General features: G+C 35.8%; 6 protein-coding genes across 7 annotated transcripts in view; 2 read left to right on the forward strand and 4 right to left on the reverse strand.

Moving 5' to 3' along the window:
• Window positions 1-6,626: 6,626 nt before the first annotated feature.
• LOC135216840 (synaptotagmin-1-like) lies at window positions 6,627-24,833 on the reverse strand. Of its 2 annotated transcripts, none has more exons than XM_064252349.1 (10): window positions 24,535-24,833; window positions 18,591-18,720; window positions 17,774-17,924; window positions 16,001-16,148; window positions 14,809-14,946; window positions 11,704-11,907; window positions 9,981-10,133; window positions 9,022-9,142; window positions 8,150-8,280; window positions 6,627-7,599 (listed from the first exon to the last, which is right to left on the reverse strand). In XM_064252349.1, the coding sequence occupies exons 2-10, from the start codon at window positions 18,718-18,720 to the stop codon at window positions 7,327-7,329; spliced, it is 1,449 nt and encodes a 482-aa protein (XP_064108419.1). In that variant the 5' UTR covers window positions 24,535-24,833; the 3' UTR covers window positions 6,627-7,326. The 2 variants fall into 2 exon arrangements, with proteins under 2 accessions (XP_064108419.1, XP_064108418.1); XM_064252348.1 differs by having other exon boundaries at window positions 24,498-24,831.
• A 5,191-nt stretch (window positions 24,834-30,024) lies between these two features.
• Window positions 30,025-39,178, reverse strand: LOC135216841 (mitochondrial carnitine/acylcarnitine carrier protein-like). The gene is made up of 6 exons (XM_064252350.1): window positions 38,726-39,178; window positions 35,551-35,665; window positions 34,204-34,400; window positions 33,116-33,236; window positions 32,195-32,374; window positions 30,025-30,717 (listed from the first exon to the last, which is right to left on the reverse strand). Exons 1-6 carry the CDS (start codon window positions 38,822-38,824, stop codon window positions 30,521-30,523), a joined length of 909 nt encoding a protein of 302 aa, XP_064108420.1. The 5' UTR covers window positions 38,825-39,178; the 3' UTR covers window positions 30,025-30,520.
• A 1,022-nt stretch (window positions 39,179-40,200) lies between these two features.
• LOC135216842 (mitochondrial carnitine/acylcarnitine carrier protein-like) lies at window positions 40,201-49,237 on the reverse strand. Its single transcript, XM_064252351.1, has 6 exons — window positions 48,892-49,237; window positions 44,444-44,558; window positions 44,005-44,201; window positions 43,378-43,498; window positions 42,577-42,756; window positions 40,201-41,144 (listed from the first exon to the last, which is right to left on the reverse strand). Exons 1-6 carry the CDS (start codon window positions 48,985-48,987, stop codon window positions 40,957-40,959), a joined length of 897 nt encoding a protein of 298 aa, XP_064108421.1. The 5' UTR covers window positions 48,988-49,237; the 3' UTR covers window positions 40,201-40,956.
• A 9,924-nt stretch (window positions 49,238-59,161) lies between these two features.
• LOC135216367 (patched domain-containing protein 3-like) lies at window positions 59,162-67,943 on the reverse strand. Its single transcript, XM_064251618.1, is given in 4 exon segments — window positions 59,162-59,960; window positions 61,657-63,293; window positions 63,296-64,365; window positions 67,836-67,943. Coding segments are annotated over 3 exon segments (3,024 nt in total). The 5' UTR covers window positions 64,353-64,365; window positions 67,836-67,943; the 3' UTR covers window positions 59,162-59,630.
• A 16,606-nt stretch (window positions 67,944-84,549) lies between these two features.
• LOC135216843 (protein patched homolog 1-like) lies at window positions 84,550-89,123 on the forward strand. The gene is made up of 2 exons (XM_064252352.1): window positions 84,550-87,046; window positions 87,422-89,123. The coding sequence occupies exons 1-2, from the start codon at window positions 84,554-84,556 to the stop codon at window positions 88,058-88,060; spliced, it is 3,132 nt and encodes a 1,043-aa protein (XP_064108422.1). The 5' UTR covers window positions 84,550-84,553; the 3' UTR covers window positions 88,061-89,123.
• A 7,775-nt stretch (window positions 89,124-96,898) lies between these two features.
• Window positions 96,899-107,500, forward strand: part of LOC135216844 (angiotensin-converting enzyme-like) — a 24,397-nt gene continuing 13,795 nt past the window's right edge. The window contains exons 1-7 of the mRNA XM_064252354.1: window positions 96,899-97,055; window positions 99,193-99,344; window positions 101,498-101,662; window positions 101,958-102,054; window positions 102,309-102,452; window positions 102,668-102,804; window positions 105,573-105,722. Coding sequence (XP_064108424.1) covers window positions 96,983-97,055; window positions 99,193-99,344; window positions 101,498-101,662; window positions 101,958-102,054; window positions 102,309-102,452; window positions 102,668-102,804; window positions 105,573-105,722 — 918 coding nt within the window. The 5' untranslated portion in view covers window positions 96,899-96,982. The remainder of the gene's footprint in view (window positions 97,056-99,192; window positions 99,345-101,497; window positions 101,663-101,957; window positions 102,055-102,308; window positions 102,453-102,667; window positions 102,805-105,572; window positions 105,723-107,500) is intronic.

Genomic DNA, 107,500 nt, shown 5'->3' on the forward strand with positions numbered 1-107,500 from the left:
ATATATATATATATATATATATATATATATATCTGTGTGTGTGTATATATATAATATATATATATTATGTATATACATTTACATATATAAATTTACTGTAGGACTGAAAAGTTGAATCAGTGGACTAACCCGAATTTAAATGCGGAAATTGCCTCCAAATATTAGCCAGTATACTTAGTTCGTCTTAACATTCCACCACGTTTGTTTCAAACGCTTTGAATGTAGAACTTTACCCTGAGCCCTTTCTTCCTAGGACGGACAGATTTGATAAAGAGATAATAATAATTTAATTTGTTTTGATTCTGCTGAAAAAGAATGTTTTTTTAATACATCACTCATTCGCTGAGTCATGATTTTTATGTCTATCTCATAAAATATTCAAAAGCACAATAGCGTGAGTAAACAGTAATGGAAAATACGCATTCTGAACGTAAAAACGAACGTCAATCTTACATAGACTTTTGACGTCGTGTCTGTAATCGCGATGATTCTGAGGCATTTCCCAACCAGGCAAGACCACTGCGTTGTGGACTGACTTCTCCTGCGTCCCCTTTGCGACTTCCGGTATTGAGGACAAAATCGTCAGAGCGAATAGTATTGATATCATTGTTCCTTCCCTCACTTTCCTTTCGGCAGGTTTCGTTTGTCTGTAGTCCTTGATAGCTGTCAAAATATTTGATGGATCAAATTAATGATAAGGTTTAGATGTAGACGGGGGATAATGATCATAACAATAATCTCTCTCTCTCTCTCTCTCTCTCTCTCTCTCTCTCTTCTCTCTCTATATATATATATATATATATATATATATATATATATATATATATATATATATACATATATGCATATACGATCACATGTATGCATATATGTATGCATACATACATACATCTCACACATCACTGCAAAATGATTATATATATATATATATATATATATATATATACATAGATATATATGTATGTATGTATATATATGTATGTATATATGTATATATAAATATGTGTGTATATATATATGTGTGTGTGTATGTGTCTGTGTGTGTGTGTATCCCTTTTGTAGCGGTGTGTATGCTTTCTTTTCATTCACTATACGTATATTGTTATACAATTTTTTTTATTTCGTCCGTGACTGCGCGGTAATTATGAATAAATGGGGGGCCACTGCCATACTCTGAAAGTCATTTTTATTACATCCGTTAATCGAGAGTAGGACTAACAAAACTACCTTGACTACCTTCGTTCCAATTAGGCGGCTGGCTGCTCGTTGTTTCTATTTCATTCAGCCCATCACTTTTCCTCATTCTTGAATTTCCTTTTTTTTTTTTTTTTTTTACATTATCGCTTACAATATCAGTCCAACATTTTCCATGTGTCATTTAATCTTGCATTCTCTGACTACGCTTTCTTACCACTTCAGTATCGTATCTTGAGCGTCCTATCACTCAGCCTTCCTGATTCTATTCAGTGTATTGAACAGACAGTTTTTCTCGATGCTTATCTAATTTTCATTATATAATTTACAACTAGGCAAGATTTTCAAGCAGCTGAATTTACTCCGAAGCCACCTCATACATTCCAACTTTCCACACTCCAGAAACTTGATTCTTTCCTATAACTAACTTGGAGACTATACTATTTTAATTTTTTTTACCTCTGGTATTTTACCACCCAGTAAGAGGGTCGTCCTCCAGGCTACCTCATTTGGTGCTCAGTAGGCATTGTAAAGGGCGTTTGTAGCTTCCCTTCTGCCCTAGTTGTACCGACGTTTTGGCATTTTACATTACGTCCATTGAACCAAACAAAACCTTTTATCAGTTTTCCTCTAAAGATGGAAAAAGAAACTCACAAAATTATTAAGTATAACTTGTTCACTTTTAAGTTTTTACACATTATTTTACTCAATACATCGAGTACTTTCAGGCCCTATCTGTGGCCCTTTCTCAAGAGATGTGTAGGTTGTCAGACTGGGTCATGGCCCAGCAGTCTTTAGTGGGTTTCTTATTACCTCCATTATCCTTTTCTTGAGTCTAGCTGTCCAACCTCTCCTGTTACGATTTCTTTATGCAACTGTGTGGTTTCCCGCTGATTCCACCTTTGGACCCTTGCTCTCCACCGTCATCACTCTCTGGGTCTCTTTATCTTTCTGTCCAACCACTCTTCTTCTTCCCAACTTCAACCCATTTTTATATGGGGTCGCCGTTGTGAATGAGTCGTCTCCATCAATTTCTGTCCTGTGCATCGTTCTCGTTAATACCTTTCCATAACATATCTTCCCCTACACAATCTCGCCATCTCTTTCTTGGTCTTCCCTTCTTCCTTCTACCCCGCACTTCCATTTTCATCGTATGTCTTCCAGCATGATGTTCCTCTCTTCGTAACAGGTGTCCATACCATCGAAGTCTTCCCTCCTGTATTTTCCTTGATATTTCAACTACCTTTGTCGATCCTCTTATACACTCATTTCTAATCCTATCTTCCCTTGTTACTCCCGACATCCATCTCAACATATTCATTTCTGTTACATCCATCTTCTTCTCTGTTTTCCTCATACTTGCTGTTTCCCCCAGTGCTCGAGATGGCAACCGTAATCTCATAAAATCAAGTGAAGTCACTTTTGTAATTCTAACAACATTCATAGTTTATATTTTCCCGCCATCTTGTCTAAATATTCATCACTTAAAATCATCAGTTCAGCCTCTTAGATCACTACAGGACTTATTCAGATATTCTTCGATCAGCCACAAGATTTCTTCTAGTGCCTCAAGTGCCATCGCTCACGTGAGTAAAATATTCTCTCTCTCTCTCTCTCTCTCTCTCTCTCTCTCTCTCTCTCTCTCTCATACCCATTTGAATAGAAAATGTAAGACGAAATTCAATGTCCGATCAGGACATACTTTACTATGTCAAGTCAGTGACCTGTCAGTTTATGACTCAGGATCACAATTGACGTTACCTCACATCATACAGAAATTATTCATTATATACGTTCGATATTGAGACGCGGATATTATCATGATAATATTATTCTTCACTTTCTTATGCTCTCACTGTGAGAGACCAGTAAGCGTTATTGTTCATATAACAAAGCTCTCGAATATTGGGAAATGGGGACGTAACGTAAAACCAGGGTAATTTAATTATACATCATGTTACAAAACATTCTTCGCTGAATATTGATATCTTGATAATGATATTTTTAAGCATTTTTACGGAGTATGTTAAACGTTTTAAACTCTTTTTTTTTCATCGTGCTGAGTTCTAAAATATTCTGTTTTCTATAAGTTTCCATTAGTCTAATCCCCTAAAAAAAACTAAGGTATATAGATACCCAAGAATTTGCTCCATATGCAAATTCATTAGGGTAAACCCCTAAAAAAAGCTAAAGTATAAAGATACCCAAGAATGTGCTCCATATGCAAATCAAATCGTTAGTCTAAGCCCCTAAAAAAAGCTAACGTATATAGATACCCAAGAATTTGCTTCACATGCAAATCAAATCATTAGTCTAAGCCCCTAAAAAAAAGCTAACGTATATTGTAGATGCCCAAGAATTTGCTCCATGTGCAAATCAAACAAAATTTAACTCTATTTTACCTCCGTTTTACAGATGTTTAACCCTTCGTCGACAGCTCGATGTTACAGAAGACTTGGAAACTTCACCCACCTCCTACGCACCAGCAAGAGAAGAAGAGGAGCGCGTCGTTGTAGCCGAGAGGGTCAGAATCACAATGGCTAGACCGAGGTGTGTTACGGGGGAATCATAGCTAGCCCTTTCTATTTTCATTCCTCCTTCAGCCCTATTTATTTTTATGGGGGAAAACGCTTACTGGGTATGATATAAAACATAGCTCTAAGGGCTCCTGAACTTATGGGTATCCGTTGTAACATCCAGTTGCACGAAAGCTACTTTGGTATTCATAGGCCTTTTTTTTACGCGACGTTGTCCTTAGTCATGCCTGCATGTCCAGCTGTAATGGCACTGAAATTGAGTTGTTCCATATTTCATGAGTACCTTTCACTACGAGCTTTTTCACCTGATGACTTTGTGAATCTACAGTTAGACATTTTGTTCCACGGAAAGACCTGGAAAATTATTTTCCAAAAATTTTATCAAATCTTAGTCATGTTTTCTTTGCAGTCATTTGTATTTACCCATGCTGAAGGTTTTAAAGCCCTTTGAAATTACGCATCCATTGGTACCCTTCATCAATTCTGTGAATTTTTCAGGTCCTATCAACTTATATTGACTGGTTTCTGACTCACCGTCTCCAGTTTTTATTAATGTTCATAACAGTTCATTCCTGTGTACCTCTATATTTCACTTCAGTTTTCTCCACCATGATGATCACAGATCAATAACTTTTAAACTTAAAAAAAAAATCACAAATTGGAGAACAAATATATTTATAATATCCACATACACTCTTGGAGCGTCATGGGCTCTCTCAGTGTGGACTCACTAAAACCCACACTGAGGAAGGAACTAGAACTGTATGTGAATTTTGTATATACATTTTTTTCCAATTTGTGGCATTTTTTCATTCACCATCCCTGCTACGACCTATCTTTACATTTCCTCGACATTCCTTATATCTCACAACCTAGCTTCTTAACATTCACTTTATTGAATTTTTCTTGGACGTATTTTATAACTCCATCAGTCTGTTGGCATCGTATGCTCTGAGAGTATAAACTGTCTTATCTATAAGTCATAGTATTTTATATCATTTTTCATAGAAACAAACTTAAGAGTAGACATGGTTTACAAACACTTTCACAAACAAATAAAAAGTACCTAGGAAAAGGAATCACTCTTCCATTCACATACCATCCAGTGGCTTAACTCTTATCAAACGAAAATACAAAAAATAAGTTCCATTTCGATCCCTTTTTGCAATGTCATCATGGAGACAACAAGAATAATCGTTTTACGATTAGTAAGATTAAACTGATTAAGTTGTACATTTGTTTCACTATACGCCTACTCCCCTCCCCCCCCACCAAACCACCAACCCCCCACCCCTACCACCATCCTTCCACTGCCCGGTTTCAGTGAACTCTATTGATGAGGTAATAGGATACTACCTTACCGTAAGCTCAGAAACATTATAGATGGCAATTCTTTTCTTTTAAGTCCTCGTAGAATATTGGATAGAAAAATTAAAATCCTGAAGCTTTAAGGGGAATAATGTTAACATCGTAATAAGAAAGATAAATAGAACAAATTTCTACGAGAACAGATTATTTACAACAGGTTCCGGTTTGACAATGCGATAAGACTAGGTACGCAAGAAATGGTGGCGTGTCCTGTGATCACTGAAGAATGTGATTGGTCTTCGTGGGCTTCATAGATGGTAAAAATAGTAACCAACAAACGTAACTACTGAAGAATATGAAACAGAGGGCCCGAAAAAACTAGCTATTCTTTTTATTCAAAGTTTTATTTTTCCACCTTCATTTCACAGAAGACAGTGAACGTCCCGTTCACAAAATATTACAATGAATGAAGCAACACTCGCCAAAGTCTCACTAGAAAAACATTAGACAGAGATTAAAACAATCCATTATAATCTAAAATCCTGGTATACATAAGAGTATCTAAATCCACACACCTCTCTCAGCAGAGGCTACTTTAAGCTTATGATATATCTTATGATAAAATCTTTTTCTGGATAACCTTTTAAACAGACCATCAATAACTCTCCACATTCCTTGGGTCAATTCTTAATAATTATGCATAAGATATGAACTAGATATAGAAGAGAGTATCAAAAACAGGATAATGTCCTGTATATGTATACCTGCACACGTATACAAGTCTATATTTAGGCCTGTGTAATACTCACACAAGTGAGGTATGCGTCAGTTTTTGTAAAAGGGAGAGTGACTGGTTTGGGGTTAAAATGGGACTGTGACATTGGTTTGTTGTATATCCTGAGCTTTATGAATGGAGTGTTATAAGAACCTGGAGTAATAACAATAGATGTAGGTATAAAACTGTGGGATAAGATGGAAAGTGAATGGGACATGTAGTGGCTGAAGTCCGCAGATAACAAGGAAATAGTAAGAGGAGAAGTAAAGAGAAAATGCAGATAGCAGAGAAAGAGATCGAAAGTATTTGAAAGAGGAAAAGGTTAAGGGTAAAGATAAGCAAGAGCAGAGTTTTGAGGATGAATGGGAAACAGGTGAATGGAGAAGGGAATAATAATTGATGAGGAAATTATAGGTCGCACTGGAGCGCTAAACAATATAATGTACTGTGAATGATAAGAAAATGGCTGGTGAAAATTGGAAGAGGTATTTAGAGCTAACAGCTTTTTGTTGAAACATTTTTTACACACACACGCACAATTTTATATATATATATATATATATATATATATATATATATATATATATATATATGATATGTATATATATATATATATGTAATTTATATATATATATATATATATATATATATATAGATATATATATATATATATATATATATATATATATATATATATATATATATATATATATGTATGTATATATATATATACACATATATATATATATATATATACTATATATATATATATATATATATATATATATATATATATATATATTATATGTGTGTGTTTGAATGTTAACACCATTTTCTTCGCATCGAATTAATGCCAATATTTCGGGATGAGCTTCCTACTCGCTTTCCAATCTCTGTCCCACCATAGTTGACCAACTGCTAGAGATACCATTCATTGCTTAAAGGATCGGAGCCCCAAAAGAATTGTAAAGACCAAACCTTCACTGTTGGTTCCTTGCACGCAGAGGGACAAGTATTTTAACAGACGTGAGTTTTCACTGAAAGGAGTGATTCGAGAATGTTCATCTTTCATGTTATCAGTTAGTCATTTTTGGCACAGGCGTCATTCCAATGATATATTATTTGAATTTTGAAAGTGACTCGCAAAATCCGACTAGATACCTAATACGTAACAAACTGCTTGGGTCAACACAGGCAAGATGTGTCTGTATGAGTACTGTGGCACAGTGGCAGGACATTGGGGACATGTTCAGAAGCGACAAAGTTTGATCTGACCTTGCCCCCATCAATCAATCAATCAATCATTCAACCTGTATTATGTATATATATATATATATATATATATATATATATATATATATACATATCTATATATACGTATACAAATATATGTATATGTTTACATGTCTGTCTGTATATAAAGTTATAGCATTCTAATATGCGAATATAAACATCAAAAGTTTCATTCTTTCCAACACAACTAAAAAGATCCCTTCTCTAGCTAGACTTCTCCTATCTCAGAGGATGCCACTGAGATGCCACTTTCCTTGGGCACGTTAAAATCGCGTTCCAGTGATTCTTGGAATCCTCGTTGCGGACGTTGCAGCCGAGGACGACTTTCCCGAGGTACCTGTCGTTCCTCTGAGGCCCGTGATCGGCTTCATCGGAACTCAGAGCGAGGTCAGGTAAGGTCTCCATCGATTGGTACGGGGTGTCGGAGCTGCACGGTGTTAGAGGAAGCTGGTGTCGAGTGCATAGTACTAGGATAAAGGTCATGTGCTCCATCTGTAGGCGAGATAATTAGATGACAGTAAAAGCAACAATAACAACTACAATAATAATAATAATAATAATAATAATAATAATAATAATAATAATAATAATAATAATAATAGCAACAAAAGCCGTTATTGTTGTTGTTACTAGTTTTGAACTCACTAGCTCATACATATCGTTTATATTAGTCTCTAGCAACTGAGTATTTAAAAGTGCATAACCAAAACCACCTCTTTATGGAGACGGCCCCGGGGGCGATGGGGGGGGGGGGGGGCGTTGCATGCACAAAGTCACTATTACATTACATTTATATGTGAAAAGGAATAACGAAACTACGAGATACATTGATATTCAAGATAAAAAAAGGGCAAAAGTATATTGATGGTAGCAATACTAGTAAGTATATCACTATCCTAGCATTATTAAAGGAGTAGAAATGAATTACGGATCAAAATAAAACTGAGGGGAAACAACTAAGACTATACCATTAACGTAAATACCGATAATATTAAACATTATTTTGCTTGAAATCGACTGGATGACCGTCTGGAAGGCTAACCTGCGCTTGCGTGATGTCAAAGACAAGCGTCTCGTTCCAGACTGGAATGGTCGTGCCAGAACGCCATCCAGTTTTCTTCCTCTTGATCAGTCGACCAGACCCGCTAATCAACATCACGCGCACGAAGGGATCTGAGAATATTATGGAAAGAGAAATAGAAGGCTGGGTTGTCTTATGCAAACTGATTTGAAGATATTAACAAGAATAGATAGGAAATCAGTTCTTAGCAGGCTAAATAAAGCAGATTAAGTATGATACGCTCCAAAACAATATCATTGAATGAGTATTAAATAGTACCCTGTAATATATAGTACTTGATAAAGAGGTTGAGAGATTTATGAGGAATAAGTCATTGCCAGGGTCAGCGTTGAGTGCTATCCGATGCAATGTATTGACGAAGGTGCCAAAAAATAATAGAATTTATGCCTTGACACTTCATGGTTAGAAAAATGTAAAGAATTGGCCAGCCTTGATTTGAATATGAAATAAAATCATTAGTAAAAAATTTCTATGGTGCTGAAATACAATTAAATCAAATGTATGGAATATTTGTCAGTGGACGAATTGAATAAATTAAGATTAAATGAATATTAGCTTCGGCTTTTATCTTAGGATTGACCACATTAATGTTCCCAAAGACAGAATGGTTTCGAATCATGAATGAACTCTCATAGTAACATTGGTAATTCCAGATGCACACGAATATCTACTACATGCGAATGATTACATTCCTTTTTGCCATTTAAAGTCATTTTAGAATTATGAATGGCCTCTAGCAACAAAACAAACAAAATTTTTTTAAACAAGGAAAGTATGCCTGTACAATATTCAGTACGAACAACAGGTGATAGAGAATCAAACCAGATACTCACGAAAGTCGTTCAGATCTTCCACCAGATTTTGATATCGGAGGTTACTGGCTTTAACGACTGACACCGAGAGACGCTGGGCGGTGGGCAAGAAGCTCAGTCCAAATAGAACTTCTCCCAAGTCCTACAAGAGAGGGGAGAATGAGAATAGTCAGTAGATTGAATCATATATTAGAACTTAACGCCTCAGTGGCGTGGTTGGTATGGTTTTCACCTGCCACCTCTGTGGCAGCGAATTCGATTCTCGACCATTCCATTGAGGGGTGAGAGATGCGTATTTCTGGTGATAGAAGTTCGCTCTCGATGTGGTTCGAAAGTCACGTAAAGCCGTTGGACCCGTTGCTGAATAACCACTGGTTCCTTGCAACGTAAAAACACCATACAAAACTAAACAAAATGTCAGAACTTTGTATGGTAAGGTAGCAAATAGTAAGTTGAATGAATTGTACATAAAGGCATTATTAGTCAAAAGTCTTCATCACCAAAAACGTCGCAGTGTAATTTACATTATACGTGCATCAAGTAAATAACAAATATGTCTATATTATCATCAAAGAGTCTTCACAGGGTGTTCAAAATCTCAAAACAAAACGGCGAAACTAATATGATTATAAGTTGATTAAACTCCGTTCATTCTATGTGACCTATGAGACTGAGATATTTTAGCACGTTTTTCAGTTTTGAATTGGAAAAAGGATTTAGTTAAAGGGATACCCCTAAACTCAAAAAGGAATCAATTTGGAACCAAAGATTTTCTACCATAGGTTTTTGCAGTCTCCTCAAAAGATAAACTAATGCATTGAAAAAAGTGACGTTTCATATATAAGAATAAATGAGAAATTTTCTTTACATGCAGAAAACATTTCATTCATTGTGAAATTACCGACAGATGAAAGCCAATACAAAGCTTAAAATCATCTACTTAATAAAAGCCATTCCAACTCATCATGTGTTATACTAACAATCTTCGGTTCACTCAAGCTGAAGTTGAGAATCGTCCTGTGTTCAATGGAAGCCAGGTTCTTGATGTCCCTGAGGGGCTGAATCACTTCCCCAAGGGTAGAGGGGCTGGCCCATTTATCCTGGTCCATCACAATGAGTTTTACAACGAGTTCCTAAAAGGCAAAATAAATTTTAACAAAATGGTCCTCATTTAAACTATACTCTGTTTTTTTCCATCTGTCCACCTGCCTGTGGTGTATCCGTATGGTAACACTGCGTCCCGGGCATTAGTAAGTTACATTCAGCTTGCATTCAACAATAATAATAATATCCTATTTCGGATATTAACGGTGAAATTGGCATACAGCAAATTAGTAAAACACTTTTTAGTTGCAAATGTACACCCAGATATCCTTTTATTTACCTAAAACTTACACATAGCGTAACTATCTAAAGCCCGGGACGCAGTGTTACCATACGCAAACACCACAGGCGGGTAGACAAATGAAAAAAAAACAGAGCATAATTACATATCACATAACTCTGAAAATGGTTGTAGTTCATGCAGGTCAGTGATGATTATAGTTCTTTTCTCCTAAAGTATCTATTCTCTGATTTATCCCAATAAAGTTGAATTTAATTAAGGATACTGACTTATTTGAAATTCGTAAAATGGCTGCTAGAAGTTCAGTTGCTTTGGCATCAGAGGTGTTCTGTAAGTCTTCATCAACAACAGTATCTGTTATCTAAATCAAACTTGAAGACAATGTTCTCAGGGTTAACGGAAATATTTTCGCCTCTACTTTAAAATTAAATATGAAATGATGATGATGATGATGGTAGTAACAGGATGTGGGTAAATGTTAATTTTTTTTAATCAGTAAATGGATTCAACCTTTCGATATGTGTCAGACTCAATATAACATATTCAGATTACAAAAACTGCTCGGCGATGCGGCATTAAAACAGCATTCCCATTTCACAGTGATATCGGAATCTTGAGGCTTTCATGGAATGGTGGGAAAAGCCCATCAGATTTCTTAACACAAATTATCTGCCGCAGGAAGTGTTGTCTACTGTAGGAACACTTGACCAGTTCAACAAAAAACTTGTCTTCCTGAAATGCTTTCTTTCCAAGAATACAAAATAAATTAAAGCCTATCAATAAAGATTTGTAGAGAACAAATCTGAGGCTCGTATCGCCATAACCTTGAATGCACAATATGCATATTATGCATATTATGAACAGAATCGTGTATACGTATTTATGCAGGCGCAACTTTCTAAAAGAGAAAATTATGCATTTGTATGCATTGCCCCTGTTCTTTAATACATTTCTATCTATTTTTCTACAGGTCTGGGAGCCCAATGAGCGCAGTTTTTCTGTTTTTTGCTAAGAACAATCGGCGCTTCTCCAGTAATGTAAGTATTCCCTATCCCTTACACATCGTTTATATTCATCTTTGGTAAATGAATGTTTAAAGCAAGGGGAGAGAATAAACATATCCACTTTTGGGTGGCGTGGATATGCAAAGCCACTTTTTTCGAATATTTATTATTGGCCCTAATTTTCGAGTATTTGTTATCGTATCGTCAGTTCTCCTGAACAAAAATATATCTCCAGTTTCACTGAAGTTTCATACATAAGAAACTGTAAACTATACTATCAGTCTAAATTTCATCGAGACCAAGGAAAAATTTCAAAGAACGTAATAACGAAAAAACATCAATGAATGCGAATACCTTGAGCTGATTCTTATCGGCATCCATGATGAAGGACTGGTTGAAAGCAGGACAGCGAGAGTGCCGTATCGTTCGGGTCCTGAACACGGAAAGCGGAGGCGATTTTTGCTTGCGTAAAGAACGGCGTTCCCTGGTGACCAACACCTTCACGTAGCAGTCGCAGCTGGTGCCCAAGTATTCCTTGCCCGAAAGACCAGATCCTTCCTGGGAGATGGGGGTATTTTAAAATATATATATATATATATATATATATATATATATATATATATATATATATATATATATATATTATATATATATATATATATGAATAACTTCAATAAACTTCACACGAAGTATATAAAACGTGATGCTATGCATAAATAAAGGTTTTTTTGCCACGAAGGAAAAAAAATGAAAAGCGAGATAGCCAAGCACTTTCGGTCTAGTTCGACCCTTTACTCAGGCACGCTGCGTAAAGGGTCGAACTAGACCAAAAGTGCTTGGCTATCTCGCTTTTTAATTTTTTTTCCATCACGGCAAAAACATTTATTTATATATATATATATATATATATATATATATATATATATATATATATGTGTTGTATATATATACATACGTAAAAATGAAGACAAAGTCCACGAAGGAAAGAGAAACAATGGAGTTCTGCAAGGCCTTTCGACTTTTTGTCCTTAACTTAGTCTGCTAAGTTAAGGACAAGACGTCGAAAGGCATTGTAGTACCCCATCGTTTCTTTTTCTTTCAGAAGTGGATTTTGCCTTTATCATCATGTTCCATATATTCTTGATTGAGTTATAACACGTATATATAATTGTATTTATATTTATATATATATATACTATATATATATATATATATATATATATATATATATATATATATATATATATATATGTATGTATGTATGATATATGATATATATATATATATATATATATATCTATATATTTACATATATATATGTACATATATATATATAGTATATATATATATATATATATATATATATATATAATAAAAGGAGCCCACAAAAACCCAAAATATAGAGAGAAAAATACTATATTTCAGAGACTGCTGTCTCTCTCTTCATCTACCTGAAGGAGAGACAGCAGTCTCTGAAATATAGTATTTTTCTCTCTATATTTTGGTGTTTTTATGGGCTCTTTTATTAGATGGAATTCTGTTGTAACAGAACATTTTTACCAGTCATATATATATATATATATATATATATATATATATATATATATATATATATATATATATATATATATATATATATATATATATATATAGGGCTTGTGCCTTGTATGATAAGGCGCCCTATGAGGTAATGTTAGACTAGCGATAATCTTACGCTAAGTCGGTTGGTATTGCACTTCCATCTTCAATGGAGTGTCTGGGGGTTTGTAGATCATTTACGAAGTCGGTATTATCTTGTTGGTTATTACGACGATGTGTTAAACTCATGGTGAGGAGGTTCTTGTAGAAAACACGAAATATAAAACTATATGTATTCTTCTGAAGTTTTACATGCTGAAGATCAGATATGATTGTACAAGTCTTCTAATAACGATAGCTTGATCGCTTCTGCCAATGATGATGACTAATCCTATTCCTCTACATGATAAAGCTTAGGTAAAGAGGTACAGGTCTTTCTAATGACGATAGCTAACTCTGTTCTGCTCGTCTACCATCTCTGTTACAAGTTATGAAGGAACAGACAGTAGTTCGAACATATGAACATACATACAAATGAACATAGTTTCATACGAACACACAATCAAAATGAGACACGCTACGGATCACGTAGGCCGTTTGAATTATAGGTCGGGGTAGTTGTCTCAAGCAGGGAGCTTGGACTGTTTCAAAACAAATGAATGACCACAGATGACGGCATGTTATCTTAGCCTACATACTTATTGTATACGTCATCTTTAGCGTCTCTAGTCTGATCACATTCCTGCAAGCAATCTTTTATATATATGGGACTAACATTCCATTTTTTATTATGTAAACACTTACATATATATATATATATATATATATATATATATATATATATATATATATATATATTATATATATGTGTGTGTGTGTGTGCTTTCCTGACAAGTAACAGCAAACGATTTTCTCAATCAATTTCCGATAAAATAAAAAAATACATGAATTTTGCAGTTGATTTTCATATTAAAGAGGTTACTGTCAAAGGCGATCTTCCACAAATTCCAGTTTAAAAGAAAAATGGAGAATCAACGACTTTATGAATAATGCGAAAATGTAAGTTTGAAAAAGAACAATTGTTTTTTACTTCAGTTCAGCCTAAAGTATTTCTGACCACCTTTTTTTCGTTTAATTTCATCAACATAAGTTATCTTATCATATGGTTGTTTTTTCCACTTGATAAAACAAGTATTATATCTTTGGCATATGATCCCAGTGATTAAACGTCATTTGAAGTTGCCGTTGTTGTAGAGAATATAAACCTATATAAAATACCAAAGAGTTTTAGAAACAATGGTGAAGCGAATGTTGGTTCTACTATAGTCAGTCTACCTAAGGGATCAAATGTGTTTTTTGACGTGTTTAGTACTAGGCCCTCGGTGATCAAATGTGATCAAGTGCACTTAGAGACATTTGATCCCTGAGGGGCTATAGTAGATTCACATCAACCGTGCAGTTGATGTCTGGGCCCGTCCCTTACGACGCTCTTGATTGGCCGTTGATAAGTCAATGACATTGCTGGAAACTCTCAGTCTCTCTCGAGAGTTCACATAGGCAGGATGTATGTTCCACCTCTCCTGAAGGATACTTTTGAAAGACGTATCCCTCAGGAGAGGTGGAGCATAGATCCTACCCATATGAACTCTCGAGAGAGACTGAGGGTTTCCAGCCCTTAGATTGGCTTATCAACAGCCAATCAGGTGCGTCGTAAGGGACTGGCCTAGATATCAAATGCAGGGTTGATGTGAATCTATTATAGCACTAAACACGGCGAAACAGGGTAGAAACACGAAGATAGACCGTCCACCAAAGTAGCACCCAAATGTTTTTATACTTCGGCGTTACCAGCAGAAATAAATGCATAACTAATAGACTTACCAAAACCGTGATGACCAATTTTCCTATGTTGACGTCGTGGGTATTAGCGATATATTGAATGCCAAAAGTCAAGTGACCCTCCTGCTCCTCGCAAATTGGGCTGCTGGCCCCACTCACGGCGTTTCCTACAACGCTGCCCTGGAATTCAGACGTACAGCATAATTCAGCGCTAGGACAGGAAGCTCTAGCTTCATCAGGACGAGGACAGAAGAATAGTTAGACAAGCAGAAGTCATCTTGGGACACTATTGGCTCAGAGAAAAGGAATTTTTTTTCTTTTTTTTTTTCTTTTTTGAGAAAATTGCTGTGAATAATTGATGATACAATCCAAACGCCAGGAGCTGTAGAAGACGCTGTTAATATTCCTGCGGCTGCTGTTCTCTCTTCTGGATGGCTGAGGATTAGGAAAAAAATAAAGAAATTTTTACAAGTGATTCAGCAGCATATGCCTCATTAGTGGCAACGAGGTCAGAGATCTAGTAACCCAATAGCAATACCCCATGGAAGGGCAACGGAAACGAAAGGATGAAGGCCTCCATGTCAGCATACTAGGAACTGCCAAGTTCCATAAATAGGTTCATCTCGAGGGATTCAGTGGAACAGAGGTGATGGTTGAAGTAACACATAAGATAGTGTTCCGTAGATTTGGAGAAACGATATTTCAGGAAGTAATTAAAAAGGTCTGAGGCAAAGAAAAAAAATTGAGTATGCTCGAAACATGGAAAACATGTTTAACTTGAAGGATGGTGGATATATTTTTTTTAATCTTGCTTTTTTATATGAAAAACATTACCATATATTCTGCCCATTTTGTGTTAAATGGAATGAAGGCCTCTTGTGGTACTCACTTAATTTCCTAAGAAAACATTTTATTGAAAAGAAAAAAATTATTAAAGAAAGAAAAGCAGTAAAAGCAGAAAGGTACAAACAGACATTTGCGCAAAATGACATCGAAATCAACATGTCCACTCTTGTTGATATAGTTTACGACCATATTAACACACAAATTACTATTATATGAAGTATAATAACAATTGAACACAGTACAAATTACTTTGACTCACATAAATACATCACTCAAGCTGAAAAATAACGTGAACCTACTATTCTGTTTTTATTTCCAGTAATTCACAAAGCTGAAAAATAACGTGAACCTCATATTCTGTTTTTATTCCCAGTAATTTATGACTGACCTGGTATGACACAGTAGGAGATGACCTCCCGCTGTACTCGGACATGGAGGAGTAGTTGGAGTCCGCCAAGGAAGAGAGCAGGGAGCTGGTCTCAACGCTCGATATCGAATGTTTCTCCGTGGCTTTGGAGTTGCTGACGGACTTGGTGCTTTGGAGAAAAATGGGAACGGTTGGTGACAAAAGCCATACTATTGGTATATCAAGGCATCAAGGCTTTATATCGATGTTATGATTGGCTAGCAAATTCTTATAGCCATGAAGGCTTATATATACGTATATATATAATATATATATATATATATTATTATATATATATAATTATAATATATATATATATAATGTTTACGTATATATATGTGTGTATATATATGCATATATATATACTATAGTATATATATATATATATATATATATATATATATATATATATATATGAGTGTGTGTGTGTATATGTGTGTGTGTACACGTATAATATAGAGACGTATGGAGAAGTAGATAAAGATAGGGATATAGGTAGACACAGAATAATCCCTCCATTACGTTTACTTTTCAACTAACACCTTAAATTTAGCAAATATTTTACTTATAAAATTCCAAGAAAATTTTAAGGTGTATTTCCCTCTTGAGAAAAAAAAACTGCTCGTGAAAACACTTTATTTGACAAAACCCTTGTCATTTAATAATTTTTTTTATTTATTTTATTTTTATTAGTATTTTCGTTGCTAATGTCACATTATCATTGTAGGCCTATTTTCTGTGACAACCATCATCTCCCTGTAATGACTGCCTTTGCAAAAGATCATTCATTTACATCAACGATCAATAAAATTAAAATAAAAAATAGTGATCAATTTATGTATAAAAATCATTTAAATAAAGATAACCTCATCATTTACTGAACGACTAAAGAATCTGCATAAAACACCAATTGATAAGTCGATAACATTAATAGTTAAGATTTTATTCTTAAGAAATTAAATCCACTTGGCTTTTGTTCCGTATGTAATCGGTATTAATAGTATTTGAGAAAAACTCTCTATTACGAGAGTTCATGAAATGTTCTAAAGGATCCAAAATAATATAATTGGTAAGAAGTTCGTGTAAAACTTTATAAAAACTTTACAAAAGCTTTCGAACCCTTCCCTGGGTTTGTCTTCAGTCAATAAATGGACTGAAGATGAACCCAGAGAATGGTTCGAAAGCTTTTGTAAAGTTTTTATAATGTTTTGCAAAATCTTTTTTAACTGTTATATTGTGGACCCTTCAGAACATTGATATCATTAGGGAAAAACTCTCTATCGCGAGAGTATATATAATGTTCTAAAGGGTGTACAATAACCCAAAGTGTTAAGAGTCCGTGTATAATTTTTAAGACTTTACAAAAAGCTTTCGAACCCTTCCCTGGGTTCATCTTCAGTCCAAATGAACAATTAGTTACATGTGCAGAGGTAAATTTAAAAACAAGAGTCGTTGAAGACCGGTGTCAACGATCTTCAACGACTCTTGTTTTTAAATTTACCTCTGTACATGTTGTAACATAGTTCATTTGGACTGAAGATGAACCCAGGGATGGGTTCGAAAGCTTTTTGTAAAGTCTTAAAAATTATACACGGACTCTTAACACTTTACATTATTGTGGACCCTTTAGAACATTGATATCATTGTTAGCTAAAATTTGAACGTTTTTCAGACTGGTACTGACGACCGACATAAAAGTATCTTTCTCTCATACCAACAAGAACATAAATGACAAATAAGATCAGAACTTCTTACGACTGAGTAGAATGAGTGAGGACGGAATCCGTGTCTCTGCCATCCTTGGAGAAATTCGAGTTGCAGTCGCCCAAGATTTCACCAGACAGGACTTGCCTTTCGATGAGCGAACCTTTTTCAGCCTTTTTCTTTTGCTTTCGTTCGTCTTCGTCTGAAAAAAAAGTGAAGAAAGCCGCTGTGTCTCAGAATTATAAGAATAGTATCGAAATGATCGAAGTAGCAATAATATACAAGAGAGAGAGAGAGAGAGAGAGAGAGAGAGAGAGAGAGAGAGAGAGAGATTCTCATATAGATTTATAAGCTATGAACGAAAAGGTCGATAGGCTCACCATTCTGATTGGTTCACGGATTTGATCAACTAGCGCTCTACTATTTGGAGCAAAATATATCTATTTTTCACACCTTAATTCAGGACTGAAATATCAGTAAAAGAAAACTGCATCGATCTTCATGTGGAGTCTTCCTTGAGCAATAGCTATATGGCAACACCATCACTTCATGTTAAAATTCATCACATCTATAGATCTATTATATGATTGATTAAGATCCCTGAGGTCTCATTTCCAGACTCCCAGAAGAAATCGACTCTCAATTAGAAGTTAAAATTGGTTCAATTAGCTCCTATTTCCTAATTTACCCAGCCATGCCTCGTAAGAAAAATACTTGCATAGCCAATAAAGATGTGCCTTATATCCTTTTAAATCTAACATCTATGTATCAAAAAACAAGTACTCATAGATTTAAAATAGATCGGTTTCCTATTTCTCCATAGAACCTAGAAAGACGTGTTCACATCATGATAACATTTATAACTTACCATTCAAGAATATCTTGTTCAGAAAACATCCTGGAACCACGATGCAGATGACAATCAACGCAGTCAGCGCCACTATGGTAATCCCCCCTGCTATCATTGCCCACCGACCCCAGCTGGGTAAGATGAACATCTGGGAAAAAGGAGAAAATGTGTGTGCATATATTACCGTGCGTCGAGGTTACACACCATTCTTATGATAAACAAAGCGTTTGTTTAAACATACATGTAAAAGGAATTACGTACGTACAAGCCACCCACCATAAACTAGCGAGAAGATATCTATGATCTATCTCACTTAGGTTGGTGACAATAGGCTACTTTGTAGCATTGTATAAGATAATTTACTCTTTTTATCATAAAATATTTCATTCAAGAATATATATGTATGTATGTATGTATGCATATATATATATATATATATATATATATATATATATATATATATATATATATATATATATATATCTTAATATTTTTTTATTATTATATTCTATTTTTATTTTTATTCATAATATTTTTACATTTATTTTATTGTTTTTATTTTGTGTGTGTGTTTGTGTTATATTTATATCAAATAAGATCAATTTATTGCTATTTACAATAAAGCCTTCATGCAGTAGGACTCTGCCCTTTTTTATTCATAACATTAATTCTACTTTAGAATGGTTTGGAATAAATTTTTGGTTGCTCCCCCTCTGACCTTACAAATACGTTGGAAAGCGTGAAAACTGAACCAAATTTTATACGTGATGTATTTTGTGGAGTTGTATGTAAAACAAAACATTTTCTAAAGTAATGTAGATTATAGATTATTGCCGACGGATCACAGAGGCATATGATGCTTTCAGTTGAGACGCGTGTCATTAATAAAATTGTTTTTTTTAAGCAATAGGATATTTTCTATAGTAATAACATGTTGTCAGTGCAGCATTTGCTAAACAGAAGTTGTTTTGATGCAGATTTAGACGAGTATATGAACCAAAGATTAAAAATAAGCAGCTATCTATCTAATCATTTTCGCATGTCCTGGGATTAAAGCGCGAGATACCGAGACCTAAATACATTAATATCTAAACTGGATTTTGCATAAATTACCGTTTAAAGGGGAAAACTTTATAGACCACAGTTCTCTCTCTCTCTCTCTCTCTCTCTCTCTCTCTCTCTCTCTCTCTCTCTCTCTCTCTCTATCGGAGACCATATAACTGCAAGGTCACCTATAGTTTTAAAATTTTAAAAGCAATGCAAAACTAGTGCATGTGTCTGCCTGGTCTGTAGACGTCTTCTAGAGGGAAAATGTCCAACACTTAAAAATATATTTATATTATATCAAGGACACCAAAAGTTCCATCACTTGAAGTACAAAAGCATGGTGTACAATTCTGGCTGACGTGCACATTGAGTGAAAGTATTTCTATTTTCATAATGAGTGACTAAATAAGCAGTGACCTGAAAATATTCAGTTCAAGGACTCAGGAAAGAATGTCCACTTAGGCAGATCGAGAGAGAAATGAAATTACAGTTAGTAGGTTACTATTCTCATCCAGGTTATTATTATTTTTACATTATTATTTGGCTTTGGTTAGGTTTTATTAACATCTAATTGGTGTCATGAGACATATCATTATGACTGACATAAAAACGATAGGGCAGCAATTTAAACAAACACACACACACATACACACACACACACATATATATACATATATATATTATACATACATATATATATATATATATGTATGTATGTATAATATATATATGTATATACATGTGTGTGTGTGTGTGTGTATGTGTGTGTGTGTGTGTGTGTGTGTGTTTGTTTAAATTGCTGCCCTATCGTTTTTATGTCAGTCATAATGATATGTCTCATGACACCAATTAGATGTTAATAAAACCTAACCAAAGGCAAATAATAATGTAAAAATAATAATAATAACCTGAATGAGAATAGTAACCTACTAACTGTAATTTCATTTCTCTCTCGATCTGCCTAAGTGGACATTCTTTCCTGAGTCCTTGAACTGAATATTTTCAGGTCACTGCTTATTTAGTCACTCATTATGAAAATAAAAATACTTTCACTCAATGTGCACGTCAACCAGAATTATACTCCATGCTTTTGTACTTCAAGTGATGGAACTTTTGGTGTCCTTGATATAATATAAATATATTTTTAAGTGTTGGACATTTTCCCGCTATAGATGAGTTAGTCATGATTTTGATCTATAACAGCATATACGTACACGTTATTGTTATAAGCCATACCTACCGCTGTTAAGGTCCAATATACGAAAGAAATGATTCAAACATTTCTCATTATTATTATTATTATTATTATTATTATTATTATTATTATTATTATTATTATTATTATTATTATTATTATTATTATTATTATATACCATAGAAGTCATTAACATTCTCAGCAAACTTTAACAAGAGACAACGTCCATATAAGAAAAGGATAATAAGTACTGAATATTTTTCTAAATCAGCAAAAACAAGTTCGATTGCCACACACTACCAATATATAATCATTATCGTTCGTTTTCTCTTGTTGTTGCAAGTTTTTTTAGGTGACCTAAAAACCTATTTCTCGCAATTATATTTTTCTCCCGCTTTTTTTCCAGTATCATTAACCTGATAGCCAGTATATATTTCATAGCGGTTCTTTCTACTGCGTATTGTTCTCAAGCGAAAATGCAATGCATTACCATCGTAATACTATTTTCTTACATTTTAATACATTTTCGTCTAATTATTATTTTTCCCCCTTTTTAATAAGTGGGATCTCTACTTTCTGTATTTCCCTTCACCTTACGTCTTCCTAATGAACACAATATTCTTTAGAAGCTTGAATTCATGGTCAGTGGCCCTTGTGGGCTTGTTCCATATGAAGAGGTTTCGTCTACTTAATAATAATAAAAGTTTTGAACTTAATCATACACCTTCCATTTCCTTTTTTATGAGTATTTCCATAATCATGCTTCACAGCATCCAATGAAATTATTCTTTTGAATCATACTTTTAAAATATTTTGCTGTTTACATCATATGAATATAATCAATTAAACGTACTTATTAAATCTTAGACGTTTAAATATTTTACAAGCTAATATCAAAACATTCTCTTACTTAAGTAAATTTAGTTACATATAAATTTTTAAAATTATTAACAGTGCTTATCCTTATCCTCCTCCTCCTCCTTAACAACCATTTCGTTACTTCAGTAATTTACTTGGAGGTTTATCCTATCACATGAATTTTGATAATCCATCCATCATAATCGACTCATCAATTTATTCCAACATCCATTATGCTAAATTAATCTCTTCGTCAACTTCTAGCATTTGTCCCTCTTCCTTCACCTGTTTCCTCTGGCAGTTTCTTTGTCAACAGCTCCTTCATCTATTTCTTATGATCAACAGGTAACCAGTAACCAATTAATCATTTCTTTCCTCAAGCATTTCCTTTTTAAACTTTTGCTAATCAACCTGACTGTACATTAGTTTCCTCAATAAGCATCTTTATCAAATGCTTGCTTGTCAGTTTGATCCTCATATTTCCCTTCCTGGTTTCTTTGTCGATGGCTCTCGGCCTTTTAGCTTATCCATTTCCTCGTTCAGTGTCTTTGTCAACGTTTTGCTTGTTAACTGTTTTATTCTCTCATTCCCTCCCTTGGCAGCTTTGCCAATTGTTTTGAGTCAACTTGTCCGTTGATCGATATTATCAGTGTCTTTTTCGACGTTTTGCCTCCAAATGCTTGTTTACCAATTGCTCCATCTTCATTATTTTCCTCTGTTAGATTCTTCGTCACCTGGTTACCTGTGATCCTTCTTTTTTATCTATATCCTCTGTCAGTTTCATATATACATATATATATATATATATATATATATATATATATATATATATTAAATGTATAAATATATATATATATATATATATATATATATATATATATATATATATATATCCCTTCATCATTGTCGCTCTTTCTTTAGCCTCAACGCTCCATTCTTGATACCGCTTACCAACTCTTATCGTAAATTTTTTTTTTCGCTCATTTGCCTGGTATTGTCTTCCCGTCAGCTATCGGTCTGTTTTCTTATTCGAAGTTCGTTTCCTCCATTATTTGCTTTTTGGCAGTATGCCTGATCATCCATATCTTTTTAAATATGTCCCTCCTGTTCTGGACAGTCTTCATCAAAGTTATTTCTTTAACATTCTTCTGTCTGTCAGTTAACTCTTGGCCTGTCAATTAGACCAGCAGCCTGGTGTTTTTTTTTTCTGGTCTCTCCTTTTTTTCGTTTGCACATTACTCTGCCCTTTCTTCCATAAAGTCATTAGTCAGTCGCGTTTTTCTTTTTCTTGGCTTATCCGCTGACCGGGATATATCATGGTGGCTCCATAAGCACGCGAATATCTCGTATCATTTTCTCGAAGTAAAAATTCTGGGATAAACACCAGCGTCCAGATAGATCTTGTAGAAGATGGCTTACACAGCCGGTCAGGAGCAGAGGCTTGTCGAGATGAAGCAAAGTAACAGGTGTTCGTTTGTTGACATTTGAAGATAAGGTACTTATGTTCAGTTTATTTCCAGCTGGTTACGTCTTCTTAAACTAGAAGAAACATGGAGGGCTCTCTGTTTATCACAATCAATCACCTTTTCAACTTGGATATTTTTACCAATGTACCGAAAAGTTTATAAAGTAATGAATCATTTTTAGCGCTGCCATTTTTCACCTTCCTATTTCGTTATGAGGTTCTTTATTATTTAAATTTTGTGATTAATGAAGAACAGGCTCATTACCGTCATCATTGTTATCACTGGAAACAGATCTGCCCAACAATAACTTGCTTCAGGTCATTTCGGGTCAGCTATGGGCTTGACATCCTGCCCAAGTAAACAGCAGTATACCTGAGGCGTTGTCAGGGAAAGCTGAACACCTTACACCAACGAGCTTTACCCAAATTTTCGACCTACTTTGACCAGATATCTGTGTTTACTTCGAATTACCCGATGGAGTAAATATAACGAAAATAAACTCAGAAAATAACGTGTGAAATATATAAATAAATTTCTACTTTCGTTTATAACCAGTATTGCCTATTTGGCTGCACCCAGTCACTCAACGGCAACAAGGTCTTGCGTTTGATCCCGATGAGAGAAATTTGCCGTTATCTTTTTTGTTATTTTTGTTTGTCTACATTAGATTATAGTGTATTTATCATTTTATGCATGGTATCCGTCAGTTCATAATTACTCTTTGGAATGAGAGCTTGTAATTTATTGCATGTGCATATGTTTGTGGATGTATGTGAGAGAGAGAGAGAGAGAGAGAGAGAGAGAGAGAGAGAATCTAAGTTCAAAAATAGTAAATTAGAGTAGACATTTACGTCTTGCGGACTCATCAAAGCAATCTCTGTTTTCTTCTATCTTATGAATCGTGAGTTTAGTGAAAGTTGGTTCACTAAACCTTATTGGTATCCCTTCTGTCAAGGCTTTACATAATAGACCACGTTAGCAATCACAAAACATATTATAACAAAATGTAATATTACAACTATGTTACTGCAAGCACTTGAATGTAGCATTACATAGCAGGTAAACTCATTTTCATAAACAATGAGCAAAAAACCAATATCGTAGGGACAACGGAAATGGGTAGAGACACTTAACCTATTTTTCCTACAAGGAAGTGCTCTAGTTTTCTTTCCATATTATCCCTGTTGCTATGAAAATATATTCATTCACAGTACAATGTGTAAATTTGCAACCCGTTGTTCTGTAAACTATATTTGTTAGGAATTTACGAAGAGTTGCTTTTCTCTGCATTGAGCAACGGTAGATGAACCAACTCACACCTTTCCTTTGTAAGCCCAACTCAAATCGAATGTCACTTACAAAAAGAAGCAACTTGACAGCTTGCTGTAATCCTCACCTCACTCCTCAAGCTACGGGACCAGAGCCCACACTAGTTCTCTCCCCCCAAAAAAATTCCTTGCATAAACACCGACTTTAACGAATTCCAGATTAGTCTCATCAACGTCAAAGTTATTTTTCACTCGGTCCCTTTCCGATGAGGATTTGCGTCACTCGCTCGAAAATTATGACTAACACAAACACACTCGGCGGATCCACTGTGTGATCACAAGTTTGGAGCACAAGTGTTCCATCTTTGCGAGAGGATGGAGGAAGGGGGGAGGGGACTTCAGAGTTGACTGGTGTTCATTTTTTTGGCTAATTTCTGTAAACCTTGGTTACTTTTTCAGCTCTCTTCGATAATTCATGCGCCGATGTATCCTTGTGATGACTGGCTGCTGAGGGGCAACACTCGTAAACGTTAGAATTTGTTCAACAAAATAGAAAATGAATAGCCCACACCGCACGTTGTCAAAGGCAGGTAGGTTCCATTGCAGGTGTTCACAGGTGTTACGAATGAAGTCCGGGTCCCTTTCATCGACGAAAACGAGAATTGTTCCCGCGCAGAAAATGGGTCCCTAAACTATTTCAACCAACATTGAGGTTAGCCTCAGTTATCGAACACCCACATTATAAAATCTAATTATTACTGTTCACACGGTTGCAAGCACATAACGATTGTGTGTGTGTGGGGGGGGGGGGGGGAGATGATGGGGCAGGCATGTGTTTTTTCTGATCAAATGCTCATCTTCACTGCAGACAACTGAAGCCAAACTAGAAACACTTACACGTGCAAACACGGGGAGAGAGAGAGAGAGAGAGAGAGAGAGAGAGAGAGAGAGAGAGAGAGAGAGAGAGAGAGAGACCTTGATATTGTACAGATATCACTAAATACGACTTGATCAGTTATTTATTGCATTCTGTTAAAACTTTCCTTATTTCAGCAAAAGAAGAAGACTTGAACATCTCATGTACAGCACGTCAGCACAAGATAGTACAAGGGCTCATTTCAGAGATATAAGAAAGTGTAGGCTGATATAGTCACTAACAGGGTTAAAAAGTAAGAACCAAGATGATCTTAGCTCCGTTCATGACAAAATTAACTCCAATAAAGGGAACTGTATTTGCGCAAGTAGAAAATGCTCGCAAACAAACGTGTTAACTTTTTTCAAACGTTCACCTTTCATTGTACCAAAATAACTCTTTTGAACCGGAGCAGTAAACATAGAGCCAAGCAAAATGCTTACAATTTTACTTTAAATGATCGTTTAAATCTCATATTATATCAGCCCTTCAGTTACCTGTAAAGTTTACATTAATTTGCAATAATTATGGCATTACAAGTGTTCGTCAAGTGTACTTTACTGTCCTTCAAAAAAAAAAAAACTGATGGTAATTAAGTAGGTCATAGTATCAATAATCTCACATTGTACATGTGACTTTGCATAAAATAAATCAGCAAGAAGAATAAATACGCGCATACGTATATGTAAAAGTGTGTATATAATACACTATACATATGTGTAGGTATATGTGTATGTATATATATATATGTATATTTAGATATATAAATATACATATATATGTATATATTTGCATGTATGTATATATACACTTATATGTGCGTTTTTATGTCGTCTATGTATACGCGCGTGTGTTTATGTAATGGTATTATTGCGCTTTCACGAATAATTTCTGTGTATTCTCTACATCCCTCATCATTTCACTCTAAAACAAATGTGACTATGGATCTTATCGGTTAGGATGTCCGGGTCACCAGATCCACACAAGCCATCTTAATCACTTCAACGCCTATTCATCACTTAGAGGTACTATGCCTCGAGATCTTAGAGTTAGACATTTAGCCTTGTAGAGGGCTAGTGCCGTCAGTGGACCTCATGCGGTGCACTCTAGGCATTACTTAAGATTCCTTGCAGCGTGCTTTTGGTCCCTTGCAGCGTGCTTTTGGCCCCTTGCTGCAACCGCTCTCGTTCCTTTTACTGTACCTCCTTTCATATTCTCCTTCTTCATCTTACTTTCCACCCTTTCCAAACATTTGATTCATAGTGCAACTGCGAGGTTTTCCTCCTGTTACGCCCTTCAAACCTTTTGCTGTCAATTTCCATTTCAGCGCTGAATGACCTCATAGGATCCAGTGCTTGGCCTTTGGCCTAAATTCTATATTCAACTCAACTTAGACATTTAGGTAAATGAGAACGATTCCATTGTAAAGACACCAAGTTACAGATCGAATCATAGCCGGTCGCCCGAAAGGGTCCCTTTCTTTCCTGTGGCACAAATCGTTAGACAATATGATAAAGGTGAAGACCTACAGGAGTGACAGATTGCTGGGGCTTCAAGTGACAGTAGGGAACTCTAAAATCCTAATCATTAATGTTTATATGCCATGAGAAAATAACAATAATTTTTGATCATTACTGCATGATCCTGGGGGAGTTACACAGTATTATTCATGATTCTCCTGCTGATCATATTTGTATAATCGGGGACCTTAATTCTCACCCCACAAAACAATGTTATAATGAACTTACTCGCTTCTGTCAAAATCATGCTCTCCAAATTAGCGATGTAATGCTCCTCCCTCCCTCCTCTTATTCATATGTACATAATAGAGCGGACGCTATTACAACCTTCTGGCTGGACCACTGCATCACATCTCCACAACTTCATGATTCTATTATGACATGCAATATTCGCTATGATCTTGCAACGGGCTACGATCACATCCCATTACAGGTGTCAGTAACCCATCCCTCCCTACCGTGAACCCCCTAACTGATCGCCCACCAGCGGTAAACTGGGGTTTTAAAAACCAACAGAAAACTAGATACTTTAGGGCGACCACGGAAACCAGGTTGCGGTCAATAGTTCAACCGGCAGACGCCTTACTTTGTACAAACACAAATTGTAGAAATGATCACCATAGGAAGGATCTGAATGAATTCTGTTCAAACATAATCTCCGCTATATGCTTGTTTCGGGCAGGACTGCCTATAGATTTCGTCAAGGTAATTCTCGTAATATACCTGGATGGAATGACTTGGTTAAAGATCTGTATACATCATACTCACGAGAAATGTTTTACTGTGGAGGCAAAATGGAGCCCCAGGGAAGGGCACACTACATTACTAATGAGACAGGCGAGAGTGCAGTTCAAACTTGCTCTTAAGCACTGCAGGTTAAATGAAAAACAACTAAGGGCCGATGCAATGTCTAGAAACTTAGAATCTGGTATTTATCCTCGTCTTTGGAAAGATATCCAGTCCTTAAATCCCAAAACTAAAAAGCTATCACAGAGAGTAGGGGAAGCAGTCGGAGACGAAGCTATCACAAGTATGTGGGGCGATCACTTCAACAATATCCTGAATTGCATAAATGATCAAGATTCCCGAAGGGATGTAGATAACCTCCTTACTGACAACATTCAATTTCATTTTGCAGACCGTATTACGCCAGGTAACATCAGCGATGCCATAAACAGCCTACCTAATAATAAATCGCCAGGCTGTGATGGTCTTCCTGCAGAGGCCTTCAAATTCTGCCATCCAATAATTTACTTTTCGCTAGCTGCCCTATTCAATGCGTGCATAATTCACCGGTTTCTTCCAGACTCCCTACTCTTAGTTCACTTGATACCATTAATCAAAAACAAGCTAAAGGATGCAGCTGACCCTGGCAACTACAGGCCGATTGCAATCACAACTATCGCATCGAAGATACTTGAGTTGGTTCTTCTAGTGAGACTTCTCCCCTTTCTACACACCACTGACAACCAGTTCGGGTTTAAAGCAAACCAATCAAACCGACACCTGCATCTACATACTGAAAGAATTGCTGAACTACTACCTATCATCAGCCTCCCCTGTTTTCCTTTGTTTTGTAGATGTGAGAAAAGCATTTAACAGAGTAAACTACCTGAAGCTCTTCCTGAAGCTGCATAAAAGGGACACACCCCTGTATCTAATTGGCATTTTGCATTGCTGGTTCTCCACACAGCAATTCTGTGTCAAATGGGGTAACGTATTATCGTACACCTTCGGCTCCCTAAACGGGCTTCGGCAAGGGGGCATTCTCTCTCCATACCTGTTTAAGACGTACACAGATGCCTTGAATGTCAAACTGAACTCACTCCCAATCGGATGCACCGTCAATGAGACAACTATAAACAATCTCTGTTACGCCGACGATATGGTTCTGATTTCCCCATCAGTGCAGGTCTCCAACGACTCATCGACACTTGCCGCCAATATGCAGAGGAATTTAATATAATCTACAACGAAACCAAGGCCCAGTGCATGGCGCTGCTCCCGAGATCGCTTAAGCATATTGCAGAACCACAAATTTTCCTCGGAAACCATCGGCTGGAATTTGTGCACCAATTTCCGTATTTGGGTCACATCATCACCGACGACCTAAAAGATACGCCAGACATTGAACAGAGGCGTCGCAAACTATGTGCAACTGGCAACATGATTGCAAGTAGGTTTGCCTTCTGTCACCGAGACGTGAAACTGCTGCTCTTCCGCTCGTACTACTACAGTATCTATGGGTGTTCCCTCTGGACGAACTATACCCAAGAGACCATGAGACACATCACTGTTGAGCACAATGACATTCTGAGACGCCTCACAAACACTCCACGCTACCACTCCGCCACGCAGATGTTCATAGAAAACCACCTGGACAATTTAAAATTCATTGTTAGGCGAACAATGTCCAGTCTGGTAACCCGAGTGAGAAACAGCAGCAACTCGCTCATGCAAAGCACCCTAAGGAGTGAAACAAGAAGAAGATCTAAACTGTGAGAAAGATGGGAAAATGAGGCCTTTGTCCCCTAAAGGACTTAATCTCTGTATTGGCAAGATGTCATCTGCAGATTTTGTCATTATTATATTGATTGCTGATATTTTAATTTTTCATTATTGCTGTGATTACTATCAAGTTAAAGTTTTTTTACATTCAATTTTTGTATTTAGCCCTCTGGACCTGACTACTGTAACCACCTAAGGTCTCTAGTTGAAATTTAGGTTATATATTATGTGCACTAACTGTTATTATGCTACCTCAGCTATTTTGTGGATAAGTGCCCTTTATTCATTTTCTTTTTTTTCATCATGTTGTCTCATGTATCTAGATTGTGTATGTTACTGTTTATATTTTGTATATTCCATGTATATGGCCCTGAGCTGAAATAAAGCATATTATTATTATTATTATTATTATTATTATTATTATTATTATTATTATTATTATTATTATTATTATTATTATTATTAATAGGCGTCACCGTGACATAATGAAACCTGATATTAAAATAATAGATTTCCACTTTTTATTTTGGCATTTCTTTTTTTTTCAGTTCTAATCTACCTTGGCTTGCACTATACAAATTATTTTTTTTTCTACCAGGTACTGTTTTTCTACCTTCCTTTTGGATTGACTTTAGATCAATTAAAGAAGTTGTTCCAGGACAAATAAAAGCAAAATATAAAAGTAAAATTTTTATCAGTTCATCTTCAGAATTATATACTCTGTAGTAACAAACATAACAGGCTTTATTTTCTGAATTATTAATTTAGAGTATTCGTATGAATCTGGGTATCAAGAAAAGCTTTCCAAACGTCAGCTTAAAAACCTTAGCCGGACAAAATCAATACAGAGATGAAAGCCGAAATGCAAAAACACAGCTGTGAGCTTAAAGATATTTGTGACTCTGAAGGAAGACTTACAGGAAGACTTGGCCAAGTTATGGAAGACTTTGATATATTTGGATAGCCATTCTTAACATCCTTATCACTAAACCGCTCTATTAGACGGCTGTTTGAAAATAGATAGTGAATTCTAGAGCTCTTAAAAGGGAAGACAATCCAGTAACTGGGGAAAAATAAGTCATATTACCATCACTTGAATGCCAACCTATCACAGAAATTCCGCCCTGCGATACTGACTTCACACTTTCTGAATGTCGGCCTTTAGGATTATTTTTAATCAGAGTATAACTCAGGCGTCATCCAATTCAGGAACGTCATAGCTCCTTCGTAGCCCAGGAAACAGGCGCTGTTGGCAGGAAAGGCTCTCAGAAGCAGTGGTACACCTCCTTTGAAGAATGCCCTGGGTCCTTCGTTGCGCAGGATATCCACAAATACACTGCGGATGCCATGAGGGTATTTGCCCTCAGGAGCTGCGGAAGAAATGAACTAATGTTAGTCATAATTAAGAAAAGACCCTGGCTTAAAGATGACGTTTTGCTCAAAGAAGAAAGAGAGTCCGTTTCCTAGAAGCTCCAATTTCGTATTGTAAACAACATAAAAGATAGTAGCTGTTCAGAATATTTTTTACTTTATTTCCCTTGAGCAAATAACTATTCATAAAGATTTTATTTTCCTGGTAATCAAAAAAATCATTATCAAAGGAAACAATCACTAGTTACGACTTCAAGTGAGCCAATGCTTTAATGCACTGGGAGTGACTGAAAAATATTTAGAATTTTCCTGTTCCAAATACAGATACAGATCAGGGACAAGAAATGGCTATAACCTCACAGCAAAAATTCTCCATGGAAAGTGTTGGATTCCATTAGGGCAGGTGTGAAAGTCAACATAATAATGAAAAAGACTTTTGAGATATGCCTCTTTTCTCTTCTTACCATGAATCACTTTTCCTTGTAAGCAGGGAAAAATGATCCATTCATAATTTTCCAAATATTCTAGAACCTGGTGTGAAAGAAGTTAGAAGATTTAGTGGAAAGAAGGAACAAAGTGAAAAGTGAAAACGTTTAAGACATCCATGGCTCTTAAGACGTCCTTGAGAAGAGATTCAACTTTTAGAATGATGGAACGGTTAAATATTCGCTAAAATTCGGGGAATCGTTGTATTGGGATGCCATTTGAATATGTTGTAGAGCTCAATAAGCCGCATCTAATTTATCCGGTGTGCCGCAAGGCTAGGTTTCCTAAAATGAAAATTTAAAGAAGACACGAAAATATCATCATGGTAAGGTGGTGATTATGCCTAATCTTTTCGATCGTTGTAACGAGAATAACATCATGGTTAGGTGGTGATTGTGACATAGCTTTTCGACCATTGTAAGATAACTTTCATTGTTGCGCAGTTAATTTTACACAAGTGTTGAAAACTCTGACTCAGCATTTCGAGAACCAACAGGCCAATGGCTGCTTGCTTTCTCTCTCTTGCTGTACTCGGCTGTTATTGCTTATGTGCATGTAAATGTGGTTCCTTTAACTTAACGGCATACAGGAATGAAGATATCTTTAAGAGTATTTGACTTTTGTGTTAGAATGATGACTCATAGACACTTGCATGTCTGAAAGTCATCTAAATAAGATTGCATATTTACATCTAAGTATTGATATATAATTTTAACATAGCAAAAACATGAAATTTGTCTCCTTTCATTTATCAAAATTTGTTAACAAGGAAAATAACTAAAAGTTCCTGTCACTACCTTTGAACTTCCCTTTCATTCTTGGGTAGTGCGCTATCGAACCACAAATATTTACAACCATAAACTGGAAAAATACTTAAGTCTTGAAGACACCTGTGTTGTGCTAGCAGTGTTAATCCACCTGTGTGCATTTGGAAACTAAATTATATTTTGTAAATTAAGACTATATAAAAGTCATATAAATATTATTTACCTGTTTGTATTCTACTCTTCAATACGTCAGGTCCTAGTGCGATACTCCAGCTGACGACCCCGGAGATTCCTCCGGCGATCATTATCCTCAGAGGACTGAGGTCGTTTTCTTGGCCCTCGGGAGCCAAGGACTTCCTTATTAGGACGTACGTGAGGTAAAAGCTCCCTCCTCCTGGTACATCTGAAGGAACGTGCACAAGAAATATTAGGGAAAATATACACGAAATATATAAACATTTTCATGTATGTCTCAAGTCATTCCTAATCTTCAGCTGGCCCTGTCCTCCCTTTGAAACTCACCTGTCTTATTTATAGACATGTTCTGAGCCTTTCCTCTCCAGTTTTTATTAAATTCTGTTTCCACTTTTTCTACAATAAAGTAATGATTGGATTCACCTTCAGCTACCAGTTCTCTCCAGTTTTAATTTAGTTCTGTTAATACTATTGCTTAGATGCACCGTCCCCTCGTTATCATCTCCATGAAGTCTTCTACGTCTATTTTTTTCTGTCTTTTACCATGGTAATATTTTTTTTATTCACTTGTCTCTTTCCCTTTCATTAGCATGCTTATAGACATTGTTCTTTCCATATATTTTTAAGCATGAAATTTTATTTTTTGGGAATAAAGTTTCACTGTGGGAACTCAAAACTCACAGTCATCCATCTCTTTTCGTTAATAAAAATATCATTACTTGGTTCCTTATCCATATTCACTTCAACGACAATTCAAACTCTTAAACTCTCCAAACTTTATATATATATATATATATATATATATATATATATATATATATATATATAATATATATATATATATATATATATACATATATATATATATATATATATATATATATATATATATATATATAAAACACCCTTAGCATCACGTACCTGTAAGAATACTGTAAGTAAGTCTTACCTCGTAAAAGCGTCGCACACATTCCTTTATAAAATGATCTAACCCCCCCTTGCTTGAGTAAGGCCTGAGCCACATCATATGGCCCCTTGTATAATTTTGGCCCAGAGCTCGCTGTTTGAACCTGATAAAATGTAAGGAAAAGGGTGCCATATTTAATTTCACTTCCTGGTGAGTACGTTAACGAATTCCTAATAGTTTTATTTATGCAGACTAAAAATAAAATTTTGTTTTCTTTTAACGTTGTGGTGAATTATTGTTACAAAGGAAAGGTTAAGATTACCTCAGTAAAACTGTATATGTAGAGAATCAGATTTCACATAGGTCCACCAACTGACATTCTATAAAATCACCACTATCAAGAAAAACGAGAATTCCCTCATTTAGAATATAATTTAAAATCTATATCAAGAGCTGCTATGCCAAGAAGCGTAAAACCCTAGACCATAGATTCAGTGCGTGTACCCTAGAAAAAAGATTAGTCCCCGGGAATATAATAAATAACCTAAGAAAAAATCAAGTAATTACCTTTATTCTACTCTTTTATACTTAATAGGTGACCTAAATAAACACCAAATTCAAGAAAAAAGATTTAGTTATATATAAACAATATTAATATCATTTAGATTTTATGTACAGGTAAAATGAACATAAATTTCAAGTAATCATCTTCATTCTGCTCTTTTAGATTTGTTATGACCTAAATGAAGATGAAATTTAGGAACAAAGATTAGCTGCATACCAAAAAAATGTTTATATAATTTGAATTTTATATACGAGATAAATGGACATAAATTTCAAGTATTCATCCATATTCTACTCTTTTAGATTTGATGTAAAAATAAAGAACAAAGATTTAGATCCATGCAAACAATGTTGATATCATTTAGATTTCGTGTACGTACAAGTAAAGCGAACATATATTCCAAGTAATCATCCATATTAGATTTGATTTGTAACTTAAATGATGATAGACATAATGAACAAAGATTTAGATCCATGCAAACAATGCTAATATTTCCAATTCACGTACAAGTAAAACTAAGATAACTTTCGTAAACGGTAACAAGGATGCCTAGATATCCCCTTACTTGCAAAATGCACTTGATTCTGTCCCCAGGTGTCACTATGGTCGATGTAAACACACCGGACAGCATCCCAGCAGCGAAGATCTGTGTTCCAGTCAAGGTCTCTCCAGGGCTCTTCTGCTGCAGTTTCTTGCCCAGGTTGTAGCCGAAGAAACTCACGGCGAACATCGGCGTAGCTGCCGTCAGTGGGACTGCCATACCTGTCGACAGGTAATAGTATCTAGAGAGTTGTTTCTGTTAGAGTTTCGTGTCAAATTCTCTTGGAGTTCTTGCAGTTTTTCTTAGAGCTTCTAGCTAAGTTCTTATTGCGCTTGTTATTAGTTCAGGAGTTAAAATTTAGAGTTTTCGATTTTGTTTTGCTTTCTAGGAAGAGATGAAGCAGTCGTTTTCCATATAATATTTTTACGTTGTTTAATTCGATGGTTAAATTTGCTTCATTCCTACTCTTTTGACTGTACAGATATTTTTTTCGTACATTGGAGATTAGGCGAAAGGATACAATAGAATTCTAGATGCTCAATACATTACGAGACGCAACATAAAATTAAATTGTCAATACACACACACACACACACACACACACACACATATAATTATATATATATATATATATATATATATATATATATATATATATATATATATTATATAGCGAAAGGATACAATAGCATTTTAGATGCTCAATACATTACGAGACGCAACAGAAAATTAAATTGTCAATACACACACACACACACACACACACACTATATATATATATATATATATATATATATATATATATATATATATATATATATATATATATAGCGAAAGGATACAATAGCATTCTAGATGCTCAATACATTACGAGATGCAACATAAAATTAAATTGTCAATACATATATATATGTATGTGTGTGTATGTGTGTATGTATGCAGAAGTACAGGAGCACTTACTCATACATAAATCATATTGCAGTAAAGGATACGTGCTCTTTTCTATATCCTATTTATTCGTAAGCTCACTTTTAATTTTAATATGGTGCTAGTATATATATGTGCACCTTCCGCTGCTTATACACAATTACTATTATAACTTGTTCGCAATTTCAGTCTAGAAGATATATCGAGAAATACCACGAAACGTCGGCATCTGAATAAATAGGATATAAATAAATAAAAATGTCTATCCTTTACTTCATTATGGTTTATACATACGAATATATATATATATATATATATATATATATATATATATATATGTGTGTGTGTGTGTGTGTGTGTGTGTGTGTGTGTTTGTGTGTGTGTATACATATGTATGCATGTATGTATGCATATAAGTGGGTATTGTGTGGGTATCTTATCTACCTTTGTACAAGCCGCGGATTCCGTCATTTCTGATAGTTTTGAGAGTGCAGTCCAACGCTCCCTGATAAAGTGGTTTCTGACCTTTCTCAGGTAGAGGCTGAGTTTGTAGTCGGACCTGGAAAAGAAATATTAAATTTTTCCTAGAAAAGTGGCCCCAAAGTTTTTAACCCGGTATGTATCCACCTCTGCGGTATGTTTAGCACAAGCCCGTTGGGGATTAGAGTAAAAACATAAATAAAAGACTAAATTTAATAAATAATGGCCCCCTAAAATATTAGTCCTAGATAACGACCTTCGAAAATCCTTTGGGGTCACTATCTAGGATAGATCCGATATATTGAATATAAAAGCGACTTATTCTGTAAGGAAACTTCGTGATATAGATAACAGATGAATGAAAAGCTGTATCAGCCGCATTTAAATTATATGGTACGTTTTCTAAACTACTGCATTCCGCTAGTGACTCTCCTACATGTGACAATTTTTCATAGGAGAGTTAAAGGTGAAAACATTTTAATAACGCTGAAAAAGTTATCATCAGAAATGTTGACAAGACTCAACATAAAATGGAAATATCTGATGCAGCCATGTTATCCAACTCTACTTGGTTGGAAGAGGTTCATGTACGTATTGTATAATATTAACAGTAATAACGCCCCCCCCCTCCCAAAAAAACAACAACAACAAAGGAAGAACAGCAAAATGAAAATTAATATAAGCTATTGGAAAACACTTTTTAATATACAATTACGCGCCAGTTTGTGTGCAGTGAATGTGTGTTAAAATTACAGGAAAACCATTTCACTCTCTGTAAATTGCTTTTCCTCCTTTCCCTTGTTTCTAACTTGACTTTCTCCTCGTTCCCATAGCTTAGAAGTATCAAAGAGTAAATAGGCCTCTGCTGTCTCGTTTCACTCGTAAATCTCTGTCGCAATAAAAGTAGAATATCCTAAAATCAGCCATTCATTTTATGTGCATCCATTCTTTTTCCCCGCCATGATTTCCAGCTATATTTAATACTCTATTCCATTCCTTTCATGTAATAATGTATTTGATTTTAAACTTACATAACTCTCCTGTTCAAATGGCATTCACGTCCTTGCGGATTTGATAATATTAACCTTTTATTTTACCAATCTACAAAAACTTCATAAATAATTTAAGTATCTTGAAAATTTCCTTTGCTGAAAGGATTGCAATTTCAGAACCTAAGAAACAGTGTTTTATTTCATCTTCAAAAGGGAACTGAACTTGAGAAATCGCTACAAATCTGAAATATCTGTGGGCTTTTATAAACAGCTGTTTTTAAAGCAATAAAAAAATTATATGATGTTGGACCTAAAAATTATTTTATTATTTAAAAAATTTTTCTTTTATCATTCTGAAGCCAGTGCACGTCCACTCGTAATTTGCTTAAACCATCTAGTGCTATAAGAACTATGCACTGAAGCATGTATTAGTAAGGAATTTCACTCAAAAAAAACAAAATCGATCATGTATGAGATCCCTTGTTATCAATATAACAAAATTATGTGGGACAGAGGGGCAAGGATTTCTAAATATAGTTTAAATACTATAATCATAACGTCTGAAATACAGATAGCTGAAAATAATATGAAATATTTCTTGACATGTGTAGCGACCTCATCCCAGAATCATTGCCTACAACAGAAGGACAGCACCACCCGGAACCTCCACTCCCTCTCACCCCCTCCCCCATCTACCTCCCCCACACCCCCTACCTTTTATATTGGGTAAAAAAAATTACAGTAATAAATTAGGTCTATAAGATAATGGTTGTTCAAAAACGTCATGAAAACACACTACTGCGAGAAGGGGAAGTTTATCATAGTCTGTTTTTTAAAGATATGATTTAAAACAAATAACAGTTTTCAATTAAAAACATTTTGGTGGTGTTTACATAAGATGAGCAAAGAAGAGAACAATGAAAACAAAAAATCGTGCTGACGAATTTCCCGCGCAGCGTCAACAGGCTGGCCTCGGCAGTGTTACCAAATCTTGAAGCCGCTCAGCGAGAATACAATATATTTTTTACTTTTCTTTTTCTTAAGGAGCCAGCCTGATAAGAGTAAAGACGTAATATCTAGATGTGTGTGTAAGTTCTAAGCGGTGAGATTATATCGACATTCATTCTAAGTAAAGTAATCTCCCAATTATTCTGGTATAGACAAAAAGCTTTCCAAAGATATGCTAGCTATAATCGAAAAACACTATTTGTGGTCGTACTAAATTTAGATAGCTCAGTCAAAAAATAAAAAAAATAACAACAATAGGTTAAGCAAATTTTTCATCAAAGCTCCAAGTGTATTATTACTCTAATGAATACCACAGAATATCAACATGTAAGATCCACATGAAATATCGATAATCTATAAATATTCGCAAAAGAAAGCGTATTAAAGAAACTAGAATGAATAAATATTATTGTTTGTATCGCATTCAATGCGATTTGCCATAATTAAATCATCCTGTAGAGTCGTCGAATGTTGACTATAAAACTTCATTCGTCAACTATAAGATAACAAATTTTATTCAGTTTCTTTCCCACGAAATTATTATGAATACGGTTTAGAAAAATTTAAAACCGTGCAAAGATTCACAAGTACAGTCTACATAATAACTGTGGGAGTATTTACTAACCGGCAACCGACAAAGCCAGACATGGCAACTGCCTGCAGCAGACGCCACCCAGAAGGAACGTCGATACGAAAACAGTCGTCTGCGAGTCTTGTGAAATCTCCCTGGTTAAGTCAAAGGGATGACGTTACATAATAATTAAGTTGCAGTGAATTACTTTGAGACATAGAATACGGTAATTCCAAAGTAATCTCAACATGTATTAGATATAGTAAATATGCAACTAGAGAGGGCACGTTTTATCGATGAGTTCATCTAGGTGCTTATCTATACTATGATGATGTTCGCACAGATAACATTTATCATTGAAATACGATAAGCCTTGTCAGCATGATGGTGAATGCTCTCTCCTGTTAATCTAAAGCCTTGCCAAAACGCTACCAGATTAGCTGTATCTTAGAATCGCCGTAGAAATACGATCATGGTCCTAAAGAGGATCCGTTACAGTTGTTCATTTAAGATAGGAAACAAACACACGTGAATGAAATCATTCCTTGGAGCTTTGCAGTTTCCTTACCTTGATCGTGTCGAAAGGCTGCCCGACACTGATGGCGGTGATCCCGCTAAAACCACCAGCTAGGAAATTTTTGCCGAGGGAGATGTTCTTCTCGGTCATCGCTAGCAGCAACAGACACCACCACTAGATACGTAGTACCACACGTGTGTAGTAGATTCATTCAGCGAAGTGTTGGGTCTAACTGTTGACGGCGTGAATGTTGGCGTGTGTTTCTTTTCCCACCATGGATAGACGGTCCCTCTATTGTAAACACAGCTGACTGTTCAGTGTCCAGACTTGAAATAGCTTTCTTCCCAGCTGAGCAGGTGGACACAATGCCCGCTACGTAAGCTCCTGTCTATTCTGCTTCCTTGTCTCTGGTTGCTTATGTCCTCGTTTATCAGTCACTTCTCGCCTGTTATGCAACTTTATGGCTCACTAAAATTACCTCATACAGGGAAGGAGGACGGGAGGGAGGGAGGGAGGGAGGCATGGTATACGGTTAAATTCAAAATTATTTAGGCCTTAGAAAATGTCAAGGTTTTGCAGGGGCCATAATAGGGAAAATTTTACACAGAATTCTTTTCAATCACACACGATAAGGACTCGTAAATCTAACTTGCTCTCTTCAGTTAACAGGAATGGTAAATACGGACTTTTTTGAATAAAATAAATGACTTTCCCTTTGAAAACAAGAATAACGAAAAGAAATAGTAGGAGTACACACGCAAAAAAAAGAATGCACGGAAAAATATTGTTTATTTTTCTTTATATAAAATGGCAAATCTAATTAAAGTAGCCCTTTGTTTCTTGTCTTATAGAAGTTAATATAACAGTTATACATTCACCTTATATTGATGAGCTAACGTGATTGGTCCATATTCCTCATTTTACTAAGAAAAGCCAATATGTAATTATGTATGTATGTATATATAGTATATATATATCTATATATATATATATTATATATATATAATATATCTATATATATATATATATATATATATATATATATATATATATATACACAGTCCCGTTGATTTTACAGAGAAAGTGCCATTGTAGGTGATGCTTGTCCTACGTTTCAATGTTATAAGTAATTCTTCTCCCCTTTTGATAGAGGCAGAGATTACGGTAGTGAATGTTAAAATGGCTTAAGAATGAAAGCCTATGATTCCTAAGATATTCAAGAGTAAATAGACTGAATGATGGTAGGATAATTTAGGATCCGAATTACTTAAGAGGACAAGTATAAAAGGCTAACAAAATCTGTGCATAATGTCTGGATAAATTCTTTGCAAAGGTCACAAAATAATAATTTTTGGATGCAGTTTCTGTTTTTTATTAAAAATAATAACTTTGTAATAAATATAATGATAACAATTTACAGAAAATAACCATTAAAAGTCAAAAGCTATGCAGATAAATATCTTTCCTTTCGGAATTCGTCACCTGTAAACGTTTTCGTTTCAAAACGGCAATGAAACATAATGGAATTTACAATAAGAAAACTATATTTCTTAAACATTCTATATCAGTCCTTCAGTGTTTCCTGCAGTTTTCAATTCTGAATGAAGACTTGACTATGGCATTTTTCATTAATGAAGCTTCGCCCCTCGTTTTCTTTCTAAATCGAAAGCTGGATTTGGAATTGAATTGGTTATTATTAATCGAATAGCCAGTAATACAGATACTGATTTAGCCTTTCATCGTTACCTACAGTAAATACACTCTAACACAGAAAAAACACTTTTTAAAGAAGATTTAAACAATAGAAACTATTCAAGACCATTAAACGCATTTCAGCCCATAAATAAACCTGCTTTTGGTAAATGACTTTACATCGAAAACGTCTCTAGTATTTTTTTATACTTCTAAGAGACAAGGAATTAGTCTTAGTTCTATAGTAAATTCACATCACACGTGCATCTGATGTCTACGCCTGTCCCTTACGACTCTCCTGATTGGCTGTTGATGAGCCAATCACAGGGATGGAAATTCTCAGTCTCTCTCAATAGTTCACATAGGTAGGATGCATGTTCCACCTCTCCTGAGGGATACTTGAATGATGTATTCCTCAGGAGAGGTGCAGCATACCTATGTGAACTATCGAGAGAGACTGAGTGTCCAGCCCTGTGATTGGCTTATCAACAGCCAGTCAGGAGCGTCGTAAGGGACTGGCATAGACATTATACGCACGAGTGAAGCGAATCTACTATAGTTCTCTGATGAAAAGTGACCAGCTACCCCAATTACAAATCTGGAGCGAGCCAGTTCATGAATTTGATGGATGTTTCGTAGCCCAAGAAGACAGCGCCATTACTGGGGAAGGCCCTGAGGAGCACAGGCCCGGTACCTTTGAAAAGCGAGCTCGGTCCTTCCTTCCGGAGCATCTCCATCACGACACTGAACATGCCATTTGGATACTTCCCATCAGGAGCTGCAATAGGAATGATTTACCTTAACTACTTTACCTTATAAAATATCGCTTTTTCGTTTAGCATTGGGTACTTGAAGTTGTTGCTAATGTCAATCATTGTTTATTATCATTTATTTGTATTCATGTTTCCAGATGCTGAAAATTTATTCTTTGAAAGAACCATCAAATCCTTCTCTTAACGAATGGTAATGCTTAAGCAAAAGGTAAAAAATGCAGTGCGATTCCCGTAAGAGTTTCCCACAGACCTAACAAAATTGGTTGATGAATTGTAACCAGAACAATACATCCCTTATATACATTTTTTTTTTTTTTTTTTTTTTTTTTTTTTGACGAATGCTTATTTCTCTCGTATTCCATTTTACTTATATATGCCGCTTGTTACAGTAAACGTGACTGTTAAGGATGTAGGCTTCTTTTAGTATCCGATGAATTTCAAATAATCAGTTTTAGTTTAGCTATGGCTGAGTGGAGAAGAGAAATGTGTTATTTTTCCGTTTCAGCTGTTGAAAGATGCGACAAACAGCACATGAACGTATCAAAGAGCATGGTAAAAAGAATTGGTACTCATACAAAATATGGAATCATAGATGCACTAGGAATAAAGCCATTTTGACTTTTTCTATTTTCATTTTAGATAGGAGGACGTCATGTAAATCGATATTAGTGGCCGAAGAAAGACAACCCAGATTTAAGTCATTGACTCTCAATAACCTTTTTTTTATATCTCCCCAAAAATGGTGCTAGATGAAATACCAATTGTAGATAAGGCTGATAAGGCGAAAAGAACATACGGAAAATATTCAAACATACTGACGAAACAGTCCAACATAACAAGGTATTCAGTGACCTAAATTATTCAAAGATAGAGGGGTCTTTGTTAAGCTGTAGCTCTAGGCTCTGGATAGGTAGAGCGGATAATGTCAAGGTTAGCGAACCCACTATTTTTCAAGACATTGTTATACCACTTTGATCTATATATATATATATATTATATATATATATATATATATATATATATAAATATGTAATGAATGTGTATATATATATGTATATGTATGTATATATATAATATATATATATATATATATATATATATATATATATATATATATATATATATATATATATATATATATATAGCTCAAAGTGGTATGATATCTTGAAAAATAGTGGGTTCGCTCATCTTGACATGTTCCGGTAGAGCAATAGGTCTAGCTACTTTTCCTGACCATCTGACTTTCATGCGTCACTAAAGTCAAAAGACACTCATTCACTAGTCAGAAAAATGACAGTATCCTAAACTAACTTGTAAAGTAGCCTTAGCCGGGTGTCTATTCAGCTACCTATTTGATAACAGGAATAGTCAGTCACCTCTCTATTATTCACTTACCTCTGCTATTGCTACAATTGTAAAAGGGAATGACTAGTTTACCTATTTGCAATCGACTTTTCACTACGTCAAGACCGATCCCGGTTATCCAGCCAATGACACCAGCTGATCCCCCGGCGATTATTATCTGTAGAGGACTCAGGTCCTCGTTGGCGTTCTCGGAAGCAAGTGCCCGACGAATAAGCGAGTACGAAGGAAAGTAAGTTCCAAAGCCGATAACATCTGTAACATGAGACAGTTGTGATCCATTAGGCAAAAATAACCATGAGATCTAACCAAATTCATGAATTTTGCAGATCTCGAAAGAATAAGAAAGCATACTTGAGTTACGAGTGAGTGGTTGAAAGCAACTAACAACAGATGAATATTGGGGTTTTAACCTCATTCTGATATTTACATAATTGACTATATAAAACATTTACAAAATGGCCTATATCATATGCTGACTGGAGTAAAAGTGACCTTGCATCCCTTGTAAAAGATTTTTTAATATTTCTCTCATTTTTCAACTCATCTCACAGAAAACAACTAAAAGTTTTTTCTTGGAGTCACTTTTTTCTGATAGAAGTAATGAAAGATTCTTACATTGTGAGACAATAAAAACTTCATCAAAATTTTATGTCAGTGACCTGAAAGAAGAAATCAGACCAATTCAGGTCACCGTATTGCAGCTTCAGATATTTTCCTTAATGTTAGAATAAAGTGCGCTTTCAATAAGTAACGTTGAGAATAAATTGAAGTTGATGAGATTTTAGCGTTAACACAGCAAATACGCCTGACACAGGGATAAAGAGAATGAAAAAAGGGAATCATTCAGACAGGTCATGAAAGTTTGCCACCTACCTCGAAAAACGGTAGGTATCATTCCTCTATATAATGAGATGATGCCTCCTCCTCTATATAATCCTTTTGCTACAGCAAATGGGCCTTTGTAGGCTTTTGAGCCTGAAACAGCTGCTTGGTCCTGTCAGTTTACACAAAACAAAAGAAAAAAGCTATTCCAGTTGTTGTTTAAATCGTTCATGATGGGTGATTTTTGAAAGACCCATTTTATAAGCGTCCAGATGTTCTCCAACCTTAATGTGACATGAGTCAGTGAAAATGTACTCAGTACCTTCCACTGTGTCAGTGAGTATACACTTACAAACCAGATCATTGTCAATTGTTCTTATCAGTGAAATGAATTGCACAACACATGAACCGTTATCCATATTACTGTAGGTTCTTACTACTGTACATAAAAGAAATGACTGCTTGTAATAGCTGATTTCATGTTTAACTCGTGCATCTAATAACGCAAGGAATATTCGTGTTGTAAAAAAAAAAAAATAGTATACACAGAACTTATCACTGAACGGTCTGTGCAGTAAATTGCATTATCTAATTAGAGATGCTTACGAATTGACAGGCTCTTGGCATTTTATACCAATAGGCTATCGACGACAGCATTCATATTTGTTCTTTGCGTACCTGCAACAGAATCTTGACCCTTTCCGCTGGTGTCGTCAGGGTAGAGGTGAATAAGCCAGCCAGCATACCAGCGTACGTAATCTGCCTTAGAGTAAGAGGTTCTTCGCTGCTCCCTTGCTGGAGTTTCTTACCGAAAGTAAAGCCAGTAAAACTCACTGCGGTTATCGGAGTTGTCATCATCAGAGGAACAGACATTCCTTTTCAAAGAGGGAAATAGAGGTCATTTTCATCTACCGTCCTCTAGGAAGTTATAGTTCAGAAAACTGAGCCGAAATATCTACTGTTGCTAATAATAGTGGTTCTGATGTTTTCATTAACTATATATCATGTTCATGGAAAACGTGCCAGTCTATCATTTGAAGTTAATTGTATTCACATGTGCAAAATATAGTATCGCGCCGATTTCATCAGGCGTCAACACTTGCCTTTTAAACATTACCTTTGTATAAGCCAACGAACCTCTCAGTTCGAATGGTTTTGACGATGCAGTCCCACGTCCCAGTGTAAAGAGGGCTTTGACCAGCAGCTGGTTTCGGCTGAGTCTGTAGTCGAAGCTATGGAAAAACATTTATATAATAATTTAAAACTAAGATACCCCGATCATTTTATTGACAAAGCCATTTCACGAGCTAAGAAAGTATTTTACCATCCTGTTAACAACCCCAAAGAAAAACCCAACTGATTCTTACCCGTCCCATTTAATCCCAACCTCGACAAATTATGAAACTTTGCTATCAAAAGCCAGAAAGATCCTAAAATAGCCTTAAAATACCCAAGCACTACTAGCCATAAACTAATTAGAAACAACAGTAACGATAAGAATAGTATCATTCCGGGTGTTTACAAAATCCCCTGTCATGACTATAAGGAAAAATATTTTGGGGAAAGTGGAAAAGGACTACCGTGCCGATTAGGGGAACACAAACGCGCATATGCTCTTGATGCACAGAACAGTGCAATACTCTCCCATGCTTTTAAGAACATCCATAGACCGAATTGGGATTTTTCTAACTTAATTTTTAAAAATAACAATGTCCAAACAAGAAGACTAGTGGAAGGCGCCGCCATAAACTTAGGAGAATCTTTTGACGGAAACAAATCGTTCGTTGGGAAGACCCATTAGTCAATTTTTACATTCTTAAAAACTCTGTTAAAAATTTTAATTTTAAGACAAGCTCTCTTTTTCCTTTGCCTGTTGTTGCCCCCTCTTCTGCTCTCCTCCCTCAGACAGATTACAGCACAGGGGGCGTGACGTCCAGCAATGTTGCAGCCGCGCCGCCAGGGGAACACCAAGTAGCATCATCATAGCCCACAAGACAGAATAGCAAATAGGAATTCGAACATCGTCATCAACGGAATTACCTATTATGGGTTTCAGAGGCAGTGCAAGCACGTTTTTGGGCAATAACTCTGTAACGAACACTCGTATCAGAACGGATTTTGCTTTAGTGTATTACAACCAGTGCCGTCATTTTTAAGGGTATCTGAATCACTAATAGTAAAGAATAAAGACACTTGTCCCTGTACCAAGAGGCAAAAACTCCATTAGCCAGAAATGGATACAAACACAACATAAAAAGCTCCGCCCACCTTCTCCCCCAACCTCCACTGCCACCCCAGTCCTTCTTCCTTCCCTCACCTTCCCTTCTCTCTCTCTGAAAGTTGTTTCAGCTTAAACTTATTTAGTATGATTTTTCTATCTATCTATCTATTTATCTAATAATATACATTGTTGTATATATCTAACGATCCAGTTGGTTGTTAGATGCCAGTTGACTGATTTATTTATGCACTGATCCGCTCATCTCTCTCTCTCTCTCTCTCTCTCTCTCTCTCTCTCTCTCTCTCTCTGTGGTAGTGGTACCTACCTGTAAATGGTTATTAAAGTGAGAGGTATGTGAATGTATGGTGGAGCAGTAAAACGATAGACACTATGATTTATGGTAAAGCGACTGTTATATGGGCATCACTATAATCAAGGGTTTAACTCTAATGAATGTCCGGTAGAAAGGCTCAATTTTTATTTGTAACACTAAGTAACTATAACCAGTTACCTATTCAAATCAATCTGAAGGCAATTGGCGACTTTTTCATGGCTAAAAATGTTGAATAGTTGCGTGACAAATAAATTTCTGCAACCGTGCCAACAGTTAAGTTCCGTGGTGACCATATCTTCTTCACCTTCGTAATACAAGTACTATATTGCTGATACCCGAGTCCACATGAGGATTACGAAGAGGGCAACCAGCCACAAGTATAACCGTCGCTTTACCATAAATCATAGTGTCTATCGTTTTACTCCCCCAACATACATTCAGATATCTCTCTAATAACCATTTACAGTAGGCACCACTACCACACACACACACACACACATAAAGAGAGAGAGAGAGAGAGAGAGAGAGAGAGAGAGAGAGAGAGAGAGAGAGAGAGATGAGTGGATCAGTGTATAAATATATCAATCAATAGGCAGGTAACAACCGAGTGAATCGTTAAATATATCCACCAATGTAAACTATTATTAGATAGATAGATATAAAAAATCGTACGAAATATGTTTAAACTTGAGTAACTTTCAGAGAGAGAGATGAACGGATCAATGCATAAATAAATCAGTCAACTGGCAGCTAAAATAGATAGATAGAAAAATCATAGAAAATAAGTTTAAACTGAAGCATCTTACAGAGAGAGAGAGAGAAGGGAAGGTGAGGGGAGGAAGAAGGACTGGGGTGGCGGTGGAGGTGGAGGTTGGGGGAGAGGTTAGGTGGAGCTTTTTACTGTTGTGTTCGTATCCATTTCTGGATAATGGAGTTTTTGTCTCTTGGTACAAGGACAAGTGTCGTTATTCTTTATGATTAATGATTCACGATACCCTTATAAATTACGGGACTGGGTGTAATACGCTATAGCAAAATCTCGTTCTGATACGAGTGTTCGTTACAGAAATATTGCCAAAAAACGTGCTTGCAATGTCTCTGAAACCCATATGGGCTGTTGAGCGCTTTCTCCATTTGCGCTCGTCGTTGTGGAATTGTCCTGTTCAGAAGTTTACTTCGACGGATTTTTATTGTCATAATGTTCACTTGACTGAAGATGAACCTAGTACAGTACAAGGTTCGAAAGCTTTTAGTATCTATTAAAGATTAAATACTCACATGCGTTATTATTGTGGACCAGCAACCATTGTCATCATTTTCGACACAGAAAATTGTGCCTATTATTATTATTATTATTATTATTATTATTATTGAAAACGAGCCACAGTCATAAGTTGGCTTTGACAAAATATAATTTCCATGTGAGCAATTAGCCATGTTAACACAAACAGAATGAGTTAAAGTTAAAATGAAAAGTTTGTAAGAAAATTCATTGAAGCTAATAAATATTTGCCTAAAAAGTACTTATGACATAAGCAAGACCACCTTCGGTAAATGGACATAGCGTAGGTAAAATGTCGATTAAAAATAAATAGAAAGGTAAATGAATACATGAATAAGTTCAGAAGTAAACAAAGTTTAGGTAAAGGACATTAGAGCGTCACTTTTATCAGACCTTTTTAACCCACTAACTCCATTGACGCTGCAGAGCAGAATAATCATTGGTTTATTCGTCAGGAAAATGAAATAACTGATACTGGACGCTGTGATTTTACCATAAAAACTAAAATTGACAGTGGTGGAGTCCGCTGAAAAAAAAAAAATTGAAAAATGGTACTAACTTCAAGCACTTATGATTTCTACGAATGAATTACCACTTTGAGCAGAATGACCTTAAATATATAGTAGTTTACGGGTTGCAAACATTCTTTTATATCACTTTAGTAGCAGAAAGGCTAATGAATTGTACATTGTACTATGCCTGTTTACGAAGGGATTTTTTTAAAGTTTAGAAATGAAAATTGAAAAAGGAAATCCAATTTGAGCGGTTCATCTGTTAAAGTGGGTATTATAGCTGTAGGTCAGTTTTGCGTTTGAATATTGTCTTCGTTTTTGTGGCTAGTTTAGATTAAGCCAGCGTTGTGCAGTTAAAGGAGTCCTTCCCCAAAGAGCAGTAACGTAGTATATGTGTGGGTGTCAGGGTACGTATATATATATTAGCTTATGCATCTGTGGTTTCAATGGCTTGCACAGCTGTAGTGATAACGAAGGTCTCTTTAAATAGTTACTAACAACAATTAGCTGCTTTTATGTCGTCTGGGTAAACAAGAACACAGAATAGATTCCATTAAATTAGTTTGGGAAAGATTTATAAATAAGTACAATGATGCAGATAGTAAGTAATCATAAGATAATTATGGTCGTACTTTGCTTATTACGTCAAATTCGACGTCACTAGGTGCGTCAATGAGAATGACTTTTCTTTTTTCTTCTTTTCTTTTCTTTTTTTTTAGTTTGGAAAAAATAAGACATCCTCATTGATGTTACTGATTGTGTCCGTGAGATTTTTTTTTTCAGTTGGAAAATATACGAAATGAAGGAAAGAACAAAGGAACAAAACAAGGCATATCAGAATGAATGGCCTTTAAATACAAGTGCAAAACTATTTGAATAGTAGGTTCAGCTTTCAGTAAATAAAAACAGCAACACTTCTTTCAGAGATCATATATGGCAGTTAAGCAGCAGACAGCCCGACAAGAGAGGTGAACTGTATCGCATGACAAATATACAATAAGTATACCACCATTCGAGGAACAGAACTTTGCAGCGAGATTCCACCCACATGATCTAGTTCCGTTGTGTAATAGATACTTTGTAAATATATGAATTGTAAAACAACCGGTTGCAAAGCACTATCAACTCTATGCTAGTTAGATTTTGTTTGGTTATTTACGACACAAAGGAAATGTGTCTGATTTCTCACTCACAACCAATGAAATGTATTCCTCACCTTTATAATATCGAATGGTTGTCCAACTAGTATAGCACTGGCTCCTCCAACTCCCCCTGCGATGAAATTTTTGATGATCGAAGTCTGTGTCTCCATCTCGTTTATTCGTAAAACTGTGTATTGCTTGTGAACGCTGGAAGCAAATTAAACGTCCTTGATTCTATCTTCGTGATCTGAGAAGAGGTGCCACTCTTCAACCAGAGGAGAAATTGAAAGTAATTATTCATGCTTACAAGTTATTAATGTGTATCATGCATCCTGCAGTACTGGATAAAACTCTTAAACATTTAAGGAATCCGCAGGCGACTTAACTCATTCCCAGATACAGTCTGATCACCATCCATGCTACAGTATACTGACGTACGATACTTAGTAATGTTGGTAACACTGATATTTCAAGGCCACTACGCTCTATGATCATGATATCGAGATAGTAATCGGAATTGATCATTCTGATCACGTTGGGGGCATTTTGGGGGAACAACAATGAGTTTTTATTTTTATTTTTTACTTTCTCCCTCATATAATGAGAGGAAGTTTACATACAAGTAAACAATTCTGCAGTGAATGAATGAGACCATTTACAGACATTATCAAGAAAAAGATAAGAAAAGTATCTCGTCAACGAAGTATTGTAGATAAGATCACCCAAAAACACAAAAGTTTAGTTATGTGGCGTGTCTGAGGGTGTTTCTTTGCAACACAACAGTACCTCGAGAATTTAAGTCTGGTTTCTCAGTAATATATATATTCATTTCTTTTAGTATTTCATCTTCCATGTCTAACATAATGTTCTCTCTCTCTCTCTCTTACGTAGTAATTGAAATATTTCATACCCCGTTTGCCTGTACTCTCCTGGTAATCCCATATTCCCTGGATATGTTTACATTTGAATAAATTTCCTAAATGAAATTAAGTTCAGAAATAGTAATTCTGCTATATATTATGTATATTTGAAATCATCAATTTATTAGGAGCTATCACTTCCTATACTCTAACTTCGTTATAACAGCAGTTCTCAAAGAATATAGTCAGCTATTTATACGATTTTGTTCCTGGATCAGGATGCGTCCATGGACATTTATTTTTTTAAGCCTTAGTCCTTAAATTCCGAATAGTAAAGTTATTACACATACATACATACATACATACATACATACATACATACATACATACATACATATTATATATATATATATATATATATATAAGTATGAAGACAGGAGAAATTACCCAAGGATAAACATATTGTAGTAGGGAGACGCGTTCTGTCTTTTTATCCATTTATTTAGCGTCGACGTTTCGTATCAGCATGATACATTTTCCAAGCTGAAACGATTACACATCAATTGCGTATAAGTAAAAAGATACACACAATAATTACCAACATCATAATTAAAATCCTTTTTAATAAATTAAGAATAAAAACAAAATAAAGCCAGAAACACAGAATTACAGTGAAAGGGCTAGGAGCGAATACAGAGAAACAAATTAATTAAAAAATAGTAAGAAATATAGAAAAATATATAATAATAATAATAATAATAATAATAATAATAATAATAATAATAATAATAATAATATAATAATAATAATAATAAAACGAACAACAGACACCTACCCACAGCGGTAGCGTACGGAGAACTGACACGAAAAATTGTTATGGAGGGGAGTATAAACAAGCAACAGGTAATTAGGCAATAAACAATTGGGTGGAAGATGACTGGTGGTTAAGAGAAGGTACAGTTAGCTTAATCATTATTGATTCAAGGGTGGTTAGTTCGTCTATATGTCGGGTTCTTCCCACAATACTAAAGTGTGTGTGTTTGTGTGTGTGTGTTTGAAGATAAAAGGCCCATAAAAAACTACTTGAAGTTGCAATCATATATTTCGAGCAACGTTCAAATAGTGTTTTATAGGCCTTTTATCTTCACATTATACTGTTGTATTACAGTAAAAGACATTCATATGTATATATGTGTATTTGTGTGTGTGTGTGTGAGAGTGTGAAGAACGAAGATGGTACTATTACTCCAACGCTAAATTATGCTCGCCGGAAATGCTTATAAAGCAATTTGTTGCAGAAGGTAAAAAGACTAAATTAATCTTGCAGGTTTTACTGTGCATATTCTGCAACTACCTGCCTTTCATTAACGCAATGTAAAAATATCTTATTATACAATGAAAGATTCATTTTATTTATCACATAGGTAGCACTGAGTGTTTGTGAATTTTACACGCGTTACGTTTTACATTCACAATTACTTGGCCACAAATATCTTTTAATACCGAATTCACTTTACCTTGGGAATCGAAGTCACCAAACCACGAGAGTAATTTCACCTTTCTGTGGTTATTCACCTCAACATAAAACTATATTTGCAGCTTAATATTTTTCAATGAGGAGCGGCGTTTTCAATCAGTTACTTAGGCTGGTGTCATTAATATATTGTTGTACTCCTTCAGCAAAGAACATAGTTAACTAAAACGGTCGATGAAGGTTAGGAAAGAGTATCGTTTATCACAAGACCATTCTGGCAATTTCTATTATTTAGGCCTATACCACTCCTCTTGATTTCATTTTGAAAAAGAACAAATTTTCATGAACATTTTCTCATTATATACCAAATGAATTAATAAGCTGACTTTTTTCTCTCTCACACATCACATGCTATTGAGATGAAGGAAATAAATACAGTTATTGTTCAGCCACAGTCTGATGTCAATCTCATTAAAACTGGTTGAGATCATTTTATCTCACAAGCGTTCATGCTCAGCACAAAATACACGTATTCTAGGCTTATGCGCTTTAACAAATGAATTAGTCAAGCCATTACCTCAAGTCATTATTGATCAGTAAATTCACCACTGAAAGCACGATGTGAATATGATTGGAAAAATGGTAGCAGCAACAGAATCACCGCATTGTATCAAAGAAGTATCTATACTTGTGTAGGGGGCTCCTACAGAGAGAGAAACAGGGTATGGGTAAAGATAATAAATAAATAAATAAATAAATAAATAAACGTGAAGGAATAGAAATTAAAACCGATATCGCTGACATTTAGACGTCAGCAGAGAGCAGAAATGAATTCGATCCTGTAATTTAATAATTGGAGATCAGAAGATTTCAAACTGCATTAAACAAACTATTCTACATTCTAGTTTTAGCCAAGATAGTTTGCATTAGGCAAACTATTTTACATTCCAGTTTTAGCCACGATAAAACACTCACCAAACTGAAGTCAGATACAAATTACGTCTTTGAAAACAAAACGATTCATACGATGGCATAGACGCAGCTATAGTAGATTCACATCAACCGTGCATTTTACGTCTAGGCCAGTCCCTTACGACGCTCCTGATTGGCTGTTGATAAGCCAATCACAGGGCTGGAAACTCTCAGTCTCTCTCGAGAGTTCACATGGGTAGGATCTATGTTCCGCTGCTCCTGAGGGATACGTTTGAAAGACCTATCCCTCAGGTGAGGTGGAATATACTCCATCCTGCCTAGGTTGAACGCTCGAGAGAAACTAAATGAGCTAAAGTTCCAATTCTTCGCGCATCAGTGACAAGATTTCCGAAGTCATTAAAAACACATACACTAAATCAACGACGAAAGTTCAGATGATTATTTTTTCTAATTGAAATAAACCCCGGGTCAATATAATCAGAGTATTCTCATACTACCGCACCAGATTGAAAAGTCCATAACGCATTTACCGTACAATGCTTCCTTGTAGTACCGACGATACAATAATTAACATTCTACTTAAAGAAACTTAGCCAGCTTTTGGTGTGAGTGGCAACACGTCACAAAAAGACGTCAGTAGTAAATTAATGAGTGATTAGTGATGACGGCTAATGAATGATCTAAGATAACATCTATAAAAATTAGTACTTCTTTGTTTTCATAGATCGCTTCAAGTTAACAGTTAACATCATTTTTGATAATACAGACTGATATGGATTTCACTTGTGATGTTCAATTAAAAGAAGTGGGTTCCCTCCCAGTTGGATTTAGTGGTGTCGAAATAGAGATTTGAGTAAGGGAATTGTCTTTCCAGCTCTTAATTGGACTTGCAATATTTATCTCTCATTCTACGTTCATTAATAAGGACAATTGTGTCATTTGCCTTACGTAACAATAACTTGCAAAAAAAATCAATAAAACGGTTATTTTGTAATGTTCTAATATCAAATTCTAATCATAGCCTATACATCGCACTTTTATATGCTGCTATATATGCCACTTTTATTGGTTTAAAGTACTGTTCCTGACATATTTATTGTTCAAATTTTTTTGGTAAGATTCGAGTACGTAATTTAGACAGATTGGGAGATCGTATTGTACCATATGCTTAAAAATATACTACAAGCCATATAAGTTTATAATGAATATTTACATGTACATGCGTATACGTGTGCAGTATGTTAGTAGCTAAATGTATACAAAGTGTTATTAATACTGGTCACTCCTAGTATATTTTGTAAGTTCATTTAAAATAAAAAAAAAACATGAGATAAAAAAATTTATTATGTTAAAATTTACCAGTTGACATTAAATACAAGTAGGTGATTTCAAAGATAGTAGTTACACCGAAGTTGTGCTGGTATAGATGAATTGTAACTTTTACCATTTTGCAAGAAAATAATGGGTTAGTTTTGTTATCCATAACTAACGCTTTTGTTCTCTTTCACTCATAAGTTGGTATCTAAAGAAAACGATCATTAGAATAGCAATAACTATGGTAAATATTTGTAGTGTGAGAGCACAGTATCTGTTACGTAGTTACATATATATGTGCCTGCTGTACTGGTTTTAAGCGGACTTTGAATACTTGTTTTTCAATTTTTTTCAGTTTTTATGTTTGCTTTGTTGGATGTTCTGTATTTTTAGCATTGTACCTCGAAAATGTGTTGAAATAACACGAAAGCGCTCGGTACTCAATCTTTTATTTATCCTGTGGCCTTGACTAAATATATTGTCACGCGCTATTTAGTGACATATAAGCATATGCATATATATATATATATATATATATATATATATATATATATATATATATATATATATATATACTATACATTTATATATTTATTTATTTATTTGTTATCTGTGTGTGTGTGTGTTGCGTGTGTGTTTAGTGTAGTATGCATACATAATACTATAAGCCTACAGATGCTTATTCCACAGATATAGGGAGGAGAGATGGACAGACAAGCGGCGATCGCGTGCACGTAAGAAGCCATTGTTATGCGATAACAGTCAGGGATGGCATTGGTACCAACTGCAAAGACCAGCGGCAAAAAAGCCACTTTTGGTGGGCAATGCTGGGTCATCAACTGTGTCAATCACAGGAACAATTTCACAAAAGAACAGGGGATCACATTTCACAAAAAGATACCTATTTCCATTCATGAGAATCTTTATGACTATTGAAATAATTTCGAATAATCGAGTGTTAGATCGCAGTCAACTTCACTCCTGCATTAGATCTAGTAAAATACGTAATGAATGTTGTGATAAGCATTTTATTAATGGAGGGGTGTTGTTTATCCGTGGTACGTGCCTACAGCTCGTAAAAGATTATTTCAAATGACGAATTGTATGGAATAAAAGGGGTTTCGGTGTGTTGAAATCTACCTGAAAAGTCACTGACACGTAAGGTTACCATCAGTCCATACAACCATAATTATGCTGATAATGTTTCATACTACTTGTACCACAACAATGTACTTAGGCTAGTATCAAGAGGTCTAGATCCAGGGCTGCTGCAATTTTAAGTGTTAAAGAAATGTCATGGTAGTGTTAGGGTAAAACACCGAATGGCCGGCCTCTACCGTAGCGTAACCTCCTTCTCGAAAAAGTACTTTAACATGACCTGTAACCCAGGATAGACATTTGTCAAGAGCCAGCGTCCGTCGAAGCAATACCTCAATACCTCTAATTTCCTCGCGAAGTAAGTGTTTTCTTTCAAGTCACAAATTAATGCCGTAATTTCCGATTTTCGTGAAGGTGGTCGTGTTATGGTGGAGGTGGCCGCCAGGTGGCCATTCGATATTTTACCCTATTTACTATGAGATTCAGGGTCTCTGTAACACGGTTTTTAGACTTTGCTCCTTGTCAAAGCATCGGATGTAGCTGAAAGTTGACATATGTATATTTTACAACCACACAAAAATTTTGTCAGCATTATCAATAACCTAAACCGATAGTTTTAATTTTTATAGAGTAAAAATGATCTAGCCGACGCCATGGCCAATGATTACGAGCCAAGAGTCAAAAAACATTCATTACGTAAGCAAGGTAAACACGCCTTTTGACGAAATGTTGCCCCGCCCATCCACCAGGCAGAAACTCCATCGCCTCTGAAACCCAAAGACTTTATGAATGGCGGAACGATGCATAGATGTGGGTGGGGTATCAGTGCTAGCGTAGTAATACTACTGTAGCAGTAGTGCCGCAACAGTATAGCAGTATATACATGAATTAAACGTTTAGGCCAACTGCTGGGATCCTTGAGGATCATTTAGCACTTCTTACAACTACTCGAGAAATTAGTTTTTATAGACAGATGTTAAATTTTCTAATCCAACAGTGCCCATGGTAGCCTTCAGTGTTATCCTGAATTATAACGAGGCGAAAGTGGGTGGAGCCTCATGAAGTCATCATTCTGACGATAATTATTGGTGAAGGTTTAAAGCCAATATACGGTAGTACCGGCTGTTTTTTTTCAGTAAATAGGTAGATAGCCAATAAATAAAAATTGCTTGACATTGGATATAGCAGTTATCAAATCAAGCTTGCTACTATGTTTTTGAAAAATTACCAGCTATTCCCTACATCTGCCAATCTGATTGTGACCTATAAAGTAGACTGTAATTTCTTAGGAAACCTATTTTGGGAGTTAGACTAATAATCGTAGTGTTTTTGTATTTAATAACATATTTTGTTGGTTTTGTTCATTATGACAATTATCAGTGGAGAGGTTCCAGAGTTCATAAAGGTGTACTGCTTTGCTTGTATTTAAATTTGTATGTCATTGTTGCCAGAGGTTTAGCCTTCGTTACGTACAGCCAATCATCCACCGAGAAAGAGGGAAGAAAATGCCGTCATAAGTTACGTAACGAGTGCGTTCGAAACCTTTTCTCTGAGTAAGTGGCCCGTCTTCAAATATGTCAACTTTTACATTATAAGTACCAAATTATTCAACCTACGTAATGCAGAATACAGTCAAAATTTATGTGTAGATATAATATGTATTCTGAATAAGCGTTATATTTATGAAATGCATAGATAAAAAGTTATTGCGAAAAACCGTGTTACAGAGGCCCTGAATCTCATGTTATCAGTAACTTCTCAAATCTGGTATGGAGAGGACTCTGCTGAATTTTAACGATAATTAGTTCTGCCTCTAGAGTAAAGCAGGACTGTAAATTTATGGTGGAAAGAAAGGTACAACGTCTGCAAATTGGTCAACTATATTGCTCAAGTGTATACAAACTAGTACAGCAGACAGAATTAAATTTTTTCATTTCTTCATGTAGTACACATTGTCATTGGTAAATACTGCAAAGATTAATTTACCATTCATTAAAGACTGCTGAGAAAATAACCTTAATGTAGTTGCCATATGGCTTAACCGTAGAAGAAATGTACCACCAAAATTAAATATTTTTACTTCTGCATGCAGTACATATTGTATATAGTAAATGGTGTATAAATCATTTGACAGTCTTGGCGGAGATCCGAGAAAACACGTTTTAAAGAGTACAGGGTTTCCCATAAGATTGTATGGGTTTGCGCTATTGTTTACATAAGAATTATCGCATAGCAATGACGCCAGGCAGTGTACCTCACAGACTGCTTTGGCTGTTATACGGTGTCCAATCTCTCCTCTTTATATCTATGGGTTATTCTCACATCCAAAGAGGACTTAGACATTATTTTTGAGTGTCGATGGTCTTAAGGTCGATATCAAGGAAGAGTCCGCCGACCTTGTTCTTGGCCTTAGCCTTGAGTTGCAGTGACTGGATCTCGGACTCGATCTCGTATTTTCTCTGAGACATGATAGGCATATGAGTAATACCTGGAATGACCCCCAAAAACATTGTCGCATTAAAACATGCCAGTAAACAAACCAGTACCTTTAATACTTTTAAGATTATGGGCTATTTTTTTCATATGTGGGGAGGAATGGGGCCAAACGTGAAGATGTAGAAACGACAAAATATGTTGGTTATCTTGAGTTACGTCTCCAGTATTCGTATTGCATGTCAAGGTCTCGTTAACGAGGCACGACATTCCTACTAGGTACTAAGACATAATGACGGGGACACCTGTCACACTTACCTCATGAATATACGTCACTGGCAAAACCGTCAAACCTTTAAGATTCTGCTTTATCATAAAGTTTTACTCTATGTAAAGTACTTGTCAAGTAAAATGATATTTCTTAATTAAGTTGGACCTAAAATTTTCTCCCAGTCTAAAATAATAAGAAGTTGGAATAGATCCATTAATGAATTTTGATAACAGCTGTGCTAAACTAAGATATGAACGCAAATCCAATATAAGCCTAAAGATAAACTAAATTCTTCAGATCCTAAAGACTATATTAAACCTCAAGATAAGAGCATTTTAAAACATTCGTTAGTATTAGTCAGTGCCCTATGTCAACACCAAGCTCAAGAATTTGTTTGCAATTGTGATTAACATTTTGTCGCTTAAAGGAAGAAGATAGTCTTAATAAGTTCAGCTTCTTACATATTTCAATAGTTATAATTACACGCGAATCAATTCCGTAATTAGAGTGATATGAAATACTGACTAAAACAAAATGATAAAATCTTAGCTTTTAAATTGTCTTAAATTATCTAATGTAGCTTTGCGTGTTAACTTCATTATGCTCTCTGGATTTTTTAACTGGTTTTGATTTTTTAAAATAGTGTATAGTAAATCTGTAATTCAGGCTTCCCTTGTTTTAGATATTATTTGTTTCTAATGAAATAACAAAATACAAAGGGTTCATATCTTTATTCCAACAAAATGAAAATATTTTTAAATAAAAGGAATTCATGATAGATGATCAGGTAGACACGGCTTCCTTTTTCCTCTAATTATTTCTATTTTGCAGCAAATCAGGACAAATACAAGTAATCTTCTTAACAAAAAGCCAAACCACACAAAAAAAATCAACCATAGAAACCGACCAGGGAGTCATGGCTAGCGAAGTCCTTTTTAAACAGAAGAGAATCTTTTTATATATATAAATTCGGACTCCCTAAGTTCAACTTACATGCATTCCGTATAAAAATAGATGATATACTCGTACAATTCAAGTTTACAAATAACTAAATAAAAAAAAAAACATCATTTGCACAGATGAGTATGGTACAGTAATGCACGTGATAACCACGTTTGTGATGCTGCAGTATTCCATACTATAGCAAAAAGCATTATTTAACACCATAAGGTTTCAAGTGCCTGGAATATGTTACACACAGTGAACTGGCTCGGAATATCCCACTGTCAGATACAACGCTAAAATGGAATCCTTCTCCTTCAAACCTTAAGCATTTGTGAGTTTTCTTACATAGGATTACTGAGTATCTTTTTCTTCCCTAAAGATGCCAATATAACATGATTATAGCAATAAATAAACACATATCAGAGTTGATGTACAGGCAATGCAATGTAAATGAAGAAATGTTAATGGGAATACTATTGAACAGAAGCGTTCGATTGTGTGGTATAAAGAAATGATCTAAAAACATATAATGTTTTCATATATAGATAAGATGGTAAATTTTACACATCGTCATTAATTAAAGAATATCGGTCATCAATGTCAACCTCTTACACTTTTCATCACCCTAGAAATTACATCATCCAAGACCGAAAGTGTCCTGCACACACTAGTCTGTGCTTCGAAAGAAAAGGAAAAATATTTGCTTAGACTGTTACTATAGTAGATTCACATCACCCGTGCATTTGATGGTCAGGCCAGCCCTTTACGACGCTTCTGATTGGCTCTTGATAAGGCAATCATAGGGCTGGAAACTCTCAGTCTCTCTCGAGAGTTCACATAGGTAGGATGTATGTTCCACCTCTCCTGAGGGGTACGTCTTTCAAAAGTATCCATCAGGAGAGATTGAACATATATCCTGCCCATGTGAGCTCTCGGGAAAGACTGAGAGTTTCCAGCCCTGTGATTGGCTTATCAACAGCCAATCAAGAGCGTCGTAAGGGACTGGCCTAGACATCAGATGTACGGGTGATGTGAATCTACTTTAAACACTCGTACCTGCCAACTCGCATTTCTCGCAACTTTCATAGAAAGTACTCTTCCCCAACAGAACAAAAAACGTTATGTTTTGATGCGATTCATGTATAGGAACCGATACGTAACTTATGAAAGGTAATGCTTCTTTTTCGGCACTCCAGCAGAATTGCTTTCAGGACTTTTCAGAGGTATGCATACAAAGAACTTAATGAATTCAGGATTTAAAGAACGAACGAGAATGAACAATATACTTTCTCCAGTCAATTTGCAAGTTAAAGCTGATATAAATTGCGAAGCGTCACACCGATTTCATTGTTAAAACCCACAAAGTCTGAGCGAAGAATAAATCTCTATTTATCTTTAAATTCGAGAAGTGCCTTGAAATCTATCGTCTTCAAATGTATATAGATTCAAACAACCAGTGACTATGAATAACTGAAAACTGTCTATTCATACATCCTCATTTTGAGTCCCTGACTCTTTTCCAGCATCATCTTTGGCTTCAGGTTCGGGATCCTCTTCCTCGTGAACAGAGGACTTTTCTTCAGTAAGTTCAAGCGCACTGCTTTTGTTTTCGTCCGTTATAACCTTTTCGATAAACCCATTCTTCCTGACCTCCATCGGGGTCACTGTTACGTCATTCTCCTTCTCTGGGAGAGCATCCGCTACAGGACTTGACGAAAGGGCTGTCGGGTAAGGGGCGGGGCCTATCAACGACAGGATCACCGGCAAAAAGATTAACCCGTGGTACAGTCCGTAAAGGGAGACTGCAAAGAAGACCTGGAAATAAAGCAAATTAATTGCATTTATTGATTATGTATGTGCAGCTTTTCTTGCACTGCATATACTATACCATAGTAGATTCACATCAACCGTGCATTTGATGTCTAGGCCCGTCCCATACGACGCTCCTGATTGGCTGCTGATAAGCCAGTCACAGGGCAGAAAAATCTCAGTCTCTCTCGAGAGTTCACATAGGCAGGATTTATGTTCCACCTCTCCTGAAAGACGTATCCCTCAGGAAAGGTGGAACATAGATCCTACCCATGTGAACTCTCGAGAGAGACTGAGTTTCCAGCCCTGTGATTGGCTTATCAACAGCCAATCAGGAGAGTCGTAAGGGACGGGCCCAGACATCAAATGCACGGTTGATGTGAATCTACTATAGTCATCTCAGCAGATCCAGTTTTTTTTTAATTATTCACACTCGGCAACTGCACTTCATTTCCATAAAAAAAAAAATGGCTCAACAAGCCTTCCTTATACTCTCCCTTTACCTTCCAGAGAATCCAGACACCTACTTTATGATTCAGCTCTTTCCTCATCTTACAATCGTAGGTACTTCCTAACGATTCAATTCTTCCTCCAGCCATATTGTCATTCATTTCTCAAACATCATCATTTCCTTTTGCCCTCATAATCCTGATGTTGCTCATATTTATATTCTCTGCATGATCCTTAACCAGTACTGTCGTATAAGGAACCATCCCACAACTACATACCTTATCCCACAACTACATACCTGCGTCAACAGTCCTTCCTTTGACTCTTTCCATCACTGTATCCACGAGTCGTTAAACAGCTATAAAAGCATAGCTCTCATTTGTCTCAGACCTGTATTTACACGAAACTATAGTAGATTCACATCAACCCTGCATTTGATGCCTAAGCCAGTCCCTTACGACGTTCCTGATTGGCTGTAGATAAGCCAGTCACAGGGCTGGAAATTCTCAGTCTCTCTCGAAATTCCACATGGGTAGGATCTATGTGCCACCTCTCCTGAGGGATACGTCTTTCAGGAGAGGTGGAACATACATCCTGCCTATGTGAACTCTCGAGAGAGACTGAGAGATTCCAGTCCTGACTGGCTCATCAACGGCCAATCAGGAGCGTCGTAAGGGACTTGCCTAGACGTCAAATGCACAGTCGATGTGAATCTACTATAGTCGCTCCCATCAGCACAGTCTAACAAGCCACGTCATTTCCATCATAGAAATTTTCAGTTTCTTAAAGCCACCCATCTTTTGTACAGTACGACTTCAACACCCTCCCATTACCTCTTTACTCGATTCTATAAGATTTTTTGTCTATATATTCCACATGTCATTTTTATTTTACTTTCATCTCCTTGTATAAATCTTTCATAACAAAGATTTGGTCAGCCTTACTTCTTTCTTGTATAAACCCACACTGTTCTTTCCTTATCAGTCATTTTTTGTCATGTGATAATTTTCTGCCAAAACGCTTAATACACGTATGCCTCTAAAATTCTTACATTCTCCTCTGTCATCTTCACTCTTAATGTATATAATGTTTCACACTGTAACACAGAAGTGTATTCAGGTCTAGTAATCAACTGGTTTATTGCTTTTATAAATCAGTAAACCAATACTTAATTTTCCTATGAATTCTTTAGTAAAAACAAAAGGCTCTAGCCCAATAGGAACAAGCAGAATATAAGTAACATCAATCATACCTTGAAAAATGTGAGGAAAACATGAGATCCTGAGTTGGAAAGGAAGATGAAAGACAAGACGGTACTGAAGCCTCCACTGAGTACAGCTGGACCGATGGTCTCTATGGTCTCAGAAGCCCTTGTGTTTCTGCTTCCTGTTTTGGTCATGAAAGTATGGCCAACATGAGCAGCGTAGTCAACACATAGACCAATTGCAAGCACCAAGTCTATGCAAGACACTGTATCGATGGTCAGTCCCCACCAGTGCATTAGTGCCCCTACATCTACTAAAGTAAATAAAACACATATTAGGACTAGTATGCTAGTAGATATACTGGCAATAAGAATAAGAGTTACAATGAAGACCACTAAAAGGGCAAGGCCCATATTTCTGTAAAGTTCTTCCACAATTATTTTATCTGTTTCCCATTCTGCATAGGCTCTTGACCAAGGCCTTGCATATCCAGTGAAGTTCATATTCTCTACAGTTTCTCTGACGCTATCCATCGCCTTGATTTTATCACTGGAAATTGTCATTTTGATGTGCCGATAATCAATGCTTGAAGCTATAACTGAAGGAGCTTTTTCACTGCAGAGCAATTCTCCCGAAAAGCGAAAGTTTCTAGTACGATAGGGTGACCCGCTTGGAGAGTGCAGGAACTGGCTTAGTTGATTAAGGAATTCGTCTTCTGTTGTGTTCGGATTAGGAACGGTATATCCTTGCTTTTCCCAGTATTTCTTATACTTGGTGTACCATCCATCCACTTCTGATACATAACTGTTTTGTTTGAGAGTTGTGATGAGTTTTTCAATTCGGGGCATTTCATCTGCCAGGCTCATGTTCCCGAAATAGACAGTTCCTCCTTCTCCACTTGATGGATAATATTCTTTCTGTTTAATGAAAAATTTGTACAAATATGACTCCTTTGGAAGAAACCAAATTGAGTTAAACTCCTGCCTTAAGTTAGCAAGACCCCAACCAGATACAGCAATAATCCCTAATGTTAGGAGGAGGATGATAATTTTCATTGGTAGGTTTAAGAATAATCTAGCATACGGCTTGCCAAAAAATCTTTGACAAAATCTCTGTCTACTGCATGCATTTGGCCTCCAGTCCTTCACCTTCCAACACCAGAACAGTCCGTGTCGATGGTCCTCCAATCTTCTTTGGTCTAATGATAGCCAGGCCACAAAAAAGGTGGCTTGGAAGAAGTATATAGAAGCAATACCAGTTGCTGCATAGATGCAGAATGACCTGAGAGCTGGAAGGTCTGTTGTGCTTCCAATGGCAAAGGCAACGAAGTCTGTAACTGAGGTAACAGTAATAGAGACGCCAGCGTGTCTCAAGGTCATCCCAATTCGTTCACTTAAGCTCTTGCTTTTTTCATCGGGGGATAAGTTGTCCCAAGACTGCATCACAACAAACATATCATCCACTCCAAGGCCGAGGAGAAGGAAGGGGAGGATATTATTCACAGGTCCATAGGGCACATCAAAGGCGGAACAAATTCCATATGACACCCCTACGGCTAATCCAACACATGAAAGACCTAAAAGAGAGAGAATGGGTCTCATCTCCACCATATTAAAATTACCAAGCATTAGCATTATATAGATAAAAACGATACCAAAACCAACCGATAGATATTTGGTATCGTTTGAATATTGTTTTTGCTAATGGTGCCAAAACTTGTTGAACCCATGAAATACATAGTAACATACTCAGATTGGCTGGAATAATTCAAGACATTTTCAATGAAACTGAGTTCCCACTCATAACCTGCAGTATCTACATTCAGACTGGACCCTGGGTCATTCACGAAGGACCCAGCTTCCACTGCCGTGCGGTTGACTTTGGTAAACCATCTGTGTATCGCAGCACCAGCTTTGATGATGGTCCCGTTTCCATTCCGTTCTATCTTGCCAAGATATTTTGTAAAATTTGTTGGGAAGCCGTAAATAAGGCTTGTGGTTTGTTCATTTATTTCTTTTAGGATCTCCTCTTGGGATAAGGACTCTATATCATTTCTGTCGTAGCCAAAGACTTCCAGGAGACTATTTTCCAAACACTGCTGCTCCATTGATTCGAGGAAACTACAATACCTGTCTCTTGGCAGCAGGAGGCTAAAATCAAATTCGTCATCCTCAGATTCATCGTCGTTCTGTCTTTTGTGCCTGTGGCGATGTATTAGTAAACTTGTGTTGCTCCCATGAGCTAGATCTCTCTTCCTTCTCCCAAAAAAGGATGTTGCAATTGTAGGCACCTTCGCGCATGTCGTGTCCCAAGAGGCCATGTCAGTTTTTGTATTGACCACAGCATCGTGCACCTTCAGCATCTCAAGAATGACAGCTTTATCCAGAACGTTTTCTGCCTCGTATATCGCCATGCTTAATCTGATGTCTGAGGGCAGGTGCTTCTCCTTCCAGTCCATCACTTTGATGAATTGTGAATTCTGTGGGATCCATAACTTGAAGGGTCTTTCTTCCAGGGTAAATTTAACCATGCCAATAGAACAGATCCCAGTTAATACCAGACACAAGAAAATGAAAGTAAAGGGGAAATTTGCAATCGCCTCTCCATAACAATAAAACGCGTGCTCAAGGGTTCCAATAATAACGCCACTAACGCTGCCGATTAATTCGTCCACCTTGGCGATGGCAGAAGAGAACCAGTTTCCAGAGGTCTCCAGGGTCTTAGGCTTGCTACTGTTGACCATCGTTGGTGTAGATCTGGAAAAAGAAGGAATTTGTGTTGGTAAGGTGCGTGAATTCATTCAAACTGTAGATGTTTATAAACACCTGAATTGCAACTGATTGATAGTGTACCGAGATAACAAATCTTGATCTTAATCAAACATGTATATGCTAAAAGATGATGGTGCATGTACCCATACATGTCATATATTTCTAGGTATAGATACCCCCTAACTTCATGAAAAAAAAAAGTCAAGTCAGTAACAGATAACTCATTTAAATTCACATAAATTATCAACACTGAATGCATTTTGGTAAACACTGTATAGCAATGAGTACATTTTGATAAACAGTGTATAATGATTAATACATTTTGGTAGACACTGCTTAACGATTAATACTTTTTGATAAACGTTGTATAATGATTAATGCATTTTGGGAACAATTGCATAACGATTAATACATTTTGGTAAACACTGGATAACAACTCATGCATTTTGGTATCTCTGTAGATATAGAAATTTTGTAAACTAGAAACGAAGTTGAGAGACATCAGGTAATTTAGCTCATTCTCAATTGAATCACTTCAGTCCACTTAATCAATGAATTTCATTTCACTCTTATCCAAGTCTCTCCAAAGTAAGTGTAGCGCGGCGTTCTTTGTTATATATTTAGAAGAGTGGTATATTTAATGTGACAAATAATTTTTTCGATTTTTCTAGATGTCCAGAAGTTTTATGTCAGTAATGACATTCAGCGTACACTGATTTTTTAAGGTAAAAGAAAATCAGATTTTGCACGAAAAATATGCCCCTTACTATCAAGAAGCATTTTCATACTCTTTATTGCACGTATGCTTTTACACTTATCAAGTACGTCTTTAGTAACCAAGCCCGAAGAAATTATAAAAAAAATTTATCCTCAATTTCCATAACACTCTTATCATTACCTGGAAAAGAATCATTGCGGTGATTTTATCATAGTATCAAAATATCTCTACATCACACAAACATATCAGAGGAATTTCATCATTATCATAGACAACTTATTTATTTCATGGGAGCCTTTGATCACCCTATAGAACCATGGGATATAACATGGTATCACTGTATAAGTCGCATGATAATACAAAAGATGTATCATTATGTGTCATACATATCTATAGTGCATTCACATCAACCGTGCATTTGATGTCTAGGCCCGTCCCTTACGACGCTCCTGATTGGCTGTTGATAAGCCAATCACAGGGCTGGAACTCTCAGTCTCTCGCGAGAGTTCACATAGGTGGGATGTGTGTCCCTCCTCTCCTGAGGGATAGGTCTTTCAAACGTATACCTCAGGAGAGGAGGAACACACATCCCACCTATGTGAACTCTCGCGAGAGACTGAGAGTTTCCAGCCCTGTGACTGGTTTATCCACAGCCAATCAGGAGCGTCGTAAGGGACGGGCCTAGACATCAAATGCACGGTTGATGTGAATATACTACAAAAGGGTATGATGTAAAAGCAACTACGATAGTTACCAAATTTTTATCAAGCAAACTTTGCTATGACAGAGGATTGTGCGAGTGTTCCAAAAGTCAGATTTGCGAAATGCAAAGCAATTTGAGGGCATTTGTGCGCAGGTCACTTTTAACACTTTGTAATTAATTGAAAGAACCGTCGCATGTCAGTCTCCCACAATCTTCCCAGCTAAGCACAGTGAAAAACGTCGTCGAATGGTGCGGACAGTTATTTCCATTTATTCGGAAGTGTATTTGATAAGAATTAACACATGCTATACAACCCTACATATTCGAAGGAGATACTGATAGATTTTAAATTGAAATAACATGTGATCGGAAATCAATAGGTGAATGAAGAAATACGAAAATTGTTCTATACATTGTATTAAGATTAATATTCTCGTGCTGTTTTTGACGATTTTTACTATATTTTCTATCTTCATCCTAATAGGGGAAATGGCCTATCGACCAAAAGCAAAGAAATTAGCAATGGATAAATTATTTACAAATATTTTGCTTTCCCATTTGGTGGCTATCGATTTGTTTGACACTAAAAGTGACGAGTTCCAGTCGAAGGCTAAAGGGATATTAAAGTGTATCTGTAAAGACCAGAATCATATATATATAATATATATAGATAGATAGATAGATATATATATATATATAGAGTAGGATATATTATCTAATATATATTATATATAGGGTATATAGTATATAGGTTAGATCTATATATTGAAATGTATGTATGTAGATCACATATATCATATATATATATTATATATATTAGTATATATATATATCTATATATATGTATATAGTATTATATAGTATATATCTCTATATAATATATATACCTCTATAATATATATATATATATATATACATATATATACATGTAATATATCTATCTATATATATAGTAATTAATATATATAATATATTATATAATATATCTATATATATATTCTATATATAGATATATATATATATAATTATATATAATATACATAGATATACATCATATATATATATATATATATATATATATATATTATATTAATATATATATATTATATATAATATAGAGTATAGATATATATACACACACATATATATATATATATATATATTATATATATATATATATATATATACATATATATTTATATATATATATATGTATGTATGTATGTAGTATATATATTTTATATATATAATATATATATATATATATATATAATTATATATATATATATATTAAAAGGAACCCATAAAAACACCAAAATTTAAGAAAAAGTAAGTACTAAATTTCAGAGCTAGCAGTCTCTGAAGTATTTTGGTGTTTTTATGGACTCCTTTCATTTGATGGAATTCTGTTGTAGCAGAGCATTTTTTACCAGTCATATATATATATATATATATATGTATATATAGGTATATATATAATATATATATATACACACGTATATGTACATACATATACATGATGGTATATTCTTATGTTTACAAATACACGTGGCCTCAGGTAGTTTCCAAGACCTGTTGATATCATCATAGGCTTTCTGAAAACTGTTTTTTGCCTTCTACCTTGGCACTATCTGTAACTAAGGTACCATCCTTTTTCAAAATCATATAATTTCATCCGTACCAATAAACACAATCATTACAGCTGCTTTAATTCTGAAGTCACAAATAGAACATGCATAAAATCCCTTATTGTAAATTCATCTAACTACTGTACACGTCCTTGTTTTCAGTTATTGTCCTTGATCCCAAATGGTGATGTTCCGAAGAAAATCGCTATTTTCCGTGACCTAGAACTCGCATGACGAACTAAGTCTAGCCCTGCGCATATATGGGACTCAAGTCCTCCATGGCAACTGCAAGCATTCAGGTAAGCAACACATTGATCAATAAGCTCCCCAACACACGTGTTCCAATATCATTTGTTTAGAGTCACTCTAGGCAACGCCGCCCCACACTGCACCTAACACAATTTACCTGATGATAGAAAATGGGCTTCACTTTCGAAATTTAGAGTTTTGTGCAACGAGTGTTTGAGATCGAGAGCTGGCACCACAATAAACGCACCTAACTGCAAGCACAGTTCCAGCTAGACTTACATCTTCAGCGTAGGAATGAGTTTGTATCCCCGTAGATCGATAGGCCTGTTGTATAAGTTTTCGTGTCACGAGTTCCGTGCTTAGTGGCTACTCTAGTCATGTGAGTTGCCAGTTTTCTTTAGTCTCAAATTGTTGCTGAAGAATGAGCTCACTTGGTATACTGATATTTTTTTTTAAAAACTTGCATAAACGGAATAATGTGTTATCACGTTACAACGGCTAACAATTTTTACACGATCTACGTAAACAAATTTAAACCATATTCATAGAAATGCCAGAGGGGAAGAAACACGAATAATTAATATGCCCACCTTTCACTGACGTGGGATTTATAGGTGAAGGCCTTTTGCAGTTACATACCTTATATATATATATATATATATATATATATATATTATATAATATATATATATATATATATATACATAAGTTACGAACCAAGTTGACTTGAGGGATTCTGAGGGGGAAATCGTCAAATTAGATTAGGACACTTCGTTGTTTGGCTCGTAGGATAGAAATAACAAACAAAACTATTCCTGATTTTTTTTTTTTTTTTTTTTTTTGTTTTTTTTTTTTTTTTTTTGACTACTTGCTGTACATGGTAAATAAGCACAGTGATCCCCGTTTTCTGGAAGTAGGGGAAGTCATGATAGCTCCTATACAGCAGAGATCTCCGAGAGATTATACTAGTATAAATGGACATAATAAATAACTAGGTTCACATAACGTGAGTTAGCTCAAATATTACCAGGGGTTGGGGTGGGAAGAATATTCAGGTATTCTGTCCTTCATATTGCTATCTGAACGTCAAACTATATAATGTGTATTAAATATTTGAACAAAAATTAAAGATTACATAATAATTATGATATTTTCTATATCAAAAACATTTCAGACTAGGAAAAATATCTTACAGGCAGAACATCAGACAAAATGTAACGGTATGGAATATTAATCTGTTTCCCAAACCGAAAAAATTAGTCCCACCCGGATAATTGCGGTACCAGACAGTTCAGTAAGAGATCGCGTATGATATGCATAAAAATTGTTAGCCGTTTCATGGTTTAATGTGTTTTCTCCTAAATGAAAGGAAAGGGAACTAGGTAGTAGAGAGAAATTATATATATATATATATATATATAATATATATATATATATATATATATATATATATATATATATAAAGGTTTTTGACACGGAGGAAAATTGAAAGGCGAGAGAGCCAAGAACTTTCGGTCTAACACGACCCTTTACTTAGGCACAACTAATCATACAGAGTAAAGATATAGTACAAGTAGGCTTAATATCCAAACTGACATTACAAGATTAGCATAAGTTCCAATTCACTCTACAGAAACGAAAAAACGCCTGAGGGCAAGATTAGAGATTTTAGGTAGCCACACCTGGAGGAACACATACGTGGTCAACAGATGATTCATCCAGGAAACAATACATTTTGAGTAGGGAAAAAGACACTATTTCAGCTCAACCTCAACACCCGACCCCCAATTCGGCTCACAGGTGATAAACCCCATAAGCTTGACTTTATCTTAACCTCATGTAAGTTGACCTTTAACGGTTAAACCACCAAATATTTCGCTCTAGTTCAGAAAAGAACCCCAAAATGGCTCGTGAAGAACTCTTCAGATAGGAGAACCATGGTTTTGCTCGACCCCTTGAAAATACCCAACCCATTTGGCTCAAGATATACTCTACGGATGAAAAAACCACAATTTCATATAAATATGAATATAAGTGAAAAAATTCTAAGTACTTTAACCTAACCTAACCTAACCCAACCCTCTGAGTGAAAAAAATTCTAAGTCCCTTAACCTAACCTAACCCAACCTAACCTAACCTACAAAGAGAAAAATTTTTAAGTCCATTAACCTAATCTAACGTAACCCACCGAATGAAAAAATTCCAAGTCCCTTAACATAACCTAACCGAACCCAACCCAACCAATTGGCTCAAGATATGCTCTACGGATGAAAAAAAACCCATTTCACACAAATATGAATATGAGTGAAAAAAATTCGAAATCCCTTAACCTAACCTGACCACGTGAAATACCCAACACCTTTTGGGCTCAAGATATAATCTTTGGACGAAAACCCACCATTTCACATAGATATGAATATGAGGGAAAAAATTCTTAGTCCCTTAATCTAACCTAACCCAACCCACATGAGTATATGAAAGGTATGAATATAAGTAAAACAAATTATAATTCCCTCAACCTAACTTTCTCCATGGCTCACTGCCATGTGCACAACATGTCATATCAAGTGATAGTATGAATGCGAAAAGATTCTAAACTCCATAACCTAACGTAATGAAACTCTATGGAAGGTTGAACAATAAAGAATGAGGGTAATAAAAACCAATTATGACCATTCACATATTACATATTACATAAACCGGTACACAGTAACAAATGTCAGATTCGCCCTTTTCACCCGAGACGCATTCAAAAGCAATACCGCCACGACTCCTTGTCACCAACCTCAAACTGCTAAACAATTTTACAATAAAAAACCACAATCTTCTAAATTCATTATCTGGTACCATTTGACGTAAAAAATCAATAGAGAGCTGGTGTGTTTGTCCAAATTATAAACCAAAAAAATAATAAACAAATAAAATCGTGGAGAAAAATGTAACAAAAAATAAGAGACTAAATTCGGTTTCTGAGTCGAAGGAAATTCGTCTCATTTTCATGACAACGAAGCTGCTTTTTCTCCTAGCTTATCATTGCTGGGGATATATTGATGCCATTCTCTCTCTCTCTCTCTCTCTCTCTCTCTCTCTCTCTCTCTCTCTCTCTCTCTCTCTCTCTCTCTCTCTCTCTCTCTCTCTCTCTTTTTCTCTCTCTCTCTTCCAAGCAAGCATCGTTTACCGAACAGGTGTCAAACTCGACCACCTGATTTTCTTCACAAGAAAAGATTAAAAACCTCAGTACATCTGCATTGCAATCTTGAGCAAGAACATCTGCAAAATCACAGCGCCGACTACAACTGTTTCGTCTAAATTGCAGGGAAAATTTTCCTTCGCAACGGTGCGGCCGCCAATTGGCAATGCGATAGTCACTCTCAATTCACAACTAGCTGTATTTTGCGAGAGAGAGAGAGAGAGAGAGAGAGAGAGAGAGAGAGAGAGAGAGAGAGAGAGAGAGATGTGTAACAACATTTGAAGTTACATCAAGCGTACCAAATCGTTCAGTGAAAGACCTATAATATCACACTCACACATTGAGTATGCATCTAATGAGATGTAAGTAAATAAAAAGAAATTAAGAAATAAATATAAACACAAGGTTAACCCCAGAAGAAAATATTCTGTTGTTGCACACGTCATCATAACATTACTAAGAGAACGCCTGACTTGAAGTTATGTCAAGGAACTTGATATACTGGAGACAAATGATAAATTTCCGTTTTTTTCTCGAACATATAAGAAACAGGCGGAAATTTCCGCAGTATGTTGAAAATCCAAAACTTTGAACGGAAGAATTTCGAAAGGAAAGGCATAAAAACACACGTACTTGCACTATCCTCACGGATCACCCCTATTTTACTACACCTTCCTGCAATTGATGAACGAGATCTCGGGGGATTCAATGAATTGTGAAATCTAAGACTATATATTTTAGGCAGGCACTGTGGTGGGAGTGGGGTGGGGGGAGGGGGGGCCACTTCCAGCTATTTGGGCGCTAATATCCACGGAAAGAGGGAGCTGGCATGCCTGGACATCAAGACGAAGAGACCCAGAAATCAACTAGACGAAAGACTGGGAGGATCTCAGAAACTCAGGACTCTTTCACGACTCGCTCAGAACCGCTCGGAAGCAGGACTTCCTCAGGCTTTCTCAAGCCCTGCAGACTCTACTTCACCCCTTCTGCTCCCCCCTTCCTCCTCTGAGGGATCCCAAGTATTTTTATACCTACAAAGTGCACAGGAATATCAGCGAAGAAGACTACCAAGCTCAGGATTTCCAGTTACTGCGAGAGTAAATTCCAGTTCAGCCAGGGAATTGTTTTACCTTTGCCTGTATTTCATTTCCATTTTTCCAAGGCGACTTTCCCCCCTCCTTTGTTCAGCTCCTCACTTGCCCTAATCCTGGTTCAGTGCTGTGATTAACTCCCTTGTGATGCTAGTAAACATCCCCTGGTTAATTCAAGTAATGTGATAGTCCCTTCTTTGTATCGTAAAATAGCGATCGGAATCCCGTAATTTTTTTACTCAATAAACATGCCGCCAACATAATCTGTTAACGAAAAAAATCATTTAGTTCACAATCACAACGAGTCGCATATAAGTCAGGTATCTAGATATTCGTTTATGCCAACTAGAAGCAAGAAAATTCGCTCAGAATTGAGTTAAATAAGGCGAAGCAAACTTGTACAGAGTTTAAGTTTTAATGTTTAGCCAGTTGGAAAAGCTTCGTCAAGGGACAAACATGAACATTGTCCAAAATACATCGAAATAAACAGGCCGATCGGTCTAGGGCAGATATATACGTCTAGAATGATCTGGCTCACGAAGTCTGATTTACTCTGTAGAGGAGTGCAAGAACAATTATAATAATAAGTAAATAAATAGCACTAGTTAAATAAATAATCAGGGTCACGCAAAAACATCTGCCTTCCCCAGTAGACCAACAAAAATTGTCGTTAGGTGGCTCCGATATCGTTAATTTGTTTATTTATTTATTTATTACCATCTATGTTAGTATTATTGCCATTTTAGAATTTTACTCTCAAGTCAGATCTTAGTTTCGAAGAAGAAATGTACACCAGACTAGGTAAGACAGACGAGTTTCTGGCTTATTTTCGAAGAATAAGACTTACTTGACACAGGGTACACGTAAAAGATTGCTTGTGATTGTACAATTAGAATAATACTTGACACAGGGTACGCCAAATACATTGCTTCTAGTTGTAATTAGAAGCATACTTACCTGGCACAGGGTACACCAAATAGATTGCTTCTAGTTATAATTAGAGGCATACTTACCTGGCTCAGGGTACACCAAATAGATTGCTTCTAGTTGCAATTGGAATGATACTTACTTGGCAAAGGGTACACCAAAAACATTGCTGTCAATTTTCCTTTGCTTCTTCCAGTATTACCTATTTGGTTCCTAGTTCATCAACCTTTCTGCTATATCCTTTATCGTCTGATATGCTAAGTACTGAAGACTCCTTCAGCAATCCAGGATTCCATCCGCTCACATCTGGTCCTCTGGTCTCCAGCTTGCCTCTGTTTGGAAAGCTTTTAGTGCTTCTGAATCTTCATCCTCCACTGTTATTGCCTAATGACTGGTTTGATTTTTGGCCTGCAGGTGATGGTTAGGCCGATGTTCGCGTTCTTCATGGTGTCTTGTTGATGAGATTATCTTCTGGGAACCCAATTTCTCTGCGCATTTCTCTCCAATTGTGTCTGGCGCTTCCGTACTTGTATGGCTTTTTCTTAGCTATTCCCTTTATATCTATTAGCTCTTCCTTTCTTCTTGTTGTCTACTTCTCCAATTATTCCTCCTTTGTTGCAGCTGCCTGTTTTTTCCTATGTCTCAACTTGAGATCTTCCCTCGTCTTCCACAATTCAGATGTGAACGGATTCCATCCGTTCACATCTGGTCCTCAGGTCTGCACTTGCTTCTCTCTGGAAAGCTTTTAGGGATGTCGCATTGTCGTCCTCCGCTGTTATTCTTTTCTCTGAACTTCCTTTTACCTTAGATATCAGATCAGACGCATGCGAGCTCCGAAGCCTTCAAAGATGGCTTCTAAGGATCTCGAAGCTTGCATCTAGAGTCTTTGGATCCAGTGAACCTTATATCGTTGGGTGTACAGTTCATTTTTCAAACCATCTTTGTATCTTGAGTCCTTGCGTCAGCATGTGAATTTCATTTCATTATTTCTTTCTTGGTCGAACTTCACTGGAGCCTCAAGGATTCTAAGAACGACTTCGGGGTAAACCACCCCTCAGACTTGAGCTGAATTCTAGTTATATTTCCCCTAGTCAGTTCTGCTGCTTACTGAATCCTTCCCACCCTTCAAGGAAGATTCCAGAAGATCTGGAGCAGCATGTCAGTGGGGGATAACCGATGTTATGGCGGAGTGTGGAGTCTGGAACTCCAGACTTCGGAGAACGAATGGGACTTGAGGAAATGGGCAGGAGCGTTCCGCCACAACGGACTTGGCATCTTTTAATTCTGGATAGTAGCCATTTCTTGAGAAGACTTGAACTTATGCTGCTGGTTTGTCAGAATGCCTTTGACTGGTTTGTGTTTTTGGCCTGCAAGTCATGGTTAGGCCGATGTTCGCGTGCTTCAAGTTGTCTTCTTGATGAAATTATCTTCGGGGGCCTCAATTTCTCTGCGCATTTCTCTCGAAATGCGTCCGCAGCTTCCGTAACTCTGTGGCTTTCCCTTAGCTATTCTTTATATCTATTAGCTCTTCCTTTCTTTCTTGTTGTCAACTTCTCCAACTATTTCTCCTTCGTGACAGCTGTCTATTTTTTCCTAAGTCTCACTTTGAGATCCTCCTCGTCTTTCTTCTCTTTGTTTTCTGGATCTCTCCGTCTTGATGTCCAGCCATGCCAGCTCCTTTCTTACCGTGGATATTAGTGCCCAAATGGCTGGAAGTGGACCCCCCCTAGTGCCTGCCTATAGATTTCATAATTCATTGAATCCCCGAGGTCTCGTTCATCGATTGCCGGAAGGCGTAGTAAAATAGGCGTGATCCGTGAGGACAATACAAGTACGTGTGTTTTTATGCCTTTCCTTTCGAAATTCTTCCGCTCAAAGTTTTGGATTTTCAACATACCCAACATACCGTGGAAATTTCCGCCTGTTTCTTATATGTTCGAGAAAAAAAACGGAAATTTATCATTTGTCTCCAGTATATCAAGTTCCTTGACATAACTTCAAGTCAGGCGTTCTCTTTGTAATGCTATGATGACGTGTGGAGCAATAGAATATTTTCTTCTGCGGTTAACCTTGTTTTTATATTTATTTCTTATTTATTTCTTTATATTTACTTAAATCTCATTAGATACGTTCTCACTGTGTGATTGTGATATTATAGGTCTTTCACTGAACGATTTGGTACGCTTGATGTAACTTCAAATGTCGTTATACATCTCTCTCTCTCTCTCTCTCTCTCTCTCTCTCTCTCTCTCTCTCTCTCTCTCTCCTCTCTCTCGCAAAATACAGCTAGTTGTGAACTGAGAGTGACTATCGCCTTGCCAATTGGCGGCCGCACCGTTGCGAAGGAAATTTACCCTGCAATTTAGACAAAACAGTTATAGTCAGCGCTGTGATTTTGCAGATGTTCTTGCTCAAGATTGCAATGCAGATGTACTGAGCTTTTTAATCTTTTCTTGTGAAGAAAATCAGGTGGTCGAGTTTGACATCTGTTCGGTAAACGATCCTTGCTTGGAAAGAGAGAGAGAGAGAGAGAGAGAGAGAGAGAGAGAGAGAGAGAGAGAGAGAGAGAGAGAGAGAGAGAACATTATATCGCCAGCAATGATATGTTAGGAAGTTTGACATCTGTTCAGTAAACGATGCTTGTTTGTCAGCGTTATCATTAGCAGACACTTGTAGATTATATTTGTCTGCGAGAGAGAGAGAGAGAGAGAGAGAGAGAGAGAGAGAATGGCATCAATATATCGCCAACAATGATAAGCTAGGAGAAAATATGCATCAGCCCGAATGACTGTTTTCAAAGCAGCTTCGTCGTCATGAAAATGAGACGAATTTCCTTCGACTCAGAAGCCGAATTTAGTTTCTTATTCTTTGTTACATTTTTCTCCACGATTCTAATTGTTTATTATTTTTTGGTTTATTATTTGGACAAACACACCAGCTCTCTATTGATTTTTTTTACATCAAATGGTACCAGATAATGAATTTAGAAGATTGTGGTTTTTTATTGTAAAATTGTTTAGCAGTTTGAGGTTGGTGACAAGGAGTCGTGGCGGTATTGCTTTTGAATGCGTTTCGGGTGAAAAGGATGAATCTGGCACTTGTTACTGTGTACCGGTTTATGTAATATGTAATATTTGAATGGTCATAATTGGTTTTTATTACCCTCATTCCTTATTGTTCAACCTTCCATAGAGTTTCATTATGTTAGGTTATGGAGTTTAGAAATCTTTTCGCATTCATACTATCACGTGATATGACATGTTGTGCACCTGGCAGTGACTCATGAAGAAAGTTAGGTTGAGGGAGTTATAATTTATTTTACTCATATTCATATCTTTTCATATACTCATGTGGGTTGGGTTAGGTTAGGTTAAGGGTCTTAGAATTTGTTCCTCATATTTACATTTTTCATATACTCAGGTGGGTTAGGTTAGGTTAGGTTAGGTTAAGGGACTTATGTGAAATTTATGTGTAATTGCTGAATGATTTAATATATAAGAATATATAATGAAGAGGCTTAGAAAGTCTTATCTCTCGAAATGTCGACAGTAACTTGCCGTTATTATATTTATGTAAACAGATAAAGATTTTAGTAGAAAAAACTGCCCCTAGTTTCTGAAACATTTCTTTGCAGCTCGTTCAATTTATAACTAATCCAGGTAGAAATAAGCTGGCAGACGTATTCAGTTTTCAATCGTTAAAAGTTTTCTATAAGGTGTTGAATGCGTCTTTTAAGCTAACAGGAAGGCCACACTAACTTCAAATCACGATCGCTTTCTCTTGACTGGAAACCGAATGTGTATTTAAGACTGTTACTTCGCTTTGTTGATGCGTAATTCACGTTATGCTTCAACATTCAATCAATAAAGACTCCAGCGAGATCACGCCATGTAACGTCGTCCTTGTTATTACTTCGTTACCTACTAAATTCTTGACCAGATTTATGGCAGTTAAAACAGTGTTTCTTAACATAGAGGAATGTTGGTTTGTTAGTTTTTATTTAGTTGGCTTCATGCCAGCAAGGGATGCTGTTCAAAGGGACGAGCTTTCAGTATTGTTCATATTGTTTTCGTCTTCTTCTTCTTCTTCTGCTTCTTCTTCTTCTTTCATCTCAGTCATCTTATTCGACTGGGTGGTTTTTATAGTGTGGGGTTCCGAGTTCCATCCAGCCTCCTTAGAAGTCCACCACTTTTCTCACTAAGTGCGCTATTTCTAGTAGCACACTCTTCTGCATGAGTCCTGGAGCTACTTCGGCATCTAGTTTTTCCAAGTACCTTTTCAGGGATCTTGGGATCGTGCCTAGCGTTCCTATGATTATGGGTAAGATTTCCATCGGCATCTCCCATATCCTTCTTATTTCTGTTTTCAAGTCTTGATACTTATCAATTTTTTCTCTTTCTTTCTCATCTACCTTGGTGTCCCATGGCACTGCGACATCAGTGAGTGATACTTTCCTCTTGATTTTGACAATCAGCATCACGTCTGCTCTATTGGCACGTATCACCCTATCTGTTCTGATACCATAGTCCCAGAGGATCTTTGCCTGATCGTTTTCTATCATTCCCTCAGGTTGGTTATTATTACTATCATTATTATTATTTTTTTTAATTTCATTATCCAGTAGATGAAAGTCTATTCGTATGAAACAGGCCTACGGTGGCCATTGACTTGAAATTCGAGCTTCCAAAGGATATGGTGTTCATCTGAAAGAAGTTACAGAAGATAACAGGAAATACGGAAAGACTAAATCAGTTATCAGAAAAAAGAAGATAAATGAATACAATCATGAATGAATAGATATGAATAAATGATTTATTACAATACAACGTGCGCTATTTTTGGTTAGTAGTGTATTCCTTTTCCGCTTGAGCGGATTGTCTCTTTGTTAACAGCCACAATACCAGCATTATTAACTAAGGCATTATTAATGAATTTGAGCATGAATCATTCTCCGTCACGATGCAAATAATGCATGTACGCGAAGAAAGACGCAGAGGAAAAATTGCACGCATGCATTATAATCGATAGGTAAGGGGAGTAAATAGCGGTGTAATCTAGAAATCGTCAGCGCAAACCAGAGCAGAGATTTTGTCTGAGATTACTTCAGAAAACTTGCGTAAGGTATGCAGTAAAACGCCAATAGCGAGGGAAGTATGACGGTCGTCAAGAGTGTGGCTGAAACTTTCTTTTAAGAAATAATATTCAGGCGAGTGATATTCTACCCAGGCGTTTGAGAACGGTTTGTCTAAAGAGAATCTAATATTTGCAGTTTCGGATCAAATTAGGCACGGTATTATCAGAGGTGATAATAAGCCTGTCAGCAGTAGCAAATTCATGGTACATGAACGATTGGTACTTAAAAGAACTATAGGTACGACTGCTGTATGGGTAAACACATAGTAGGCCTAACAAAAAGTGAGGAAGCTATAAGTATGAACATGGCAAATACCTACATACACTCTTTCGACATGCGTCACTCTCAAGATAAAATCTCTTAGTTCCCCAAAGCGACAAAAAATTGTAGTGATAGCATATTTACGCCATGGATCGATGTAGAAAATAATACAAACTGGAACCAATTAGTTTTTCGCCTACTCACGCTCTCTCTCGACCCTTCATGGCAAAACGAGTCAGTCACCTTCACGACTACGAACGGCTTTGTTCGCAGTGTTTTCTTCGAGGAAGTTTGGACACTCAAATCATATTGACATGGTTTTAGTTTGATGCGAGAAATTCTGCGATAAATTCTGTAAATACTTCTAGATTTTCTTCCATCTAACAAACATCATTGGTCTAATTATAATTCTCAGAAAAATTTTACTTTTCGCCAAGACACCCGGCGTTCGTCCAGATAAAGTATTGATACATGGAAAAATGTGATTTGCAAGCAACATGGCTGAATTTTCAAGGAATATACCATAAAATGAGGTAAGGTTAGAACAATAAGTTCCTTTTACACATCGCGTGTATGAGATCATATTCTTTAAATAGGATACAAATACCTGTTTTGATTTTTAAAGCTGCGTTTCGATCATTTGAGCTTCTTTCCTCGAATGCTTTTCCTTATCCATTGTTGATTTACACAAAGTTATTTGTTATTAATTTCTGTGGTACACTTTAATAACTTCTTTTGGTTCAGTTTTTCCTTAATTTCAATAAGAATATATTTCACGCAGTAGAAGTTCCCTTAACAAGTTAATGGCATATTCTTTACTCCCTATTAATGTGTGTATATACTTTGAATAGTTATGAAAAAAGTCTCTAAAATCTGTTAATTCTTGTTACTCGGCGGATCGAAGCAGCGAATAGTAAATCCTTTCGTCAGCTGACTGTAGTATATGGCACCATAAGTGAATAACGGCAAAAGCCTGCCAACCTCATTCATAGCCGCCGCACGCGAGGTTGTTCCTGAGTGTGGTTATTTTTTGTCTTTTTATTATACCTTTCAAAGAAAACAACGCTTTCAATGTTTACCTTAGAACGTGTTTACTCCCAGAATGGATAGTTCATTTGATCTAAATGGCTATTGGCGAGAAAAACATTATAAAAAAGGTTACTTTCATTATTCAAATATATAATGAGGTCCGTACGACGGATTAAGAAACTATAATTAAACAGGCGACATTGTAATATGAAGTAGAAAGCTTTTAGGTTAGTAGCAGTTTATAGTTCATCTGTAACAGGCAACCTTTTTGATACCTGAGTACTTTAGCAACCATCTATCCCGTTTCTCGTTGCATTAATGGACATGTCTGGAAATGCCTTCGAGCTAATATTATCCGGGATTTCTATAGTTTTGATTATAAGGCCTCATTCAATCACAGTGGTTTTTGGCAAACAACTTTGGTTATCTTTGCGCCTTATCCTACTTCAAGTTGTACAGGAGTTTCAAAGCAATTTCAAAGTCTCTTTTGTGGTTTTGTAAATCCTGATTCAAATTTGTCTATTATTGTCTGTATGCATATCACAAAACTTCCAGCTTTATGGGAGACAGCTCCCATTGGCTTTAAGGAATGTTAGAGATTATTTATTTTCTATAAGTTATTTCCACCTCCCCAACCATGGTTCGGAAGTGCTTGTCACATATTCTGGGCTCGAAATAACGACGAACTTTTTAACAATCTTATAAATAACATTCTCATTTTAGACATTGATTGTTCAATATCTATTCTTGATCCGAAAAAATAATTACATTTTGCTGTTGAGGCGAAAATTCTAATTCTTTAATAATTTCATATGACGCAGCACATCGGTTGTTAAAATCACGTTTTCGAGGTCGCAAAAGCAACATTTGTTAACAAAACTACTGATGTGATTTTTAAAAAGATATGGGAGATCCTGCTTGGTTCACAAGACAGTTAGAAGTGATGCTATATATATATACGCGTTACTCAAACTTACAAGTGATACTGTAAAAGTATTAACGAATAGATTCATCCACTTGCCAATTTCTTACTAATTTTACTTCCTCCCCCGGCCCCCACCCTCCCCCACCCGGCCCCCACCCGGCACCCACCCGGCCCCCACCCGGCACCCACCCGGCCCCCACCCGGCACCCACCCGGCCCCCACTCGGCACCCACCCGGCACCCACCCGCCCCACCACCAACAAAATCCAAGAGTGTAAGCTGAGTTTCAACTTAAAAATATAGTGTATTACCAGGTTCAATGACTGATATCAAATGATAGATTTATTTTGCATTATGTGAAAGCTATATTTCAGAATAGTATTTATAACACCATTAGAAGCAGTAGTGTCCATAATAAGCAATCAGTATAGTATAATAAAACGGGCATAATATCACTGCCTTGTCTAGCACAGAGAGAAGGAATAGACAAAATATATATGTATTATATATATATATATATATATATATATATTATATATATATATATATATGTGTGTGTGTGTGTGTGTGTGTGTGTTGTGTGTGTGTGTATACATATATATATATATATATATATATATATATATATATATATATATATATATATATGTATATACTATATGTATATATATATATATATATATATATATAATATATATATATATATATATATATATTTAGAATCTAGGACAATTGTTCAAAAACAATTATTCGAAAACAGTTATTCGAAAACAAATATTCGAATAGTAATTGTTCGACGTAACAGTTGTTCGAATCAATTATTGTTCGAAAAATATATCTATAAAAAGTTGTTCAAAAATATTTATCTTATAAACACTCATTTTGTTTTTGTTATGAAAATAAAAAAATTAGTATTACAGGATATAAAAAGGGACACATTAAAATGAACATGAATTTATTTCTGAGTAATACAGGATAAAATAAGTTTAATAAAATGACAATTTCAAAACAAAATACCTGCAAGTTTACAAACTGAAATGATATGAAATCGCACGTAGTAGCATGCGAATGTTTAGCGAAAACTCAGCATCAGTGTCATACCTTCTCTTGAGGCCGAATCCACAAACTTTTCTATATACAAACCGACACAAATGAAAAAAACACCCGTAATGATTACTATATGGCAATTCTTCCTTAACTCCCTTTACCATAGCGGGCTCAAAATCTGTGTTTACAGACTCAACATCTAAAGGCGGTGCTATTGTTTTAACAGTTGTAAGGAAATTTCTATATGTTTCTTCTCTCTTATTCGGTAATAAAGCATAAATCAAAGGTATGACATAGCCGTTTTTCATTCCATGAGTTGTATAAAGCTGCTCGAAAATAACTGGCACAGTTTTAAAGGTACCAACCATAAAATAATGCTTGCATGAAGCAAGCACTAAGATTTTTCTGGGTTGAAAATACCAGCATTCTGTCATCTACTTCTCCGGGATCGAACATCAAGAAAGATTCGCCCTTGCTTGTTCTCATATCTTGTTCTAATAATATTAATTTGTTTCGATGATTAACAGTTGATCAACATTGCTCTTCCTTCCTCACTCGATTGATAGTTCGCTTTATGCTGCTGGTTTGCGGTAGAGCAGCTGCAACACAACCACTTAACTGTGCAGCTGCGTTAGAGATGATAAAATGAGGAGAATCTCGTGTTGTTCTTGCGTCAGTATTCAGTCTATCTAAAAGCTTCCGTACCTCAACATTTGTCGAATTTCCAGAGTGATTATGTTTACCGGAAGTAGAACTGATCGAGCCATCACTGTTATAGCGCGGCCTTTGCACTTTTCAGCAAAATGTTGGCATTTCCAATAGACCTTTGACCTTACTTGCTTGTCTTTCACATATACGAATCCGTCCAGTAATAGCATGGCTCTTCCTTTCTCGCTTTGAATAAATTCAGCCATGTCTTTTTGCAAAGGGTGTATCCTCTAAACTAAAAAAAATCTTTTTGAGTTTTCTTGGAAATGAACAAAGTATTATGTTTAATTATTTATAGCTATTTTTTTCGAACAACTGTTATGTTTATCTTTTTCGAACAATTGTTATGTCGAACAATTACTTTTCGAATAATTGTTTTCGAACAACTGTTTTCGAATAATTGTCCGGATACGATATATTTATGTATACACACACACACACACACACACACACACACATATATATATATATATATATATATATATATATATATATATATATATATGTATATATTTGTGTATGTGTATGTGTTTATGTGTGTGTAATTTATGGGATCATTAAATTACAGCTTGTCCTTAAAAGAAATTTGCGTACACTACTGGTCTTACTGGTGTAATATCACTATTATTAATCGTAACGCTTGAGTAAAAGTCAAAGTCATCCACCTACCTAGCAAGCCTTCACAGAAAACGATGCATTTAAATACTAAAACCAAACAAAAGTTGTGAATACAAACTAATTTCATAATGGCATAAAAAAAACCATATTAGAAAAATATATTCCAAATCGCCATGGGAACATATCAAATTCTACCTATTATTATTATTATTATTATTATTATTATTATTATTATTATTTTGTTAAAGATGATGGCAGCATCAGTGGAATTGCTGCCATCATCTTTAACAAAACATGTTTGAGAGAGGGTCTCCTACCTTCATATATTATTATTATTATTATTATTATTATTATTATTATTATTATTATTATTATTATTATTATTATTATTATTATTATTATTATTATTATTATTATTATTATTATTATTATTATTTTATTATTAATTATTATTATTATTATTATTATTCAAACCGTCCAAATATTTTTGTGGAACAAGTTTAAATTCCATTCATCTGCAAAGGATGTATCCCAAAATTGGATGACGTGTCGAAAAAAACACACACACAAAAAGACATGCATTCTTAGTGAATAACAACTATCACAAAGACTGGGGCAAAAGAGGTAAAAATGAGATATATGAATAATTCCACAGACCTTGAGAATATATTAACAGCAAAAGCTGATACAATCTACAAGAGGTAAATAAGCATACTGCAGAATAACCGGGTGACGTTTTTTTATTACATCCATATTCCTATCTCAACTCATATACAAATCCAGCATATTCTCAGTATATACGTATTTGTTCATTCAGAAGTACCAACGCATTTTTCTTGAAAACTAAACTGAATATTAAATCAAGGTCATTGTCGGTTGTTCAATAACGGGAGAATTCAGAGATGACATGATTTCGTACAAAAGCAGCTGTTGCATGACCCAGAATAATTGTACAACGTCTTTTATCAATGTTGCCATCTCACGAGACAACAAGGTCACTTCCGTTTTGTTTACATCGTCCGTGAAGTATATCAAATTTTCCATTATAGATCAATTGTGTGTCAAATATATAATTATAGGTTAATTAGTCTACTCTGTGTTATGAAATGCTTACTATACTGAATCATATTATGCTTGATTATTTTACTTGTGAATATAATATCAAATTTAGAATAGATATTCAGGTATTTTTCAAATTAAATTTCATAATCACCAATCATAAAATCGTTTTTATTTGCCTAAAAATATAAGTTATATATATATATATACATATATATATATATATATATATATATATATATATACATATATATATATATATATATATATATATGTGTGTGTCTGTGTGTGTTTGCGTGTGTTTGTGTGTGTAATAAATTCCATTAATTACTCTCTAAACTGCTCGCAATTGGGGTCACTTGTAAATTTTCAAGCAAACTCTCTACTACCTCTGAAGTGTAGGATCTAGAATATAAATAAAATGCATTATATCAAAAACATTTTTGGTAGAATATAAACTTAGAATTAAACGAAGACATTGTGACGGTGTACTTTGATATGAATACCTCTTATTTTATGAGTTAGAGCACACTCACACATAAACACACGGGGTCGGGGTGGGGGGCCTGCGCACACACACACACACACACATTTATGCATATATTTATGCATATACATACGTACACATATACATATATATATATGTATGTAGTATGTATTTATGTATGTACGTATGTATATGCATAAATATACATACATACATATATATATATATATATATACATATATATATATATATATATATATGTGTGTGTGTGTGTGTGCGTGTGAGTGTGTGTGTGTGTGTATGCATATATATATATACTTGTTTTCAAAGTGAGTTTGCAGCTACCATTTCTAAATCCCTCTTATTTTTCCTTTCAGCATGAGATCAAGAGGAATCTAAAATGGTCGTCCAAGACGCTGAAAAAACGGAAACCAAAAGTCCTTGCGAATCTTGCCAGGATGGTGTGTCAGCTTTCAGCTCGTTCTTTGTGAATGCACTGGAGTCTGCGTTCCATTCCTATGGCCTCGTTGTTGGAAAATACCCTTTGGTCTTTATCCTCCTCTGCCTTGTTTTCACGGGCGTCTGTTCCATTGGTCTAATCAACTTCGGCTCAGATGACTCGGAAGTCCAATTCATGTCGGATAAATCACTCTTCAAGGAGGCCGCGGACTGGACGAAAGAGAACTTTCCATACAAAACTCACCAACAAATCATCATTTTCGAGTCAGAAAATGTGCTAGATAAACGTGTGCTCTTGGAAATGCTCCGCATAAGAAATGAAGTTCTGAACATGGCTGTTGATGATATTACCTGGGACAGTCTTTGTGCAAAAATGCCCATTCGCAAGCCATGTAGTGAGAACTTGCCTTCTAAGTTTAACAATTACTGTGAAATGCAGGCTTCTACGGAAAGAGTATGCCAGGAAGAGAGTATATTAGGACTTTGGAACTATGACGAAGAATTACTGAGTAGTCGTTCCCAAAGGCAAATTATTGAGGATATTAACAGAAACCCTGAAACTTTTGCAAGAGCCTCATACTTTTTGGGAAGTAAGAATGCCAAGTACGGAGACCTGACAAAAGCAAAAGCGACTACTCATACCTGGTACACTGACGCCTCAAAAATGCAGAGGCAGAACAGTTTAAAGTGGGAAGGGGGTTTTGTAGAAATGATGAACAATTTCTCAGCGAATAAAAAAAATGTATCTTTGTATTTTGCCGCAACATCTAGCTCTGGCAAAGTTGTGTCAGATGACATCATTGGTGATGTAAGATACCTTTTTGCCGGGTATTTTCTTGTATTTCTCTACGTGACAGTAATGCTTGGCAAATTCAACCTTGTAGAGCAAAGACCTCTACTTTCACTTCTTGGTCTTTCATCCGTAGGACTGTCCATAGCAGTTTCTTACGGTTTGAGTTCAGCATTTGGCATACCATTTGGCGCCATGAATTCCATTTTGCCATTTCTTTTACTTGGTTTAGGAGTCGACGATATGTTTGTGATCATAACAGCATGGAACAACATCCCAAAAATGTATCAAAATAAAGAACTTTGCGAGCGCATTGGAATGACAATGCAGCATGCAGGTGTATCGATTACTGTGACTTCTGCCACAAATTTTTTGGCCTTTATTATCGGTAGTTCTAGTGACCTGCCTGCTTTAAGATATGTTTGCCTGTATGCGGCTATAGGTATAGCTGCTGTCTACATCTTCCAAGCAACATTTTTCGTTGCATGTCTAGTTTTTGATCAAAGAAGATTAGAAGACAATAGACAAGGACTTCTGTGGTGTTGGAAAATTAAGAACTGGCAACCTAACCAATGTAGTCAAATTGATCTGTGCAAGACGTTTTTCACAAAAATTTATGGAAACTATCTCATACGAGCACCCTCACAAATATTTGTTTTATTCTTCACAGGCGTGTTGTTCTTTATGTCTTGCTGGGGAGCTTCAAAAATTCAACAAGAATTTGATCCAAAATGGTTTATGCCTCCTGACTCCTACTTGACCAAGTTCCTTCAAAAAATGAAGTTTCATTATCCCACATCAGGGGAACCTGGGCTGATATACTTCAGTAATATAAGTCACATAGAGTTGGCAAAAACGGCTGAATTAGTAACGAAGATGAGGGAAAGCAATTACATTGATCGAGTAGAAAGTTGGCATGAAAACTTTTCAAGCTACGTCTTTAAATTGCATGGTGATGTACCCTTAATCAATCAAACGGAGAGTGAATTTTTTGGAAATCTTACCAACTTTCTGTACTCTTGTGAGGGCTCAAGATACCGTAGCAACTTTCGTTTTGATAGACCAATAAACTGTACAGGTGGGCTGCCAGACATTGTAGGTTCAACCATCAGTTACGTCCACAGGGAAATTCAAACGACAAACGATAAAATGAAAGCTATAGAGAATATAACATCCATCGTCAACAATCTGGAGTTTGATGGGTTCGTCTTCCCCTTCACTCAAATATATATAACGTGGGAAACAAATTATGTCATTGGAAAAGAACTGCTGCACAACATGCTCCTTGCTCTGCTGATGATATTCCTGGTGACTCTGTTTCTCCTTGTCAATCTGCCTGCAAGCTTCTTGGTCATGGTGTGTGTTTTTGCAACGTTAGTAGATGTGGTAGCTCTCATGCACTGGTGGGGATTGACAATTAATACATTATCTGCCATTGATCTAGTTTTAGCCGTTGGTCTCTCTGTGGATTATGCAGCACATGTGACCTACACTTACCTGACACTGGATGGTGATATGGATGAGCGTGCTATGGCTACTGTCGGCCTAATTGGACCAGCAGTGCTGAATGGAGGCTTTACCACATTCCTGTCCTTTCTCCCACTGGCTGGCTCAGATTCATATGTCTTTATTACATTCTTCAAGGTGAGGCTTATTTATAGTTGTGGTTAGAAAATTGCTGTTAAGTGACATAGTATACTTTGTATTTATACACTTAGATGTCAGAAGCCGTTTAGAGATAACCTGCCACTAATGCCAAGTTCATTTTCAATAAAGTTGTCATCAAATGAAGTTCTTTTCTGGTATTTCTCCATTAATTATTATTCACTATTATTTTGCCAATAATTCTGATCATTTTCCATATAAATGTCTTTAATTATGTGTAGTTGTTCATAAATTTTAATACTTAGTATTCATAATGGTGCTTTAACAGATTAAGATTAAGTTCAGAAAGATCAAGATTTACCAAAACCATAATGGTGATCAGTGCATTTCACATTTAGTTTCCTACTTCCACAGATTTTTTTCGCCGTTTGTTTGTACGGTGTCTACCATGGACTGGTAGTTTTGCCGGTTTTATTATCACTGGTTGGTCCGGCGCCTTACGCCACTGCACAGCAAGTGGCAACGCTGTCGTCACCTGCACACGAGAATCAAGTGTTCCCAACCGCCGTGAGAACTGTGGAGCCGTTGCAACCTCTTCAGAAAACCCCACCACCGCCAACGAACCCAGCTGAGTCAAATTCGTCATCTCCACATAAGGATGCTTTAGTTAGCGACCCAGATGCTGCACAGTCCCTTTCTTCTCAAACTGGCCAGGATGAGTCTTCCTCTCCAACGAACGACCAGGAAGACGCTCCCTGTTCACTGACTGACGAACCTGATGTCTCTTCAGCTCCCGTCGATCGGCCTGACTCCTCATCATCGCCGACTGACCAGCTTGAGTTGCTCTCTTCTCCAGCCGACGAGACAGATTCCCCCTCTCCTCCGACAGACGAACAGGAATCAGCAGTCTCTACTCCAGCCGACCAACCTGAGCTCGGCTCTTCTACACCAGATGACAGGGAGTTGTCTGGGAGTGCTCGCAGTAGAATATCGCGGACTTCGTCAACAGCATCTGTGGCCCCTCACCTAGTCACAAGACCTTTTTTAGAATAGCGGTAAAAAGATTTTTACCTGGCTGGTTTTCTTAGATGTTGCCGCTTGGCATATAGTATAATTAGAAGCCAGGTTTATTTTTCTTAGCTTTTATTACTTGTGATATTTCATTACTGAAATGGTAAGTGCATTTGATGCATTATATTTTTCATTTATAGTCCAGGAAACACTGAAATTTTGATTTCACGTTTCTGACTGTAAACTCGACGAAATTGTAAACTTGTATATTCCCAAGATATATCATTACAGTATTTATTTGCAGTATTGTAATACTTTAAGGATCTCAGTATATAATAAATGAAGAATATCCATAACTGACGTAGTATACCACTATACTCTGGGTTTTTTTTCCATCTCTCCACCCGCCTGTGGTGTTTGCATATGGTAACACTGCGTTCCGGCTTTAGATCGTTACGCTACGTGTAAGTTTTAAGTAAATAAAAGGATATCTGGGTGTACATTTGCAACTAAAAAGTGTTTTAATAATTACTGTATGCGAACTATACCGTTAATATTCGAAATAGGATATTGTTATTATTGTTGAATGTAAGCTAAACTACCTAAAGCCCGGGACGCAGTGTTACCATACGCAAACACCACAGGCGGGTGGACAGATGAAAAAAAAAAACTAGTATAGTTACTCGGAACCTGGAGTAGTGACCAAAGACAATGAGAAAGGAAAACATTCTGCGAAGTACTGAGTACCTAATTAATCTAGTTTTTATTTCATATTAATTGTTTGTTATCAATAGTCGATGGGAAAAAACGACTGCTTCAGCGTTGGTCAGAAATGATTTTTGGTAGGGAAACAAATACGTGTCAAGACATAAATATTAAGCTGACCTCACATTAGACCATTTTCTATATCCTACAATGATTTTAGGCATCTCATGAAGTACATTTATTTTAATAATAGCGTACTACATACCAGCATAACGACCTTGATTTAATTCACGGGCGAGGACAAAGCGGTTTGGAATTGATTTGTTAAACTCATTATCTATGTTGAACTAGGAATGAACTGTACCTGGTATGATCAGAAATGGAAAGCCTTCCTAAACTATCTCCATATACCTATATATATATATATATATATATATATATATATATATATATATATACATATATATATATATATATATATATATATATATGTATATATATATATATATATATATATATATGAATATATAATATATGTCTTTTTGTGTATGTGTGTCTGTGTGCGCACTTGGTCGACTGATTGTGATATGTATCTAATCATAACTTTATCACATATGCCAAACTTGTCAGTGTTTATACGTATTTATATATTTTGGTTTATTACTCATATATATATATATATATATATATATATATATATATATATATATATATATATATAATTCCTCAAGTGTATGGTGAGAACTCTGAGTTTTCAAACTTTATGCAGTTGCTATAAATTATATTTCCACACTTTCCATTTACGAATACTTACAATATAAGAAATTTTTATAATGATTTACAAATTACTATTATTATTACTATTATTATTATTATCATTATAATTATGTAAAGAGATAGTTATATATATATATATATATATATATATATATATATATATATATATAGTATGTATGTATTTTATGAATATGTATACATAATATACGTATATGTACGTATATATATGATATTATTTGCAAGCCTAGAACACTTCCAGTTACAGGTGTAAAGATGTTATTATGATATACTATACCCTAACCATAAGTTCAAAATAGTATTCGATGTGTGACGCCATTGTTGATATTTCTTCTTTAGAAGTTACAATAAATCCCTAAAGTTACAATGAAACCCGTCTACTCTATGCCCACAAGGAATTATATAGACTAAGAAAATTTTGATTTTATTAATTTGCATTATATATATATATATATATATATATATATATATATATATATATATATACATAACTTCAGGAGAGCCGAAGACACATGAGTTAAAAGGGTTTATTCGTAAAGAAACATTTCGCACAAGGAACTTTGTGCATCATCAGTCTGTTAAAAATAAAAGTACATTTTAAATTAATAAAAGCAATATACAAATAAAAATTACAATCTAAAATTTTAAATTTGAAAATTATAATTTAAAAATTAGCATAATTCAAAGTTAAAAGTGAAATAAGAACATTAAAACACGACTACTAAAACACCAACCATTCGCTAAGAAAGGAGGAGAGAGAATGACTAGAAATGAGATTGAGGTCAGAAAGAAGACTATGCCAGGTATAGCGGAGACGATGAACTACCGCTATTCAATGAGGGAACAAGTTTTTTGATAAATAATGACTCGAGTGTTGTTAACTACTCAGAGTCCTTATTGTAACCTAAAATGGAGAAGTGCTGTTTCTTGACTTCGATCTTACATTTGATGGCATGATTTTTGATATTTGAATGCTCTGGTCTACTTAATCTCTGGCCAGTTCTAAAACTATACCCCATGTGGCTGCAATATCGCATTTGCAACAGCCGTATTTGCTCCTGGGTGTAGTGCTTTGTGTATTGTCATATGCTTCCTCGTTTTCTGATCTATGGCGCGGAGTTCTGCCTTCGTCCATTCCACTATTCCTGCGCTGTATCTGATTACTGGCACTGCCCATGTGTTTATGGCTTTTATCATATTTCCGGCGTTGAGTTTTGACTTGAGTATCGCCTTGAGTCTCTGCATATATTCTTTCCTGGTCGTGTCCTTCATCTCTTGGTGTTTTATATCCCCTCCTTCCATTATTCCCAGGTATTTGTATCCTGTCTCATCTATGTGTTTGATGTTGCTCCCATCTGGTAGCTTTATTCCTTCAGTTCTCGTTACTTTGCCTTTTTGTATGTTGACTAAGGCGCATTTTTCTATTCCAAACTCCATCCTGATGTCCCCAGATACAATCCTTACAGTCTGGATTAGGGTATCTATTTCCTTGATGCTCTTACCATACAGCTTGATGTCGTCCATGAACATCAGATGGTTGATTCTGTTGCCTCTTTTCTTGAGTTGGTACCCGATATCCATCTTCTGTAGTACTTTTGTCATTATTATTATTATTATTATTATTATTATTATTATTATTATTATTATTATTATTATTATTATTATTATGCAAAGAAAACTCATAATCGCATGAGTCAATAAAAGGGAAAAGTAAATCCACAGTAGTATGTCTTATGCTGTGGATTTACTTTTCCATTATTATTATTACCATAATTAATATCATTATCGCAGTAGATGGAACCCATTATTAACAGGGAACAAACACACAACCTCCACTGACTTGAAATTCAAACTTCCAAAAAATGTCGGTTTCAGCCTCCCACTGCAGACCCCACACCGCAGCAGTAACTGAGTATCATACCGGATAAATAAGTATCTAAACGTTTAAGTGATTTATATAATAAAATTTTAAGCCGATACAATATTGCAGTGAAATCACGACATTAGTCGTCAATAAATTACTTTCAGAGGTACTTTATATGTTTTTGTTTTTTTATCTGAGATTCGTTCGAAACTAAGCGTGACTAGAACTTTTTTTATAATAGGAAACGAAACTTCTGAGGCAGGTTCACAAGTCCAATGAACTGGGAGAGAGGAGTGAGGTCATCTGTTGCTACGCGTGATACTGGTTATGTGTCTTCCTCTCCTCGTGTTGTTTGTTATATTATCCATCTGCATATATATGTATATGTACATCGAGCTACAAATGTCCTTTAATAGCCAATTCGCTCTACTTAGGAATTAATATATTTTCATATATGTTAACCGGAGGGGAATTTTTCGTTGATAATAATTTCGTCCTCTTGTTGGTTTGAACATATATAAAACTAATCATTTTGAGGTAGAGCGAATTGGACATATGTAGTTCCAATGTATATGAATCACCTATATATGTGTGTATTATATATATTTATATATGCGCATATGTATATGTATATATATATATATATATTATGATGGTATATAATGCACTCATAGTATATAACGCACACACACACACCACACACATATATATATATATATATATATATATATATATATATATATATATATATATATATATATATATATACATATATAAAATTAAGCCTTAAATATTGTTTAACACCCAATTCACTATACCTCGGGAATGTATGAGATTTGATGGCCTAATTTGAGCATATAAAAAAAGGCAGTGTATATGTGACTAAATTTGATTTAAAATAATGTGTCTATATATATATATATATATATATATATATATATATATATATTAATTTACAGTATAAGTACAAGAAAACTTTACATTTTTCCCTCTGATGACCAAATATTTAGTAGTATCAAAAAAAGTACATTTTAATAACTATATATGCAAAACTCCCAATATCAGCAAATAAATAAACACACATTCACAAAAAGCAAGTCCAGACACACAACACTACAAATGAACAGGAGAAATCATGCTGGGCAGGTCTCTAAAGCTGTCTGAGGTCAGTGTACTCTACAAAGGCTCTTCGCTTACATAACAACTTCCTCATGGATTTAGCCCCTCGCCAGATTCTGAAGGGATAAACGAAGGAAGGTCGTATTCGAAAGAATTTAGACTAGTGTGTGTCCTCGTATTCACACTCACTCACACACACACACACACACACAAATATATATATATATATATATATATATATATATATATATATATATATATATATATATATATATATATATATATATATATATATATATTAATATTAAAGTAAGTCACGGCCATATTCCTCCTTTATCCACTGATTCATGGATGAACCGCATGTACAGGAAATTTTCGCAAAGTAGTTTCCCTCTCATAGGAACGCCAAAGGCTTCTCAGCAGAACGTTGAACCTTCCTACACTGTGCCATCCATTTACTTAGTAGTCATTCTTGACCCCGTAAGAGGGTAGTTCCGTCAGTCGACCTCATGCGGTGTACTGCAGGCATTACTTGAAGTTCTTTGCTAGCCGCAACCACTTTCGTTCCTTTTTACTTTACATCCTTTCATATACTTTTTCTTTATCTTGCTTTCCACCCTCTCCTAACACTTGATTCGTAGTGCAACTGCGAGGTTTTCATCCTGTTACACCTTTCAAACCTTATACTGTCAATTTCCAGTTCAGCGCTGAATGACCACATAGGTCCCAGTGCTTGGCCTAAATTTTACATTCAACTCAACTCAATTAGTCATTCTTGATTGCATTTTCTAGTTTCCTGAGTTTTATGGTCGATCACTCCGTTACCTCTTTCACCGCTTCTGCTCTCTTCTTTCCTCCCACTTGACCAAAGGACCACAGGCAAAAGTCGAAATCATGCCCCAGCCCCCAGAGCTGTATAACGTTTGGGCGTTTTAAAATACCCATGGGATTACTCTCTCAGAGGCAGGCTGTCTGCCATTTAGCATCTGGTAATACTGACCGTGTAAGCCATCATCTAAAACATAATTTATAAATATATAGATGTTTTTGTGCAAAGTCCCCAATATATATCCAGAGTTATCTTACTAAACACAAAGCTGGGATATTAGGCAATTTTTATAAATACATATTATATCAAAAGCCCCTCAGTAAATTAATCAACTTTAGTTGTATCAAATAGTGTATAATACTATGCTCATCGTTTTTTTTTTCTTTTTATTTTTGCAAAAACCGTGTTTATAATTATCATTATCTTTAAGGGTGTCTGTGAAATAGACCAGTTGTACATCTATTCCTCTTGATCCTAATCTCGATGTTCTTCCTTTTACTTCATGGGTTCCAACAGCAATTAGCCAATTCCTGTGGCAACAGCAATGAATATAACCTTGCAATATTTGTCAGGCAGCGACTAGAACTTTTTCGGAGCTACATTCAGACTGGCATAACTCGTTCAGTTACATATTAGTTCCTGGTAGTTGCATGCCTCTCAGTGACATCTGGTATAGAGGATAGAACTAATCTTCACATTCGATTAACATATGCAATAACTGCCAGATGTATATACCACGTGAGTGATTTACGTTGTCCTCTGAACTTGCAGACTTAGGGCTTTCTGTGAAATATGCTTGACGTCCCAACCAGAGGGATAAAGTTCTTTTCTCTCTCTCTCTCTCTCTCTCTCTCTCTCTCTCTCTCTCTCTCTCTCTTAATACCTATATATTTTGTAGGACTTGCCCTAGGCTATGTATTCGCTTTGCTTTAAAAACTATTGCAATGATAATCACCTTATTCGATATTTTAGAACACTAATGATGAGTTTGGTGGGATAACTATCACGGAAGTTGTGCAGGCAAGTTTACATAACTCGTGCTTAAAGAAAGAAAAATACAGAAACAATAAAACCCACTCAGATATAATGAAACCATAAAGAAAACAATATAATACACATAGGCCACTCGCCAAATATTTACTAATAAATGAATTGTTATTGAACAGTATAAACGTATGAAACAATAAGATAAAGAAAATATATGGTAAAAAGTGAAAGGTAAAAGCTGTTTAATCAGAAAAAATAGTTCAAGTAGAAATGTATAACCATATTGCAAGTCTTAAATCTGAGCGGGAATGCCCATGTACGTGGTACTAAAGGGAAAACAAAATTATGCTCAATACATTGAATATTGATACCATCTGGTAACTAAAACTGCGAGCAAGGTGAGAGATTTAAGCCATGAAGACTAGCAGAGAAATATGGGCCATGGAAACTAGTACCTTGTTCTGCCTGGAAGGCTATTGTGGCGAGATGGGATCTTTCCTAGATAGTGACCCATACGGGTTTTAACCTGCATGTAGTATCCACCCTTGCGGCGTGTTTAGTACAAGCCCGTTGGCGATCACCGTAGACATAAACAAAATACTGTAAATATCATCAAGATAATGATCCCAAGAAATATTAAAACTATACTCTGCTTTTTTTCCATCTGTTCCATCGGGTTGTGGTGTTTGCGCATGGTTACACTGCGTCCCGGGCTTTAATGATATCCTATTTCGAATATTAACGATGTAATTCGCATACAGTAAATTATTAAAGCACTTTTCAGTTGCAGATGCACACCCAGATATCCTTTTATTTACCTAAAACTTACACATGGCGCAACTATTTAAAGCCCGGGACGCAGTGTTTAAAGTTTGCCCGACCACCACAGGCGGATGGACAGATGGAAAAAAACTGAGTATAGGTAACGACCACCGAAAACCCTTGGGGTTCACTATCTAGGATACATTCGTGAGATGATATACAAATGCGTCTTTGTAAGGGAGGGAGCGCCGTAAGTGTACCTCAAGATGGGTATACCTCACCGTAGGACGGGATTCATAGAGTACTCTATCAATCCTGCCGTAGGCATTTACCATGGTGCGTCTGCAGTGTCCCTCGGCCCCTAACTACACCCCTTTTGTATCCTTTTACTTTACCTCCATTCCCGCTTTCTTTCTTCAGTCTTGCTGTCCAAGCTCTCTAACTATCACTCCTTAGTGCAGCTGTAGAGTTTTCGCCAAATACCTCACCTCCTTTATGTTCTAGAGTTCTTTGTCTCGCTGTTCAACCGCGCCAACTCCCACTTTTCACTGCCTTAAGCGCTGAATGGCTGAAGGTGCCCTAACTATTGCTGGGTATGAATGAGATGTTGTCTTGCCAGGTAATTCGAATGCAAAGGTATATGGTAGAGAATAAGACAGTGTGTTTCGTTAGGGGTCATCTGAAATGTGGAAATATTCAAGAAGCGGGTTGATTTATGTAATTCATGTTTTCAAAAGAGAAATAATCATATGGAGAATGTAGTGAGACGCTATTGGGTAAAGAATACTTTGCAAAATTCTTTTTTAGTATATATTACATGAGGGAATACATTAACAATACAGTGGTGTTGAAGAGGAATAACTTGATATACATCACATTACCTGGCCTTGATACAAGGGAAAATAGAAAGACAGTTTTGTTTGAAAAAAAGTATATTTGCTAGCAAAAACACACCGAACTAAAATGTTATGAATTCTGAGACACGAATACGGAAGTGGCTATATAGATTTATTCGTTATTTTACTTGTTTATTGATTTGTGTATTTACTCATTATTCGTTTTTTTATACGCAGGTTGTAGAAGTAGCTATATCTGAAAAATCGAGAATTAAAGATCGACATATGGTGCACTGTTGCAAAGCAACAAAACAAACAAACAAAGTAAAATGACAAACAAAATGCGTAAGTCTTAAAGTTCACTGCCATCGAAGTAAACCAAGCAGTCAAGAAGCAGTCAGTGTGCTTTTATGCAGTAGAAGACCCCGTTACCTAACAAGGAAACTTTTGGTATGGGGAACCGTTATAGAGAGAGATGTGAGAGAGTATCTAAACTAGGGCAAGTTTAAAAGAAAATGTTTGGAATTGTATTTTTTTGTCCATAAAGAGATTAAAGTGTAGAAGTAATGGAATAAAATAGGAGGAAATGAGCGCTTGGCACTGAAGTAGTGGGTAAAATGTTACGACAGGGGGGACAAAATATTAGGAAATCCCCTTTTTCAACTATTCGTGCAGTAAATATTGACGTAATGAAATTGAGTGTTACGTAGCTCTATTATGGTTGGTTTTCATACAGGGAGATAAGTATTAAAGCAAAGGGACAGGGAGTAGAAGGTTAAAAAAAAAAGAGGAAAAGGAAGCAGGAATACTATTGCTCTCTTGTTATTGTGTTTATGATTAGACTTCAGCTTAGCGAAGGAAGATTCTCAGCAACAAAAGCAGGACTCGCGTTTCGTCGAACTTGTCTGCCCAGTGAAGAGTCACTGGCCGAGAATCTACCGTTATGCGTTCCAAACCAGTCGCAATTTCGCAGTGGTTGAGACGCCCTCCGGAGGTCTCCTGGTGAAAAGAGGTATTGGCGAACGCATTCAGCAGACTTCCATCGCCAAAGGAAGAAGAAGAGGATCATGGCGGTGATCGCTATTTTGGCGCTCACGGTCGTCTGCATTCCAGGGATTCTCGCGCAGACGCCGGATACAAGTAAGTCAATATCATTTAGTCTCATATTAGATTATTAGCTGGTTTGTGATTTGACATAATTTTTTCGGCATTATAGTAGACGTGCAAAGTTACTGAGGCCGGTATTACTCTTGGGTAAGTGGAAATAAGAGCTTCCCGTTTCCAACTCTTTGAGATATTTATATTTTTTTTTAAGACCTCCGTTTGAAGAGTGTTTATTCGTTTTAAAAGTTCATTCATCGCTCAGTTTACATTTCCTAAGATTTCGTATCTTTACTTCTCTGTCTTAAAAATATTTGTAAGTTTGTTTGTAATTTGTTGGCCACTCTTTTATTAAAAAGACTTGATAGAATTATTCTCAAGTTCGGAGAAAACATTCGCTCTTCAATTGTATCTCATAGCAGTTATTTCGAACCTGCCTCTCCGTTTTAACAGATTTTTTTGGATGACAGTAATCATTTTTTTTTACAACACCATTCCGTAGCAACTAGGCATCGCTAACAATTCAAAATAAGAACGAGTGGTTTATTTGTTGTAATTTATTTTGTAAATCATGCCTTGCAATGTAAGAGCTTTGCTTTTAACGTAGAAGAAAACGTATTGCGTTTCTTCAAAATAAGATAATGTTAACTTTGTTGCCAGGTTCTTATCGAAGTAGAATTAATATGTGTGGGGTAGGGGTGGGGGAGGGGGTGTTCTCTCATCCTGTGTGGAGGTGCATGAATAAGTACTAGACTCATATTTTCAACACAGTGGTTGGCACCAACCACAGACGTCAAACTACCAAGTAAACAAAATGCAGGCCTTCGCACCAAATTTAGTCTGCTTTGTTCGAGATTCAAATCCTTCTCGGTGAAGCAGCCAGCTCATTGCAACAGTGACCTGTTTACCTCTTGACCTCGTAGCACTTTTGTTTAGTATATACTTATTGCTGCAAATCTATACCTGAGTAGTTACTAAACAAGAAAGCTTGTACATTCTGCTACAGAATTTGGACCAATAAGGAAGGAGCGCGCTCTTTCGGCTATACCTTCAATTCAACAGAATATCGCACCTGATGGAGTACTTGTGATAGAGTAGGTCACTATGCGCCCTTATTAAGTATTACAATAGTTAAACTAAGCCTGCTGCAATTATATCAATCCATACGTTACTGGTTCTTCGATCCTTGGGTCAGAAGCCAAGGAATAAACGTGGGTGTGATTTTTCCTAGAACCACCTATGTTATAAAAAATGCAACCAAAATACGTTAGTGCCCATGCTTCAAGCCATAACTTTTTGAATTCATGCAGGCAAGTATAAGCGATGCGTTGTCGTCAATGTTTACAGCTATCTTCAGTACTCTTCATTTTCTATGACGGATCAAAATAGAGAAAACGTAAATTCCAAAAACCCTTGGTTAAAAGGTAAACTTGAACAATTTTTATATTAGAGGTAGTGGGTTTATGATGAAAAAACTTTAAAAGATATCGCTTCTGAGGAAAATTGAGGGTGAATACAATTTTAGTGTCACATACTGCATATTTTAACTAATTTCGCGATAAATTCTTTGCAATGCTCTGTACGGAATAATTCTTTTTTCCATTTTATTTTTATTCAGATTTTTTTTTTACCTTAGTAATTTCCAATTAGATTATATTTCTGTCAAATTTTCTACCCTATGTTCATTTGTTTTGAAAATATGTACCAGATAATTTTGGATGCAAGTATACCTAATTGTATGAGTGCGTGTGTGTGGACCGTTGGTCATGATACTCACCTCACAAAAGAGAAGGTCAGTGTCCATCCACTGCCGAGAAGGAGGGACAATTGAATCATTATTTTTAATTAATGTAAGATATATCTCATGAGTTAAAAGTTGATGAAAAAGAGAAATATGTTGAATAATTAATTAGTTAAAGTCTACAAGAAATACTTTGTCGCTGGTTATCCAAATAAGAATAAACCAGTTTAATTCAGAGCGTCAGGTTTATTGTCATTACAGTCAGAGAGAAATTGTTTCAGTCTACCGAATAGGCCTGTATACATCATAAGAATAGCAAATTTAAATGCACTACTTAGATTGGGTACATGTTGTAGTCTTAGCCTATCTCCGCAGCAGAAAAAAAAGAGAGAGAGAAAATGACAGAAAACTCACCCATATACGTTTCCATCACAGGCCACGTTCAGGTCGAGCGTCAACTAATTCACAATGCGGCCGCTAGGTTACTCAGGGAGGAAAGTTCTCTCCTGTCAAAAGAATGCACGAAAGTCGTCCATCTTCTCTGGGAATACAACACCAACATTACTGCCTACAACAAAGAGGAAATGGTAAGCCACGCAATGTTAAACTAGGTTTCATTGGTGTCTTTCGTCTCTGTGACGTATTTATCCATGTAATTTCATTTATATATATATATATATATATATATTTATATATATATATATATATATATATATATATATATATATATATATATACTCTTTGACTGTATGAAAAGTGTATATATAGAGTTTTGCAACATTTTCCAGATTCCTTAGCTAGCTTAGAATTGTAGGATGTCTTTAAATGCATGTTCAGATTTCGCATAACATAATTTAAAAGTATATAACGTAGAATGAAAAGAGAGAGAGAGTTGTTTCCCTATTATGTCAATGCCTTGAGATAAGAGATCTCGAGGTCTCCGTTGTGTTTTTGGAATTCTGTCATCACGTCTGATAGGGACTTCTGTTTCAGTCGAATACGTGTCTTTATTGAGCAGGCAATGTCATGACTGGTTTCATACTCGTACATCTTTGCCAAAACCACGTGTAGATTTCACGATTTCTCTGTAAAGTTACGTCATATTAGAAGCTTCTAGAAGGATTGCATCATCTTTCTCATGCCACAAACATTTTGTGCCAGATCCACTGTACAGTTTCTGTAAGGATGCTTTCATTACAGATTTTGAATCCCTGGCGTTCAGACCTCTCTCTCTCTCTCTCTCTCTCTCTCTCTCTCTCTCTCTCTCTCTCTCTCTCTCGCACCCCACCTTTGAATTCATATCAACATAACGTAAAGATTTATACTTAGACAATGGTCACTCGTAACTCGTAAATTTCAGATTTGATATTTCTTGGAGTTTATTTAGTATTATTTAGTGTTTTTTTGTGGAATCTGAACAAACATTGTACAAGTGTGTAACGGCGCCTTTTATTTTCATTTGAGAAATATTGTGAATTGTGGTGAATTTTTGAACAAGCTGCAGCAGAAAGAAATTGGTATACCAAGGTAAGGTGTTATATTTTTTATTAGTTGCAACTAATAGTTACAGTGGTTTCGTAAAAATTTAAACTAATATTTGCAGGGGTTTGAAGAACAATTTACATTTTTATACATTGCAAATTTTTGTGCTTTGTGTTTGTTTCATTTGAAGTGCATTTATCCATTTTCTTATTGAAGTGTGTGTTTTTATTTTATATTCTGTGTGATTAGTGTTTTTTTGCAATTTTGGTATGTTCACCATTTTTCTGTGTTTTCATTTGCATTCACAATTTAATTAACTTCATTATTTTCATTAACTAATGTTGCACATTTAATTAAATATAACCCTTGTGAATTAATTTACATTTACTTAGAATTCTTTTCAAGTTTCATTGTTGTTTAGCACTTGTGAAATAATTTTCGAACGTTAATTATTGCCTAACACTTCTGAATTTTGATTGAATCAATTTTCTGGAATTTTGATTTAATTTTACTTAATTGATTCAAGAATTAATTAAACTTTGCTCTGTTTTCAAGTAATTGTAATTTTCCCTGAAATTGTGAATTTCACTTATAAATTTTGAGTTTGATAATAAATTTTGTATTTAAAATTTTGTAAGTGTTTTCTTTTTTTACACCAGTATATAATTATGATTATATTTATGCTAGGTAGAAACATAGAGTGGTAATTGAGCTGTTTTCCTTCAATTTACTTTAAGTGACTTAGAACCAGGGAAGTACTTAGACTTCTGAAATCAGGGAAATACTTAGACTTTTAAAGTTGTTGATGGAGTGATGCCCTTTAATTAATTTAATTACTTACAAGATTACCTCACACCTGTTTTGATGAGCTTAGTCTGATTTTCTGTGATGAAGGTTCAGGTGTCTGGCTGTTGAGAGGTAACAATTAATGAATGGTAAGTGTAGTAACCAGATACTTGGCACTTCGTCACAATATATATATATATATTTATATATATATATATATATATATATATATATATATATATGTGTGTGTGTGTGTGTGTGTGTGTGTGTGTGTGTGTGTGTGTGTGTGTTTGAAATTAAAAAGTCCCAAAACCAATGATGTATACATTTCATCAGAAAAAAGAAACTTTAATGTTGATCTGTTGATCACTTGCAAATTTACCAACGATCAGGGCTGTAACATTGTGAAGAGAAGTACGTGAATCTTTGTGCTAATTCGGCTATAATTACCATATTTATCACGATTCAACAGCTGAAAGCCCAGCTGAACTATGCTGCCGTCCAAAAGGAGTCGTGGAGGAGAGTACAAAAGTGGACTAAAGTTCGAATACTATTGAAAGATCAATACTTGGAGAGACAGTTTCGGGAACTGGCGGTACTTGGGTCAACAGCTTTGCCCGAAGAGGAACTAAGAGACGTGAGTTATATATATATATATATATATATATATATATATATATATATATATATATATATATAGTTTGGTTATACTTTCAAAAATTGACCGATTGTTGCTTTTTTTATGGTGTTCCTTTCAGGTGTCAGAGAAAATGAACTCTCTCTACTCTCTCTCTCTCTCTCTCTCTCTCTCTCTCTATATATATATATATATATATATATATATATATATATATATATATATATATATATAGAGAGAGAGAGAGAGAGAGAGAGAGAGAGAGGAGAGAGACTAATTTTACCTCCCTTTACAGTACACCAGAGTGATAACAGAAATGTCTACCATTTACAACACTGCCAAGGTATGCAGTTACCACGACCCAAGCAAATGCGATTTAACTCTTTCAAAAGGTAATGTTTTACACTTGGTAGTTTTGTCTTAGATCGAAGAAAATCCATGATTATTTTAAGCCATAAATGCTACTATCTAATTGTCAGTCGAAGCTTCTGGAAGCACCAATGCTTTTGGACTGTAACGCAGGTCATGGAGTATAGGAAGAGAGGTGGGGGGTGGGGGGGGTGGGGGAGGGGGGAGGAATATAACATGATGAAAATCTGAACTGGAGCAACGACTTATAAGAGCCTCTTTTAATTTTCTACTTCAGACTTGTCGGAGATTCTCAAGACCAGCCGTGACAACGAAGAACTGAAGTACATCTGGAAGACGTGGCGAGACAACTCCGGAAAGCTGATCAGGCAGCATTACCGTGACTTCATTCCCATGGCGAATAAAGCTGCTAAGATAAACGGTAAGCATTTCGTGTGTTCCTGGTTCTCCGCGGCCGATGTCAGACATCTGCCTGGAAATAGATGATAATTAAAAACGAAACTTTGAAAATTCTATGTTTTAAGTGCTTTGTACTCCAAATAAAAACTATGGTTAATTACTTCCTCGTAGATAAATAGAATCAAGTACACAGTTATCGTCTTCATATATTGTTTAACTCATGTGCGTCCATTCCAGGTTTTGCAAACCAGGGTGACATGGACATCTCAGCCTACGAGACAGAAGGGTTTCGCCAGGAAATCGCAGCTGTTTGGGAACAGCTCAAGCCATTTTACGAGCAGCTCCACGCTTACGTCAGGAGGAAGCTAAGAGAGGTAATGGTCGCCTCAGGGCAACTTTCAACCATAAAATTCAGTGAGAAAAATTCAAATTTCGTGGTATTATCTGGGAAAATGTTGTATAGGGATGAAAATTACGAAGAAAACTTTAATTTTTGTGCGGTCATTCCTTGACAAATTTGTATTGGGTCTTTACAGCATGAGATTTAGTGAGAAAATTCTAATTTTCGTAGTTTTGTCTAGGAAAATGTGTAGGAATGAAAATTAGGAAGAAAATTCAAATTTTTTGTGGGCATTCCTGAATAAATGTTGTACTGGGTCTTGACTGCATGAAATTTAGCGAGAAAATTCTAACTTTCATAATATTGATCTGGGAAAATTTGGAAGAAAGTTTCAATTTCTTGAGGTCTTTTCCAAGGAAATTGCTGTGTATGGTCTACGAAAAACAAATTAGGAAGAAAATCTTTATTTCTCGCAATCTTAACTGGGAAAATGCAGTATTTAATCTTTAAAGGAATGAAAATTAGGAAGAAAACGTTAATTTTTGCGTGGTCATTCCTAGATAAATTTGTATTGGGTTTTGACAGTATGAAATTAGTGAGAAAATTTTAACTTCCGTAGAATTGTTTGGGAAAATGTTGCATAGGCATGAAAATTAGGAAGAAAATTTTAATTTTTGTATGGCCATTCCTGGCTAAATATTATATTGGGTCTTAAAGCTTGAAAATTAAAGAATAAAATATTAATTTTTGTCGTCCTGTCTGAGAAATTGTATGGAGTCTAGGTATGAAAATTAGGAAGAAAATGTATTTTTTCTTTGTGGTCTTTCCTGGGAAAATATTGTATTGGGTCTTTACAGCATAAAAATTTGGAAGAAAGTTTCAATTTCTTGAGGTCTTTTAAAAGGAAATTGCTGTGTATAGTCTACGAAAACAAATTAGGAAGAAAATCTTTATTTCTCGCTAACTATACTGGGAAAATGCTGTATTTAATCTTTAAAGGAAGAAAATTAGAAAGAAAAAGTTGCTCTTCTGCAGTTTTACTTGTGTGATGCTGTGTTGGTTTTTGCAGCTTTAATATTAGAAAGAAAATTTGGCTTTTTTTGTACGTATATCTTACCTGGGAAATGTTATGCTTTGTATTATCACAATTCATGAAGGTCATTTCATTATCATGAACAAGAAAAAAACTTATAGACTTTTAAGAATCTTCCCCAACAGAATAGCAGTTTTTTTTTTTTTTTTTTATTCTTATATGGTCAGCAATCTCAAAATCAAAGTTGAAACATTAGCAACATACTTTTTGGTTTTTATCGAGATAACTTATGAAATATTCCTAGAAATCTCTTTCAGAGAATTTTGCAGTTTCATTTAGATGAGTGGGACCACTTAAAGTTTTTTTTTTTTTATGTGAACTGATTCTGAATATTTTAGATGGTAGGTCAGTCTCGCCGTTCATCGAATTCTGGATTAAAATTAAGGTTCTTAATATTATTGCTACCAAGAATATCAATATTATACCTATAATCAAGATCACCTGATGTTATTGTGCAAACTCTGGTCTCAGATAATAATTAAAATATTAACCTCTAAATTAATTAGCATAATTATTGATTAATGCTATTCATAAACCTAATGTAACAGTATTTTTTAATCTTCAAAATCATAAAAGCGTTTCCATGAAAGTAACACGTTGTTATGAAAACAAGCAAGAATACGAACCTAGTGTCCTCAGTGTACTACACAACGCAGGCGTCCCTTCATTCAATAAAACAGGCATTAAACAACAACAACTCGAGACGAGCAGCGTCTGCTAGCTAAAATATGACTACCCGCATTCGGCAATTTAACTGCGAAGCGCCTCTGTAACTTCTCCATTAAAAAATAGTTTAGGTCCGTGTCCCTTTGACACTTACAAATGACATAATATGTTGGTTGACATCTCTGATAACTCCATCGGGCACTGAAAGAAAGACGATGATCCGGGGCACGGGAAAGGTATTTTGGGCAAAGTTGACAAGTTTCTGGTTTTATGAACCTGTTCTTGCTCTATATGAGTGTATTTTAATTCTATATTTTGATTCTGCGCCTATTTCATATTTACGTGATCCGCTTTATATATGTTTTCCTTCCCTATAAACGAATACCTCTCTAGTAATGAGTTTCTCTTCTATATTTTGCTTGAGAACTTCCATGAAACGATATTTTTTAGCCAGAAAAGAAAAGAAAAACAAAATATCTTAGGAAAGGTCGAAAGTAATATGTTTTCAGTTCAAGAAGAGAAAGACAGATATTTAGTCGGTCACAGTAGGGCAGACCTATTTGCGTCGTTTATGACCATGAAATTCTTCTGTATGTTCCATACGTGATGGTTTCATTATGTGAACTTACAAATATCCTGTTGCTGACAAAGATGCAGAGTAGATTTTAACTGAAGCTGAAATACCATTCAACCTTTAAATGCTCAAAAAAAAAAAAAAAAAAAAACCATCTCAGTTTTCTTTCTCACGGTCAGACTCATGTGAATATATTTTCGTACCAATTACTCTGCTAATGAAGCGAGCTCCACTTCCAGAAAGCTGTTATTGCAATATTCCATCAGCAAAAATTTTAATTCTCCTCATAAATATCCTGTTGCTGACATAGACGCGGAGTGGATTTTAACTGTTGCTGAAAAACCAATTCAAACTCGGTCTTCTTAATCACGGTTAGACTCACGTGAATATAATTTCGTACCAATTACTCCGCTAATGAAGTAAGCTGTTATAACAATATTCCATCAGCAAAAATGTGAATTTTCCCCAGGTATACGGAGAGGATGTCATCTCGGAGCGTGGACCGATCCCTGCCCACCTTTTGGGCAACATGTGGGCTCAGCAGTGGTTGGTATATGATATCGCCTCGCCATACCCCAATAAGGTTTCCCTTGATGTCACGCCGCAGATGATCGAACAGGTTTGTTGTTTGGGCTTTGTACTCAGCATGTGACACACATGAATCCCGCATCCTCGGGACTGCATTGTTTAAATTTTTGTTTATCTAACCATCCCGTACCATTACCTCTCTGCAGTTCTCTTGCCTGTCATTTAAGCATTTTCATCCACCTGGCATATAAGTTTTCATTATTGCATCATTATTAACTCGTTGACAGTTAGTAACAAATCAAGGCTTGCACCAAATCTATTTTTCTTTTAAGGTTACCTAATCTCGGTACAGGTACACTTGTCCTGATATTGAGGTTCATAAGTTTATGATAGGCTGTAGCACTAAGCCTCCGTGCACCCTATGCCTTAGTTTTTCTGGCACACACCCACACACACACACGCGCACACACACACAAATACACTCGCACACACACAATATATATATATATATATATATATATATATATATATATATATATATATATATATATTATATATATATATATATATATATATATATATATATATATATATATATATATACACACACACATACACACACACACACATACATATATATATATATATATATATATATATATATATATATATATATCCGTATATATTTTATACATATATATACATATACAGGGTGTTTCGAAATTAGAGCCCCCCCCCCCCCCTCTACAGCATAAACTAAAATTGATATGGACAAAAACAAATGTAATTCAGAACAGGTATTTATTTAAGTTTCTCTCTGAGTATTTAATATTTTGTGTGGCCTCCATCTACCTGTACCACAGCCTGCATTCTTGAGGGTTTTGATCTCGGCAAATCGCAAAAAAGCTGAGACTCGAACTCCATTTCCCTGAGCACTTCGGTCACCTCTCTTCGCAGGTCGTCAAGGCTTGGTATAACATCATAGTTCACTGTGCACGCTTCAACACGATCCTCTAAGATACTACCAATGTTTTCACACTCATTAAGGTCAGGGGAGTTACCTGGAAATTCACTTGACAAGAAGAAATCGATACTACTGTTTTGAAGCAGCTCCTGTGTCTGAAAAGCCCTGAAATATGTTGCCTCATCATGCAAAAATGTGACTTCTCCAACAGATAACACATTTTCAGGGTCTTTGAGGAAAGGAAATACTCCACCAGTAAGCACAGTATCTCTGAAGTATTCACCCTTACATGACTGTCCTTTTTCTTTGATGATCCACATTAACCGTTTTGGCTGTGAAACAGAGAAAAATTCCCATACCTTCAGGAAATTTCACAACTTGGCAATAGTGTACATCATCCCTGATATAATCCAACTTTGCAGCCCAAATGATGTCATTTTTATGATTTGGTGTCCTGACTGTGTAAATGAAGAATTCATCTGATGCGTCAACATGGAGAAAGTCAACTTCGTCCCAATCTTCAAGAAATGAACCACAAAACCATACACAGTTTTCTCTCTGTTGCTGAGTGATGTTGGGCTTGCTGATAACATGAAATGGCTTGATACCAGATCTTTTCAACTCACGATATACAGCACCATAACTTCTCTTCTTTTTCCTTTTTGTTTCTAGTTCAAGTGCCAATTTATGTAAAGACTTTCTTGGTCTACCCCCTGCCTCAGCTATGATGTCTTTTGACTCCTGAGAAAAGACTTCAGTCCATCCAAGATTCTCACTCTTTACGCGATGACAGTATTATGGATTTTTGTTCCAGTTTCTTTTAACAGAGGATTCATCTCTTTTAATGTATTTAGCTATCCAGGACCGTGAATGAAGGATGTGCCAGCATCCCTGGCCTCTCTGAA

Source organism: Macrobrachium nipponense, chromosome 6 (assembly GCF_015104395.2).
Source record: "Macrobrachium nipponense isolate FS-2020 chromosome 6, ASM1510439v2, whole genome shotgun sequence".
Taxonomy (NCBI): Eukaryota; Metazoa; Arthropoda; class Malacostraca; order Decapoda; family Palaemonidae; genus Macrobrachium; species Macrobrachium nipponense.

What these genes read in the sequence shown, in the direction of transcription:
- LOC135216842 (XM_064252351.1), bottom strand. Translation starts at nt 48,987, where the DNA reads ATGGAGACACAGACTTCGATCATCAAAAATTTCATCGCAGGGGGAGTT. An exon ending in AACCATTCGATATTATAAAG is followed by an intron (nt 44,559 to 48,891) that starts GTGAGGAATACA and finishes GTTTTTCCATAG; the next exon opens with CTTCGACTACAGACTCAGCC. An exon ending in GTTCGTTGGCTTATACAAAG is followed by an intron (nt 44,202 to 44,443) that starts GTAATGTTTAAA and finishes CTCTTTGAAAAG; the next exon opens with GAATGTCTGTTCCTCTGATG.
- LOC135216841 (XM_064252350.1), bottom strand. Translation starts at nt 38,824, where the DNA reads ATGACCGAGAAGAACATCTCCCTCGGCAAAAATTTCCTAGCTGGTGGT. An exon ending in GAATCAAGTGCATTTTGCAA is followed by an intron (nt 33,237 to 34,203) that starts GTAAGGGGATAT and finishes ACATTTTATCAG; the next exon opens with GTTCAAACAGCGAGCTCTGG. An exon ending in GAAGAGTAGAATACAAACAG is followed by an intron (nt 30,718 to 32,194) that starts GTAAATAATATT and finishes TTTCTTCCGCAG; the next exon opens with CTCCTGAGGGCAAATACCCT.
- LOC135216840 (XM_064252349.1), bottom strand. Translation starts at nt 18,720, where the DNA reads ATGTTCATCTTACCCAGCTGGGGTCGGTGGGCAATGATAGCAGGGGGG. An exon ending in CTCCTACTGTGTCATACCAG is followed by an intron (nt 14,947 to 16,000) that starts GTCAGTCATAAA and finishes TCTGAATTCCAG; the next exon opens with GGCAGCGTTGTAGGAAACGC. An exon ending in GCTTGAGTGAACCGAAGATT is followed by an intron (nt 9,143 to 9,980) that starts GTTAGTATAACA and finishes CCTCTCTTGTAG; the next exon opens with GACTTGGGAGAAGTTCTATT.
- LOC135216843 (XM_064252352.1), top strand. Translation starts at nt 84,554, where the DNA reads ATGGTCGTCCAAGACGCTGAAAAAACGGAAACCAAAAGTCCTTGCGAA. An exon ending in TCTTTATTACATTCTTCAAG is followed by an intron (nt 87,047 to 87,421) that starts GTGAGGCTTATT and finishes CTACTTCCACAG; the next exon opens with ATTTTTTTCGCCGTTTGTTT.